Source organism: Podarcis cretensis (assembly GCF_951804945.1).
Source record: "Podarcis cretensis genome assembly, chromosome: 3".
Lineage (NCBI taxonomy): Eukaryota > Metazoa > Chordata > Lepidosauria > Squamata > Lacertidae > Podarcis > Podarcis cretensis.
In genome coordinates, this window is record NC_137172.1 from 64,980,390 (window position 1) to 65,124,568 (window position 144,179).

Genomic DNA, 144,179 nt, shown 5'->3' on the forward strand with positions numbered 1-144,179 from the left:
AAGTGAAAATGATCAATAGGCTGGAGTGGAGGAATTCCACTATGAGGAAAGGCACGATGTTGAGGACTTTGTTGGAGGAGGGGGGAGGTAAGGGAGGGATACAATAGAGGAGTATAAAAAGTATGTGAAGTGTGGAGGAAGTCGATAGGGTAAGTATTTCTTTTTCTCATAATGGGGTCATCCAGTGTAGGTGAATGTTGGAAGATTCAGGACAGAGGAAAGTAGGGGCTTCTTCACACAGCCCCTAGTGCAACTGGAAATCACTTCCCCAAGATGAAGTGATGTCCACCAACCTGAATGACTTTAAAGGAGGATTACAGGAGAACTCACAGATTTCTACTGGTCATGGTGTTCGCACAGCCTCTGAACCCTGGTTTCTGGTGATCACAAGCTCATAGAGCGCTATTGCACTCAAGTGCTGCCTGTGGACTTCCCAGAGGTTGGCCACTGTGAGAACAGGATGCTGCCGGACTTTATCCTTCCAGCAGGGTTGTCCTTTTTTTACGCCTTAATTTATATATTTATTTGGAGTCAGAGGAGTTTCTCTGACTACTATCTTCACAGTATACAAACATTTATTCGCTGGAATGTGAAAAGATTGCCACAATCTTGCTTGAGAATGTTTTCCTCCTCCTTTATAAAGGAAGCATTATGTCCGGTCCAATTCGTGGATGAATCATGGCTCCTGGCAAATGCGTTGGGCTGGCTGAGACATTCTGAAACACTTCAAATTACTCCATGTTGCTGATCATTACCAGAGCCAATGTCTCCTTGCCAAAGTTTAGCACATTTGTTGTACAAATTTCCCCATGTTTTCTCAGCCAATTGCAAGACCACATACACTGTGCTGAGTTTCAACTTAAGTCACCTCAGATATTCTGGTCTGTAGCCAACAAGCTTCTACTCGGAGAAGACCCATTGAAATTGATAGGCCCAAGTTAGTCAATGGGCTTACTCTGAGTAGGACTAACATTGGCCATGACCCTCTGTGCATTAGGCTCTGAGGGAGTCCATGAGAAGACTCCAGGCTCAGCTTTATCAAATAAAAGCAGTTCCTTTAAACTATGTTTTGGTAATATGATTCATCTGTCTCATCTCCTCCACAATAGACATTTTCACTCCTTATCATCACTCAAATGAAAACACACCTTGACAACTCTTCCTCATTTCAACCCCTTAGCAGCAATGGGATGACTGAAACTTTGGGTGAATTCATTACATCCTTCATCCTAACTTTGTATATTTTCTTCTGTTTTGACTGTGTGCCCTACCAAACATAATGGTCAAACATAATAATAACATAATAATAACAATAGTAATAGTAATAGTACTGCTTTTTTGGTAAAAATATTAAACTGAAAAATGGTAGGAAGATTAAAAATATGCTTCATATCCCTGCTTCAGACATGAACTCAAATCTCTTCTCAGCTATACATGGAAATGTGTGCCTGACTGAAGTTTGAAAATACTGACAGACCTGAAAATACTGAAGTATTCTGAGCTTGGGGTAGAGGAAGAGATACAAACCATTACCTGCTTTAGCTGTTGCTCCTACAAATCACACACCACTCACAGAATCATAGAATTGGAAGGGATCACGAGGGCCATCTAGTCTTACTCCTTGCAATGCAAAAATTTCAGCAAAATCTACTGCAGATGGCTACCTAATCTCTGCTTAAAAAACCTCCAGTGAAGGAGAATCCACCACATTCTGAAGGAGTCCGTTCCACTGTTGAACTGCTCTGTCAGAAAGTTCATTCTGATGCTTATAGTCAGAATCTTCATTTTTGTAACTTGAAGCCATTGGTTTGGGTCCTATTCTCCAGAGCAGAAAACAAGCTTCCTCCATCTTCCATGTGACAGCCCTTAAGATATTTGAAGATGGCTCTGTCTCCTCTTTTCCAGGCTCAATGAGAAGCTTGCTGCTGGAGGGGGTGCCCTTCCCCTAGGCAGTGTTCTGTTATCAACCCTCCCCTCCCCCAAACAATGTTCAGACCAATAAAAGTGATATGCATCCGCATAATTTTATTTATTTATATTCCGCCCTATACTCGCAGGTCTTGGGGCGGTTTATATGCAGCATGGCCCTGAAAGAAGGTATTTGGAGTTCTTTGAATGTTCAAACTGTGCTATATAAATCATTAGGATCATTTTTACCATCCCACCTGCATATCTTCCCTTTTCTTTGTGACACCAAGTTATCAACAGTGATGTGGCTTCTGGAGATTTCTGCCAGATTCCGCCCTTCATGACCTGCCACCCGACCAGTTTCTGAGGGAGCAGGGCAGACCCATCGCTCTTTCTCTGGGCACACTAGGTCTGTGCCTTTCACAGACGCACAGCAGATTCCCCAAAGGTGAAGTGTTTCCCAGCACAGAAATGTGATGGGAAAAGCTGCACCTCTCCTCTTCCTGCCTGTTCTGCAGCTGTCAAGGCCACGGGAGCTTGGCTGTAACAAGGTGGCAGCTGTTTTTTTTCTTGTGGGAACTGAACGTATCTGGACCAGAGGCAGAGCAGCAAAACCGAACACTCCCAACTAATTCCAGTTTAGGCCAAGTCCTTGGCTTTCCTTGCATCTCTTTGCCCTTCCTGGCTTATAAAAACAGCCCAGCCTCTCTCTATATGAAAACATCAGTTAGGTTATGCGTGAGTTACCTCATGATGTAGAACAGGCATGTCCAACTTGAAGTTGACTGTGATCCACAATCCAATATAAAAACTGTAGTGATCTACCACCCAGGGATGGGTGAAAGGTGGCTGGGCGCTGGCTACTTCCCCCAAGGGGGCAGGGATGGGTGCAGGGTGGATGGGCATGTGCCAACAGGGCAACAGGGCAGTGCCAACAGGGCAGGGGTGGGCGCACAACAGGGTAGGGGTGGGCGCACGTGCAGTGTCAAAACAGTCCCTCCCAATGTCTCCAGCAGAGGGCGGGTGGCAATTGACCAGAATTCATCGCATGATCTACCTGTCGATTGTGGTGGACGCATTGAACATGTCTGATGTAGAAGATTAATTTTTACGATAGCAATTCAAAAACCAAATGTTAAGCTGGATTTCAGCTTATTATTTGGATGTTTCTTTGAATGCATGCAACTATGATTAGAATTGTCTTTGTTTTTAGCGCTGCTCTTTTTCAATGAGTTTTCATTTGTAGTTTGATGCATGCTATTTTTTCAGCCTTTGGTAATATTCCTTTGGAAAGCTGAGGGATAAATACTATTACAGTGGAACCTCGACTTACGTATGGCTCTACTTACGTACAATTCCAATTACGACCTTCAGTAGGTGCTTCGACTGAACTTTCCTCTAGATACAGAGGCCTTGCCGGCAGTCTGGGGCTCATCTGGCCGGCTGTGGGGCAGTGCTGGGGCCTCCGCCGCCGGGGAGAGGCCTCCGGTTTGCTGGAGCTCACCCCGCCGGCTGCAGAGCACTTGTTTTTGTGACTGTGTGGCACCCAGTTCAGCTACTGGTTGTGTGACTGCATAAATGGATAAAAGCCCCCCCCCCCCCCATCCAAACAATGGCTACTGTATCATCAGTGCACATAAGGGGGAGGGGAATGTTAATTTTTTTCACCTACAATACTTTCTTATTTTATAGTACAGTACATTGATTATTGCATTTTATGGATCTATGGTCTCATTAGACAGTAAAATCCGTGTTAAATTGCTGTTTTAGGGGGTATTTTTCATCATCTAGAAAGGATCAATTCACTTTTCCATTACTTTCTATGGAAAAGTGTGCCTCTACTTGTGTACGTTTCTAGTTATGACCGGACCTCCGGAATGGATTATGGTTGTAAGCAGAGGTTCCATGTACTGACAAATTAATAAAAACAGAAAGTAGTATCATAGTGGTGGCTTGTGTTCCCTCAGGTCACACCATGCAGTCTGTCAACAGTTTCAAATGCAAAAAACAACAACACACACACACACAAAGTACACCAAGTAGCAGAAACAAAAAAGGCCCAAACCAGTCCTAGGTAAACTTCCACTTTTTCAATTATTGCTTAAATAAAAGCTCACTTCCACACATGGGAATAGCAGGGGGGGGGGGGGACACGACGGCATACAGGGAAGGGAAGCTGCCCCCCCAATCAATGGTTCCCCCCCCAACAAAAGGCCTGCCACCCCAACAAAAATCTTGGCTTATGGCCATGCTTCCACACCTTATTTTTCTAATCCACGAGGCTTTGTTATTTGAAACCAACAACTTTTAACTCAAACTAAGCTGTTTTCCAAATGTTGAAAATGACTGAAAATTTTCAGCACAGGCAATTTAGATTGCAAAGTAGCAAAGGATAAAGCCAGCCTGCCAACCCTGGATTCCAGAGATGGCATATTCTGCCATTAAGTCAGTTGGCTTTTACTGACAGGGCAAATGTCAACACATCCATTTTGTTTCTGACACTCAGTTCTGAGCATTCCCAGTGGGTGAGGACACAACCCTTTGTTTTATTTATAATATCAGCCTGAGTGTCACGATGCAAGCTAACCTCCTGGGTTAAAAATAAAAAAGCAATACTTGGAAAATAAATGACTAGAATGTCATGATAGCTAAGCAGAGTGATTGGGAAATATTTACTATGCCTGCCTTTAATAATAGTCCTGATTCAGGAACATTCTGTTAGGCCACAGAGCTGAAGGGGTGCTTATAGAACATCTATGTACAGTACTTCAACTCCCTGCTCATTGGTGCAGTTGCCAAACTGCTCATATCAAGATTTTTCTCCTAAAAGTTCAACTGAAATCCACTCTCCTGTAATGTAAGCCCATTACATCTAGCCTTGGGCAGATTCAGGGCTGTGCGAGTGGTACACACGCAATGGGTGCTGAGCCATCTCAAAGCCCAGGTAAGTGAGGGTTTGGGGAAGGAGGCCTGAGACTCTGACAAGGTGCTAGAGTCCTCCTTCCTCCAGCCAAGTTAGCACTTTCCCAGCTTGAGGAAGGAGGCTGGGGGCTCTAGGACCCTGCCAGAGTCTCTTGCCTCCTTCCCAACGCCCTGTGCTTCTCTTACCTGACTTTTTTTTTGGGGGGGGCACTGCGAGGACAGAAGTGTGTGTGCGTGACAATTGCTTTTTTTGTATGTACCAGTGTCGGCTACAGGGGGTTTTCTTTCTAGATTTGTGCTTAGCCTTTCCAGTTGGGATCCCAAGCCAATCTCTTCTCTTAGAACCACACAAAACCTCAGGGGAAACTGTAACCATCTGGATGGCTTTTTCCCAAGTCATGGTCCATGGGTAGAATTGCTCATCTCAATTTTCCTATTTAGCAGGTATGAGGTTAGAACTTTTCCAAGCATGTAGTTGCGCTCTAGGGAGCAGGAATCCCCTTTGTCCTTCGATTCTGCTAAGTGTCCTACTGTGAGGAAGCCCCTCTCATATAAGCCTGCTGGGCTTATAGCCACTGAACGCAGGACAGTGCCACTCTGTGACTTTATACCTAAGATTAGATTTAAGCCAGTGTTCTGTTGTAAGAGCAACAAAAATAGACCAACTCTTTCAAATACATTCACTCCTTCTAGTAAGAAAGAAAGGACACAGACAGGAAACTAGGGCCTTTCCCACATAATCATGGAAGTTATGCCAGAAGGGCATTTTCAACAACAACAGTGTGCAATTCTGTCTTCAAGTAACACTGGAATGAATATTTGGAGAAAGCATTGCACACACCCCGACTCAGTACGATAATGCTGCATTTTGAGTTGTGGAGTTCACTTGTAAAATTCTCTCTCCCATAAGGGTCATCTGGCATCAATGCTTATGTAAAAGGCTTATAATCTCTGGTGTTATTTCTCTCCTGCTATTATTATTTCTTAGCACTACCTTCCATTGCTTATGTGCATGTGCTCTTATTAGTTACTGTAAAGCATTCTGCAGTTTAAATTGAAGGGCAGTATATAGCACCATTTTAAAAATGAATGAAACCCACAACTTTTTTTTTTTTGGGGGGGGGGACACACACACACGCCAGAGTGCCAGTTTTTAACTGTGTTTGTATGTGTGTGAACATAAGGGAGAAAAGAAAAGAAAAAGGAAGCACCAGGAACAGAGATCTGAAAATCTCCTCCTATATGGCTCCCAGTTCACCCTAGCCATTGTCATTCCCTGTTCCCCATCTCAAAAGCAGTTAGGGGTTATGCAGAGCAGGGCTTTCATGGTGGTGGCACATCAGCTGTGAAATTATTTGCCAAAATTCTTTTAAAAAAATAATACATTTTTATTGAATTTCTTTGTCTCAACAAGTTGTAATTGCATATATCCAAAATTTTGCATTTTACAATGCCCACCCTCCCCTCATCTTCCCTTTCTGGTTTATTCAGTACATGTTGTCTTCTGCATGTTAAACAAATATGTGTATTATTTGCCAAAATTCTTGATTGTCCACCTCATTGCTGAAGTTCAAATGGCAACCAATGTAATTTCTGGAGATGTGTTTAATAAGGCATTGCGCTTAACCTTTCTTTTCTTTTTATTGCTACTCCTGTTGTGATCAGTAATGACCTAAAATATGAAATGCCCTCTCCACTAGGAACTTATGCAGATTCAGGTGAAGGGGGGGGGGGAGAGGGTGTTGGTTGTGGATATGGGTATATTGCAGGGTGCCCTGTGGAACTTGCATGAAGTACAGCCCCTTCCACAAATACCTTAAAATTGAGAATAATCTGGTTATGCACTCTTATCCAGCTAACGCGAGATTTGGGCTCAAGAGGATTTGTGTATATTTCACTGTAAAACAAGTAACACAGTGCAAGTATAGTTTTCTCACATTTTTATTTTTCAGTAGCGGCACCTCTCATGCAAATTCTCTCTCAGGAAAATTGTAAAAAAAATATGTGTCTACTTAAGACTCAAAAATATGGACATACCAAGAACCTGCCTCAGGGTGAGACTCTCATAGAAATTATTGTGGTGTTACTGTTTTAATAATAAAAGCACTGTGAAGAAGCACTTGGTTGACTGAAATGGATAGAAAAGAGGCAGGGCTGAACCAACAAACCTGCCTCATTTATTAATATTAGACCATGTGCCCCTCTTTCTATATCTGCCAACACCCAAGGGTCAATTGGGCTGCCTTATTTATGGGTTATTCTGAATTATTGCTCAGGATTCCAGTGCTTAGTTTTGAAAAGCATATTGTGAAGAGGTATTGCAAATGATGAATAGACTGCAAGAAGCCAAGTAAACAGTATTATTGTAACTCTACATAAATATGGTCCCTCCCCCAAATTAAACATTAAAATGCCTGATTTCCTTTAACATTGTTAAACATGCAACTTTATTAGGTACTACCAATATGATGAATTTAAACTCATTTTGGGGAAATAAATGGTACACCTATCACACTTTATTTTAAAATGGAAAAGGGGGGAGGGGAAACAACCCAGAAAGCAAAGCAAAGAAGAACGAAGAGGTGAAAAGGGGCACTAAAAGAGTGCGCTATCCTTACCCTTCAGTTTGAATAGAATGTGACAGGACAAGAGCCACCCAAGAATTTTCAATTTTGTCTTGTTGAAATCTAGTGTAATACAGATGGCAACACAGGATACAATCTCCCAGAGATGTATTTGGCAAAGTCTCAGTATTTTGAAGCTAATAAATCCAGCTTTCAAGAGGAAATTCTAATAAGTTGCATTTACCAGCTTTTTTGGGGGTGGGGGTGGGAATACTGAATACATTAATTATGTACACTTTTACCATCTGCTAAAACGAGGTATTTTCTGGTCATGCCATGGCAATTTATCTGTGCACCAAAAGTTTTTAAACAAGCAATTTCACCCATAAAATAGCTGTTCTACTTAAGAAGATATAGCTATCTAAGCAAAACGGCTTATTAATGTCAAGCTAATGATTTGTTGGTTCATTATTGGAGCAAACGTAACATTAAAAGTTGAAAGGTCAGTCTTTTCACAGGTATACAACTGCTTGGTTCAGGATTGTACCCGATGATCATAAAACCACAGTGAGTCAGGCAGTTCGCAGACGGGTGTAACGGAGGGCAGGGAGATGAGTTCGAATGTTTGCAAAAACCAATTTTAAATATAAAAGGCTAAAGGCCTCGTTGCAAAACTGCCTGCGTTACATTGTAGCCCAAGGGGTCATTTTCAAAAAATACACACAATCACCAAAGCTGATGATTAGTGGACGTAAGCAAATACTTAAAGCAGCATTGATACAGAGAAAAGCTTTGTGTGGGGGTTCTTCCTAATTACTTAGGCTCAAACTACACACAATGCTTAGCTGCATTATTTCAGGTTTTGTTTAGTTTTTTGAAAACTGCAAGAAAATATATTTGAAGTCAATATATGAGCATTCTTTTACTGATGCCCCAAAGCTTTCCAACTTTTGTGAGCATTTCAAACAAATAGCCACATGGCTTGTCAAAAAGCACCTACCTCCACACCTCCCTTCTCCAAAGCCCAGAAACTAGTATTTGGGCAAGGAAAGGGGACAGCAGGTGATCAAGGTCCCAGGTGGCACATTCTTCCCTGCTGAGGACTAGGATTAAAAGTGCCTGCACCCCCAGGACAGTGGTAGCAATGGTACCACTCTCAGGTGGTACCATGCTCAAAAAGCAAGCACTCCTTTCTAACTCAGCATGGTACAGTGGAATAAGTATTGGACTAAGTCTGGGGAGACCCAGGTTCAAATTTTCACTCAGCCATGAAGTTCACTGGGTGACCAGTCACTCTTCAGTTGTGAGGATAAAATGGTGATGGTAGAGGAGGCTATATATATGCTGCCATGAACACCTTGGAGGAAAAGCAGGATTTAAAATTTAATGTTCCCACACCTGAGACACTGGTGGCGCTGTGGGTTAAACCACAAAGCCTAGGACTTGCTGATCAGAAGGTCGGTGGTTTGAATCCCCACTACGGGGTGAGCTCCCGTTGCTCGGTCCCTGCTTCTGCCAACCTAGCATTTCGAAAGCATGTCAAAGTGCAAGTAGATAATAAATAGGTACCGCTCTGGCGGGAAGGTAAACTGTGTTTCCGTGCGCTGCTCTGGTTCGCCAGAAGCGGCTTAGTCATGCTGGCCACATGACCCGGAAGCTGTACGCTGGCTCCCTCGGCCAATAAAGCGAGAAGAGCCCCGCAATCCCAGAGTTGGTCACGACTGGACCTAATGGTCAGGGGTCCCTTTACCTTTACCTTACCTGAGACTAGCAGCAATGCAAGCCTTTCCAAAAAGATTAAAGTTCCTGCAACCAGTTATTTGGGAGTGTGAGCAGGAGCTGGATTCAGTCCTCCTGATTTCACCTTTCTGGGATTTTAATCTTTAACACCCCCCCCCCCAAAAAAAAATGTGTTCTCCTGTGGATCTGGGCAAATATCAACTGTAGGAAAAGCACAATTTCAATCAGAAAATGATAGTGTAGCATGGGGATGGTGCAGAAAATGACAACATTTCCACGTGTATTTATTGAGAAATAGTAAAGATATACACATTTTTTACAAGCTTTCAATATTAATTTACATTTTCTTAAATAATGTTATCCCCAAATAAATCACAACTTACATTACATAGACCCTTGGCTTCAACAGTTCCACAAGGCTGCAATTGCTGGGAGTTCAAATGCAATATTGGCTCATGTCAGTTAAGTTCCCTTCTAAAGACACTAAATATCACATTTATTCAAGCATCTAGACATGGCTCCAAAACACCCCACCCTACCCCAATAAATCTGAAATGAAAATCACATCTAAAACTGCAGTGGGCATAGCTTATATGCCCTCAACATGTGGAAAGATTTAGATTAAGTTCTGATCTATTATTTCAGGAGCATTTAGTTCAAAGTTTGGAGTTTAAACACACAGACATACTGCAGACATACTGCTTAGTTCTTTACAGCATGCTCCAGTTGTTGCTCTTACTTGAGATTTAAAGAAACCCAGTTAAATCCAGCAGTACAGTAAAAACAATACCTCCAACACAACAGCAGAGCATGGGTAGCTTGTGTGTGTGGTTCTTATCAGTTGTGGGCTAAATATGGGCCTCCCAAAACAGGTAATGACTGATATACTACACTATGTGTATTTTTTAGCCAAGGGCCTGTGGGAGGGAGGGGGGCTCTATTGAGCACTGTGGGGATAAATTGTGCTCTATATTTTTGTGCACAATCTGCATATATTGCTTTTTTAAAAAACTTTTCAGTTTAGTGGTTTACTGAATTGAGTCCACCTTTCCCTTATTTCTTTGTATTTACATGCATTCAAATTGTGCTCTATTTCTGTATCTTAAGCACAATATTCAAAGTGCTTAATATTTATGTGCTGTTCCCATTTATATTGGTACAGCAACTGCAAAGGCACACTGTTCACTATTTTAATTGCACAACCTTTTAAAACATGGGATATTTGTGTTCTCTGTGGTAGGGTAAGAGTTAAGAGGACAAGTTTTTTGATTGCATATATATAATGATATAAAATACAACTCACGATGCAAATGACCAAATTTCAATTTGCACAAAACCATGGTTTGGTTGGAATATTCTGGCACGCCTTAAATTCTAGCTTCCCTAGAGATGTGTGAAGCTCCCTCCATTCTCCTCTGAGAAAGTTCACTGATCTTACTGCAGTTCTTTCCCCTTTTATCAAAATTCCTACAGATGTTTTACCTAAATGAGGACATTCAAAATTGCTTCAAATTTCACCTAAGGCAAAATTCAGTGGCAACATTCCATTTTTTTTCATGCAGACTTTTATCAAACAGCAGCTCAGTATTTGACACAGTTTGTTTCTGTATCCAGAATTTTGGCAATTTTGATTCCTTAGTATTCTGCCAGGGCTGAGGAAGAGTCAGTGTTGAAGCCCTCTGCCCCCCCCCTTTGCATTTTGAAGAGTGTTTGTTTGTTCTTTCTCTTTTAAAATAATTGTTATTAAGATTTCCTCCTGTTGACTACTGCCAGCTAGGTCAGAGAATAGGAAAAGGGTGTTTTTCACCAGTTTTTATTGTGACAGTTTCAAGGCCCTCAGGGAATCTGAAGAACTTTGAATTTCTGTGTGCCCCACCACAAAATGACCATTTTGGGACAACACTGGAGGCTGGTTACCCAAAACTTGGGCTGTCACTGCAGTGGAGGCCTACAGACCTCACTTCTCTCCAGACACAGAGGCTGGTGTAGAAGGGCCTGCATTGCAAACCTAGCCCCCTCTCCCTCCAGCATCATCATCATTTATATGAGTTTTTGTGAATATTAATGGAAATATGGGGGGGGGGGCTCAATGAATACAGACCACATCAGCACTGTGTATCTGTTGTCACCACATCATATTGTCAACTACACACTATTTCTGAATGAATAAAATATGCATTAATGGTATTCTATAGTTTTGTCAACATAAGCTGGTTTTCATTCTCTGTGTGTCATTGGAATATATCTCTTTAAAAAATGGTTGAAGAAAAAAACTCTGCAAGAAATCTACATTTATAAGACGAATCTAGCTTGATGACAAATTCAGGGACCTCAAAATTCTCCTATTTAGTGACATTTTGGTTGGTCCTAAAAAACACATTCAAACTGCAGATTTTGGAGTTTTCCCTTATGGACCAACATGGCTGCCTTTTAAAAAAAGTATATACGCCAAGTACTTTTCCTTTAAACAAAAAACAAAAAACCTTGAATCAATAGCCTGTAAGTAGTTGGACCAAAGAGACATCTCACTCAGATTTATGCATCTGAGTGCATCAATGCAGAGCAAGGAACTTCATTATCTGATATGATGATGTAAGTATTCCTTTTTGATATGTCCACAGGGGCAAAATCCAGCACAGATTAGGGCAGGGTCAGCCCATATGGAGCCCTCCAGATATTTTTGACTATATATCCCATCCTTCCTGGCTGTTGTTGCATCAGTGAAAAACACTTTTACACATTAGCTTAAGAAGTCGCAACACTAACCCTCTGTCCAGCTGGTTACGAATATTGTTAATGCAGGACACAGCATAGCAGAGAATCTGAATCTGCAATTCTGTGCACACTTTCCTAGAAATAAGCCACACTCAACACAGTTGGATGTACTCCTGCGTAACCATGCGTGGGATTGTGCTGCATATGTCAATTTCAGGTAGTACAGGTTTTACATTCACATTATAATCTGATTCACTTAACTTAATGCCTGTTCCTCTGCCCTCTTTTTCTGTGCCCTAGGGAGCTAAAATACTGATTTCTGTGCACATCAGTTATTGTAAAGGTTGTGCGTTTACTAAAGAACCTTACAAATGGGAAAACAGGAATGGGTTACATTTCACACGATGATCTGAACTGATTATTTTTATGACATAACTGCATATGTGCCTTTTTATCTTTGAAGCTACAAAACTTGAAGTTTTTTCATCCTCCCAAATAACAGTATATATGTACCCAGTGAATAGTGGGATGGCATATGGCTCATCATACACTATTTTAAGGATCTTTTGCACCAAAAGCCGATACTGGAGAACTTGTTGTTATTTGAGATTAATTAAAACACTGGGACTGCAAAGTAGAGAACAAGAGTGTAGGGACAAGTATATATAATTCTCTTTCCTTGAACATTACTAGAAAGAAAACCAGAAACCGAATTATCACACTGAATTATTCTACACCAGTGCTGTTGTTAAAGATAAACTTTTTCAGAAATAAAATGACATAAATTTACTCCAATAATTAGAATTTCAATATAAAAAATAGAAAATTAAGTACATTATTCACCCTACACAAATGCAGTTGTGTCTGTAAGAGGGCATCTGAAAACAGTTCCATGGAGCACTGTCTGTATCCAGCTGGCCCTTTGCCATGCATACATACCATAGTGCAGCAGGCATTAATAAGGGGCTGATCTATAGCTGCCCCAGTATTACCTCTCTCCTTCCCAAGCATCCATTCCACAAGCTACATGTCAACAAAAGGTGTAACTGGTAGGCAGAGAGCTAGAAAGCAGAGCATATAATGGCTGGGTAGTTATATGGAAAGCACATCCTGTCCCGCCATTGTGAGCAATGGCATGCACACACACACAGTGGCTACACATGCACAGAGTAACTTGCAAGCTGGAGCCATGGAGATGGTAAGAATATAGGACACACACACTGATCTACTGTTGAAAGTAATGGCTAGCATGCGTGATATGTGTGGTAAAGGGCTGACCACAGAGGGGGAAAAGGAAAGAGTTCCATTGAGTGCTATGCTGATCTTTTTCTCCAAGCTTAAAATTAGTTAGAAAATGTTTTAATAAACAACATGCCGGTGGAAATTCCTGGACTGTTGGCTACAACATACTGTGAACAACCTACAGTTGGACTAGTGAGCATAGTGTCCCGTCCCCCCAATGTTGCTGCACTATAAGTCTTATTAGCCTCAGCCAACATGGCCAATGGGGAGTCACTTTTGAATTGTACTGTGGCTACCAAGGGCCAGATAACTGATCCCACTACCAGAAGCCCACACAAGGATTTCCACTTGCTCAAAGAGAGTTCCTCACTCTTCTTCCCCTGTACACACTTCCCAAATTGGCTTGGGTGGGTTGGGAGAATCCCCCAGAACAGCACACAAGGAAGGAGAGGACACATTGTATATTTTTTTGAAGGAATCAACCATATTTTCATGTAACCTATTGGCTAACAATTTGAGACTTGGTAAATGGGAAATAATTTGCTGCTCCTTATATGTACTTCATCAAATCAAGCTCCTTGCAGTACAAGTACTTGTTTTTTTCCTTTAAAGATGAAAATGGAGAAATGGTTCTCAAGTAATCAGCCATTTTAATTATTAATCCCACAGTGCCCAATATCACTTCAGCCTCTTGACATTCTCTTAAGTTACTTGCCTCCTGCAATCTGTGGAATTATTAAGAAACTAAATAAAAGCACCAGCTGTCAGTTATTAATACTTCTCTCACCCCTTACTGCAACAAACTTTTAAGTGCTTTCGATACACACCCTTGTCTTTTGATTATTTGAATTTGAAATTTGGTCATGTCAAAAATTATCACAAAGGTTTATTTCTTTTATCTACATTATTTTAAACCAATGTTACATTGTAACACACAAACAAGATCTTGTCTTTTAAGGCACAACACATCATTATGCACATTCTGTTTGCCAAACTTATAAAAGAGACAATAATAATTATTATATACCCCCATCCCACACACCTCCAAAACAAAAGAAATTGCATCCACTTCCAAAGTCAGCTGCTAATAAAAGTCACAGTAAATTATTTTCATCAATAATTTACACATATTACAGATCTAGACAGGATTGTCAATGCACAGTTTGAGTACATTCCAATTCAGATTTTTTGGGTTAGGTAGACTAAAGTTTGATTCAAACCTCAGTGCTGAGAATATATCCCATAGTGAGGAATGTTGTTGAATACCACCCTTGTCGATCAGAAAACGCGTGTCATTGCTTTCCCAGTCTGAGTCCATTGCAAAAGCTGTTCACTCTGGCTAGGGCTCATTGGTGTGTACCAGCAACCTTCTTCTATAGTTCTTTAATAGTCAAAAATGTTGTGTGTATAAGACCATGTAGAACATCCTTGTGTAGAATTAAAACTTGTAACTCCACCAATCAGTGATCTCAATCCTTCACAATGGAATTTTCATTCCAAATATTGCTTTTCCTTCTTAAGACCATACATATGTGTGAAAGCCAGAGGCACTGGATCACACATAAAAAATATCAGTGTACTTTGAAATATAAAAAGTATTTGTCAACTATGTGACAGCAGTTACAAATACTCTAATTCCAGCGCTTGGTGTAGAGCCAGGAGGTCCGAGTGACTAGATATTCTCCAGAAAGGCATGTTGTGCTGTGTTAGTTAAGAGGGGGAAAGGTGAGGAGAAATGAACAATATATTTGACAAATCACCCCCCAAAACCACCATTATTTATATTTGCTTTCATAGAGTTTAAATGAACACCAGAGAATTATCCTGATTTCTCTTAGTAAGACAGTGAAGAAAAAGTCAGACCCAAATAGATATGAACTTACAGTAAGGACCATAGGGTAAACTCAATTTTCTTTCTATTGAGAGTGAAAGAGAAATAACGCTTATCAATTATGAATAGTTAAGAGGTGACAATTTCCAGTGGAAAATTATGTATTTCTCCCTTGCAAGGAGATGCACAAAGTTTATGTACAACTGGAAGCTGTACTTTCCATACGTAAAGCTTATGCACTTGTTATTATGTATGCAAGCACACCTTCAGAAGCTACCTGTGGAAAAGCTAGTGATCCAGTTTTTCAGCTGTGGACATTACATGGGAGATGTTTTTTGCCCCACAAGTGAAAGATTTAGTTTTACATTATCATTGCGGACCTACTCATAGTGACCCCTGTCCAGGGAGCAAGGCCTAGTAGCTCAAGAAGGTGAACAAACTGGGCAAGACAATGTTCTAGGATTTGAAATTGGCCACAACTTTACTGATTCCATAGGCAGGTAGGATTTGGCTTAGGCATTGGTTGGATATCCTTCTCAGCCTCCTGGTGGAGGGCTGAGGCATGACAGGGTCGGTCCTAGGATTAATGGGTCCAGTGCAAGAGTTGTGAAATCAAATCTCGGTAAATAAAACATTGCAAAAATGTTGTGGATACATAATTTGGACTTTAAGGACCTTACTTTCATTATGTTCAGATCTATTTGTGAAGAATTTGCATTCATTTATTCTTCCACAACTGTTCATGCAAGAAACGGGTACAGTTAGAGGAAAGCATGCCAACCATAAAGTAAAGAAACCAATCACCTGATTTTCTGGAAAAAAACTACAAGACAATCCCAGCACCTGTACTGCATCTATATGAAGCAACCATTTGGAACCAGCATGTATAAGTTAATAAAACCACTATAGCTAAAGAGCAAAACCCACAGATGCTATCTGATATCAGAATGATATGTCTCCTTAGATTCCCCAAGTCTAGGATAGTGTGGGCTATTTCTGGTTAGAGCCCAAAATGTATTTAATAAAGTTTATGCCTTATCTACATTGCTGTCAATTATTCTGAAATGTGATGAATATTGAAACCTCCAGCTAGGTTGTTTTTTTTAAAGTGCAATTATTATTGAGTTGTCAAATGTTCATATTGCAATTACTTCGCATATAGCAGAGTAAGTTCTTGGTGGTGCTTTTGTCTTCTATAGAACTTCTATGGGTGAAGCTGCCCCTCTATGGAAGGAAGCTAATTACCTTTTATTCATGCTTTTCAGATACATTTTACTTTGTGACAGCTGAATTTGGCATTCCTTCTATTGGTTTTCCACATCTGCCAGATAACCTTTTGCATGCCTTCATCAAATTTCAAAAGCACCCATTTTATTATATATTACTTGTATCTTATGTACGCTTATTATATCTGAAGCCACTTAGTTCTTTTAAGATCTATAATCAATATCCATTTTGATTTCTCTCCAAATCATGCAAGTCATCATAAAGAATATGCTCGAATCCAAATGGTTTAATTTGTAGGTCTTATGTTTCGGGCTTTTGGCATCTAACAACTTCAATTACTTGCCAATGTGCCACACTAACAGAAATGCAAACAGAGAAGCTTGCATCAATATCTACGTATCACACCGACATTTCATGAGACAGGTTACCTTTTTTGCTGCCTGTTCTTCTTCTACACCATCCCCAATTACAACATATACTACTTTTCTGCCAAACCTTTGCATTATTCGTTCAAAGCAACTTTCTTTTCCTGGAAGATAAATGAGATACAGTTGAGAGATATTACCTGGTTAGCTGCATGCTCCTCATCTCGGCCATCTCCAATCACAACATAAGTTATGTTAGTGCCAAACCTGGACACTATACGCTCAAAACAGCTTTCTTTTCCTGAAAAACAATGCACTACTTATTTGAGCTATCAAAAACAGGCATCACAAAGATCTACAAAAGATAGGAGAGTCCTGTAAAAAGCTAGGAGTGTCTAAAACCCACATTTTCACACCAATTTGTGGCTGCTTCTCAGATAAAGCTAAAGGTGTGCAGGGTGGGGAAAATTACTTTGCTTTATCTAATGATAAAGTTTGCTACTGCAAGAAACATTACAGATGAAGGTCACTTTCCTATGGAAAGAACACCATGACTTTGGTTGGAGTGCTGTGGGTGGTGGAAGGAGATGTTGATTGTGTGAGGCTATGGTGTTCAGTACAGTGCTGGGGAAGCACCTGTACAGAATCCATCTTTCTTTTACTAAGCCAGTTGGAGCAATACTCAAGTGGTCCTCAACTGTGGGGCTTTTCTCAGTCTTTGTTTCATAGTAACTTTCACTTTATTTGTTTATTTATATCTACCTGCTGCTACCATTTGATATGGGACTCCCAAGAAATCTGATATGGCTTTCAAGCATGGACTCTGCTGGAGCCTGACTACCCAAACAAATGCAGGAAATTGTCTGGGGACTGAAGATCAAAGCCTTCCATCTCCAGACACAAAAATGAAGATTGCCTACCCATCCCAAGAGGATGGGGATCTCCCAAAATTTAGATGCCCTCCTCTTGTCAAGGAGCTTTAAACTTCAAAGCTCACAACTCCAATGTTTTCAAGCATAAGTGGATCATTTTCACAATGTTCATGAAACTGATATGCAATTCTGTGCATTACCTGTAACTAAGTATGCCAACTAATGTTGGTCCTCATCAGAATTGAACAAATTGCTTAGTCCAACCAAAAGAGACAAAGTATTGGCAGTAGTAGGGGAAAATTGAGACCCATCCACAAAACAAGGAAAGACTGGGAAGACTAATTTTCTTACCTATTTTAGTTGCACTGTAAATATTTTCAATAGGAAATGCACCTCCTAAACTATACAGCAGGACTTTTGCAAGGGCTGGTATAAGTTGAGTTGTTGTTACCAAAACATTTACACAGTTACTCCTATGAGAAAAGACACAGCATAAATCCATATAATGATAAAAAGTTTCTCTAAAACAAGTTGGTTACATGCCTTATTACTGCAAAACTGTTTCTTTCCGTTATCAGCAAAAGCCTTGCAACCAAAGCTTATTTAGATACTGAAACAACTCTGATAATACTATGATGAAAAATTCTTAGTCCCTTTGTCCTATATCTTCACTATCACTTAATTCCCTTCTGTAGAATAGTTTGCAGATCAGAAGAGGGGTGGGGGAATTAGCATACGCTGATGTCATTTTTGTGGCTCATTTGGAAAACTACTGCAACCTTTTGATGGCCCAGCATAGCATATTGGCATCTGTAGGAGTTTTCTCTGCTAAGTCTAACTTCATGTTGATATTTTCATTGAGAATGAAGTGGGGAAGGATAAGGTTAAATCTCTGCTCTCCACATGCAGCAGTGTCAATAAAAATAACCCTGTCACTGTAATTAATGTAATTGCAAGTGATACAATTAGTGTCGCAATATAGTTAGACCTTCAGTGGGAGAACATATGTGCTGCACAGAAAAGGACTAAGGGTTAATCCTCGGCAGCTTCGGATACGGATGGGGGAGAAGTCTTATATAAAAACCTGGAGCAACCCAATATAGACAATTTTTAAGTGAGATAGCTGCCTTCCTAACAGTTCTACTAAAATATCAGCTTGCCTAAAAAATTACTTTTGCCTTGCTTCAGAAAGCTATTTTGCAACTGGCATTTAAAATTAAACACATACTCACCTTGTGCTAATAATTGATAGTGATTTAAGTGCATTTGTTAGCCAGGAGTCAGTGAGAGCTTCAATCTCTGCTCTTAACTGCAGCCATGCATCTCTTTTTGCAGGGCCAAGAAGTCCTGATATACAAAAGAAAATGTACACATTTTAAAAATGTTACTTTATTTTACTGTGGAATGGACCTACCTCCATATAACTATAACTGATACAGGATGGTCTATAACTGTAACATCATAATAAATAGATAAATAAAATTAAATATCCCACCTATGCCATATCTTTCTCTGACTGTAGTCACTGGTATCAGGGCTTTTCTATGGACGCCTCTACACCAAACCAGACAAAAATCACCACCTAAAGTTCTACTCCACCCTCACAACATCAAATCTCAACATCCATTTAAAAACATACAAAATCACCCTACTAACTTAAGACCAGTCAATCCCACACACCTCTCCACCACTACCAACTCATAACCATCCCAAGTAAATCTATACAATCTGAAACCCACCAAGGTAACTATACCTTGAACCTCTTCACAGAGCACTCCTCAGTTTTTCTAACAACAATGTATACCCTGAGGTGCTCATCATATATACAATAAAGAATAGATAGCTACCAACTCTGGCTAGCTTCTCAACCCAGCTGAAGGTCCCCACTATCTGGCATTCACCTGAGCATAGGTGCAGTTCCCTGCTCTTATCCAGGAGTCCCTCCCATATACACCACAAACAACCGCTAAACTAAAAAGGGTGTTGCCTTCGCAACTTATGTATCCAGACATGAATATCCAAGAAGATGGGGTGGTCTGCTTGCCTGTGGCAGTGGGCTATTTATATTTAAATGGGGCAGGAAGTTCCCAAACAGTCTAGAGTTCAGCATAATTTCCTCCGCTTGGTGGTTCCCTGGTAGATGTTGCTACTCAGCAGATGGTCTCAAGCAACAAAGCAAGTGTTGAGGGTTATCAGAAGCCAGGATGGTCAGGTTATTAAGGGATTAATCTCCACCTGTTTCCATTCTCCTCATTGGCAATAAAATCCAGTGTGCCAAGTCCAGCATCCTTCCTGAAAGCAGCTATTCACATGTAGATCTTCACTGTCACTTAATCCCCTTCTGCAGAATTGTCTGCCGTTTGAAATTATTTGCAGGCAAAGTGTGTAGTGTTGCAGCAGTAAGACTCAGCAGAGTAGAGCTAAAGGGGCAAGCCCAGTCTCCTGCACATATATGCATGAGAGAGGCATGTATAGGGCTACATAGTAGAGCCTCAGGTGGTGTATACCACTTTAGACAGCAGGTGTGAAATAAAGGGCTGTAGCTCAGTGGTAGAGTATCTCCCTCACAAATAGAAGGTCCCAAATTCAATCCCCGGAATCTCCAGGTAGGGCTGGGAGAGACTCTTGCCTGAAATACTGGAGAGCTGCTGCCCATCAGTGTAGGCAATACTAAGTCAGATGAACCAACAGTCAGACTTAGTACAAGGCAGCTTCCTATGTTCCTAAAAGATGTGGATGTTCCCCCAACAAACATCCCATGTAAATAGCTCACTCCCTGTACAAATAAGATAAAAAAGCACATTAGAAAAAGGCTAAGAGATGTATGGTGCGGGAAATGCTACAGGAGTTGATAGTTCAGAATGTGTAGTTCAGTTCCAAACTGCAGTAATAAATGCCTTAATGTTATATAGAATTACAGAGTTGGAGGGAGAGCCTTATAAGTCATCTCAGTGCAACTGCCTGCTCAGTACAGGAAATTCAGGACTGGAGCATCCCCAACAGACGGTTGTTCAGTCTTCTGCTTGGAGACTTCCAGTGAAGGACCAACTTCCTTCTCTTTTCTTATTTGTCCAATTTTCTTGTATAAATACAAACCAGCAGATAGCTCAGATTTTTTTCCAACACCCTCCCCCCACCCAACAATAAGATGAATGGGAGATTATAATTCTCTTTCAGAAGAATTTTAGAGTATAGATGTTACGGACATTTCTAAATAATTAAATTCTTACCTCCTACATTGTTCTTGTAAGTATTATATAATTCTTTTACTCTTCTGTAACGGAATGCCAGCTTCCTCATCCAGTCAACTCCTCCTCTTACACCTGTTGGCAGACAAAGGTTTGCACTACTTGCAGCTGCATGGAAGCCATCAGTTGCAAAACTGTAGGTACTGCAAACACCCAAAATATGCAAAAGTGAATACTTTTTACTTCCTATAAAAATGTGCTTATGTAATTCTTTTTTTAAAAAAGGCATTGCTTACCTTAGGTCTTGTCCATTGTCGTCTGACGAAACGTCATCTATATGTACTTGATCACATTCCTGTTGAAAAAGTATTTCTTTAAAAATAACATTTGATACCTTGTTTGCAATATTTACATAATGTGGTAGAGTTCTAAGACATTAAAAGATCTTAATACTGAGTAGTACTTGTACTGCCAGAAGATGGCAGAATATGCACATTTAAGTTCTCACAAGCAAGGCTACTATTCTTTTCACAGAATCCACCCCAACAATTCCTTCCAAAGTGGGGTGTTCCTGAATTAATTGCTGTACTTGGAATTCTAGACTGCTCTGGTAGCCAACAGCACTTTCAACCTTTCCATATAGTGAAAAGGCTACAACCTTTCTCATTACATCAAGATTTAATGCTCTTTCAGCAATTGCTTCAAAACATGCTTACTGTAATGACAGCTGAAAAAAACTTGTTTTTTTTTTAAAGGCTGGTGAGGCTACCAGGTTTATTGCACCAGAGACTTGGGGTGTGTGTGTGTGTGTAGAAGTGACTGGTGATACATTTTCAGGGTTTTTTCCTCATTTTCTTTTTTTAATGTTCCATAGGTTTATTAATTCTGAAGGTCACTTATATTAACCCTTTGAGAGAAATAGCCATGTTTCCCATAAATAAAATTCCACAATCTCAAAAGTAGACCAGTTCAGAACAGATTAGGCCTAGTTATACTCAACTGTGTCTGAAATTCTTGTTTATATATTTTTCAAGCAAATGTTATGGCAGATTTTGTAGAGTTTAGCAATAAAGGTCTCATATTTATGGGTTATATTAAAAATTAACACTTCCTATCAGGAGGGCTGGTGTTCCTAAGATACTCTTTTTCTTCCTACTACAGATTCAGCTCTTCTGGAACTTAAAACAATATGCCCACCAAATGTAGGTATAGGCATGGGAACATCACCATGAAGATGGGTTCTAACTAAGCGAGGAGAAAAGGATCAGCCCCAGCTTGCTTTGCCACTCTTTGGCACCAACTTTATCTGTTTAGTTTGCTGCTGCTAGATTACTGATGGGGCCAGCATGTAACTCCAGTGCTTAAAAGCTTCTACTGGCTGCCCATTTGATCCCAAGACAGGTGTCTGAAATGCCAGTGATTAAGTGGTAAAAAGGTAAAGGTAAAGGGACCCCTGACCATTAGGTCCAGTCATGGCCGACTCTGGGGTTGCGGCGCTCATCTTGCTTTATTGGCTGAGGGAGCCAGTGTACAGCTTCCGGGTCATGTGGCCAGCATGACTAAGCAGCTTCTGGCGAACCAGAGCAGTGCACGGAAACGCCATTTACCTTCCCGCTGGAGCAGTACCTATTTATCTACTTGCATTTTGACATGCTTTCAAACTGCTGGGTTGGCAGGAGCTGGGACCGAACAATGGGAACTCACTCCATCGCGGGGATTCGAACCACCAACCTTCTGATCGGCAAGTCCTAGGCTCTGTGGTTTAACCCACAGCGCCATCCGCGTACCAGCACCACCCGTGTCCCATTAAGTGGTATATAAATGCCTTAATTAACGTCCTTTTTCCATTGTGGGAATGTTTGTTTCAGGGATAGGGTCTCTCTGAGAACTGCATAACTGACTTTCTCTTATACTGAATCCTGTAGATTGCTATATCAAGTTTTGATTTGGCAATATGGTCCAGCACCCTCTTGGAAGTTTATGTGAAACACAAAAAGGGAATGTATCAATGAAGGCCTCTAACAACATAGAAGACATTTACCACTGATTTGCCCTACTGTTCTTCCCAGGGTTAGGGCGTTCTTTAGAAGGCTCTCTCCCCAGCTGAATAGTCTGGCTGTTATGTATTGGTGTAAAGTGTTGAAATGGTTATTAAGATTCACCACAACTGAATGGGAATACAAGTTCCATATCCAACTATCATCAGATTTTTCTTCTTCCATCCAAGTCCCAGTTTCCTACCAAACTAGTCCTGCCCTGTTTCTCTTCCCTTAGCATCTGCTTCCTCTATCACCTTTCCTATGTCATCTTTCTCCTTTTCTCTTTCCCTTGGGCCCTCTTGCCTCTCGCTGTATAGTTCCATCTCGCCCTTCTTTCTCTCTCCATGGACATGGTCCATTACACTAGAAGCTGTACGGAAACCTGTCCTAAGAACAGGTGAATCCTTGTGCAATTAGCATTTTTATGGGTTTCCCCACCCTTCATCTGGCAAAACCCCCACTTTCTCACATCCTTCACTATCACTCAGTTGTGTGTATATAGTACAGTCGGACCTTGGTTTTCGAACAGCCTAGTTCTCAAACATTTTGGCTCCCGAATGCCACAAACCCAGAAGTAACTGTTCCGGTTTGCAAACTATTTTTGGAAGCCGAACTTCTGATGGGGCTTTCGCTTGGCTGCAGAAGCTTCCTGCCAGAAGTCGTACTTTGGTTTCCAAACGTTTTGGAAGTCGGACCAACTTCCGGAACGGATTCCGTTCGACTTCCAAGGTACGGCTGTAGTTATATAAGCTTTTGTTCATATCTAAGTGCTCGTAGTCATTTCTAATATTGTTCAGTATCTAATATGTTTGACAATCATTGTTTTGGGGGGTCTTTTTGTCTCATTTCCTTCCTGACCTTGTATTTTCTTTTAGTTGAATGGCTTCCCCAAGCACTGCAAAAAAGGCATCATTTGGGTAGGTGAGTGAGCTGCCAATGGTAAACTCACAGGAAAGTTAGCACAATAGTCTTGATGTTTCCCCCACAAGGATCTTGCACCTCACAATCCTCAATACCTCTTCCCATTAGTATGTGGACACAGGCTCTGCTGGTTGCTGGTGGTTCCTGCTCCTTCCTCTTCAATCACTCACTCTCATACTCCCATACAATCTGCAGCATCTTTTATCATTTGCAGGGCTAGGAAACTCCAGTGAGGTAGTCAAGATTACAGCACTCACAACTCCTCCTTCTCTTAGTTCTAGGAAGGGAGCTAACCTCTGCCTTAACCCTTAACTTACTATCTTTTCTCCAAACCTACATCAGCTGGTTAGGATTGTTTCTGTTGCGGAATTACATAGTTCCTCCACGTTGGTAGCTCCTGCAATATCCCACCCTAGCATTCTCTTTGCTTAATGAGAAGCAGTCATGAGAAGAGTGGTGGAACTGACTTTTTGGCTAGTAATGTCACAAAGGCACCAAAAGCTTTGAGGTGCTTCCCCCTATCTGGTTCTTTGGGATTAAGGCTTTAGAGCAGCTCTGTCCCATACAAAAGGTTGCAGGATGGTGTTCAATGCTAGTCCTCATCAGAGGATACCTACTGGAAATTAAAAGACATAAATAACTTAGGTTCATTAATTTAAATGGGTCTATTCTGAGTAAGACTGAGCTGAATACAATCCATTGATTCTCCGCATATGGCCTATTATCATTTTATCCCTCTTAGTTTTTCCGGGGTACCTCTCTCACCAACACCAGTGAGGACAGGAGGACATGCAGGCATATGGAACATCAGTATGAAAAATTATTATGTAAGACAGAAGTTGTATAATATATAGTCTTGCTGCTAGAGTACAGTAGTGGAACATTCACTGTTAAAATCCCAGTGATAAATGTGTGACAATTTAATTTAAAAAATAGCAATGAAGGAGTTATTTCTCTGCTCATATGCTTCTTTTTTTCTTGTGTTCTGAAAACCGCTATCTTGAATATATGATGTGGATCAAAAGTACCAGGGAAATTATTTTCTCTCTCTTTTGCCTTGTTTTTTGTTTGTTTGTTTGTTTCTGAAGGAATGCTCTATATCATAGGATCCAACTCCTAGGGGCTGTGGAGGATTTGGCCCCCACAACAAAATATTTGAGGGGGCTGGGCCCCCACGAAGTTTATGGGCATTCCCATTAAAATGGTGCATGTGCACTGCGTCATGTGATCAATTATGTGGGCCAGGGGCTGGGCTTACCTGCGCCCCCACAATATTTTATTCAAGTTGGCACCCCTGCTCTATAGGATTATCACAGGATAAAAAAAGTGGGTTGCCTATTTTTTCACCTTCTGTGGTGCTACGGCTCAACCTTTTAATACATTACTTTGTTACCTACTTCCTGTTATGCATGGCTGAACATTAACAGGAATGTGTTAGATAATAGTTGTTGTGCTCCATGCACATGCGTCCCCCAGACTTATTCTCAACTCAATTATTACCATTTTTGCAAGGTAACAAGAGAAAAATCTGCAAAATAAATAAATAAATGCAGTAGTTTGCATCAAGTCCCAGATGAGCCATCTAGAATTTAGGCTAAATTCCTAAATGTACTTGGACCTGTAGAATTCTACTGAAGTTAGCACTGTACATAGTTCATTCAGTATGTAATCCAAGTGCTTTTAGGACATCAGCCTAAATTAATTCCCTCCCATTCCCAGTGGAAATGAACAGGCTGCTAGCATAACATCAGGGTATTGTTGTTTGATTGTAATAGAGATGGGATAAAAGTGGTAAAAAAACTCTCTGTTAATTTTAATTTTAAGGTAAAATACCTTTCAAAACAGCTACAGAACTGGCTATACTCAAGTCACAGTGGACCACTGGCTGTGCAAGTTCAAAACTAAGAAAGATAAAATATATTTTCCATTACTGTGTGTTTACAAATTCATGTACAATAACTGATTTTGAATGCAGTAACATTAACTTAATTCATGTCTCAGTGCAACAAGTTCCTTACAGGAATGTTCAGAACTTGACATTTTTACTAAGGAGTGCAAAACCTACGGATGACCCACAAAAATGATCCTTTTGGAATTGTCAGTAATTTCATTATCCAATAAAAACAATGACTCACTGCAGTAAAAACAAAAATCCTATTATGTAGCAGATCTGAGAAGTTACAGTCTTGAGGGTGAACAACAACTCCCATTCACCATTATCTGCTGGAATCAAGAGTAAAATTGGTATGGATTATCTTCCAAGCATACGAGAAATGTCTTCTCTGATAGTAAAAAATGCAGTGTAGGTTGACTATTTTCATGATTTACAATGAGACATATATGAAACTTACTCGCACTTATCAGTACAACTTCTAAATATAACCTATACAAGCAATTACTTTAAAATATTTTCATACAGCTCATCATAAAACTGCCACAAGCAACAGAATCTTTTAACATTAAAGAAAAGATTATTTTATTTTGCCTAAAAGGGATTCATATTCTGTAATGTAATCTCTCTGAATAGGTCACTTCTGGCATTTTCCAAGTACTGCATCAACTACATCTTCAAATTATCTTACTAGCAAAGTAACATTTAATGAAATGACAAAAGTTAAAAAAGTGGGCTAACATGGAGTAGGGCTTTCATTAATCAGGAGTGACCATTTATATCTCTGAAGAGTCACTCACTATGGGAGGACCCATGTGTTGATAGGTGTCATAAGAATATTCATTCAAAACACAGGTAAATAAAATGATAGTGATACTAATTTATTTTTAAAAATGTCTTCAGTGTGTCACATGACAAGTATCTTCCCTTTTTATTTTCAGAGCTTGCCACCTCCTGTTCAGGAAGAATACTGAATTGACTGGTTCACACAACACACTAAACCATACTTTAGTGAGATGTGTGAGCAAGAAGGAGCCACTGTGACCCTTGGACTCACTTGCTCACCCCTTGCCTTCCTGTATGCATGGGAGAAATCCAAGCAGCTTTTTTCCAGTTTGCCTGAATATCAGCTTGTCCTGCCACCCAGACCAAGGACTGTGGTATAAAACAAACTCTGATCAGTTCCAAAACAAACCAGCACAGAAATTCTGTTTAGCTGAACAAGCCAAGTGAAGGTAAAAACTGCCAGAGTTCTTATCCTGGCCATATGGGAGGAAGGGAACATGCAATCCAGAGATTAGCAGCAACAACTTCCTGCTCATGCACATCTCACTAAACCATGGCTTAGTCCAAGATGGAAATTTAGCTATCATACTGCTGTAGAAGACAATTATACTGAAATGTAAGAAATCTGTCCCTGAAACAAGAGATTCATAATAAAGTATAATATTGTCACTTTAAAACTGTGTAAATTCTTGGTAAATCCAGAAGCCACAGCACTGAATAATTGAGAAAGGTATTTCCCTTGAAAAAGTAGTTTGGTAGAAGTTTTCAGAAGAGATAGGGAAGAGAAAAAACAACCACCAAGGATTTAAACACAAACAAAATACTAAGGGGTCCCCTTCACTTTTTTTTTCTTTTTTAAAAGTAGGGTTATTTTTAAATTCACTTAGATAAGCATATTTGGGCCAGTGGAATAATCCAGTTTTTAACTGAGATCTTGAGATACTTAAACCCTCCATTATAGATTGTAAACCTGAAAGTTGTGGTTTTAATTTCTGTATACAGTAGTACCTAATTGTAGTAGGTACTTGGCAATTAATAAATATCACTGTCGGCTATCATTCACTTTCAAACACTTCTGCCAGGCTAACAACAGAAGAAACCCCTGACAAGGGGATATACGCTACAAACCTACTTCTGTAAGATTTGATTTCTAGCTACTGATAACTTGCAGTAAACAAGGGGTTAGATGCTAGGATATAGGTAGGCTAATATACATTCTTTAGATACATACCTCTAAGTCATTGAAAAATAAATGTGTATCTGCAAGATTAAAAATCATTTCTTCCATTCGAAGTCCAAGAGTCACTGCCACAGGTGGATCCTTGGGGAGGAAAATGGAATGAATATGGATTTCCTTAACATGTTATGAGTAGATTAAACTGAACTCTTAAAAGTGGTAATTCTGTGCATTATGTATGTAGAAGCCCTGTAGACTGAAATAGATTTATTTGCATGTAATTATGGCCAGAAATGGTATAATTTACTTTTAGATGCAATTATAAATAGATATCTACACAACAGAAAAAGTCTGCTGTTAATGTATGTTAAGCAGCTCGGAAGCTAATGTCACATGAATTATAAATGCAAACAATCTAGTTAATTAAAATACAATAATTGTATTATAACTATAGATATTTTATTTTATGTGAAAATGCTGCAAAGAAAAGAAATTAAAGAACCATTAATTTGAGATCTCAATGGTGAAGTAGTGACAGCACTGTCTGGTTTGAAAACATATCTAATTTCTTTTGTAAGACTAAAAACAATTATCAAACAAATTAAATTACTAACAGAGTGTTCTTATCTAGGGGAAGGATGGGATTGCTTCCAACCTCCCTTGCAGTACTGAAGCACACCACAACTGGAAAAATGCATTAGTATAACAACAGCTTTGCACTGTTGAGAGCCCACTGCTAGTATAAGGCTGGGGGAGAGGAGGTAGGGGCATGGAAGGGACATGGTAGAATCCTACTCTCACTCAGAGGTCAGAACCCCTATGATGACATGTTATATGTGCAATAGAGGAGTCAATACAAAGTCACATGTTCTGTTTCAACAAATGGCAACCCAGCACTGCAGGGGTTCTGACCCAAGGTAAGAGTTCAGGTTTTGAGGTTCGCCACTGTGAAAGTAAGGGTTAATCATTCCCTCTCCAGCTGCTAGGGTAGAGATGATGCCTCACAAATAGGATTCTTGTCTACAATTCCAAGAAAAGGGATAAGTATATGCAGATAACTCAATCACTTCTGATCCTGAAGAGTATCTCAAACTCCCTACTGTTTGAGGATTTACTGGCCTCTTACCACATGGGAGTTAGCAGGTCCAGTATTTCCTCTCACATGTGGGAAAACAGCTGGCAGAGGAAATGAAATTTTATTAAAGATGGAGAAGAACTGAGTTCTAAACACTGATTTTGAGATGTTCCTGATGACTCAAATTTTGCCTTTATTGGAACTCCTGTTACAACAAGTGCCTGCTTATGTCCAAACCACTTGTGCATTGATGGATTGGTTCTTTTTTTTTAAAAAAAAGTCCAAATTATACACACAAAATGTATAAGTATGGTGCATATGAGAGTCCCATGCTTTACTATATTTCTGCATCACACACACACACCTCTCTAAATATTTTTGTGAAATTATATGCATTGTTTTATGCATCTGTATATAACAGTTATTTATTTGATTAATGTATTACATTAGTATCCCAACTTTCTTCCACGGAGCACAAGGTGGTAACAATAGGCAACAACGTGCTGAGGGGCAGTGGCTGGCCCAAAGTCATCCAGTGAGCTTCATTACCTGTATACAATAATGTTTATAATAACTGCTATAACAATGCCTGTATATACAAAACAATGTATTGCTTGTATATTTAGTGGGATTGGGGATGGAGAAACATGGTTATTGTTGATGCCAAAGAGTAAGGTAGGAATTGGGGGGGGGGGAATCCTAAGAATAACAGTCAAAGCTTTATTTTGGGGATCAGATAGAATTTTTCTTGTGGTCATTTAAACATTTATTAAATCAGTTTATTTTGTGCTGAATAATACATGGGGCTGATGTAGGAGCAGATCAGTGGAAAATTGCAGAAGCTTTTATTTCAAGGTGAGTGTGAATCACACATGAAGCAAATTTCACATGGTTGCAGCTATCTGATAAATATGATGCATGAAATGACCCTCAGTTTAAAATAAAGTATGAAAGCAAGTTAGGAAGAAGCCGAGAAACAAGTGTTTTAATTATATTCAGTAGTGAAATTACTGCAAGAGAGGTTGATGCTGCAATTCTGAATGCACTTAGTAAGTAGTTGAGCACAGGGGGACTCTGAGAAAATATGGTTAGAATTGCACTGGAAATCCGAAGCATGGTTCTGCATTATTACCCTCCCCATCCCTGTAAGCCATTTAACCCCCCCCCCCGATGTATTGTTGATTAAAAAACCAAACAAAACACTTCTTAGTTCATTGGTTCTTGAGAACATGGCACTTAGCCAGAGATTGCCAGCATTGCAAGAGAAGCTAGATCAACTATAACACTTCCCTATATCAAAATACAAATGCCTTCGGTTATGTTAGCAGTGGGCATAAATTGGAGCCAGACAGTCTGTCTGTGGACTTCTGTGCTAGATTGGGCCATCTACTAGTGAATGCCTCTTAGGAGACAAAGTAAAAATATCTCAGGAGAACCAACACTTATAGTTTTGAGGAGCCAGGCTGAGGAAAGGAGCCTGAATCCTTTCAAAAGACTGCCCCTCTCTTAATGCCAAAATTAAATGGTTTAATATTATGTAGTGGCATCAGGAGAAAAGCTTTAAATATTCCCCCCAATACAACTAAATAAGGACATGTACTAATAAAGCTCCTTTATATGGTACCCTTTTTTCAAATTACACTGGGGCACAATTTGAAAAGTAATAAAATTACTAAAATTGTCTTCCCTAAAATCTCTGCATTCGGCTTAAGAGAATATTTCTTTACACTGATGCTATGCAGACACTCTCTAAGTAGCAGAACTTCATTTTAAGAAATAGGTGGACTGCAGAGTGTTTCTTCCAGATACTACCCATATGCAGAATACTTAGAATATGTATTTTATCCCTGTGCTGAAACTGTCCTCAAACATTTAATAAAATTGAAAGAATTTATCCCTGGCCAATGAGCCACAAAAAACCCAGGTAGCCTTGGTAATAATGGAATCTTGAGTTTCTGAGTGCACAGGCCTGGGGGTGGGGTGGGGAGCGGAAGCAAAATGGATCTGCCGGAAGTCACAGACAGGAGAAATACACTATGAAGATACAAGAAGCACCAATCAAGAATATGAAAATGCCACCAAATACTGTGAGGTTGTTGCAAGGTTCAAAAATCATGATTCACAAGTGGATTAACAGTGGCAATACACAAAAATTGTATCACAACAAAAGCAACTTGTAGGATTAGTGTTTTGAATTTGAATTTATGAGTCACATACCTTTCCATATTTTTGTGCATAAGATCCTGTAAGAAGTGAATGGAAGACAATGATAGTTTCATCCAAATCCCAAACAAATACGCGCTGAAACAGAGGCATTGACAAACATCAGTGGACATAAAACAGTAGGGAAACCAAAGACAAGTTATAATCCCCCAGCAGACAGCACGGAACAGAAATAATTGTAAGAAACCACCAATAAACAGTGGTACCTCGGGTTACATACGCTTCAACTTACATATGCTTCAGGTTACAGACTCCACTAACCCAGAAATATTACTTCGGGTTAAGAACTTTGCTTCAGGATGAGAACAGAAATTGTGCTCTGGCGGCGCGGCAGCAGCAGGAGGCCCCATTAGGTAAAGTGATGCTTCAGGTAAAGAACAGTTTCAGGTTAAGAACGGACCTCCGGGACGAATTAAGTACTTAACCCGAGGCACCACTGTATACTGGTTGGAACAAAGAATGGGAAATCTAGACTATGCTGAACTGATCTGTCTGGTTGTAGCAATTTGCACGGATGGGACAAACAGCACCTTCTTAACAGTAAAAAGGAAGTCCTAGAAGTTACAGGCTGAAATGTTAACTATTTTATTTTGAAATAAAATAAACACAAGTAAAATAAATATTCTAAATTAGGTAACTTAGTAGGGTATCAGGAAATTTACTGATGCATCTAGGTAGAGCAGGAAAGTGTAGTGTAGCCAGTACAGAGAATGCAGAGCTACATTTAATACAACCATGTCTTAATGTAATTGTTGTTGCTGTTCCTGCATTTCTCAAGCACATACCTCCAAGTCACTGTCAGGAGGGGGTGATGGGTTATTTTTCCGCCCTCTGCCCCTTGATTTTGACCCAGAACTCCTACACGTCCTTTCATCCAGATCTTTGATTGGTGTTGAAGGGCTCTGTACAGTGTCAAACTCTCCTGCAAACAAAACAATTAATGAAAAGGCAATGTTATTTTTAACATCATATAAAAGACTCCTATATGCTTTTTATATTTACCACTGCTCCCCTCCCCAAATTTTTAAAGTGCCTCCAAAGTTCTGAAAATGGGAATTTTGTTTTACCTGTAAATTACTTGTTCTTCCTAGTGAAGACAGGCCCTTCTCAGTGGTAGCTCCTAACTTATGGAACTCCTCCCTAGGGACATGTGATTGGCACCAATGAGTACCAGTATTAAAAAAAAAAGCCTTTAAATCCCACTTCTTCCAATTGGATTTTAGTTATGTTATTTTGGTAGTTGCTGTTTTAAGATTAGTTCTAATCCACTTATTAAAAAAAAATCTTTGATTATTTTATGTTAGGGGGTAGGGTGATGACTGCCTTACTTTCACTAGAAAGAACAGTAAAGTTATAAACAAGTTAAAAATGAGTCTACTAATGGTGGTAGGGCAGTATATTCATTCAGATGTACAAGAACAGTTCCATTCTATGGTGGTACACATTCTTTCTATGCTCTTCAAAAAATCACTCTCATAGAACATTTTGCGCTACCTGCCTTCTGAAGTTGGCCTCTGTAGAAGGCCAAGTACTTTGTAGAACAAGCCCAAATAACCATTCAAAAAGAGAATTCTCTCTTCTGAGACTTTATGAATAGATGTCAAGGTGAGTTTCTTTAAAGGCATGTGTGGAAGAGGTTCAAGGCAAGCTGCTATGAACACAGACAAGGCTCAAAATGGAAATCTGTACTGTCAGTGGCGGAGCTTCATGCTCCGGCACGGGGGGGGGGGGGGGCTGGAGAGCAGGAGGGGGCGGGGCTGGTGTGTGTCCCAGGGGTGTGGTGCACCGCCCGCCGGGGTGTGATGCGGGTCCTGGGGGTGTGGCGTGGTGCCCAGTGCAGGCAGGGGGCAGCCGTGATGGCACCCCACCGGGATCGCGCTGCTGGGGGCGGTGTGCTCCCCCCCACTCCTCTTCCTCCGCAAGTGTGTACTGTACAGCTGATGAAGTTCCCAGAACCCTATCCTTTTGTGGGTGACTTGAAATTATCATTTTTTAGCTTATAAATCTGAAAGAACAGCAAACTATTAATGAAAGGCCTTTTTGAATCCCAGATTGCATAAATAATAATCCTTCCATGGTAGAAACTGTAGAGAAAACTCTTCCATATTACTAGCACTAGAAAATAAAGATTCAACAGGGTTTATTAACTGTTTATTGAAATTACTGTATCATTCCTTTCTGTGTCCAAAATAAGACAACCACTCCTTTATATGAGTTATAAAATCTGAAAGTTCTCCTGGAAGCCAACAGACACAACAGTGTTGAAATATCAGAACAACTATTTGTGAGCAGTTAAATAGAACATTTCTGGGTGCATTAATGTCCCAGTTGCGCACAGTGACATAGTAAACATGGCAAAGGGTAGAAAGCAAGCAAGCTGAAGATGTTGACTTTGATTGTTTTTTTCCTCTAGTGGCAGAAACAACTAACAGGAATGGACAGGATTTAATCAACATGTTTCAAAGGATGGGGCAGATTAAACAACTTTGGGGTTCATGCTGGTTCTCAGTGCTGCAACTCACGAGCTTAACATACTGAGTAATGTGTAGTGCAACAATGCATGCATGTTTCTGAAAGCCTAGGGTTAGGTTACTTGATAAAAGAGTTCATTATCAGAGCAGAGTGTGGAAACAAACTTGCACAGATTCTTCTTATCCTGAGGCCTGAAAACGCGAGATAGACACTTGAAATTGGAGAACGGAAACCTGTGCTGATGACAAGTGATGCCATCTCCAAATCCTGCAGAGATGTTTTACAGATGCATGAAAGGATGTGCAACACTTCAGCACAAGTGTAAAGACAGCAAGAAGACATGTTCCATGTACTGTAAAAGTAAATTGTACATACGATAGATATATCTATGGGCTGAATGTCAGCTTCACAGCTCAATAGTTTACTGATCTAGGGCTGTATTTAATGTAGAGGCTCCACTGGCACAAGGAACTTCCACGTGAACATCAGACCTTACTCTTCTGTCCCTTCCAGGCTACACCCTACATGCACCCTCAAAACCAGTTCAAGAGGATTTGGGGGACTATCCAGAGCAGATTGGTGGAGCATCCAGGGGGGCGGGGAGAAGTGGAAACAGAAGTCCCATTATGTTTTTAAAATTCTGACAAAATTGAAAACTGCCATCATTTTTGCCTAAGTTTTAGAGGAAACATGGGACACACACACACACACACACACACACACACACACACACGATGGCTTTTTGGTCACAGAAGGTGCTGGGGATCTAACTACAGAAAGACAATTTCTTTCTCATTCCAGGACTATATAAAAATGATCAAAACTGTCTTTGCAAATATAACTTTAAAAATAATTTTTAAAATGCCAAGTTGGATCCAAAGTAAGCTGCAGTGCAATCCTAACCATATATACAGGGATTCCCCCACACACACACTTATGCAACAGAATGTATCTTTTTACAGTCAGCAGCACACACATTGTGCCTTTCAACACAATCAGTCAGTTCTGATGATCAGCTAACAAAAGAACATTAGAACTAGGAAAGGAGCAGATGAGGTGAGGGGAGATGTAGTAATTGAGTGGTGCTTTTGCACCAGAAGGGCAGGGTATAAAAATTGAGATTTTACAGTGCTGCAGCATATAAGCTACACTGCACCATACACTAAACCAGGGATCGGCAAGGCTTATGGGGCATGGGCCAGATCACTCCTGCGGAGATCCTCCATGGGCTATACTGGCTCAGTGTGATGCCAGAAATCGCATCTGCGCATGTCTGTGGTGCCAGAAATCGTTTCTGCACATGCCCAGATGCCGAAAATTGCGCCTGCACAGTAGCGATTTTCGGCGCTGTGGACATACGCAGACACTATTTCCAGAACAGCGGAACAGAGTCCCTTCCCTGCACTGGTTTAGCACAGCATGCAGGGACTCACCAAGCAGTTCGGGGGCGGCTCATGGCCCGGTTAAGCGAGACTCATGGGCCGCTTCTGGCCCATGGGCTTTAGGTTGCCGACCTTTGCACTAAACAGTTCAAGAACCTGCCTCTAAATGGTGAGGAAAGGGCAGAGTGAGACTCTGAGGCTCAGTTTCATTGGGCAACTAAAGTTTTGGTTGTTACACATGAACCGCATGATTGTGTGACTTGCTCTTTCTTTGCATATATATACAATTCGAATATACATAAGTAGTCAGTCAATAAGATAACTGTTAAAACAATCAAAGTTGTACTTTTCAGTCTTTGCTAAAACATCACACTAGTTGATATGCAAGGAGCAACTTGGTTAAACATGAGTTTGGCGGACATTTCTGATGACTAGACACCAATAACTTATATTTATAGCTACAAAACCTATGATGTCTGCAGTAGCTTTCTATAATTGGTAAACTTTATGGAAAAGCAGTCAGCCATGGCATAAATATTATCAATATGTTATTTAAAGAACTGAAAGGATGGAACTTTCCACATAAGAAAAAAGCTATGGACAGACCAAATACCACAGTCCCAGTTTGTCTACAGGGCAATCACAACTTCTTGCACTATACTATTTAACTAGGCACTATGTCAAACTTCCCCAGGTCGAAACAGCAATAATAATACACACTTGACTTTCCAAATGAAACAAAGCATACCAGAAGGAGGTTATGAGGTAGTCTGTGAACTTTTTCAATGACCCAGAGATATAGTTTTGTGGTTAGAGGCATAATATAAGGCTCTGAAAATCTGTGTGGCTATGATTATGTGGCAGAATCCTGAGAATCTCAACTTTCTTGTTTAGCTCATGCAACTGTGGATGAAAAAACTTTGAAACGAGATGGCAGCTTTTGCTAAACTGAAAACAAATATGCATATGGATTCCGTAGACCAGACGTAGGATTTGATTGTACAGTACCTCTTTATAGGGCTCAGTTCCTATCTTTCTCCACATACTTTCTACTTTCCCCCTAGCCTAACACCTTCTCCAAAGTTTCAAATTCTGCAAAAAACAAACGTCTAATGCAAACAAATGCACAACTATACAATTTCAACGCACAAATCAAAGTGAGCATGAAATATGTCCAAAAGGAATAATTATCAAATGCAGAATTTAGATTTTCTGAATGCAGAATTGCAGATTATACTGCTCCATAAATAGGGCAATGACTGCAATAATAATAATAATAAATCATTTCCAAAAAGAAATAATAATTTAAGCCACTTGAATGGTATGTAGGGATATAACTTATACAACTTTTCAACTTGTGTCACCATTATAAAGGTTTTAAGAAGTAAACATAAACATTTCTAAATAAGATTGCAGCCCACTAATATAAATTTTAATTAATTAACCATATGAGTTTTAGTCAATTTGTAGATTCATCTATAAATTAAATTAGCAAATTGGTAAAATCAATATTTATTGAGAAGGAAACATGTTTTCTCCATTTTTAGATGATGCATATATGCTGTAACTTAGAAGAGATGTTCTTCCTGTGTATGAGAAACAGGAAAATGCCTCTTTTAAGATTGTACGTCCTAGACATAGTTTTTATAAAAACAATTAGTTTGACATCTTTTAAAAATCAAATCTGCTTTCTGATTATCAGTTGCAACAGTATGTTGATTAAATGTTTTTAATTAATCTGACTGATTTAGTAACCAGGACTGTAAAATGCATCTAGCTTCTTTTGACTAGTAAATATGTACAAGGAGCATTATCCAGCTTGTATGTAGTCAGACCGCCCCAGGGAACGAAATACTTCCATGCATGAATTCAGCATTATATGTAGTTCTCTGGTTGCTTGATTTATCAGCCCAAACCTATTTAAAGATGTAGTTTGTTTAGATATAAATCTCCTTTATTTTCTTATCTATTTATTTATTTAGACACTTTCATGCCACTCTTCAGTTTAAAAAAAAAAATCAGAGCAGATGGGATCCAAAGGACCCCAAGGGCTCCTAGTCCTCTGTAACAAAAAACCAGGGAGAAATGTAAGCATGGCAGAGTACAGAGTTGAACCTGAGTCTGTGTGGTCTAGGTCCAATATTCCAGCCACTACACTACAGTGGCTTACCATATTGACATATGCGAGTTTATCTATTCATCTATTTGTACAATAACTTCCATTTGCCATGAAAACATAATAATAAGGCAGAAATATATATATTCTATGCTTTTCAAAACAGGGGCTTCTCAAATAGCCCTTGCACCTGAAATAAAAGCTTGCCCACTCACTTCCTATTCTCTGTAGTGTTGAAGTGATCATGCAACACTTGTCACAGTGACACACCCACTCTGAAAATACACCACATGCCTCTATCCTTCTGTACCACTTTAAAAATACACTCATCTAAATGGAATGCAATGTTTTGAATGTGCAAACCATGAACCTTTAGTACAGTTCTATCGTGCAATGCAGAACACTGTGAAAACTTCCACACCAGCTTGTTCATTCTTAGTTTCAAAGAATCTGATATAAGAATACAAGTTTTGTCATTAAAATATGTGCTAGAATGTATTTTGTTACAACTAATTCTATCACATACACAGTGAACATAGTTCCTTCTTCTAATATTTCTACTAGGGAGAGTTTCTATATGTAAGACAAGAAATAAAATAGAATGGTAATCGTTAGTAGCCAAAATTGCAGCTGCTGCGTGTAGTGTTTGTTTATTTCACCTATAAAGAACTATTATGCTCAGAAGAGTGTGCACTATATTATATTTGTGTGAACATGCATGGTCAGTAATCACTATATGCTCATGTAGAAAAAAAAGACCATTGGTACTTATAGTGAATGGGATTTCTTAGGCCTATTGGAGCTGATGTCAAGGATGGGTCTGTGTTTGTTTTTCAGTTTTTCAAACAAGACTGAGCAAAGCAAGAACGAGGATACAGAGAGTCACAGACTGACTCCTTTTTGGTGCAGGCAAAATAGAAAAATAGACACAAACCCATCCTTTATATCAGCTACAACAGGCCTAAGAGAATACCGTATTTCAAGGTATATTTCAAACAATGAACCTGATGTCTGCTAAATGCTCAGAAACAAGACCTTCTTGGATGCTGGGAAATAAGAGAGGTTCTGGTAGAAAAGTCGTCTCTAGACAGGATAAGTGTGGGTTAAATATTGTGCCAGTTAATTCATACTTTATGTACCCTCCACAACTCCACATTTCTATGTTACCTCTCATTTTATCTTCTCTAGTCTATAAACTGTCCTGCCATTTCTCTCATTCTACTTCTGTTCTTGCCTGGTCTCCACTGACAATTTGCATTCTACTCTCTGAAATAGCCTCTTGGTTTGTCTCAGTTGCTTTTTCACCTTCTTGCTGTCTCTTCTTCTTCCTTTGCATCATCTGATCTAGCTTCATTTATCTTGTGTCTCTTTGTTCACATCTTTCCCCAACCTCCACTGGTTCCTCATCCAACTTCCTTCTGCCATTATCCTAGCCTGACACCAACTTTTTTATGACAAAAGAATTGCAGAGGCAATCATCCATGTACAGTAGTGTTTCAGCCTTTGGAGGGGGTGTATCCTTAGGCTCCTTTTCACCAGATTTTTTTGTACTGCTGCAAACCTCAGGACTTTATCAAGCCTGCTGGTATCTCCCTCTTGTGCCTGGCTGGTGCTAATTTTGCTACATAAGCACTTATACCTGAACATCCCAGGACATCCTGTTCCATATGGAAGCCCCATAAGGAAGGCAGCGCTGAGGAATCTCCGTGCATAAATAAGATTGCAGTGTTGGAACAAAGCGTTTCCTTTTCTTAGGCACTGGAGAACGTTTTCAAACAAGCAGAACTTGTACAAAAGAGACCGATTCCATTGAATCTGCAACCAAAACTGGAAGCAGAATATCGTCATTGAACTTCAAGAAATTTGTGAAGCGTTTTAAAATGATTTCTGAGTCAAAGCTGATAGGAGCTTGGGAATATCTGATTTGGGGTGGCTACTGCCTTAGGGAAGATAGTGTAAATGTTTCAGATCATTGAAGAAGAGATCAGACATAACTTAGCAATGAGCCTATAGAAAAAAAGGACAGACATTTAAAGAAAACAATTTTTTTTATGAGAAATTACTACTACTACTACTACTACTACTACTACTAATAATAAATTTTATTTATATCCCGCCCTCCCCAGCCGAAGCCGGGCTCAGGGCGGCTAACAACACTAAGACAGTGCAACATTATAAAAATTAATTAAAATCAAAATTGATGGCAACCATAAACTAAAGTTTTGTAAAGATTGCCAAAGGAGGGAGTCAGGCTGCGCCCTGACCAAAGGCCTGGTGGAACAGCTCTGTCTTGCAGGCCCTGCGAAAAGATGTCAAGTCCTGCAGGGCCCTTGTCTCTTGTGACAGAGCGTTCCACCAGGTTGGAGCCGCAGCCGAAAAAGCCCTAGCTCTAGTTGAGGCCAGCCTAACCTCTCTGTGGCCTGGGACCTTCAAATTTTTTTTATTTGCAGACCGTAAGTTCCTCTGTGGGGCATACCAGGAGAGGCGGTCCCATAGGTACGAGGGTCCTAGGCCGTAAAGGGCTTTGAAGGTTAAAACCAGCACCTTAAACCTGATCCTGTACTCCACCGGGAGCCAGTGCAGCTGGTATAGCACCGGATGAATGTGATCTCGCAGCGAAGACCCCGTAAGGCGTCTCACTGCAGCATTCTGCACCCGCTGGAGTTTCTGGGTCAGTCTCAAGGGCAGCCCCACGTAGAGCGAGTTACAATAATCCAGTCTGGAGGTGACCGTCGTGTGGATCACAGTGGCTAGGTCAGGGCGAGAGAGGTAAGCAGCCAACTGCTTAGCTTGGCGGAGATGAAAAAATGCCGCCTTTGTTATAACTGCAATCTGCGCCTCCAAGGAGAGGAAGGTATCGAAGATTACACCCAAACTCTTAACGGACGGTGCTGGCACTAACTGCACCCCCGCAAGAGATGGGAGTTGCCCCCTCAATCCCATATCGTCCCGTCCCAGCCAGAGGACCTCTGTCTTCGAAGGATTTAACTTCAACCGGCTCCCACGTAACCATCCAGCCACAGCTTCCAAGCATCTGATCAGTGTGTCTGGGGCCGAGTCAGGATGGCCATCCATCAACAGATAGAGTTGGGTGTCATCAGCATACTGATGGCAGCCCAGCCCAAAACTCCGGACAAGCTGGGCGATATGGTTGCTATATATAGGTTTTACATAGCAATATAGAAGTTTCCAAACTAAGGTAGAGTGTTGTTCAAAGGTAGTGCTGAAAAAGTGGACATGCCAGTCCAAGGATATAAAATCTACAGAAAGAACTAGGAAAGGTGTATTGAGTATGTGTTGTTCTATACATAAAGGGCAAGAGTCCAACATACTAGGAAGGTTCCAAGGGATATAATTATTTACAGAAACAATGTGGGTTGAAATGCCAAACCCAAAATGCAATTTAGTACTGGGAACATATCATCATCTTTCACCAAAACTCTGAGGGTGATTTTGAGATGAAGAAAGAAATCAAGGAGGTAGCCAAGTGAGAAAATGTTGAAATAATGAGCAACTGGAAATATAACAGGAATGGAATGTAGCAGGAAAGACACAAATCCAAGAAGGAGCAAGCATATTTGACAAAAGCCTACAAAAGGCAATAAGCATTTTAAAACTGAAAGTGTTGTCTAAATCAGGAGAACTAAACTCTAGCAAAAAACCCCCCAATAATTGATTTTAAGTCTACTTAGGAGCTTTCGGTGAAAGGCTATGTATGCTTATTTGAGAAAAAGTTCCACTGCATTCAGTGGGTCTCACTGACAGTTAAGTATGAATGGAATTGCAGCCCAAGTATATACATGCTGTTGGATCATCCCCAATCTATATGCCGTATTTGTTGACATCTCTATATACAGTGGTGCCTCGCAAGACGAAAAGAATCCGTTCCGCGATTCTCTTCGTCTAGCGGTTTCTTCGTCTTGCGAAGCAAGCCCATTGACGGCTTAGCGGCTTTTAGCGGCTTATCGGATAAGCGGCTTAGAAAAAGGGGGGGGGGAGGGAAAAAACCCCGCAGGAACTTGCAAGACATTTTCGTCTTGCGAAGCAAGCCCATAGGAAATTCGTTTTGCGAAGCACCTCCAAAACGGAAAACCCTTTCGTCTTGCGGGTTTTCCGTCTTGCGAGGCATTCGTCTTGCGGGGCACCACTGTACCGTATTTGTTGACATCCTCAAAGAAAAGAGAAGGCTTTCCAGTTCAGAAGCCATGTGATTCTTAATCATCAATGCTTGTTCCTCTATATATTTTACAACTAATATTAAAAGTGCTTTCAACTAATTTAGAGATTATGGGTTAATTCAGAGCTTTGCAGACGTTTCATGTTGGTGGCACACGTTTTAGACATGCATCATTTCGTGACACAGTAATTCAGTTTTACTAGCAAACCGGAGGTTAAATTAACCCCTTTCCAGCCCCAGGAGGAGTGTGAGAAGCATTTGCGCAACACACCTACACACTGCGACACACAGTTTGGAAAGCTCTGGGTTAATGGTTCTTTGATTTCCTTTCCGGATCCATTATGAAAAACTGGGGTAACACTGACATCTTCTACTGCTTCAGTGAGGCAACTAGACAGTATTAAAATGTTATGTAATCCAAAACCTGACACTTTATAGCTTTATACTGATAACAATAAAATTGATCAGCTTTAAGATTAAGAACTCTGTTTCCCCACTGTAATGTTGCTTTCTTAGCTAGCATGGGAACAATGAGGGTGATTTTTAAAGAAAACATTAAAAATATAGGGCTGGATCTAACTAAGCAGTTCTGCTAGCACCAGGACTTCCATCTGCACAATGGAGCTTCCCCTCCCTCACCTTGCATGTCCACCTCAAATTTCTGGTTATTCCTTCCCTTGCTGGGGAGGATGAGAAGATTAGCAACTAGCCTCTGTGTGACCTACTCTGGAAGCTCACTGCTGAAATTACTGTCTACCTAGGTGGGGCATGTTTTAGTAAGGAAAATGTTTTCTTTTGTAACTGTCCTAATGATCCAGTTCCTCTGAACCCCAATAAAGCTACCCTTAAGGCATAGTTTTTGTATATGTTTTTCTATAACTTTTCACCCCACATGTTTTTAGACTGTTATCCAGTTTAAGGTTTCAGGGAATTAACTGCTGGTGGGAAACAGCACAAATAACCCACAGCTAGGATCATGTAACACAGTGCTAGTTAAGCCCAATACCAAAATATCAAGTCCCACCCCCCGCCACCTTTCTGAGATTATAAATAAATAAATGAAGGGAGATGGTGACAGTCCTTTAAAATAATTTTCATGTAGGTTGGAAGTGACTACTGGGAAAAAGTCTAAGGACCTTTCTTAGACTACTTCCTGCATCATCACCATTTTCCCACTAAAGAGGATATTGCAGCTGTTCATACACTGCAGCAACTGTAACAATGCAATGAGTTTCTGCAAGTGTGAGAACTCAAGGTCCAATAGACAATCTGTTTGTGAGGTTAGTCATACATTTGTAAAGTATGCTTAACTTGGCCACTTTTATTTTGGAGAAATAACAACCATGGAGCCCCGATCTAGAACATCCTTCCTTGGGGATTTGGTTCTCCACTGTTTTCCTCTCTCCTGGGTACCTTTTGACCCTGAAAGTGCTCTTTCCTGAAGTCAGCAACTTCAGGACAAACAGCAGTCAGGTGAAGATTATTTTCAGCCAAAAAAATGGCATGAGGCTTCAATGAAGACCAGGAACACGTTCTGCATTAGACTCCCATTGCTAGTCCCCAGAATAAATGCTGCAGTTACATCACGTGTAATTTGGCTCTCAAATGCTATTTCTCTAAGCTCTTGTGATTATTTCCTTTTCTTTCCAGTAAGGATTTTTATATCAATACTTTCAAATTTCTATACTTACTTTTCTAAACTCTTAATGGCTAACTACTAACGGTTTCTAAGTAAAATTTACCTATGTCATAGTTGAAATTCTGAACAACACTGGATGAAACAAAAAAAAACATTCACCTGGATGAAGATCTGTACCTGGTTGACTAGTGAGCCCAGGGAGAGATTCCTGGAGCTGGTACGTTGATGATGAAGAAGAGGTACCATCTGTGGTGTTGTTTGAGGTCATATATGTTCCATATGTTGATGTTGAATAATACTGTGGATATTGGTTTTGGCCAAAAGCTGTATATGATGGATAATCCTAGAATGATAGATACAATGTTTTAAATTCTAGCAAGACTTTCTAAGCATTCCCATCTAAAATACAGCAATGTGAAATAAATTCTTGTCCAGTCCATTCAAAATACTTAAAATTGCTAAGTCAAACAAAATATAGTTTGACGTTTATAGAAATAATCATAATCATACCTGTTGTGAACTACTGAAGTTTGTAGAATTTGAGACTGAATTGTTTGCATAAATAGTAGAGGATGGTGTAAAACTAGAACCTAGAGTTAAAAGAATAATTCTGTATAAGAGATAAGTAATACATTATGCACAATGCAGACAAATCAAAAGTAAAAAATCTGAAGGTTTCATATATAAATATAAAGAATTTGTAAGTGAAATATGCAAATATTAACTATTCTGATATTTCATTGAAGAGATCATTATTTTTAACTATATAACTGAATGCCATAAACAATGCCATATTCTGCTTTAAAAATCTAGTTGCCAAAGCTTTAATTCTATGCTATGATTTCCATATAGAACAATCCAGCTTCACAGAAGCACTAATGAAGAAATCTATGCACTCAAATTTCACTCTGTAGATCAGTGAGTCCTTGTTCTCTTTCAACAGCTTCTTTTCTTCTTTTTCCTGCTATTTTTCCTCCTGGAATCCAGTTCCAATGACACACTAATGAAATATGGTGGATGGCTTGGAAAAGAAGGTTGGGGGGAGCAGGGATAAGGACACTAATCTTGAATATAGAATTTGATTCAGACTTGTTCTTACTTAGACAGCAACGGAACTTGAGCTAGTTATCACTGAAGTCAGGGTGATGTCAGTGGATCCACTCCAAGCATAATTAAGAATGGATCAAACTTATAGTTCATAGGACTAAAAGGTCTATGAAGTGATAAAAATCTAAGAAAACATACAATTAATACATACTTACCCAATAACTGTCAACTTTGGTTGCAGCAGGTTCCCGGTCCCCTTACTTGATTTTTATTTTTATTGCAATTGTAAGAGGCTGCAGCTGGCAACCCATGCACTTTACTAATGTGCTAAAACAGAAGAGAGGGTACAGAAAGTCCTTCTGTATCCCTTCATTTTGTTAGGTATTTTAGGGGCAGAACAGATTTTTTAGAATTCCTGCACCCTAGGTATCACCATTTTCCTTTATCAACATAACTAGGAACAAACAAGATGGGAAGAAGGGCCACAAGATTGTTCCAAATGTAGAATCCAACACAATGTAAATGCTTAGAACATGTATATGCTCAATGATTTAATGTCCTCTCAGAGATCTCCCAATTTCAGAACTGAATGCCAAATACAATAGACAACAGGATATGCTGGCATCCAGAGATATGCCCAAAGGATCATTTCACATGCAGCTGGCTTAGTTAGGATTGTTGTCTATATCATTCTCAAGAAGGTATTTTCAGTTTTAAAGTAAACCACCAGTGTATTAAATGTTGTCATCAGATAATTTACGAGTAACTTTGTTAACATGGTACATGAGGCTGTTATTCACAAATATTAAAAGTGAGTTATGATAAAGAATTAGAAAATAATCAACAAAATTATCTTGGCAGAATTTCAGATTATCATTCATTTAAACAACAGACAGCTATCGTAACTGTAATGAAAGAGTTTATCAGGTGACATGAAGTTTCACTCAAGATACTTATCACATAAATAAGAAATACATAGATTCTGAATTGGTTCAAAGGTAACACTAAAGAGCAAAGAAGGACAATAGGTGACTGACCTGGCATTTGGTATGAATATGGTGTCTGGCCTGGCTGTGGTGTGGAGAACCCTGGGCTGTAACTAAGGCACCCGGACTGCAAGGGCGATTGCGTTTGTGGAAGTCCACTTTCTGTCTTGATGCCTGGCAACATTACACCCAAATCTGCATAAGAAATTAATTTTCATCTGATTCTTATAGATGGGGGGAAAGCACAGCAGTTCCATGATGTCAAAAATACTTGGAATAAGAATAAAGTACAACTTGAGGTCAAATACCGTAAGTGGGTAAACTGTAAGGTTGCCCAGTCTGTGAATAGGCTGTATACACTGCTGGCTGCTGCATTCCTGAATACTGGGTCTGACTGGCATAGGCAGACATTGTCTGTGCTGCTGGAGTAGAAAGAATATGTGGATAGGGCCTAGAAAACAGGGGGGGGGGGGATATCATCACAAGTGACAATATATACATATCAAGTTTATTCAAACAAATAGACAATCCCAAATATTCTCATTCCTCCTCCTCACAATTATTCATGAAGGCAAACTGGAAGAAAGTCTGAACCAGCAGAATCAATATGAACCTTGAAAGGCACACAGAGCTGAGAGAAGTAGGAAAGACTGTCATTCTTTAAACTTTCCTCTTCAAGTCTATGTACATTTCAGGGAAGCCCAAACCATGAATAAAAATGAAAATCTGAACCATGTGATTCTATGTCTATTAGAATGTGGGATTTCTATGTGACCACGAATATTGAATTTCCTTTTTTCTTAAAAGTCTCTTTTTAAAAAACACACCACTGGATCTAGTTTGAGCATTTATTTTATGCACAGTGAATGAGGGGACAGTGAAGATAGCAGAAATGATGCTCATAAACCCAAAGTCCACTCCCAATCTCAACATATATCTAGATAAGAGGTACAGTATAAGCAATAGCTGAATAGTGGCAGAAAGATCAGTAAACTGCTATACTTATCAGTCTACCACATATGAGCATGTAATAAAAGAATGCCCTCAATTTCAAGTCATCACAGAGTGGGACTATACAAAGCATCACTGAAAATACTTGAAGCATTTAACTAATAATGCACATTACACAAAACCACCCACTTTTTTTTTCTTAAAAGGAATTACAAACATATTTCAAAATGCACACTTTATACTGAATGGTTAAAAATTAAAATGAAATTTAATTAACATGAATACACAGAAAAGCTGATTTAAATGAAACATACCCTTTAAAATCCATGGCTAAATATGTTATTAATTTCATTTATTTTTCATTTCAGCTTTCTTTTTTAAACTACTTTCACATTGTTGGCACACGTTTTTCCTACATAAAATGCAACATATTACACTTTAAGTAATAGACTATTAAAATAAAGCTAAACTGTAATGACTTTATATGTCATATCATATCACACCATATCATAGTTAAATTGTTCTTTTCCACACTAAAGCCAACACTGCAAATAAAAAATTAACTATCATTATTAATTTAAGCTACTATGGGTTGCACACGATAGTGTCGTTCACACAGACACAACTTTTTGATCCAGCAGAGGCTTCTGCCAGTGGAACAGAGGGGAAGGCAATTTTCACCAATTCTCCTCCTTAAGTTCCTGGTCTGCTCCAATGAGTCTGCTAACCTTCTCAAGTAGATTTTATGGAATGTGAGAGCTGCAGGAAGGAGGGGAATCAGAGAAAATTGCCTACCTATTCTATTAATAGAAGCCTCTGCCATATCAAAAAGTCTTCTGTCAGAGCAAGGGACACTACTGATACAGCCCTATAAAGCCACATTGACTGTTACAAAATTATTCTGGGCTAAAATAATTGTGGCTTATAGGTTGAAACCTACTTTACAGTTATACACTATGAAGCAAGCAATAGTTATTCATTGCAGAGATACATTGAAAATATGTTTAAAGCAGGCATGTTCAAAGTCCGTTTCGGGGGCTTAATAGAGCCCACTGGTCAGCTTAATCCAGCCCCTGTGGCAGTTTATTTCCTTGGGTAAAATCCTAAAAAAGCTCAACATCTTCAATCTTCAAAAAAGGTTAACAACTTTGGTCGGCCTCACGGCCCTTCACTTCATCAAATCTGGCCCTCTTTGAAAAAAGTTTGGACACCACTAGTTTAGAGGAATCTTATATATTGATTCCCGTTGCTAAAGAAGTTACAAACAAGTAAATTCCTTTGCTATCCATTGAACTGAATGACCACTCAGATTACATAAAATGCATTTTATATAAAACAAAACAGTTACTTTTAATACTCTTTAAATAAATGACCTAAAATAAATGATATGCAGTAATATGTAAGAAGGTGCATGCTCACTAACTTGGAAGAATATAGCTGAGGCGAATACTGATGTGATGATCTTGGACTGTAGCCACTACTTGTTATTACTGCAAAAAACCAAGAGTACAGAATGTTCAATGTATGAGAATATTTGGAGCCAACAAAGTACCATATTTTTCTGCCCACGCCAGAACCCAAATCCAAGCCAATCACGGCAGAGGCTGAGCCCAAACCCGTGAATTCTCTAACCATGTATAAGAGAACCCCCAATTTTTGGCCAATTTTTTATAGCAAAAAAAACCTGTCTTATACACAGAAAAATACGGTATTTTATAAACAATATAAAAACTGTTGAATCAAAGTATGACTGCTCTGATCAAACTTGCTATGAACCAGACAACATTTAAACAGCTATGTTCTATATTTTTAGCTAGAAACCTAACACGAATAAAAGCCACTGAGTATGATGAACAATATTCTGCTTGATTCAGGATACATACCCATTGTCTGCACCAAAGCCTACTTACACCTGTAAGTAATAAAGTTGTGGCCTATTTGAACCCAAAACTTTGTCCTGTCTCATAGAATCATAGAGTTGGAAGAGACCACAAGGGCCATCGAGTCCAACCCCCTGCCAAGCAGGAAACACCATCAGAGCACTCCTGACATATGGTTGTCAAGCCTCTGCTTAAAGACCTCCAAAGAAGAAGACTCCACCACACTCCTTGGCAGCAAATTCCACTGTCGAACAGCTCTTACTGTCAGGAAGTTCTTCCTAATGTTTAGGTGGAATCTTCTTTCTTGTAGTTTGGAGCCATTGCTCCGTGTCCACTTCTCTAGAGCAGCAGAAAACAACCTTTCTCCCTCCTCTATGTGACATCCTTTTATATATTTGAACATGGCTATCATATCACCCCTTAACCTCCTCTTCTCCAGGCTAAACATGCCCAGCTCCCTTAGCCGTTCCTCATAAGGCATCTCTCTATTCATCTCCCTATTCTGAGCCCCAACCAGCCACAAGCTCCCTGTGCCTAGGCACACAATTTGCAATATTGGCAAATACTTCATGAAACTAGCATTTTCTAATAAAAATATAAATCCTTATACAAAACTGTAGGAACAAGAGAAGTCTATTGTCCATGCTATTCTGACAAACTCTGGAGATGTCTGGGGTTAGGTTCGGCTTCATGTTTTACCACCTACACATAAAGCATGGTTTTGTACACTTGGCACAGCAGAACCAGAGGCATTAATTTATTTTCCTTCATGGACTGAGTTGCAATTGTTTACCATACTGGGCCAGTCATTCTAGTGTAGAGACTCCATGCCCATAGTAGATTCTGTGCTTCCAAGGGATTCAATAAAGAGAGGATGGGAAGCCATGTTATGCATACAGTGCTAAATGATGAATGGAACTGCCATCTCCACCACAGTGAATGAGGAGACTTGCTTACATGGGAAGGAAGTCTGTGTGAACAGGGATGCCAGCACAGTTCTAGATGCATAGCAATAACTTTGGGGTAACTGTTCATATGAAAGAAATTTTGATTTGATTAAAAAAAATGGGGGGGAGGCTAGATAAATAGGGTCATAATACAAAGCTTGCACAAGAGATTTTTTATTAATGAAGCAGAATTTTTTAACAGCTGAGCCCCAGGCCACGTATCATGATCTACTTCTCAAACTTAGCTGATTTTCAAAAGCTATGCAGGACAAAGCAGAGGACTGCAGTCCAAAGTAAAGTCAGTTTAGAACAAACAAAAAAGAAAACCACTAGGTTCAACTGATTTCACATTTCTTTGGAACCTGGGCTTATGTTGATACTATTGCACGATGAATACATCTGATTATCTCCATAAATAGGGACCGCTTACCAGCGGGAAGGTAAACGGCGTTTCCGTGTGCGACTCTGGCTCGCCAGAGCAGCGATGTCACGCTGGCCACGTGACCCGGAAGTGTCTCCGGACAGCGCTGGCCCCTGGCCTCTTAAGTGAGATGGGCACACAACCCCAGAGTCTGTCAAGACTGGCCCGTACGGGCAGGGGTACCTTTACCTTTACCTTTAATGTTACAAACATAAGAGGGCTGCCACCAGGACTTGCTTTATTTCCACACACCCCATAGATGTAGCACATCTATTTAATTTTACACAGAAACAATCAAGTGGTCTAGTACAGTAGCCATCAACTAATTACGTGCCTATACAAAGAGCAGCTGTATATTTCTAGGCAAGTTTAAATTATGACAATCATATCCTATTAAAAATCTTTCAAGAGTACTGCCTAGCCTGGACTGAATCCAAACATTTTGAAGTTTCTTTCCTCTAACCATCTGTCTTGACTAAGACAGATGTGTTCCAAATATATGTATTCTAAAATTTTGAACCAATGCCTTCACAGAAAATCCATACTAGGCAAATATACAGAGTGTCTTTATTAGGCCATCTGCTGTTCATTCACTTTTGAAAAAGATTAAAGCAGTACGTGAAGTAGCTCTGGAATTTCTTTCGTCTAATCGATCATAATTGTACTTCAAAGTTTACCCTTCTTCAATATGTAATAATGGTACTAGCAAACAGCGTTCAGAATTGCACAAACATGGAATAGCTCCTCACTATTTTGTGAAACAGACTATGGGCAGGATCCAAAGAACTGGACAACTATTTCTAGGTGCCTAAGGGAGCTTTGGGCTTCAGATTCTTGAAGAGCATGGACCCATTATTTCACAAGACAGCATGGGACCCTGTTGATCAAAGCAAAAATAAATAAATAAAATAAAATCCCAATAGCACATGAAGGGCTCTGAGCTCCCTAATGCACTTCTTTGGAAACCTGGCTACATAAACAAGCTCATTAGCTGAATTAAAAATTTCCATCTCAATATAATAGAAACTGGAATTTGGTCCTTACCATGAATTTCTGTTTGAAGAGAGGACTGGAGGACATTTCACAAATAGAATGACTCCTCCCACTGGACCAGATAGGAAGGACCTTTCAAGTCTTTTGCTTCCTCTTCCAGGGGGAGGATCCATTCCACCCTCAAGATCTAACTGGTAGATCTAATAATGGATCCTCTGCCTCACAATGTAAGCATAGCCATAGTGACCATGCCCAGTACAAATAACAACAACAGACACAACAGACACAGACAGCTTTTGGAAATTATGTAATACCACACTTACACCCCTATTCAAGCTAGGACAACAAAAACATATGAATCCATACTCTGTAAGACTAAGAGAATGTAGAAGGGAAAAACTATGTGTTTACTGAATGAGGAATTGGTATGGAAACAGTGCTCGCTGTAGAGGCCTGGTCTGGAACCTAACCCATGGTGTTACTTGGATGGTAGATACCATCACCTGCAGTATCTTGGCTAGGCCATCAGGTCTTCTGAGGAATTTGTTACTAGATGAATCACTGATTTTGACCATTCTCTCTTGAGACAGGGACAGTGTTTCATTTTGTGTGTGTCCATTTTTGTGCTGAGAAGTTGCTGTGAGAGCTGCAGCTAACTCACTGTTTTTTATTTACTAGAAAACTGAGTGAAAGGAGCTCTTTCTTGATGCTGTTGTACTACATTTTGCCAGAGATGGCAACAACAGAGACTGATGAGTTATGGACCATTAGTAGCATTTGCTGGGCCTCATGCAGTGCAGTTATTTAGACAGAAGGGAAAGCAGAGGAAGGCAAAGTCAGTGGGGAACTTATTGCCTTAGTCTGCCTTGAGAGCCAGAAGGGGCAGCAGGCCTATTTGAAACCACATTATTTGCATCGGGTGGAGACTCTTGGAACCCCAGGAATTCTCTCTCCCACAGAAGCAGAGTTAAAAATGGTCTTTGGTTTTGAGGTTGGCCTGGATCACTCCACCTTTCCAGATAGCTCCTTGTCTTGTCTGACATTCAGATGTCTCAGTTGCTCTCTGTTGTCATGGGCATATTGCTGCTGCTGCAAACGGTCTCCCCTCTTTGCTCACTAGGGCACATAAGGGATCCTCAAGGAATCATTGCCCTCCTGCTACCAACACAGGACCATTCAATATTAGCACTCTGAACTCTGCTACCTAAGTTTTAACCAAAGATTGGTTATTCCACTAACCATGACTTTTAACTACTTTATCAGGATAGTTAAAAGATAACTTAATTGTTATTAAGGAATTTTGATTATGCATCCTTATTTTGATAAGAGTAACTGACAAAAACTGACTTTACAAGACAATGAGTGTATTATGCCTTTACCTGACCCAGTAAATGTGTCAAGAGATCCATCTCCACTTGTTGTTGCTGTTGATTCACTACTGTTCATAGGTTCTGTTTTGACTGCAAGAAGAGACACTACATAGAAAAATAAGCAAACATGAGATTTTACTTCAAAAATTTACACACAAGTTACCATGCAAACTACAGCAAAAATCTGCATGAGTGGATCAAAAAATATATACAAATGTGGAAACTGTTTATTATGATTCTGAGAATAATCTACTACAACACAACTGTAGCTTTAAAAAACCATGCACTTGCTCTCTTTTTCAAAAAGAAAAAGAAGGAAAAGCCAATATTTATCCATATATGCTTTAATATAAATCCAGTCTAGATTCCACCCATGAAGGACCATGGATTAAAAGGAAACACAAATATTTTGGGCAAGTAAAACAATATTATTGCATTCTTCGGTGGTGGCGCCCGCCCTGTGGAATGCCCTCCCATCGGATGTCAAGGCAATGGACAACTACCTGACATTCAGAAAACATCTGAAGGCAGCCCTGTTCAGGGAAGTTTTTAATATGTGACATTTTAGTGGATTTTTCATCTCTGTTGGAAGCCGCCCAGAGTGGCTGGGGAAACCCAGCCAGATGGGCGGGGTACAAATAATAAATTATTATTATTATTATTATTATTATTATTATTATTATTATTATTATTATTATTTTATATTATTTATTGAATTTATATTCCATCCTATACCTGCAGGCCCCAGCTCTTTATTTAGTGTCTTTTCAAATTTCTCTGAATAAATACACTGGCACATCAGCAGATCTATTCTTACCAAGCGGAGAAAGTAGGCCCTCAGGAACCATGGTTTTTCTAAACATATCTTCCAAAGATTATTCTAACTAATATAATGAGATAGGATCTTTTCAAACTATCTTTTGTGCAATGAATACATGATCATTATCCATTTGTTGTGCAAAATCCAAATGCTTTCTCTCAACATGCATATTTCTGTGGGAGGCAAATCAATTTTTCAACTGAAATATTTTGCCACTGAAAAAATGGACTTCTTTCTACTAGCTGCTCTTGTCAACTGTGATTGCTGCTTGCCTATCAAATCATCATGGAAACCTACTGGATGATGCCTGTGACATTTTGATGTAGTTTAACAATGTGTTTCCAGCTGTATTGCTTTATATTACTTATAGTTTTATGGTATGTTTCATTATCTCTCTGTACAGCAGTTTTGATCTTTTAAGAGTATACATTTAATTTTTTAAAAATATGCTTTCTAAAGCAAATAAATGATCTGCTTTATTTTTAACTATTCAGGCTGCAATCCTATATGCTGTTACTTGGGAGTAAGTCAATAGGCTTCCTTATTATCAGACATGTGTAAGATTGTGCTGTTATTGAGACTCAGAGGACGACATCCAATGTTGTGTGAAAAGATTTCTGCTTGAGTGATGGGACTTCTTTCCCTGTTCCTTATTGCATCCAACCTCACCCCACCCCACAATCTGCTGTGAAAGGTCTCTCAACCTTCCAGAACAGATTTTGGGCAGCATGGCAGGCAGCAGCAGGAAATCTATCCTGCCAACAGAGTCGTCCCACTAGTGGACAGACACCATTGAATTAAACCCAACTGATTGATTTTATGATGAGAGCTGCCCAAATGCAGAATGAGGCAAGGTGTAAATGTATGACATCAATCTCTGTGCCTTTGGTAAGTGGTGGCCTTCTACACTGCCGTGACATTTTGAAACGTTTTAGTTTTTTAAAGTATTTTCTTTAGAGGTTAAGTGACTTACCAAAGTTTTACACTAGCATGAGGGCACATACACCTATAAAAAAGACCCACAGGGCTATCCCCAACTCCCTGCCAAATGCAACACTTATTTGTGGACCTTCTCTTATTTAGTTATTTGAACACTTTGCATTCTTCCTCTCCAGATCATGGGAACCTATTGCTCTGATATATACGGTATATTTAAAGCAATAGGAATAAATTGTTATTTCTCCATATCCCCTGTAAGACTTATCCCACCCCCTCAACCCATTTCTATTATATAGGAGCATGCAGTTGCAATACTGTTGCTGGATTTATGTTAGCACAAGTGCACTAAGAAAAACATATCGTTTTTGAAAACTCTCAAAAGGCCCATGGTTGGTTTATATCGCTCAGTTTTTATTGCAGGCTGTGAAACAGAGGAAAAGTAATACTATGATCGAAGTTAGTGTATTTATAAAAAAAATAAGCAAGGGAGACCATTAGAAAGATAGAACAGTAGTTACAAGGCTCTGTCTCACAGACAGCAGGTAGCCATGAAATGAGAATAAATTGCTTCCTACAATCGCCAGATTCTTCACACTGTGAAGTGTCAAGTTTCCTTTCTATAAAAAGGGGATTGGGAAGATAAATCCAGGTATTATGTTTTGCAACTCAAAGATCAGGGTACGGATTCAACAAAGCAAGCATGCCATGCATAGATAAACAGGCTATTGCAATGGTTGGGGTTGGAGATGGAAGACTAGGCTCAAATCTATGTTCAACCAATGGAGATCAGAGGATGATATAGGGCAAGTCGCTGTCTCTCAAGGCTATTAAATCCAGACAATCACATCTGGATACTTTTTCGTCTGTTCTTTACCGCAGGGTTGTTAGTTAAATCTACTTCAAAATAGCAGCATGTGAGATAAGGGTACATTAGTTATTCAATTCACATGGGTAAGGCTGGAAATAAATCTATTAATTCACAATATATGAACTTTACCTTTTGAACTGGATTGGTCCTCATATGGTCTGTGTATTTTATAAACCTTATGCAAGTATACATTATTTAAATAAGTTTACAATGGTCAGCTAGTACTTCTTCCAATCTTCAATTCCATTTACCTGATTTCTGTATGTGTTTGGGGTTTAATTTTTTTAAAGTCTGCATGTTTTAAAAGTCATACATATTTATCCTAAGCATGCATGTTTGTATGTATTTTTAAATCTAAACTACTCATTTCATTACTTCAAACAATTGCAATTGACTCCCTCTTATGCAATGTGCAGATTTTGGTACACATTTTTTGGTGAAAGATTGCATCACAAAGTCATGAGATTTTTGAAGGCTAGCTATGTTTCAGTTTGTACATTGGTTGCAAAAGTGAATTACATAGGTTTGCACTGAAATGCTAACCAAACTGTTTTTTCCTATTCTTAAAGTTTGCGTCTGAGAATTCACTTGCTTCACATCTACAACAAAAACATTCGTCAGTAAAATTTGTTTGAACTTAAGCATGAGAAGTTAAGCATGAGAAGTAACAAAAAGGGAATGCTGTGGATGTAGTGTACAGTGGTACCTTGGTTTAAGAACAGTCCAGCTTAAGAAGGATTTGGTTTACATCTCCACAAAACCAGAAACAGTGTCCTGGTTTGAGAACTTTACCTTGGTCTAAAAACGGAATCCGAATGGTGGAAGTGCACTGGTGGCGGGAGGCCTCATTAGGGAAAGCGCGCCTTGGTTTAAGAATGGACTTCCGGAATGGTTTAAGTTCATAAACCGAGGTACCACTGTATCTTGATTTCAGTAAGGCTTTTGACCAAGTCCCGTGATATTCTGGCAGAGAAGTTGGTAAAATGTGGGCTGGACGTGGTAACTATTAGGTGGACTTGTAGCTAGTTGGCTGACCAAACCTAAAGAATGCTCATGGTTCCTTGTCATCCTGGGTAAAAGGGGCCAAGTGGGCTGCTGCAGGAGTCTGTCTTGGGCCTGGTGTTGTTCAACATCTTTATAAAAGACTTGGCTGAAGGTATTGCGGGGATGCTTATCAAATTTTCAGCTTACACCAAACTGGGAGGGGTAGCCAATGCCACTGAAGACAGAATCAGGATTCAAGATGATCTTAACAGGTTGAAGAATTTAGCCAAAACTAACAAAATGAATTTCAATAGGGATAAATGTAAGAGTCTCTACTTAGGCAGGAAGAACCAGCTGCGAAAATATAAGATGGGGTACACCTAGCTTGCCAGTAGTATATGGAAAAGGGAACTAGGGGTCTTAGTAAAACACAAGATTAACATGAGACAACTGTGTGATGCAACAGCAAAAAAGAAAAAAAAAAAGAAAAGAAAAGCTAATGGTATTTTAGGCTGCATCAACAGAAGTATAGTGTCCAGATCAAAGGAAGTAATATTGCTCTATTCTGCCTTGGTCAGACCACACCTAGAGTACTGTGTCCATTTCTGGGCACCACTATTTAAGAAGGATATAGACAAGCTGGAACATGTCAAGAGGAGGGCAACTAATGGTAATGGTTGAGGGAGTTGGATAAGTTAGCCTGGAAAAAAGGAGAGTGAGAGGAGATATGAGAGACATCTTCAAATATCTAAAGAGCTGTCACATGTAAGATAGAGCAAGCTTGTTTTCTCCTGCTCTGGAGGCTAGGACTCAAACCAATGGATTCAAGTTACATGAAAGGAGATTCAGACGAAACATCAGGGTGAACTTTCTGACACGAAGCGCTGTTCCACAGGGAAACTCTCCTTCCTTGGACGTTTTAAACATATGTTGGATGGACATCTGTCGTGGATGCTTTAATTGAGATTCCTGCATCTCAGGGGGTTGGACTAGACGACCCTCAGAGTCCCTTCCAACTCTACAATTCTATGATTCTAGGAAAGTTATACATGGACACATTCAAATGCAGCGCCTAAACCATGTTTTAGTGTTGCATGCATGAAACCTGGTTTCATCAGCTTCTCCCTCCCTTCTACATCTTCATCACAGCCAAGAGGAAGAGATTGTAAGCTTCTGCTTCTGTTTTTAACTAATAGCAACATATTTTTATATTCTAACCTGGACGAACTGTTACTCTTAACTATGGTTTAGGGAAACAATCCAATTCCAATTGTGGTTTATAATCTTGGTCGGTTTCCCTATATCATAGTTAAGATTAACTACAGGTTCAGGTTCAGACATAACAATAAATTCCAATTATTTGAAAACAAACAATCTCCTCCTCATAGTCATACCAAAAGAAAGAGAAAAGCAGGGAGAACACATGAACTCAAAACTTGTGCAAGCTGCACTAAATCATAGTCTGTGTCAGATATGAGTAGACGGCCAATTCTACTTCTCTGTCTACAAAATTTATGTTCCACATTTTGAGAGCTGAACATTAGCTAAATAAAATTCGAATCTTAATGAAATACATCAGAAAAAGGCAAGGAAGAGAAAGGGAGGAAGAGCCTAAATACTTTAATTACATCTTGGTTTATCCACCCTAAAAATTCCTGAAACACTTTAAATACTTGTAATTTGGAAAACATTTTGTGCAGATTAAACAACAAAAACAAGGGGAACAACTTTTCCTATATTGCTACAATGGCAGTATTTTGAAAACTGCATCAATAGTTTGAGAAACTGCACAGAAACCTAATGAGGAGTGAGGTGTTGTAATAATCTTGCTGTCAAGGGAAATCCTGTTTGCTTTTTAAAAAGAAACATGAGATGCTCACTACAAATTTGAAAGCGGGGAGTATATACAACAAAAAATGATTACCCAACTATCCTGCTGAAAGGCAAAATAAGCCAACCCACCAGTCACCAAAGTTCAACCTATCACAGTGCGCCACAAGAGCTTGCAAAACAATGAGGTTCAGAAGACGCAGAAACCGTTCATTGCTACAAGAGAAAGTCAGTGTATGTAGGGATCCCTCGTGGTGGGAAAGGAGAGGTGCAACCAGAAGAGAATAGAAGGGGTAAGCAAGGAATGTTGGGAATGTTATGTGAATTCCGCAGAAAAATATAATTTTCCCTCAACATAGCTGGTCAGAAGATGCTGGGAGATTATAACATGTTGGAACACAGCTCTTTGTATGGCAGTGGAAAATTAGCAATATAACTAGGAACTACAAGCAATCTATTCCCCTTGCTGCCAAGAGAAATATCTGCTGCAGGATTTCTCCCTCTGCTGGAGAAATATCTGAACTTTGCTACAAATATAAACTTGACTAAGCCAGAAAACAGTTTATAGATTCTTTCTAAGAATATATGGCACATTCACAATGATTTAGTAAATATCAATGTTTATAAGAAACCAAGTGATCTGATATTTATATGGGCACACTGACTTGGTTTTTCTATGGGCACATAGATAGACAGACAAATAGATAGACAGATATAGAATACATTATAAATACTTTGTTATTGTAAAACATTACAATCTCTGTGTTTCTCTCAATATTTAAAGGGTTCTGACGAGAAAGCTGTGCAATGTCAAATCAAAAAGTATAAAGCAAAATACCATAGATTCAACACAGCAATCAAGAAGCCAGTCACACACATGCAATACACCAGGATTACTCATACTTGTTGCAGAAGAGGGAGTGCTGCAACTCAGTAACCAGTCTGCAGTGTTTAAAACAGTCATGTTGTCTCCTGAGAATTGGAATGGTATATAGTGGTTCATTTTCTGAATATCTGCTTAACATACAGCAACAATTTTCAAAATAAGAAAAAAATAGGAAAGAAAATTCTCCACACCATTTTTAAGGAGGACTACTGGGGTGAATTATCATATATAGTACTTGTTTGTGTGGTGCTTCTGTCACAAAGACACATAGAATAAATACCCCCGTTTTCAGTAACATGTCTCTGGATACCAAATCAGAAAAAGCCTCACACATACATCAGATTCCATTATAATACTATCAGGACACAGCACCCCAGGTGTAAGTGTATTATCCCATTTGGACACACATTTGTATGATAGGGAGCATTATACATATAAAAATGTACTGATTGAATCCAGATTTTGTCATGCTTGAAGTGGTCTATTCACTAAGTGTCATTTATTTTAGTTGGCCAACTAAGCATGACAAAGTCTGCATCCAAACAAACCCATGTGAATACTCACCCTTAGTCCACTTGATACTGAATCATAGAATCTTCAAAAAATCTGTCTCTATTTCTCTCTCTCTCTCACTCATACACATGCACAAGCAAACCACTAGCTCTTTCAATTTTAGTGCCTCTTGATAATGGCTCATGCCATACACTCACAAATGGTGTTTTTTTTTTCTCCTTAAGCTATACAACCTGACAAAGGCATGAAATTCACTGTTGTATAAGGCAAATATAGTATTACATCATTTACAACTAATTTTGTTTTTAAATTCCAAAACCAAGCAAGTCTGACCAGCTAAAAAAATGTTCTGATAAAGTCCTGTATGCCCTGGTTCTTTTACTCATTGATATACGTCCAACAAGGGAGAGCCCAAATCTCAGTAGTACTTCACATGCTTTGCCTGCAGAAAGTCTGAGAAAGACCTCCACCGTGGAGGAACCTGGAGCGTCATTGTGTTACTCTCGAACACTGGGCTAGAAAAATCTAAAGCATGAGTTAGTAAAAAAGCAACTTGGTTCATTTAAAATGCACCCAGGAGCACTGATACAACAGGTGACTCGCTTTTGTCAAATAGGATGAAGTGAACACTAAGCTCAGTACTTTATATATTTTCTCCTTCGGTTTAATTTTCCTTTTAATAAAGGTAAATGGAAACAAATGCACAAAATGTAAAGGTATCGCTCAGATATCTGGCTGAGCTGTGCTTTGATAATCTGTGAGTTAAAATACTGTAGCAAATATGTGGACTTGCAGGCTAGCACAAATATTTTATGAGCCAACTAAAATTAAACAAATTTAAGAACATTTTTGTTAAGCAAAACACACACACACACACACACACACACACACTGAAAAAAGCCTCTGCCTTACTCTTACCCTTCCTGTAATGTGTGATGCCTTTGCTTATATGAGTCTTCTGCTTGCCATGCAGAATTTATGCCATTGTGAACCACTGCCAAGTTACTGAACAAGCTACAACAGCATAAAAATCCCCATGGCAGTTAGAAGTATCATAAGGAAACTAGCAAGATATGTTACAACTACTAAGTGGATTAGACACCACACTGAGGCTGCTGCAACAAGCAGCAGCAGTATAACATGTGGGTCAGGCTATAGTCTGTCAGTGAGACCACAAAAAGTGCTGTGACACCTTAGAAACTCACTAGTTGACTTTGGCATACAACATAAAATCCTTAAAAGCAAAATAAACTTTGATTAAACATATTGATGTTGGGTTTAATCCAGAATTAGTCATGCTGCTTTTGACCCATCACTGATTTCAATTGGTCTACGCTAAACATGATTAAGTCTGGTTTCAACCTCCTGTACACATCTTTTTTCTGAAAGGTAATTTACTTTTAGAAATATGAAAATGATCCAAAGTCGCTCTTTCCACGCCCTAGAAGTATAATGAACTTTTAAAATTTACTCAAACGCTGCAGAATCTCACTAAAATTATTTTATGAATGTCAGCACCTGATCGAAAGGATCATTCACGTCTTGTTTGGATGAACAGAATAGACTTGGCAATTTTTAAATAAGAAGATTAAAAGCAAACACCAGGCTGGGTGTTTGGATAATGAGATGCAGGACGATGCTGGTACAAATAGCCTCAGCGAGCTTAAAGTGCAGGCCAAATTGCAATGCGAAAAATAGTTGGAAGGTGGAAGGATGACTAACATTAAGAGAGGTAGAGATTAATGGAGATATACTGGAGACAGAAGAGGCATGGCTGGTAGGAAACAACATAAGTATGGGAAAGAATAGGGCATTAATTATAAATTTTTATATTAGAGGATTGTACCTAATACACAACTGATTACCTTATGCTATCATCCATGGTATATATCTATCTTTCTTTCAACTTCTTCATTAATGTGATGTATTGCCACCATAAACCAGTTTGTCTCTAAAGATGTCAGAGCACTTTTTGTTTTTAAACTGAAAGAGGTAGGTGTTCACTCACCGCCTGTTCCATTTGTTGTAACAGATGTGCTGCTAAGATTAGATTTGTCCAGTTTAGAACTACCAGGTGTTTCACTGCTTCCCACAAGATTATGAGGGCTTGCTAGATCCTGCATTTCCATAGATCTATTAGAGAGAGAAAAGTAATACTATTACTATACTATTTACATAATGGAAGTGTGCAGAGAGGCCCTTTTGAGGCCATAGTAACTACATACACACTGAAAATAAACACTTTCCCTGATAATTAAATGCTGGAAAAACAGCAAGCAGTATCTTAAAATCAGCCTCATACCCAACACTGTTTTGGAGAGAAATCAGTGGAGAACTGGCAGGCCAAGGAGCAAGGAGGAGGAAAACAGGAGCACTCAACCCAAATCATGCTCTCCTGTTGGCAATGGCCACTGTGGGCAATTCAAAATATATTACCCAGCATCCCCTGAAACTCCACAAGGCCTGCTGAGTCATACTCTGTAACTAATAACGCATGCAAGCTAAAGATGGAACCCTATGATCCACTGAGGATCTACAAGGAGTGCTGAGGTGCACTTGTTGATACCCTGTTTAAAAAGTACATTCACTGGATATGGATGTGGCTTGGCATAAAGTATCTAAAATTAGTACTAAAGTGTGTAAATTAACAGTAAGGTGCATATTCAGGATTCGTATATATCGTTTTTTAATGGCCCGGCTGCTGGTGTTTTGCACTGAAGCAGACAACTTTTCCTAGCTGCCTCAGTTATCATGGCTGCAACCTTTTCTCTCTGAGATCAATCTCGTCCCTGTCACCCATTCACTAGTACTCCAATGTGCCCTATGTAGATAACCCAAAGACTGCAGCTAGTGCAGTTCTCTACAGCTTAGGAGAGGATATAGAGGTCATATTACATCTATTTTAGGTCAACTGTACTGGCTGCCAATGCATTTCTCAGCCCAAATTAAAGTGTTTAAAGTCCTAAATGTACTGTGTCTGGTGTACTGAAGGAGACCTTCTCTAATATAGAACTCCATCATTTACCTACATGAAAATTGATACAGGTGGACCTTTTCTGCTTTGTCACCCACACTATGGAAATCACCCAAAGGTAACACTTGCTTGGCAACCTTCCTGATCAATTTGCACAGGCAACTAAACTTTTCATAATAAGGCTGGAATGATCCCCCCTGAACTGTTCCTTCATCTGAGAGCAGGGTGTTTTGGGGGGCTCTAAGCAATTTGGATTATTTCTGGAGTGGGGGAAGGAGACACTTAAGATTGCTCTTGTGGCAGTGACAGCAAACAAACATTTGGAAACTTGTTTGCCAAGATAGGTACAATTTGGCTCCAATTCCAAATGCAGGCCTTTTTGGAGCAGAGGAACACTAAATGAAAAAGACTTCTGTTTCCTACCTGCCCAATACTTATGCCAACTCTTCTGTCTATTGATCCAAAGATTCTATAAGTATTGTATTATTTTCTACTTTTTCCGGAGGTATACAATACATTGTTTCACACTCCCCAAATCAGAGAAGCTACTGGAAGTTCTAGGAGTAGCTATCACAGGGTCAGTTTTATTGTGAGGAGATACTACTGCAGATTTTTGTTTTCATAATAGATTATGTTTATAAATTTAGCTGAGTGAAGCAGGCACATTCACAGGAAGTACTAATTCTTAAAACTGCTTCAGTCCCAAAAAGGGTTTTCATTGCCAGCTAGCTCCCAAAAAATCAAACTTACTTTCCTTCCTCTTGTCAAAACCAGAACTGCCTCTTTATTTGCCTGGCTGCCCTCCTCCCCAGCAAGAACTTGTATTTCTACCTGTCTGTCTTTTAAGTGATGATTAATCAGCATTCATGATTAAGTGGGCAAGCCACTAAGTGTATAACTAAGAAGACTAATATAGCTGCTAAATATGTGGAATACATGGTATAAAACTTTGGCAAACGTCAGCTGGGAAGCCAAGTGTCCACTGCCAATCCTCACTGCCAGCTGCTCCTGGATTCGAGAAATAATAAAGCAGCTTACTAAAGAAACAGAGGATAGCAGATAATTGGGGTACAGGTTATACAAATACAAGCACATTACTCAACTTTCCTACAATTAGACATCAAGGTATAAGCACACAAGGCAACAAATTAATGTATGTGTAATTGAGAAACTAAATTTATAAACATGACCATATGCAACAGGAAAGCTCATAGAAGCAACCACTATTTTTGCATTTATAATCAATATTATTTTAGTGAAACACATTCTTCTGAATCCTTCTGAATCAGAGAATCTTTCAATCCCTCATCAGAGAGGATTCTCCATTCTCTGAATCTCTCTCCCCCAAAAGATTTTTTCCTTACACTATTAGCACAAGACCAACTATATCAACAGAACTATATCAACTGTATCTGAAGAAGTGTGCATGAACACGAAAGCTCATACCAATAACAAACTTAGTTGGTCTCTAAGGTGCTACTGGAAGGATTTTTTTTTCTATCAACAGCCTATTTCTAGTCATCCTGAATAATGCAACTAAGGTGTATTATGTGTAGCCCAATGCAGTGTTTTTCTGGCTTTCTACAATATGTGGTAAGAGCATGAATGGAACATACCACACAAAAGCCCACACACAACCACCTCTCAAATTTCTTTTCATTCCGCCCTCCTGCTGCTGCACCCTGTGCCACATCTCATTCCATTGCAGTAGGCAGCTGAGGATGCCCCTTATAGGATGGATCGGACAAAGTGAGTTCCACACTTTTTGGAGCCAAGCCATTTTTGCCCATTACATACATGTACACTCTTATCATTATTTTGTTCACAGTCCATGAAGGCTTTAGTCATACGTCTAAAACTTGCAAAGCCTATTTGACCAGAGATGACAATGGGGCAAAAAACAAAAACAAAAAAGTATAGTGTGTGTACTCTGAATAATGGTGAGTTTATTATACCATCCTTTTAAATTCCTTAAAACTATTATTTGTTGCTAGACTAGCGTGGAAGGTAGCAGATGTTCAAATGAGTCCCTTTTAACTACTATGCAGGTGCTTTTCAGCTCTGTATTCTTGTTTTCTACCTATCATCTGTGTGTTTCATCTAAGGAGTGAGAAAGAATTGAGCTGTGTTCCCAGAGATGGGGACTCTGCGTTATGCATTTCTCCTTCCCTGTGAGAGCAGCTGGTGAGAGGTGATGTCACACACATGGCCTCCCAGCAGTGAAGTTGTTTTCACTTACCAAGAGAAGGGGCAAGGGGCAAGGCAGTGGGGAGGTCAGTGCTGTATGGGCACATCAACAGAGCTAGTCTGGTGCTTCTGCCAACTAGTCCACACAGCACCTCTCTGCTCCTGCCCAGCTTGGCAAGTGGCAGCAGGCCAGGTGCACAAAGCTCCCCTCCTTATTAACCACTCCTACTTCCCAGGATGCCAAAGTGCCAATGGTCAGACAGAATGGGAATTGTAGTCCAACAACACCTGGTGGCCCAGAGGTTCCCTAAAGGTAAAAGTAAAGGACCCCTGACAGTTAAGTCCAGTCGCAGACGACTCTGGGGTTGCAGCACTCATCTCGCTTTACAGGCTGAGGGAGCTGGCATTTGTCTGCAGACAGTTTTTCCGGGTCATGTAGCCAGCATGACTAAGCCGCTTCTGGCGCAACGGAACACCGAAACCACAGCAGCGCACGGAAACACCGTTTACCTTCCTGCCGGAGCGGTACCTATTTATCTACTTGCTTTTTTGGCGTGCTTTCGAACTGCTAGGTTGGCAGGAGCTGGGACCGAGCAACGGGAGCTCCCCCTGTTGCGGGGATTTGAACCACCGACTTTCTGATTGGCAAGCCCAAGAGGCTCAGTGGTTTAGACCACAGTGTCACCCACATCCCTAGAGGTTCCCTACCCTTATTTAAAAGAATTTTAGGCAGGCCTTCACTAAAACTATCAGGATAATGCAGTAGAAGATAGTAGCACAATATAAAATAAAATTAATATTGCTGTTTATTCAATGTTATGTTTCAAAAAAGTGCAATATACCTTTTAGGAAAAGAAAGATTTTTCAAGTACTTAATCATCTTAAAGAATTTAATATGTATATTCAGAACTTAAAATATTATTCACAATCTGCTTCAAATAATTAATAAAGGGACAAAAAGGGCTAGATTTGAAATCCCAGAAATGTGTTAAACATGATAATTTGTTTTTCTTATCAACTTGTCTTAAGAGTTAAATCTACAACTGTATGGCAAACAAACCCAACAATGAACTGTAAAGCATACAGGCAAAAGAATAAGTGGCTCCAACATTTAATTGTCAGTAAAAATAAAACTCAGAATTCATACTTTTGGCTCACTGCCTTTTTCAGTGTTCTGAACGTGAAAGCATTCAGCTGAAAAACATGTCTACAGAGATTCCTAAACTGCTGTGCACACTTTTCTAACATAACTCTACAATATACCTTAAATCATGACCTGCAACAACCTTGCAATTCCAGTTCTGGGCCTCTTCTGAACAGCAGACAAGAAACCCCTAAGGACTAGGCTGAGACCACCATACTCATTTTCACTTATAACCAAATCCAGATTTGAACTTTGAAAGCCTAAGGTGGAGAACTGATTGCGGAAAGGCAAATCCATTTTACGCTTAAAAGAGTAGGTAAACTTACCCTACTTTGGGAATTAACCTTATATTTGGTCACTTTCAAAGAAACAATACAGACACAAACACATTGAAAATCAACAGTTAGATTGTTAAATGTAATTCACAACAGCAATACGAATTCCGGGTGCACGAGTGGATATATGGGAGCCTTCTGGATAGCTTATATGTAGTATCATAATACAGAGAACTTATGAGACTCATAAACAATCTTATCTTTTGGAGAAAGAATGTGTGAGTCAAAGAATCAGTGAAGATTTTCTTTCCCAGTGAAGGCTTTTTTATTGGGGGGTGGGGAGGAGAGAAAGGGAAACTTGCATGATAACCAGGTTGTATAAACAGCCCATCTGCGATGCAACCACATAAAAGGCCCATGGGCAAATCCAAACGCATTAGGAGAAGTGCTTGAGGAATCTGCCAAGCAACCAGATGCTCATGATTGCAGAATTACTTCTATAGCTGTCATCTGTATCCTCCAACTGCTGTTCAAAATGTGGACAATGAAAACGGTGACCTAATAATATGCTGAGTACTACTTATACTGTAATCTGAATTATCTGTATATGTTAAATTATATGAAGATTTAATAAATTGGTAAAGTAAAAAACAGTAAAATCTGTTCTAGTTAGTATTATCTTAAATCACTTTCTTTAGATTGAAATGACTATAATTAAAGGGTTCCCCCCCTCCTGTTACATGTTCTATTTACATGTGTAAGCCTCTATTACTTTCTTGCCTCCTTTCTTTGGCTTTCAGCTCCAGCAACTGCCTTCCCTTGTTCTGTATCACAGATCCCTATTTCCATCCTTCCTTCAGTCCTACTCATATCTTTTTATTTCACATTACAAATATAAGCAGATTCTACTGGTTCCTTGCCACCTTTCTGTGATTCCCCAAATGTAATCCATTTCAACCACAGCTACTTGTTGTTATCTTATACGGATACAGTGGTACCTCGGGTTAAGAACTTAATTCATTCTGGAGGTCCGTTCTTAACCTGAAACTGTTCTTAACCTGAAGCACCACTTTAGCTAATGGGGCCTCCTGCTGCTGCTGCGCCACAGAGCCCAATTTCTGTTCTCATCCTGAAGCAAAGTTCTTAACCTGAGGTACTATTTCTGGGTTAGTGGAGTCTGTAACCTGAAGAGTATGTGACCTGAAGTGTATGTAACCTGAGGTACCACTGTACAGTGTTTGGGGTGAACTGGCATTTTCATGTGAAAAACCAAGTAATTTTAGCCTGAAATGCAAAAACCAGAATTTCTGTGGAGTGCAACTTGGTCAGAAATCCACTGGCAGCCATGCATACCTGTGACGTGCTTGCATGGGGTCACTGACAAGTGCAAACCAACCCTGGCTAATTTGTACCTTTAAAGCAATGAAATACACAACAAAGCAACCTCTCCAACTGCATGGAGCCCGCACAGCCCCATGGTTTTCTATGGATCCGAGGACAATGAAACAATCGCTGAGACTGCTAGAGCGCCAGTGGCGGAGAACTCATTCTGAATCTGACTGGACACAGGTTAGAGCTCAATGTTGAGCCCACCAAGTTGTGACAGTGACAGCGAAGATTGCATCTGCAGAAAACAGCAGTAGGAGACTCTTTCAGGTGGTGCGCAATTTAGTAAGTCCAATGCAGCAAAGCTAAGTAGAACCTTCTTTCTTTTGGCTTCTATGTACAAATGGTTCCTGTTGCAGCTGGTGTATTACAGATGATTTGTCTTTTCTTTAGCTACTAATTTTCTCCCAATTGGTAATATCCAACTAAGTCATACTGACAGCAGACCCACAGAATTCCATGGGCTTATGTTACTTCATGTCCATTGATTTTAATGTGTTTACGCCAAGTAAATCATTCTTTATTTTTTTGCTTTTTTAAATGGCAAAGCAGCACTGTTTTTCAATTTTTTTAAAAAAATAAAAATTAATTAGATGACCCTCAGGGTCCCTTTCAACTCTACAATTCTATTCTATGAATTCTACACTAACAGGCTGATTCTCTAACAAGCTAGTCTATCTTAATGTGCATTTCCTACCTATAACTTCCCAAAGGGCATACATTGATTTTACAGAATGACAACCTTGTGCTCAAATTATCAAACTTTTGTTTAAAATTATTACTTCTGTGGTAAATTTCCACCTTGAAGTTAAAGTGCTATAGAAACAAAATAAAATGCATAACGGTTTTACAGTAAGAGCCTAACACCAGAAATTATTATTGCATGTTCTTTCTTTACTTCTCTTCCCTTCATTCCTTTTTCATTCTAGGTACACCTAGAATCATTCTTTTCGCCAATATATTTTCCTGCATTAGTGAATTCTCTTTACATAACTGAGACACAAATATAACTTGAAAGTTTCTTTCTAGAAAAGAAAAGCCAAGTAAGACAAAGAATTTGCTGATACACACATGCCACTCCAAGAATTCTCCTGACGAAGTTCCCACACCCAACTTAATTACTTCCCTACTATAAAAACATATTCCATCTGCATTTATTCTAATACTTCCAAGTCCAAAACCAACACACAATAAAGCTAGCTAAATAAATGAAAGACTCTAGCCCCAAGTAACAGGCCAGGAGCTATTCTGCAAGTGAAAGCACCTCCAGCATCCATTTTTTGCTGACATTTCACTTTACACACAATGTTTTCACAAGACTTGTTTTAAGAAGAATGTTCATCATGCCCAATGCCTGTATGCTATGCTATAACCGTGCTCTCTAGTGCCACTAAGGCTAAAAGTTCACTGATTATTCTAAATAGTGTACACTGCATTTCTAACTTTTCTGTTTGGTCAACGATTTTGTTAAGTTCAATCTTATGCATACAAATACTAATGAAAAATTAAAAAAAATCAAGCAATCTCTAATTTTTTAAAAAATATATACACTGAAAAACCATTTCCCAAATGGCCTAAATATTCAGTATTGCAAGGTCACTGTTTATTCTATGAGGAAATGTTCATTATGATGGAAAGGCTCCAGGTAACTTGTGTACTTGTTCTGGTCAACCCATAGACTTATAAGTATACATAACTGCGGCAAATGAAAATTTGGCCCCTGTGTGGATATAATGCTTTGGTTAGCCTCAGATTCATATGCTCCTTTGTCCCTTCTCTTCTTCCTCCATTCAGTATGAATAAACAGCTGCTTCCTGCACACAGAGCTGTAGCTCATGATAAACTGTGGCTAGAATAATAGCGAGGAGACCATTAATTGTAATGTAATTGTACCAATTAATGTAAAATGTAAAAATGTGAACATTCATTCATTATTCATTCAGTAACACCAGTCAGAGAGCTAGGATCTGCTATAGTACCCTGTTGCTTTTGTCATTACAGTGGTACCTCAGGTTAAGTACTTAATTCATTCCGGAGGTCCGTTCTTAACCTGAAACTGTTCTTAACCTGAAGCACCACTTTAGCTAATGGGGCCTCCTCCTGCTGCTGCTGCTGCTGCTGCGCTGCCGCTGCACAATTTCTGTTCTCATCCTGAAGCAAAGTTCTTAACCCGAGGTACTATTTCTGGGTTAGTGGAGTCTGTAACCTGAAGTGTATGTAACCTGAAGCGTATGTAACCCGAGGTACCACTGTATTATATTGAAGCTTTTCAAACTAGAAGTCCCCCCAAACAGATTCAGAAAACAGGCAAAGAAAACACCTAATTGACAGTATAAAAATTCTATACTAAAGTCACATATAAATTAGAGATTTTAAAAATCTAAAAACAACAGAGTAACATTAAAATTAGAGCAGCATTTAAAACAAACATAAAAAACTTTAATAGCCTGCCTAACATCATAAATTTCCAAGAGTTTGCCCATTTCCCACTGCCTCCCAGTTGCATATACATATGGTGGCTAACTTGGATTTGCCTCTATGTCGGGGTGGAGAATCAAGGGTTCACAGGCACTGTTTATCAATTTGGCCTATGAGGCCATTTTAGCCATTCCACATATGCCTACTTGCTCAAGTGTGGAGTAAGTAAAGATGTGGCTGAGCCAAAGGTGGGTTTGCAGCTGACTGCTGTGGACTGCAAATTGCCATTTGTGGAGCTATGCAAACCCCAATGATCAGTTGATCGTTAGGGCTTGCCTAGCTCTATGTACGTCACCTTGCAACCCTCAACAATCAGTTGATTATCCATGAGGGAAAAATAGATAACCTGATGTCACTGTGAAATCAGGTGATCTACAAGTGGCTTTCTCCATGTACCTGTCCATCTTGTCTTGTGGGGTGGGGCAAGATAAGGATTTGACCCACCAGATGGGATATAATTCCCCATCCCTGATACATACTATAAGTGAAACGGCCTTAAGATTGGTTGAAGTTATATAGTATAATCCTATATACTTCTTCTCAAAGTACATTCTATTGAGATCAATGGGCCTAACTCCCAGGACTGCAGCCTTAGAATGCTTTCAACACTCTGGTGTAAGAGGATAGATCTGAGCTAGGGAGAGACCCTTATTCAAACCACCACTCGGTCATGAAGTTCTCAAACCAATCACTATAATTTAGGCTAACATACCAAACAGGATTGTTGTGAGGGGTTGCAGCAATCGTATATCCTTACCTTGAGTGCTTCAGATGAAAAGCTACATAAAAATCTAACCAACAGTAATACCCAAAATGATAAAAAAGTACTGTACAGATTTTATATTTTGCTTAAACTAGACTTTACCTCAGATAGTAATAAACATAGCTGGCACTACAATGCCTTAAGACTAGCCCCTTCCCTTGAAAAGCAATTGAACTCATATTTTAGAATGGCTAAAAACTATACACTCACTTAACTGGGTTTCTTAATTCAATTGAAAATATCTATATGCAGCAGTTACAGATATTTAAAAACTCTAGCATTTAATAAGAACAGGAAGGAAAGATGGAATCTCATAAAACAGCATGGAAAAGGAACATTGTTACCATTGATCTTAATAGCAAAATTCTCATTGATCTTGGTAGGAGAAGGACCACACTTCAAACTACACTCAGTTACATTTGGACAATATTCATCCTAGAAAATGTATTATCCACTGCAATAAAGAAACAGAATGAAAAATTCTAAGGATTTTTCAGTTCTCCAGTAGATCTCTTAGGAAGCTTTTAAGAGGTGTTTGGTTCTCAATTTAAAAGACACAACATGGTGACTTAAAAGGTTATTTTCAGGATGGGTCCTGAAACTCATTCTTAATAGAAGATGTTTTGTGTTTCTGTTAGCTGCTAGTGATAGTCAATTTTTATCAAGATAATGTGATTGTTTAAAAACTTGTAATATTTAGACCTATTTGAAAACAGAAGCAATGGATGAAACAACTCAGAAAAGGCCTAAATTGCTTCATATTACAAATTTCACACAAAACAGATGTAACAGAACATAAATACTGGGTGGCATGTTTACAGTCATTCTTTCTTACTTTATTGTCCAAAATAGAGACAAAAGTGTCATAAAAGTAATATATGTGAAACAAATAGTAAAACATGTCAAACAGTGTACTGTTTTCCAAACAGTAGCATTTTTACTCTACATAAAAAACTAGAAACATTAAAGCTGAAAATAAGTAACAGTACATAGACAACAATAAAACAGAGAAACCAGACTTTTTTATACAGTAATGTCAAAATTACTTCGTCATACATATGATTCTGCATGCCAGCATTTAGCTCTTAATCCAGCCAAAATATAACCTCTAAAGTGAAATATATTCAGAAGAATACAAAAGGAGCTATTTTCAGTCTATGAAAGCAAATGATCTCCCATGATATTTACATTTATCTTTACCTTTCATAATTATTCTTATAAATAGCATCACTGCTTCAAAGCACTTGAATTTATCAAAGCATTGTTTAGTTGCTTTACCTGGAATTCTGAGGTTCTGAAACATCTGAATCTGTGCACGCTTTCTTCACCTGCAACAGAGTATGATTGCCAGTTACTTTCCCATGAAAAAATGAAACAGAAAAGTTTCCTCACCTACAGTTCATGCACTTACATCACACAAAATGGACAGAGCCCTGCTCACCATGGTCTCTATAAAATACTTCTCACATTTTACAGTGCGGATATGCAATACTAAACAGTGTGCTTCATTATTATCCCACGAACAGCTGCCAACTTAACTTCCCCTGACTCCGCTAGTATGTAAAACGTTCAGCTAAAATAGTTTGGGAGTAGTCTGACTTGGAACAAAGAAACCAAAGAACCAGGTTCCCTGCTTAGAAACGAGAAAGCCAAACTGTTCTCAATTTTGTAAAGAAATGTTTTCCCAACTGATACGGCTTCTGTTTCCTGCTAAAGCTCACAATAATAAACACCAGATTCTGTGGCAAAAGTGCAGTGTTAGCTAAATAATTCATACATTAATTTTCATCTTCTAAATCCGGTATACTTAATGTGTGTTGCTCCAGTTCAAATATTTTGCAAGTATTATCCATATGTATCTATAATCTAGTATGTATTTTGTCTTTTGAATCTGCGCAATAACTCAATGTTTATCATGGAATGAGCAAACATAAAATATTTATTAAATTTGATTTTCCACATTTTGCATAGCGTTTGTGTCTTCTGAATCTCATATGCAGTAAGACCTCCTATTAGATGCTTACAGCGTTTTAATTGAAACTGGATCAATTGTTACCAGTATGTCCTTTAAACTCCTAAATAAATTATAGCTGTGTTTTATACAGAACATTTGTATAAAATACTTTATAATCTTAATTACTTAAAATTTAAAAAACCCAACATAATTCCTTCATTTTTGCAATATGTGGCAATGTTACAGGAGGGATAACAGAGGATGAGGCATAGTGATCTGCCAAGAGTGGTCCAGTACAAAAAAACGGGAACTTCACCTAGTTCCAGGCTCATATCCAATATCTATTGGCTGGGTTCCACTTAACAAGAAACCACAGGTTCCTACAATTAGAATGTGTGGTAAACCTTGGGCTTCAATGCTCCCTGTTCCGTCTTCTCCTCTTTCACATCCACATGGAGGAGACTGAATGTTCAAGTTTTTAAACATGCTACCATCTATTATGACCAAATAAGAATAAGAATCTTAGCAATTCCTGGCTGGAAAGGTCCAAGGAGTTCATAAGTAGATCACTTGATCAAGGACTGGAAGGGTGAGAGACAAGGGAAGCCAATTCCATATGTCTGTGTATGAGATGTAGTGAGTGTATGCCTGCCCCTTCTGCAGCATCTTTCTTTTCTACTGCTCAGCTGTTTCTAAGTCATCTGAGCAACAGCAGAGGGAGGCTGTATAAGTGCCTGTGTGTGAATCTGTTACAAGGAGTGGGAGGCTGTATAAGTGCCTGTGTGTGAATCTGTTACAAGGAGTGGGAGAGCAAGAGCACTTTGTCAGCTCAGGCCATCCACTTTGGTTTGGGGCTCACCTACTGCTGGCATGTGGCTCCCAGAAAGTTAGCACAGGGGAATGTAGCCCTCCTCTGTGACCCCATCACATGGGAAGTATCTTCCATTTCTTCCTCTACAGATCAATCTGACTTGCAGAGCTTCAATTCAAAGGTGATTTTTATAAAAGCACATTTAACCCTTCATAAGCCGGAGTAGCACAGGCTCTGGTCCCTTTAGCAGAGGCTTTCTCCTCTTGCATGTCTTGGCAACAGTGTATAGTGAGTATTTGCATCAGACAATTTTACTCTCCTTTACTATGACAAACTGCAGCCTCTGTAAAACATGGCTCCCCTTTAATATCCCCTAAATCTTTCTACTTACATCAGTATAAGTGGACATCAAGATGTATGTTTAGAAAGTGGAGAATGTCTAGCCCACTGCCCCACTTTGACCCACCAGGCCATTCCTGGAAAACCACACCCACCTGCCCCATACCTAATGTCATATGTGACGTTGGGGTAGAGCAAATACCATTGTGGCCTTAAAGGAACAATTAGGAGCTTAAAATAAGCTCCAAATTATTGCTGAATAAAGGTACACTCCCCACTCCAATAGTTGATAGGTGGCTGGAACATACCTTGCTCCAAAATCATGGTTTGCATTGAAATGACTGCTAAAATGGAGCAAAAATCCTGTTTTAACAGGGATTTTAATGCAAACCCCTTTGTGAATGTGGAGCAAGCTTTTTTTGAAGGGACACTAGGAGTGACCCCTCAAAGAGCCTTGTCACTTGATACCATTGTGATGTCAGGTGATTGACAAGTGAGTGCCCTCACTCACCTGTCAAATTTAGCTTGTAAAGGATAGGGCAGATATAGATCTGGCATGCTGGGAGAAAGGTCCTCTACAACTGTTTTAAACAAACCACAGTTCCCTATATCTGAACTGAAGGATTTGAGGCTTGTTTAAACTATGGCTTAAGAATCACTGTTTGATTCTGCATTTTAAAAAACACTGTTTGATTCTGCATTTTTCTCATTCATCATAGTTTGAACAAATGACAGTTAAACTGGCTTTCGTGATTACCAGGAACTGTGGTGTATTTAAAAGGAGATCTGCTAGTAGACATGGAACAGGTAACAATTGTTATGTCTGAACTGGGCCTAAATCTTAAATCTATGGGCAGACACTGAACTAAAGGAGCTAGGAAGATAAAGGATACGTTATCTGAACTTCTTATTACCAGATCTGCATATTTACTGAAAGCGCCAATTTGGGGAATTGATAATACTACTTGGGAGTTGCAATGGTCATATGCACCTTGCCAAACAGAGCAATTTAGCAGTGATCAATGAAAACCATTATTACTTGGTCCTATGAACTAGCAATAACTGCATCAGGGTGGCCATTCTACTATTTATTTGTAAAACAATAAAATAATCATATCAACTAAATATCATGCCAAAGAGCAAAATCTTATTTTATTAAGAATGACCTTGCCATTCTTGAAAATGGGCAAGCTTGGCTTTCTTCAGGAAATGCAAAAAGAGCACTTGATTTAATAAGGGTATAGGATGTGTTTGCCAGCGGGCATTCATAGGATCAGGGCTAGCATGAACCTTAGGGGCTTTCCCTATCTAGCACAATGACAACACACATTGCTCAGAATAAAGCCAATTCATACACATAGTTCTGAGACACATATGAGGTTTCAGCTGAACTGAGCTGCTCAATAACAATATTTTACTCGGCTCACAAGTCAGACACCTTTCGAATAGTATTGGTAAACTACACTGATTCTCAGAATTGTGTTCAAGGTCCAATGGTGAGAAAAGATGGCAACATGCAGAAGTTTGTGTGCATTCTCAGGTGCATTATGTGCACTTGGCACAAGATGCAATGATGGAATAGCTGGCAACATGCATTATGACAGGTGTACAGACAGCCTGAGAGGATGCCACATAATGCCACCTTCCTGTCATAAGATCAGGTAAACACTGGCTCAGGGAAGTAGAGGGATTGTCTTACCAAACACACCTAAGGTGATCCATACAAATCTTTCAGCCTGTTTCCTATTGCAGGATTACGGCTAGAACACTAGACCAAGAGGTTAAGAGAAACAGCCTGCCACCACTTTCTGCTGCAGCAACAGAGGCTGCAAGAGAAGGGGTGGTCTAGAATCTCAAATCATGCTTTATTTGACAGTCTGCTTCCAGTAGCATTTTGTGGGCTCAGACAATCTGGATAAATGCAGCCTGCAACATAAATGTTTTTTAGCAATTGGAAGTGGCTCAGTAAGAAGCACAATGAGTTTATAAACTAATCTGTAACTCATATTCCTTTTTCAATTCATAGTAATGGAAACTGATGTGAACATTCAGAAGATGGCCTACTGATCAAATACTCCAACTAGAATCCCACATTTGGCAGAGGAGGAGAATAGGAATGATGCAACACGTAACAGAAAGGACAAAATATAATAACAAAAGTTTATCCCCCCCCCACTCTTTCAAGCTCAACATAGCTTATATAAATTCTCTACTGACCACCACCACCTATATCCCACTTTATTCTCATAACACTTATGAGACACGTTAGGCTGACAGATAGTTCATTCACAGTTTTCCTTTCCCCTGCGCCAATTCAGAGGTAAACAGTGGGTTTCCCTGGAAGAAAGCAGTGGGAAAAGTGGAAGTGTACTTGAACCCAGAGGGTGACCTCTCTACTCCTTCATTGCCTCATCTGGTCCTCCATTTCCACCCAGCATTCTGGTACCAAACTCATTTACATATCTTGTAACTCTGATCATATGAAACCCTTTCTTAAATCCCTTCACCGGCTTTCTACCTACTTCCACATTCAGCATAAGATCCTTGTTCTTACCTTTACAGGCTTCTATGGTCATACCCTGCTCGAACATCTCTCTAGGTCAGTGGTTCCCAGTTAGGGGTCCACGGCCCCATCCTCTGTCTTCCCTCTCCAACTATTTTTTTTTGGTCATTTTTGCATGGTAATGTATCAAATTTTATGGTCTATTTTAGCGCTGTGTGGTTTTTCTATATACAGTGGTACCTTGGGTTAAGTACTTAATTTGTTCTGGAGGTCCATTCTTAACCTGAAACTGTTCTTAACCTGAGGTACCACTTTAGCTAGTGGGGCCTCCCACTGCTGCACCACTGCAGCGTGATTTCTGTTTTCATCCTGAAGCAAAGTTCTTAACGTGAGGTACTATTTCTGGGTTAGCGGAGTCTGTAACCTGAAGCGTCTGTAACCTAAAGTGTCTATAACCAGAGGTACCACTGTATTAGCCAAAACTGGTTTTGAAATCACACCGCGATAACAATTTTGACCCGGTAATACACAGTAATATAACACTCCACACACGAGGGAGAACAGGGTAGCCGACATCAAGGCACCGCCAATATCGCATGATCTCAGCTGATCACACTGCTGAAGTGAGTTGCCTGCCCCTCACGCTGGTAGAGAACAGGGTAGCTGATCACTTTCAGTTTAAGGCACTATGGTACTACCTTCCCCTGGCACTGAGAAAGAGCAGCTTTTCTTGGTCAGCAGGAAAGCAGCAGCAGCCACAGCAGATGTGTATCTTCTCTGGCTGCCACCACTGGCTGTGGCTTGATGCACCCCCCCCCATCTTCATCCCCTCTACCATGCAGCAGAGGGGTCTCTGCTTCCTCTCCTCTCCCCCATTCAATCTCTGCAGCTGCTCCTTCCCTCATCCCACCTGATCTGCACACAACCTACCCACCTGACCTCCATGACTACAACTCCTTCAATCCCTACATCTGATCTGTATGCATCCCACCCACCCATATCTCTGTGACTGCTCCTTTCCTCATCCCCACGCTTGATGTCCAGTTTCAAACACTGTGATATATCAGAATATCCTGATGTTTAGCTGCTGATATATCACGATGAGCCAGGTATCACTCAACCCTAGTCTGTTTTTTTTGGAAGCCTAAAATAATTTGCTTATTTGGGGCTACCCAAATTTTGTTCAAAAAATTGCTTTGTAGAGGTAATTAGAGTTATCAAAAATTTTCAAAAGTAGGGGGGGTGTGGCTTGGCTTTTGAAAAATAGGGGATCCTCAGTAATGACCTAATAATGAACCACTGTTCTAGGTAGTTGTGCCAAAATTTCATAGAAAATGTGGGTTTTGTTTAGGTATTTGAATGAAGTAAGAGATGTCATCACACTGATGATGCTCTGGAAGGTAGCTCTGGAAGAAGGGGGAGACCTTCAGACAGTGGATGAACTGAAATGTCACCGATTATAAATGTGTATATAACAACCCCTTTTTAATTATATTTTAGTTTTTTATTTCTATTGTTGCTTATCTGAAAAGGGTACTCAACTAATAGCACAATCCTAGCCATGTTTCTAAAGTAAGTCCAGTTGAGTTCAATTAAACTTACTTTCAGTAGTTATGTATAGGACTATAGCTATAGGCTGCAATCTTATACACCTATACCTTGAAGTAAGTTCCACTTTACTCAGTGGGACTTACATCTGAGTAGGCATTCCTAGAATTTCACTGTTAATGTATAACTGTCTGGAGCATACAAAATGCTCCATACACTTCTGCACAAGTTGTTGTTGTTGTTTAAGGCTTCTTTATTTGTTACAATTAATGTTTCCTGCTTCTCTTTGTATTAGTTGTCTGTGCAAAAATCCACACATATTGTCTTTTTTCCTCCTTTAATATTTACTGCCAGGCATATTTGGGGGGGGGGGAATCCCTAGCCACACCTATCTTCAATAGTTAGGGGCTCTCTTAATAGATAGCTATTTCTAAAATTACAATTTTGATCAGTTATAAATAGGTTTACAAGATTTGCATCTGCGTATTTATTAAACTAATAACTATGTTCTAACCCATCCAAGCCCATCCAAGCAATGATGTCAATTTCACTGCTGTGTTCTATTAGTGCCTTACAACTAATATTAATGTAGTCCCTTTTTGTTTAACAAGTATCTTTTCACTACTGAGTACTTTTAGAAATAAGCATATAGGATCTATTTTTCTTTTGTTTTAAATCATATCATTGCTGGCCCAGAGTTATAAGATAAAATGTAAATATGTCTACATTTACATAAATAAATTTATTTATATCTTCATATTAATGAAATACCAGGATTTATTTTTAAAAAAACCTGACAGTATTGCTTTGCTAAAAATTATATGCATGTCTACTCAGAAGTAAATCCCACTTAGTTCAACTATATTGTACTTTAAGACTGAAATCCTATACACACATGTACTTGACAGTTACTCCCATTGATATCAGTGGCACTTCTGAGTGTGTAGCCTCTCCTTCAGGTGGACATACATAGGATTTTCTTGTGAATCTTTAAAAGTCAATTAGCTAGAGAAAAACTTATAACCTTTCTACAGTATATGCAGTTTGTTCTGATTTTTCCCCCTATTTGCTTATAATCAATGTTTCTATTTACTTCATTGGACTTATATACAGGGCAAATTTCTTCTTGGTTTCCCATAACCAAGCATTTCACAAATAGAAGTACTGGTGCACATTTAAATCACAAGAAAATATTTTTAGACATCTCTGTCAGACTGCTCCAAATGTTAAAAATAGGTTTTTAACCAATGTTATTTAATTCTAACCTAGATATAACACACATTATATTTGTTCATCATCTCACATTACACACTGGTAAGCAAATAATACCCGTTATCATTCAACATACATTTAATAAGTTGTTTGACATTTGTCTTTCTTAAACAGCTGTCTTGCGTTTTCTAAACATACACTCATCATTTTTACAACATTAAATTTGAGAGGACTTTCCGGATGCTCTTTTATGTTCCAATTTATGGAATTCATTAAACTATTTTATAAAACCACAGTGTAATTATAAATAAAGCCTAACAAAAATATTTTCGAAAAGGGGGTTGTTTAATCTAAACATTTTAAAATGTACTAGTAGGAGTTGTTCATATGTAAAATTTTAGTGTTCTAAAAGCTGTTAGTTTAGAAGCCAAACCCTGTCTGATTAAAAAAAAATGGTTCAGCTGAACTGAAATATGAAAATACTAAGCAATCTAAGAAAAGAAACATGTAATTGGATACTGCTGCTTGCTGTTCACTAGACCTTACGAACCAAGTTGAGGAGCATATTGGCTGTAATAATTTATCATACTTTTCTGCAAAACAGTGTCCCTTAACAATACAACTCCCTGCAGCTCTAAATCTATTTTCACAAGTGGACAGTTCAAGCATTTTATTTTTTTCTCCAAAACTTTACTTCCTTTTCTAAGGTAATAAAATACTCCTGAAGCAAAAGACTCTCCCAAGTTCTCTTGAATGAAAGAGACATTTAAGAAGCAGTAGTTGTTAACACCAATTCACATTACGAATCCTGAAGTGCAATATAGCACTTAACTCTATGGTCTGTTGTTCTCCTTACAAGGTAGAAAAAACATTTATGTATACATAGCTATAGCATTGCTTAACTACTATTGTTTTACAGCCAAATACATTACTTGCATCACTATAAACTATATCAAAATTTTATGAATTCTTTTTAAACCCAGATAAACTGCTACAAAAAGCAAGCTCAACATTTTAGCTCTGGAATGTCAGATTAAAACATCTAACAACGAAAGAAATACTATAAATGATGTGTTGTTTTCTATTCCAAACAGCCATTAGTCTATGAAACATTGCAAAAAAAGTATTTAAAAGGTATTCCGTGACACATAAAGAGGCTAAAATTCAAAACACACTTATCCTGGAGTAAGCCCCACAGAACACAGTAGGGGTAACTTCTGAGTAAAAATATACAGTATAGTGCTATTATTTTTTTGAACGAAAACGTATTTCTGCCAAATGTCTGATGATCTTACGTCTCTCCCGAAACATAATTAAATATTTCATATATTAGTAAAAAAGCAGGATGCTTACTGTGAAATGTATATATATTATGAACGCATATTTAAATAACTATCATTTATGAATGGTGGTTGAAGCTAGAGCAGTTAATAACTTCCACACATATGAGATGTGATCAATTAAAAAAACCCTATAAAAACATGCAAAGTGAACTAAGGAATATTATCCCTAAATAGGAAAAAAATCTCATTAATGATTTGATTAAATAAACAGACACTATTTAGTCTCAACTGCTTTCTGAACATGCTAATCATTGTCACATACGGAAATAAATTACAGGCTTACCTCATTTCCCTCTCAAGATATTTAAAAGAATTCCCCAGACACTTTGACTCAAATTTGGGAGTGGGGAGCATATAAGTTCTGCACCAACAAAATTCCTCTACCCAACACTGGAAATGTGTAGCCAGTTACAGGATCAGATAATTCTGTAGACAGCACGATTGTCTCAAATTCAGGTAGAACGAAAGACACTTTGTTCTTCCTTAAGCAGTCACCGCAGGCTCAGTGGGCTTACTTAAGTTAACTAAAGTGAGATCTGGATAGTAAACAAGCTTGGCTCAGACCAATGGCTTTCCACACCCTTCTGTTTATATTAAGATGACTTGCATTCAGAGGTCACCCTCATCAACAGCTTCTGTCTTTCAGTGGGTATCTTATATGGTGCATTTATCCCAAGGCTCTTTTAATGAACCCAGCTTCCCAGCCCCTACTTGCCTGCTGTCACTGTGACACATCTGCTTCTTATTGTATGAAATCCCTTTAAAATTTAAATGCACAGAGCTATGCCTATATATACACATACACTATATCAATGATTCATTCTAGATGAAGTGTAAACATACTAACACTAAAGCGTTTTAATTTTATTTTTTTTAAATGTGTTTTCTAAATGAAGCAGCAGCAGTAGTGGTAAGAATAAATAACATATCTGTCCCAGGACTAGCATGTAAGAATTAAGTAGATGTTTCTGGTAACATACCAGACACAAAAGAGAACTGCCAAATAAAAGTGGACACTACTTTAATATCCACAGAAAATCTGTTCTCTCTCCTCCATAGGCAGAATCAACTCAACAAAAAACAAACAATGCTGATAAGACTTTTTTAATCATTCACATTAACACCATTTTTACCATAGTATATTTTTGTTGCAGTAGTACAAATATGTGCTTTCAATAGTACTTTGAATGTTAAGGTAGGAAATAAATATTCTGAGTATTCTCTAATGTTATTGTTATTGCAACTATTATTATACTAGCTGCCTTTAGCATATTTTAAGGCATATGTTGCAACAGTTGTGTAAAACAATATTTAATAGTTTTAAAAATAACAATTCAGTTTACTGATGGTCACGTATCATATTGAGAATTCTGCTTCCCACACTTTCCTTTAGAATAGGAAGTATAATTTTACACTTTACAAAGATGCAAAATTCAGAAGCTCGGTGGAGAGTTAAAACTGAAGATGGCACTCTCTCCCAACATGAGCACAATCTAGCTTGCTGTGCAGACTTAGCATTTGAGTGAAAGTTACACCTGCAGAACATTGTCGGCACATTGTCCTAGTGCAACATTTAAATGACAGCAGCTTGACTCTGTTAAAGCTAATAAAACATGATTGATGACTCGGATTAAAAAGCTATCTAAATAGATTAGGATATTTGTGCCATCATTTGACAGCTCCAACACTTTATTATTAGAAAGGATTGCCAGGACCATGAGGGTCATTAATAATGCTTACATTTAGGACCATCTTCCACATTACTTTTTAAAAGACACATGAGTATGCTCTACCCCATGTCCTCAGTGTATTAAAGGAGAGGTAAAGGTAAAGTATATATAATGAAGTACAAACTGTATTTGTGAAAGGAGAAAAAAAATCCTTACCATATAAATAGCCCTTTATAGACATTATCTCAGCAACTCTGGCAACAACCCTGTAAGGCAGGCTGATACTATAATTCTAATATTACAGAGAACAGAGGTTGAGGTAAAAACAGTAATAGCTTGCCTAAAATCACTAGAGAGTTAATTGTTGGGATGCTGTTTAACTGAGGACTTCCCATTCACAGTCTATTCTGCACTAGAAATATATATAGCACATTCTAGATTTTGAATTTGATGGACATTCTCATGTATCTAAGATCTGGTTGTAACTCAGAAATGCATAACTTTTATTTTAAAAAGTTACATAGCAAATGTAATATGCACACGATTTTTAAAAATCTGCTCCCAAGCTCTCATAGTTATTCTTGGGAATATTATTTACAACTGCCTCTCTCCCACCCCCAAATAATACAGAGCATTTGCACTTCCTTAAACAGGTGCCGCTCAGCTGTAATTATCCGAAGCGTTAACATCTCAAGTAATACTCACTTTGTTGCATTAACCAGCATAAACCAGGCCAGACTCTATTACAATAAAAGCCCACTGAAGCATGTTTAAATTATGAAGGAAGCATATTGTTATAGCCTTGTTTTTTACTGCTACAACAGTTAAAGGGAAACTGAGTAAAAGGTGCAATGCAGTAACAGCAACTAAATCTGTATAAAATAAAACCTAGCAAACAACATGTTTGTTCATATGGTACTGCAATGCTTTTCTTTTATAAATTTAACATAGTTTATAATCTGAACATTTATGAAAAATAAAAATACAAAAAATTAACACCAAAAAGCTCAATGTACCCAATGCATATAAAACAAAAATAAAATATTAGTTTACAGATGGAGATTAAATGTCTTTCAAAATAAAAATGCCCTTGCTCATCTTCTGATGGTATCTCCATGCCAATAAACTGATTTTGCTGGTGAATCCTCTTTTCAGAGAATCCTCGAAACAGAAGTTCTGCAGTTGAGAACTCAAGATCACTAGCAAAGAATACTCATATCATTCAAACTAGTTTCTAAGACTCTGCATGGGAAAACAAAGATAGCTGAAGTGGTTTAAAACTACTGCTGAGGTTAAAAAAAATAACAAACAGACCTTCGCTTCAAATTTGCTATCTACAACTATGGCAGAGAATGGGAGGCATTTTTGTTCAACACTGAGGAGAAAGCTAATGGTGATATTCAAGAGAGTCATACTCAGAGTAGGCCCACTGAAATCAATAAACAAGGGGCCTACTCTGAAGCTTAGTGAAATCAATGAGGCTACTCTATGACTTAGTTTGATGCAACCCAGTGTAGATAAGGTCCAAAGCTCATGCATGTACAACAGGGGTCATCAATATTTTTTGGACTTGTGGGCACATTTTGAATTTTGAGTGGCTGCGCACAAGCAGGACCTGAGTGTGACAACATTCTCCCCTTCTGTGGTTACCAGCAAATTGGTATTTAGATGCATACTGCCTCTGAAGGTGGAAGTAGAACATAGCCATCAGGGTTAGTTGTCAAAGTGCCTATTATGGGAACAAATTTAACTATGTGCTATATGAAGAAGTACTTTATTTTGTATGTCCTGAATCTTCCAACATTTAGCTTCATTAGTTGTCCACAAGTTCTAGTGTTATGAGAAAACAGTAATTATTTTTCTCTGCCCAGTTCCTTTACACCATGCATCATTTTATACATTTCTACCATGTTGCCTTCTACAAGCCTATTCTCTGAACTACAAAAACAGAAATATTGTAACCTGATCTATTGCTTTGATCATTTTGGTTACTCTTTCCTGAACCTTTTCCAACTCTACAATATCATTTTTGAGGATGACGACCAGAACTGTACACATTATTCAAAATGTGGTTGCACCATATATTTATATAGCAGCGTTATAATACCAGAGTTTGCCATCATATCCAAAACAATATATTTACAAATGAATGTTGATCTGTAACAGTATACTAATTTTTACTACTTCAAATGTCAAATTCATATTTTATAGCACCTTCAGATCTGAATGTTCAAATAATTCACAGCTTATTTTAATAATTGAAGCACAGTATATATGGAAGAAGCCAGGTTTCAGGGGGAAAGTTTGTGGCTCTGAAGGTGATTTTTAAAATCACAGTATTCTATAAGAGTTCCTGTTCAGCAAAACAGAAAACAGAGAGATACAAGGTGGGGGTGCGGGGTGAGGAGTGGTTTATCAGCTCACAGCTAAAAATTACTAGTGAAGTGGCCACATTTCCTCATACACAATAAGCCACGATTTATGGCATACCATGATGTGTCAATGATGCCACTGAGAGAAAAAGAAGGGTTACAGATCAACTTCTGAGAAAATATAGCAGGCAAGTGATATAAGACAAAGATTAAGTAATCTGTGTGGAAGAATGAAAAACATTACATAAATAGAGACAAAGAAAGAGCAAAATTATAAGATGAAAACATTGGCTAAGATTCAATGGCACTTCCACTCATGCAAGGGGAAGGGTTTCAGATTGCTGCCAAATTCCCCCACAACTGTAGACCCTATTCCACTTGCTTTGGAGGGAACATGGAGTTACAGACAGAAAGGAGGAGGCAGAAAGTACAGTTCACTAAATGGAACTCCACACTCAGCTCTTTGGATCCAAGCCACTGTACATCAAAGAAAAGAGGGAAGAAAATAAAGCACTAGAAATTAGATAACTGCAGAGATGTCCACATTTCAAAAGGAATAACTAAATAAAATTAGCAAAGAAATGGTAGGAACTTGTGTAGTGTTCTCTTATGCCAGCCTTTTTTAATTGCCTTTAAAATGAGATCCTTTGTCATAACTATCTGAAATGTGCTAAATTTCCTAATGTCAAGATTACTAGGAAGCCTACAAATTTCATACCACTAGATAGGAAACGATACTATGCTACAAGTAGCAGAAAATTGGCTGAGTTTCCCCTTAATGAAAAACAAAAAGGGGATGAGTTTGAAAAATCAAAAAATGAAAACTAAATGAATGCAATTTGAATGGCTGGAGGAATGAAACTACTTTTTGTTTGCATACCCTAAAACATAAAGCTTGAATGTGCAAGAAGGACAGAAATGTAGGGGATAGGACTCACAATTGTTTCGAAAATAGAGGTATATTTGAAAGTACACTTTCAAAGAAAGTAAATAGAAATACTAATATAATATATATTATCCTTTTAAAAGAAAAAAAATAGCAAAGGAAGTGATAAAATAAAATATTAAAGTCTGCTTCAAGTTAAGATTCAAGTACAGTGATACCTCAGGATGCAAACGGGATCCGTTCCGAAGCCCCGTTCGCATCCTGAACAGAATGTAAGATGTGACAGCGCGTCTGCCGTCATTTTGACTGTCTGCGCATGCGCAAGCAACGAAACCTGGAAGTAACTCACTCCGTTACTTCTGGGTTGCCGCAGAGCGCAACCCGAAAGCGTTCAACCTGAAGCGTATTTATCCTGAGGTATGACTGTACTTGTAGATGCCCAAGATGGGAAACAAAAATAGGGAGAGAACAATCCCTGTGTGCATGTGTGTGCACATAAAGTTTCTTAAACAAGCTTAAAGGGGGGAAAAAGAAAATGAATTAATTGCACTTAGTTCCCACTGAAATCAACCAAACTTTAGTCATGACTTACCTGTCCCATTTATTTCAATGGGTTCTAAGCAAGCCCAGATAATTATGAAAAGTATTTGTGCAATTGTACAAGATATTGAAGGTAAATAAGAGTGTTAGAGCAGCTTATAGCCTAAAAGCAGTACTTATTTATTTAAAGTATTTATAAGCTCTCCTCTCAAGGCAGCTTCTAATTCACAATAAATATTCTTTCATCAATTTAAAACTATAAAACTCTTTTAACAATAGAGTTGATAGAGAACAAGAACTTGCAACATTTATCACAAACTGTATTCAGTCCAGTAAGAACAGGAAAAAGCAGGAACACGCCAAAAGTAATTAACAAAAGCATGTGTGCCCAAAGCATATGTGTAAACACAGAACGGGAGAAGCACTGCAGCCTGAATACAATATGTCCTTACATGTCGAAAACAACAAGAGACCTTCAGAATGAAATTTTGATACTGGCAATTTGAGGTAGGGCCGTGTGTGAATACTATATTTGAGGTGGAATTGATATCATCAGTACATGACATGCTATTACAATGGAAAAGTCACTGTTCTCTTAATAGGGAGTGCCTACAGCTGATATCTAACATAAGTCAGGCTCCCTGAAATCAATGGATGCAAGTGCAATCCTGTCAATGATTTGACTTTAAATATGGCAAATGTTGGATATGAAATGTTGTTTTTACTGGTGAGCATTCTTTCCCAGCATTTCCTGGAGAATATGCACCAGTGTGATAGTTTGCGTATCTGTGGGAGTTAGTTTAAAAAGTTCCACCTTGACATGGAGTAAAATGAGGATTTTGCCAGTTTAAATGCTTTAAAATATTATGTTTAAATGTATCATTTCAAATAAAGGAATTATACAAACATGCATCCCTCAAAGAATGGGGGAAAACTAACAAGCAGTTAGGTTTTAATTGCACATCCCTAGTTATATGTTCAGAACATTGAGAATTTGTACTGAGAACAGAGTTCATACCCTGGCAATAGGAAAACATGATGGTTGGAGCAAAAGCTCCTTCCATTTTTGCAATGGAACCTTTGGATCCAACCCATTTCTTCTAACATTATCCATTTACAGACATTTCCAGCTTTCCTATACTCCAAGGGGAGGCAGAGGTATGTCAAATCTTATTACCTTAAGAGCATGGGAAAGTTGGAAATGCCTGAAAACATCTAAAGTTTAGGAAACAGTTCAATATGGAGAATTTAAAAACTGGATCCATTAAGGGATAGGGTCTTTCTACTCTGAAGATTTATTCTCAGAAAATGAGTTCCTTCCATTCGTGAAACCAAACTTTTAGATCCTGAAGCTTTAACATTATTTTATACATATCTGAAGGAGTATTAAAAATTACCGGTACATTTCTAAAAATATGAGTTTCACTAAAATTTATTTCCAATTTCTGCTTCAAATGTACACACACAATGCATATCTTTACCACAAAGAGAAAATATTATCATTTATATTCCCATCACAAATAGGATCTGTGAGCAAGGCATATCTTATGACGGTCCCACAATCCACTGGACTCTGGATTTTGCAGTTAAAGTCAAAAAAACAACAACACTTCAGCATATCCTTAACAGTAGCAGGACTCAGTCAGGCATGAAACAGGCAACCTGCCCAGGCTGGGGGGGGGGGACACTAAATTCCTGTCAAGTTTATTCACCCAGCTCCTAAATATATAGCATCAGAAAAAAATATAAAACTCTAAAGCTATACAAAATAGTATGCTTATGTCTTCAATCTTTTGGGCATCCTAGTTTATTATAGTTTAGGCCCTATTTATACATCTCTGCAAATGGGCAATTCATTTATTAAAAATAATAAATGGAGGAAATCAGTGTTCTGGAGTAATAAACCTCTTGTAAAGACACAAACCATCTTATTACTTCAAAGTCCTAGTAATAAAAACCAGGCTGGACTTTTGAACTTGGGAGAATTTTTTTTGCAAAATGGTGATTCCAAAGCATGGTGTAAAAACAGTGGAGTTCATATCTGCCTACAAATGATGGGAAATGTGGTCTTTCTAGAAGTTCAACAGCAGTTAGGCTAATGGTCTGGGAATTGTCTTGACTTCATGCCAGTACAATTAAGGATCCACACAAAGTTAGAGCCTGTCAGTATAAAGTGAACATGTTTTTCAGAAGTGTGTTTGCATAGCTAGATTTGCTCAAGCGACCTATATTTAATTTGGCACAATACTAAAGATTTGGGACCAAACTATTATATATTTGTAGAAAGAATGGGAGAGTCTATTGAATTGTAGACTAACTGCTGGAACTCCTGTATCTGTCATTTAAAGAGCCAAATGTAAAACCTTTAAAAACAATTCATCTTTCTTTACACCGTTCCAAAAGAGAAACTGAAATCAACCAAATCAATTACCTTCCTTTTTAAAAGAAAATTCCTTTTATCTCTCAGGTAAATACATCATGCCAAAAAAAATTATTGAGTTTGAGTCATAAGGAGAAGCGTATTTTTTTGCTTGCTTTACTGTTAGGGGAAAATATTTTGTACAGCCTCCAGCTAAGCAAATGCTTTAAACATACCACAGTAAATTAAATTAATATTCTTTAAAACATTTTCAGCCTAAATTCAAACACAATGGGTGAAATCCCATGCTGCTGTTCTGCTTGTAGAACAATTTTTGATACAGTGAAAGCATTTGCTTATGTAAAAGAGAGTAAGTAATTTTCTCAAATGGCTTGTTCACCCTGAAGCCTCCTGTGCCAGGTTCCAGTTGTGCTCCCCAACCTGTGAGATGTGAAGATGGATCACAAGCTTTATAAGTAAATCCAAAAGACTTATAGCTCTTAATTCTCAACCTCTTCCAACTTTTAGTTTTGTTGGCATATTGTAATGTTGTGTTGACACTTGTAACTGAAAGCTGGAACAATACCAGTCTTACATTTTAACCATTCAAAACCACTAGTTGGCGGCTGGTCCAGTGATGGTCCACCACATGGTACTCATAGAAGGAATTGTTTTGACTGTTACAGCATGCCTCTGATATGCAGGTGCTTAAGGCAGCCCCTGGACACCATTAGTAAGCTGTAATAGCCACTCAAAACAACTCCCCATGCAAGCACTATGTGGTAAATCATCACAAGACCTGCTAACTAACAGGGTTAGTTAATGGTTGTCAAGGGTGATTTGAAGTTTGTTTGGTCAAAATTTGTCCACTACTTCTCTGCTGAAGAAACAGAGCGGTTTGCGTGGTGTCATTCTGATGTCACAAAGTTGAGTGGTGTCACTCTAATGTCACAAAGTTGGGGCACAGGAAACTGCAGCAGCAAAGGAGAATCTGATTAAATTGCCTTCCCATCTCTTACATTGCTTTTTTGCCAAGTAAAAAGTTAGGTAAAGACTATTTTGGGTACTACTAGATTAAAGAAATAATCCTTAGAGGAAAAGGGCTTCAGCCTGCAGTTACAGAGCACTTATTTACTATGTTAATTACTTCAAGTCATCTTTTCAATATGCATTGTTGGCAGTACTATAATTTCTGAACTAAGAGGCACAGTCAACTATGTGTAGTAAGTGGAATAAGTATGAAATGTTTGGACAAAACCCCTTAAATTCTACTAAACACACACGAAATAAAACAACTTCTGAACACAAGAACAGAACAGAGATAAATACAACTGAAAAGTGTAATGCAACCAAACACTTGAAAGAATGAGCCATGGTATTAGTGTAACACATAAAAGGTTATTACAACATGCCATGCAGGGGCACAGAGAGAGGCAAGATATGAAAAAAGTGAATTTGGAAAATTCTAACTTTAATATGGAGTGACTAAGATTACTAAATCCCTAGATTTGCCTATAAGTGGAAATATTCCACTGGTCACATAACACGTTCTTCTTTCACCTTCAGTGTATATACAGAGACTGAAAGTAAGTTTTGGCAAAATGTAACAGAAAAAAAAAACCTTTATAAAAGGATTTAAAAGCAAAGAGCATTTGGAAGATGGTTAATTGACTCCTCTTACTGGCTGTATTCACATGTTACAATAAGTGAGAGTTGACTTACTTCTTGTGGTTTATTGTGAATAAGTGGCCTGCTCAAGCACAACCTGGCCAACCTTTCCACAGTCACAGACAGAAACAAAATCAGAAGACTGCAATTAAGCTTGGTTTTCTGTGACATTTGAACCCAGGATCTTGGTTTGCTGCTCCCTAACAGGCCAGGATTGCTAGTCATAGTTTATTGTTGGTTTATGAATCTTGCTTGTTAGAGACCAGCAAACCAGGATTATGAACTCAGAGGTCACAGGAAGCCAAACTTAATTGAGGCTTTCTGATTTTCTTCTCCTACTTGTGCCAGGGGAGAAGTGAGGAAGAAGTGATTGGGCACTATGAACCAGAATAATACTCATTCCCATTAACCACAGTGTCAGCAATTCTGGATTATTGTGATTCAAATACAGCCATTGGCTCTTGCTGATTAGTCTAGCAATACTCACTCCTGCTTACTTTTAGGATTTGGGATAGACATAGAATGTAATAGGAAAACAGTTCTCTAGCATCCTAATGTCTAAGGCAAAGTACCAAAAGGATAAGAAGCATTTAACTGGTGATCCACCAGAAAGCCATTTCATCACAGACAACTAGAAAAACTTGTAGCAAGAAAGAAGGCCTACTCTAAATTTAATCTGCAAAATTAGAAATCTTTCCTTTGTGTAATTCATGAAATGGCTATTTAAACTATTTACAGAAAAGATTATTTGGTAATTCTCAGGCAACAAATCAGTGTTTTATTTGACAACTTTTAATTATTACCACTAGGCAAATACTGAACATTTATAATCTACAGATAATATAGACTATTCACCATAGACCTTATCTCTGAATTGCTCAACCTAACTGGGTTTTAGATTAGAACCTCTTCAACCACACTCTTTCCTCTAAATACCTTTGGTCTGACAGATACCCAAGAACCCACCATATCCTCCATTTGCCATTTTCAACTCAAGGGTATTTTCACATGTAAGGTTTAAAATAAGGGGTGACTATAAAGAACTTTATTAGTGTCCCTAGGCAGGAGCCTTACAGTCTGAGCTTTCTTTCTTTCTTTTTTTTTAAAAAAGTAAGTCTCTGGCCCTCCTAGAATCATAGAATTGTAGAGTTGGAAGGGACCCAAAGGGCCATCTAGTCCAGCCCACTGCAATGAAATAAAATTATTAAACAAAGTGTGTGGGTATCCTTCTAAGAGATTCTAGGACAGAGCTTTCCAAACTTTTCATGTTTGTGGCACACTTTTTAGACATGTCTTGTTTCACAACTTAGTAATTCAGTTTTACTAGCAAATGGGACATTAAACTAAGCCCTTTCCAGCCCCGGGAAGAGCGCAGGGAGCGTTCGCGCAATACACCTACACACTGCAGCCGACACACTAATATGTCACAAAACTGTTTGGAAAGCTCTGTTCTAGGAAATGAGCCCATTCAGCTGGCCCTGCCTGTGAATGTTATTAGCCAATTAGTGAAATTGTGATTGATAAGTGAGATGTTTGGACACCAGGCAAATGAAATCACAGGGGTCCTAAGGACCTACTGTTTCCCCGCTTTAGTGCACTTTTCCTGCTTCTTTTTTTTTTAGTGGCCCTGGGAATCTCCATAGTTCTCCCTCTTTCTTGTGGTGGGTTCATCTGAGATAAAGGACTCCCTAGAGAGGAAGTCCCTTTGTGGGTAGAGGTTAAAGAAACACCTCCCCAAATGACGAATGCAAAATGTGAAAAATTTGCAAAGAGGCTCAGGTATGGCTCCTGCTGTGGTAAATGGTATTGCAAACTTGCAGTGATGTACACAAGCCTAGATTTGTCCATCTGTCCCTCCCCTTGATCCTCTTAAATGTCCTCATAAACGGCTTTGGAAACAATTCTGTACCTAGTTAAGCAGTTTAAAGTACCATTGTGGGCAAGACATCACTATTTTATTTTACAATATAAACCCAAATATTTAGTTTTCCAGTAAATTTACACCACTCTTTCAAACTTACTATAAACACTAACTAGTATGCTACACCAACAGTGACAGTGAAATTTATTAACAAATAATTGAGTATAAGATCATAGTCTAAATAAGATATATTATGGCACTGCAGAAAGGCCAATAACGCTTCATAAAAAGTATTACTGCAGTGAAGTAGGTCCTCAATTAGAAACAGCAGACACAGCCTTCATTTATTATTTATGCTGCTTTGTGCCTATGTCAGCTCCTGATTAATAATTAATTTTAATCTCATTATGGCAGATTTTATTACAGGCTAATTTAATTAAATGGTGAATTGGCTCCCAGATGTCACCATTTGTGCAATCTTTTAAATAAAGCTGACGATGACACAGATTTCAGGGGGGTGGGGGGTGTCCCAAATTTAAAAAATGCAGAACTCAACCAATTCCAACATTTTACCAGTGGGATATGTAATGGAACCTCCCACATATCCAAATAAAGATACAGACACAAATGTTCCAAGTGTCACATTTTTAACTCACACAGTCAGTAATACATGATATAGGACTAACCTATGCTCACAATGCTGCGTTGCACACTCAATTAGTTAGCAGTTTGCCATTTATTAAGATCTGAGATAAAGAAGCTATGGAAGGGAGTCCCTTTTAAGTTAAAATATGAATAGTTGCTTGTCTCCAGCACTGATTAAAACACACATATCTACAGTGGTACCTCTGGTTACGAACTTAATTCGTTCTGGAGGTCCGTTCTTAAGCTGAAACCATTCTTAACCTGAAGTACCACTTTAGCTAATGGGGCCTCCTGCTGCCGCTGTGCAATTTCTGTTCTCATCCTGTGGTTAGGTTCTTTACCTGAGGTACTACTTCCAGGTTAGTGGAGTCTGTAACCCGAAGTGTTTATAACCCAAGGTACCACTGTATTTCTAGGCAAAACAGAATGCAATGTGTTTTAATATTAATTTAAGCTTCACTAACACTAAACTCAAATATTTTATATGCTGTAGACATAACTAATACAGAAAACTAAGCGAATTTTACTTTTCTGAATCACTAATATCTCAGGTGATTGAACACCTACTTGAATGTATTAAAATGCTTAAACAATTAGAGACATTTTTTTTAAAGAAGTCCAGAAATTATGCATATTAAGAATTATAGAAGTAAGCAGAGTATCATACTGGAGAAGGGGCAAATGTCTCACCTACAAAATCCACCATGCTTCAAAGCACTGCATTATTATCCACACCACTATGTAAGCACAGCACTTAGGGTATAAGTGCAGGATTCACATCATTTAAAAAAGAGTGCCACATCTTTTGGTTTCCTCTATTACCATGTTTCACAAATCCACCAACCATTTTTGCAATCCTGAACTAGAATTGTAAAATAAAGACAGGGAGCTCTAAATTCACAGTAGGATTCAGATATCTAGAAAAACTATTCAAGCTTTTCTGTTTGACTGCTGTCAACACAAGCCATCGATGGAGTTGTAACCTTAGAATCCACCATTGTTGCTCTCCCTTGTAGACGGCAAACATTGTTACAGGCTGAGTAGCAATCACTTACTGGTGATACAATTGGTTGTCAATTCAAGCTCTAGGTAACTTTATAGGATAATTACTAAGTCTTTTTAAAAAAATAATATTTATTACCTTTTCCAACAAATTAAACACTACAAAAAATAGAAACCATACAATACAATACAATACAATACAATACAATACAATACAAAAAACAAAAACAAAAAAACAAAAACAAAAAACTATAGATTACACTAACAAAACACTAACATTAAACTAACAAAACAAAACAAACACAATTTGAAACACACAAATAAATACAATACCTTATCTTTCATTCCCTTATTTCTGCGACCTCCTCACACCTCCCTTTTGTATTCCACTTCTATTAATTTTTTCAGCAATTCCTTTCCATCTTCCTCTATTTTTAATCCTATAATTATCTTAACACATTCTAACCTTATTTTCCCTTTAATACTCTATTAATCTATTTATCCTTAATTCCTTATAACATTTCTACTAAAGCCATATAACTTCATTCCAACATTTTCCTAACATTCATTAATTTTACAGTATTTCCGTAAATAGTCTTTAAACTTTTTCCAGTCTTCTTCCACTGACTCTTCTCCCTGGTCTCGGATTCTGCCAGTCATTTCCGTTAATTCCATGTAGTCCATCAACTTCATCTGCCATTCTTCCCGGGTGGGTAAATCTTGTGTCTTCCAATATTTTGCGATGAGTATTCTTGCTGCTGTTGTTGCATACATAAAAAATGTTCTATCCTTCTTTGGCAGCAGTTGGCCGACCATGCCCAGGAGAAAGGCCTCTGGTTTCTTCAGGATATTTGAATACCTTTTTCATTTTGTTATAAATCATCTCCCAGAATGTCTTAATCCTTGGGCATGTCCACCAAAGGTGAAAGAATGTACCTTCAATCTCATTACATTTCCAACATTTATTATCGGGCAAATGGTAAATTTTTGCAAGCTTGACTGGTGTCATGTACAGGATAATTACTCGTCTTACCCAAGTTGCTACCCACTAGAAAGTTACCAGGAAACCTGTGAAGTTTGACTTGTTAGCCATCAACATAATAGTTATGCACTAGTTACAAAAGCAAATTAATTTGGTTATACAGAGGCAACCACTAATGTAATCATCTTTCTTTAAACAAGAATTACAAATCTTTGTATTGCTTTTCTCTTCCACAGATAGGGGGTACTATGAGCTTAAGAGGAAACTACACCATTAGGTTTAGCAATTATTCAACCATTCATTATGTGTTTTGCGCACATTTTCCATCATGACAATAAACTTCATATTAAAAAATTTAAACACATTGTGATCCTCAGAGGCAAAGAGAAACTGTTCAGAAGCTGATGAAAGGTATAAAGGGAGTTCTGATGAGCTGTTCATATTAGGCAGGACTGAATCTGAGGCTTTTATCCAAGTGGCCCTGTCTAATTAGATACAGCAGGTAATACAAGATAAAGGGCCTTTTTAGTTGTGGTTCCCCAGTTACAGAATGCCCCCTTCAGAGTCTTGTATTTCATGTTGTGTTCACTGTGGTGTTTACCCTAATTAATGGGGATAAGGCAATCAATGACTATGAGTCATAATGACTAAATGGCACCTATAGGATCAGAGGTGGTAGGACTCAACACCAGTTGCTGGGAGACAACAGCAGACAAGATCTATTGTTTGTATTCTGCTTGTGGGCTTCCCATAAGCATATGCTTTGCCTGTGGGAAACAGGATGCTAGAATTCTCAAAACAATGTGATGAAAAATACAGTGGTGTCTCGCAAGACGAAATTAATCCGTTCCGTGAGGCTCTTCGTATAGCGGTTTTTTCGTCTTGCGAAGCAAGCCCATTGACAGCTTAGCGGATTAGCGCTATTAGCGGTTTAGCAGCTTTTAGCGGATCAGCTGATAAGCGGCTTAGGGCTTAGGAAAAGGGGGGGAAACCCCCCCAGGAACTCGCAAGACATTTTCGTCTTGCAAAGCAAGCCCATAGGGAAATTCATTTTGTGAAGCGCCTCCAAAACGGAAAACCCTTTCGTCTAGCGAGTTTTCCGTCTTGCAAGGCGTTCGTCTTGCGGGGCACCACTGTATTGTATTTTTACTAATAACTTGGAGTTATTAAAAGAATCGACATTTCTGTTGATAGCAGTTATAACTAATGCTGATCCACCTTACTTTGTTTTCATCATCACTATTGCTTCTTGCATCTTCACAATGTACATTACTCTCCTCAATTGTATTCCCATCCCATTTCAAATACAGTATTATATAAATTCAGTATAAAACAAAACAAGATAAAAATCAACAAGCATAACCAAACAAAATGCAGTGCAGTTTAAAGCAGCAGCAAAATACAGAATTAAATCAAGATTTCAGATGATGGTGGGACCTGAAACAGAGGCTGTAAAGTTAAATGTAGGCTGCAGGCAAGCTCATGGAGGGATGGTTCCCAAGTTATTGTGGCTGCTGCTTTTTGAGAGGAGCAGAAGAAAGGCAGTGGGGCACTCAGCAGGTATGCGCACAGTGGATGTCAATCCAACCCTCCTGCCATCACACCCACGACTGGGAAGCTCTCTGTTGCTTTTAACTTTCCCTCCCAAAAAATGACAGCAACACAAGGTGATGGAAAGCCAGGAGAGCAATGCAGCCCCACCAGTGCTATCCACTCTTGCTTTCATAAGGTAAAGGTAAAAAAGGTAAAGGATTCCTGGATGGTTAAGTCCAGTCAAAGGCGACTATGGGGTTGCGATGCTCATCTCGCTTTCAGGCCAAGGGAGCCAGCATTTGTCCACAGGCAGCTTTTGGGGTCAAGCGGCCAGCATAACTAAACTGCTTCTGGTGCAACGGAACACTGTGACGGAAACCAGAGCGCACGGAAACGCTGTTTACCTTCCTGCCGCAGCAGTACCTATTTATCCACTCTTGCTTTCATAAGGTAAAGGTAAAAAAGGTAAAGGATTCCTGGATGGTTAAGTCCAGTCAAAGGCGACTATGGGGTTGCGATGCTCATCTCGCTTTCAGGCCAAGGGAGCCAGCATTTGTCCACAGGCAGCTTTTGGGGTCAAGCAGCCAGCATAACTAAACTGCTTCTGGCGCAACGGAACACTGTGACGGAAACCAGAGCGCACGGAAACGCTGTTTACCTTCCTGCCGCAGCAGTACCTATTTATCTACTTGCACTGGCATGCTTTTGAACTGCTAGGTTGGCAGGAGCTGGGACAGAGCAACAGGAGTTCTTTCATAACACAGCAAGCACCTGTATTATTCTTATTCTTAAGGATTTCTAATGTCAGCTCCCTGGGGGGGAGGGGGTTAATGTATGGCTTACCCCATCCTTAGTCTCATATAAGGATTATTCATGGCAGCACTAAAAAAAAAACACCTCTAGAACTAACACAATTCTATATGGATCCCCAGCCTGCTAAAATTAATGCACAGCTGATTTAATCATCTTTGAATGATTCTGAGAATAGATCTTTGGTGGTCTAAGAAAGAAAAGGAAACCTTAAGGTTACACTGCAGTCTGTGTTTCTCTGTCTCTCTCAGACACACAGTGCCAACTGCAGAGCAATAGGTATGGCATAGGGAGTTTTCATAATTTAATGCAAGATGTGTTAATTTAACAGCTCACCACATTCATGCTAGACACAAATAAGAGTAATAATCCAATCCTATGTTCAAATCTATAACTATTTTGGAAGCCCCTGACACAAATAACCAGATTCAAATAAAGGCAGATTTTAATATAACCTCTCTCTCTTTCTCAGTCTCATGCCCACCCACTCCTCCTTTCTCTCATACATTGTATGTACTTATTTAACAATTTTATAAGTTACAATCTTTTCCCATAAACCATGAACAATAAAATGTTACATTAAAAATATTAAAACATTCAAGGATTAAAATTTGTCAACAAACAGATAACTAGTAATACAAAGGTGGCCACAACTGAGAGAAAGCTTGGTTAAGCAGCAGCTTACAAGCCCCCTGCCACCAGTCAATACCATCCAAATGTTATATCCAGCAAAGGAAGAAAAGTATGTGCACTGTAGATAAGTAAAAAAGATAGTCAAGCGACACATGATGTGCTTTTTATTATTAAGGAACGAAGCATGAAAAATACATTCCAGAAAACACCCGCCCATTTTAGAGATGGGAACATAAAACTTAAACTGGAGAGATGAACAATATCAGAAAGGGTTTCTTTAAACATGATATATGACAAATTTTAAAACTTGATATATTATGAAAAATCCTTCTCTTTTTCTGAATGTGAGATAGTGGTGACATATAACAGGGGACTACTATTGTCCTTATGTTCTTCTGCACTTGTCAACTTCCTGAATATATTTTATTTATTACATTTCAGAACAGGGCTCCGAGTTTTCCTGGTTTGTCCTTCTCACAACAACCCCATGCAAAGGACTGATTGGCTCATGGTTACCCTCAGTAAGCTTTCAGTATACCCAGTTGCTCTATGCGCAAAGTAAAAAGAAAAAAAGTGGGTTTTCATACATTTTAAAATTTGATTCAGTCTGTATCTTACCTAATTCACACTTTTCAAAACAATATGCAATTAAAACACAGCCATTTCATAAAATTTACATTTTCCCAAATTTTGCAATGCAGTTCTCCAACCACGCAATGTGCACAAAAAGGCCTACACTATGGTATGCATAAATTGCATGTATTAGTGAAAATGACACAAATGCATTATTTTAAGGGAAACTGCTTTGCAAAAATTTGGCAAAATTCCATAGAAGAACGTGTATCTTGTGAGAAATTCAAACTAAAATGCTGATGAATTTTCATGAGAGCTTTTAAAAAAGAAAATTGATGTGGAAATGTGGAGAACTGAAGACGGAAAAAATATTTAAAAACTGAGCAAATCCAAAACTGACAGATTTGTCCATCCCACTGGAAACTGACAATGAGGACAGTTACAAATTGTAGCCTATATCACAACTAACTGCTGCCACATCAGTTGCTGATGCACCAGAGATTGGGAATGTAAGGTCAGAGCAGTCCACAGGTTGTCCTTTCCTCCTCTTGTCTGAAGATGCAACGCGCTCTGTTACTTCTGGGTTGCCATGGAGCGCAACCCGAAAGTACTCAACCTGAAGCACATTCAACCCGAGTATGTATTTTTGATTTAATCGATCATTTAGAAGTGCATTAAGCTATTTCTAATAAGATTTGGTTTGAATTATTATTAGTGAATATCAATATATGTATCAAGACCTTGAGATTAGACCACTGAAGAAGCCCGGGAAACTATCTTGGGAGTGTGCTACCTGCAAGCCCCAGTAAAAGGGCCCCATTGGGGGCAAATAGTGGCTTCTTGTTTACTTGGACTGCCAGGGCAAAACAGGTGCAAAACGCCAGCACCCTGTCATCTACAACTTCATTAACATCAATCTACAACTTCACTAGCATCTCTCGGCATTGTGAATAACACCGAACTTACCTTTTGTTGGTATCTTCATGAACTTATCTAAGACTGAATTAAGCATTTGAAAATCTATTGAAACCAGACATTGTAAGTTCATCTTAGGTTGGGTAGTTCGTGACAATGCAAATTTGTTCACAGTTGTTCACACATTTTATTTAAAAACATTTCTAAACTTACTCTAGAGTTTTATTAATATTACTCAAATCTAGAGTAAACTGCACATAAAGTTTACTCTTCCATATTTCTCTTCACCTTGAAATATGGACAACATGTGTTCATTATCAGGGACTGGTCTGAAGTTACTTTAATTCTTAATGTCTTAATCACTCACACTTATTAAATTATTTAAAGGAGTTTGAACAGAGATTAGATGGTTCCCTGTAGCCAATGACATTAAAAATTCTGTGTTCCCAGAAGCCTGAAAAAGGGGCAGCAGAAAAAGTGCCTGTGAGAGAGCATTCTTTCATGTGCTTTGCCTAGTTTCTCAGCATTCTAAAAGTAGGGAATTGGAAGAAATGCTACAAGGAGTGACTTTGCATTTTGTTTTCTGAAATATTACACTGGGGAAAGCTTTTGCAGTTCCTGGTTCTATTCATTAGTCTGCTTCTTGGTAATCTTTAGCCAGCTATTCTACCATTTCAGGCTGAACACATGTGTTACAAAGAGGTATACATCTAAAACTTGAATGCAAGCCAGTTTTAGGATGTGTACATACTTCCTTTCCCAAAGAGGTAATTCTGCCATACAGGATGGAACAGTATATAAACCACAGACCTCTAGGTCTTGCATTGTGGCTTCTATTATAAGAGCTTATGGGAATCTGGAAATAGAACCTTTTTTCATGATGCCTTAGGGCAAGGGTAGCCAACATGGTGCCCTCTAGATGTTTTTAGAGTCCAGCTCCTATCAGCCCCAGCCAGCCATCAATGGTCAGAGATTATGAACGTAGGATTTCATCAACATCTGGAGGTCACCATATTGGCTCCCCCTTCTCTAGGGTAATATTTGTTGAAGTGAACTAGATATAAAGAAGGCATGCGAAGACTAGGACCCAACATGTGAGAATAATTTTAGTAAAACTTTAAAAAAAATATGGCCATACTGGCATGGGCCAACAAAGGAAGAACTTTGTTAGTTACATGGTAGTATCAAAGTTCACTGCAAATATGACTATAGCTGGATAATTAACTACCCCAAGCCCACACACTATCATCCTCTCTCCTGACTGGCAAAATGAGCTTTTTAGAAGTAAAGGTTTTCAAGAATTCCGAAGTGATATCTGTTACATATATCATCCAGAGTCAATCTGACTGTCCAGCAACTGACTGCTATAGGCATTACATTCTCAAGAAGAAATGTCTTCTTGCACTTACAGGCTGAGTTTAAATACTTCACCTGCCTGCTTCAAATGTTCTGGGCCATGCTCTTTTTGTGGTCATACAAGTTCCACGGGGTTTAACAGAATTTAACTACCAACTTCTGTTTCCATTCTGCTCCCTTGACTTCAGCACGGTGGCTCATTCAAAGCTAGCTCTTTCAACCAGGCATTTCACTACCCTCCAATATGGCTGAAATATTGCCCAAGGAAACACTAATGGTATTATAAAAATATATAAGAACACGCTGGAAAAAAATGGCTATTGAAAGAAAGAAAGAAAGAAAGAAAGAAAGAAAGAAAGAAAATCAGCAATGTTATCCTATTTAAATTAACTATTATATTTGAAGTAGAAGTTGGTTTTTTGCAAGTTTCAATTTTTGTGTCAAGAAGTGAGAACTTTTCATCTAAAAGGCCTGTCAAGTTATGTGGAAATCAAAACTGTTTTCCTGCCTTGGATACATTGCTCTCAGGGAACTGTGCAGAAATTCCCAACTGAGCACTTATTTTTATTTTTCAAGGCTCCAGAAAATGGTGTTAGGTCATAAGGTGAGACCTGTTATCATGGGGACTACATAATCTCTAAGAGGGTCTTTTTTAATACAATAACCCTTCCCCACCCCCTGAACTTGGCTTAAAGGGTTTCCACAAAATGTTCTGCAAGTTATGTTTTGTTTTGTTAAAGGAACAGTTTCAAAGTAAATTTGTGTACTGGGGCAGCTATAAGGGGCTGGAACCCAAATTCTTGAAGAAGTGCTGCTAGTCAGACAGTAAAAAAAAAAAAATCAATTAGTTCTTGAGCACCTAAAACGTCAAGGTACCAGTTAAAATGAGTGAGCTGTTGCCATGTTAGAATTTCTTTTTTTTCCAGGTGTAGACAAGTGGCAAATATACCGGTATATTAGATGTAGTGTGGTAATAACAAGTTTTCAGAATTCTGTCTTTATTATTTGCTAAGCTATCATGGTCACAGCATGTCAATGAAACATTAGTCAAGCAATCTAAAGGCAAAACAGCATGTCAAACTTTGGGAGTACTGGATGGATGGACAAATCCATGTGTGATTACATGCTCAAAGCAAACATAGAACTTAAAAAAAATAGATTCATGAAATGTCATGCATCTTTTGCTAATAGCACTTTCAAACACATTTTCTTTACCCGTCCCCACCCCCAAAGTCTGACTCCACAAACTGCCCTAATTCAGTTTCCTTGAAATGCTCTGAGACCAATAGATTATGAGCTCACCCAGAAAGAAGTGATTCCTATCCAGCAACTGCCAATCCATTTCCAGACCGAATTTTAATCTTGGCTGCAAATGTGTAACCTGGCTGCAAGGCAAGCAGTTACTATGGTTCTGCAGGGTTGGTTTGCAGAAAGAAGTAGTGGCAAGGCCAGTATGGCAAAATATTGAACCAATCTGATACCACTTTTGTCTTTTCCAGGAGCAACACAGTCCCAAACAAAGATGGATATCTTCTAACATTTAACGAGTAGTGCTTTAAGATCAAAGGAAATTGTATTGTTGGGAAAGGAGGATAAGGACTAGCAGCAAGGCCAAGAAAAGCAAGACATGGGCTATATACCCTTTCACCTACTGATATGGAAGTAAAGCAAATTTGCATGCATCTTTTTAATGTCCTGTTCTTAACATGTCACCAAATTAAACCAAGCTTAACTACATATAGCTGTGAACTTCTTATTTTACGGTAGTTGAATCTATTGTTTAAGTTAAAAATCAACTAACCCAAATAAGCAACCTTATATGAAAGCTTCAGGATGAAATTACATGAGTTTCTAATAAGGCCTCTTTTGAAATAATATACTAGGAAGTTGGCCACTAGATTATTTTTCTTTTTAAAAAGTTGACTGAATGGTAAACAACATTTTAGAAGTAAAACAAAATAAAGAGTTAACATCTCTATCACAGGCATATGGTTTGCTTACTAGAGTCATACCTCTGGTTGAAGTAGCTTCAGGATAAGTATTTTCGGGTTGCACGCTAAGGCGACCCGGAAGTAACGGAGCGCATTACTTTCGGGTTTTACCGCTCGCGCATGCACAGTCAAAATGATGTCACACACATGCGCAGAAGTGGCGAATTGCGACCCGTGAAGATGCGCGAACGCGAGTTGCGTTCACTTCTGGATGCGAACAGGGCTCTGGAACGGATCCCATTTGCATCCAGAGGTAACACTGTACAGTGGTGCCTCGCAAGACGAAAATCCGTTCCGCGATTCTCTTCGTCTAGCGGTTTTTTCGTCTTGCGAAGCAAGCCCATTGACGGCTTAGCGGATTAGCGCTATTAGCGCCTTAGCGGCTTTTAGCGGCTTATCGGCTTAGCAGATCAGCTGATAAGCGGCTTAGCGGCTTAGAAAAAGGGAGGGAAAGGAAAAGAAACCCGCAGGAACTCTCAAGACATTTTCGTCTTGCGAAGCATGCCCATAGGGAAATTCATTTTGCGAAGCGCCTCCAAAATGGAAAACCCTTTCGTCTAGTGGGTTTTCCGTCTTGCGAGGCGTTCGTCTTGCGGGGCACCACTGTATTCCAAAATGTGAAGTGCTACAAAGGTTATGTGTTCATGCCATTAAGTGTCTTGTAGGGAAATGCAACATAAGATAATCTTTTTAAGTAACTAAACATATGAAAAAGATCCTTAGATCCTTTAAGTTTTCAAAAAAGCGTAATTGATTTAAGGGCAAGAGAGCAAAGTTAAGCATAAGTGGTCATCATGGAAGGCTTTTACCCATTCAAGAGTCAGACTGGAGAACAGCCATACAAAAATAATACAGTCATACCTTGGTTCTCAAACGTAATCCATTCCGGAAGTCTGAAAAACGTTCGAAAACCAGGAAGCAGCTTAAGATTGGCTGCAGGAGCTTCCTGCACTGAAGCGGAAGCCACGTCGGACATTCAGCTTCCGGAAAACATCTGAAAACCGTAACACTTACTTCTGGGTGTTTGGGAGCTGAAATGTACGAGTACCAAGGTATTCGAGAACCAAGTACAACTGTAATTATGAATGAATCCTGTTCCTTTTACAGTACCAGAGCAATTTACTTCAGAATAAAAATGCTTCATACTTCCAGTTAAGACAAGAACCCAGTTCATATAAAGTATAAGTACAGTGGACGCTCGGGTTGCGAACATGATCCGTGCGGGATGCATGTCCGCAACCCACAGCGGCGCACCTGCGCACATTGCGATTCGGCGCTTCTGCGCAACGCCCAAAACCTGGAAGTAGCCCGTTCCGGTACTTCTGGGTTTCGGCGGATCCATAACCGAAAAAAACACAACCTGAAGCATCTGTAACCTGAGGTATGACTGTACAAGATATTTCACTATTCACATTAGATCACCTCTAAAGATATAGGGCCACATTCAACAAATCCTGTGTCCTAGTGGAAGCCAGCCACTCCTGGTCACTACCCAGGCACCAATTTATCTAGGCACAAATGGCACAGTTCCCAAGGTTGAAAAAAAGGGAAGGCTTGTCTTTTGAATGTTGGTAGGTTTCATGTCATTTAGAAACAGGAAATCACTTCAGAGGCCACTATATCAACCATCATCATCCACACCCACACTTTGGGGAAAATGTCCCATTTCCTAAGGGGAGGTACATCAGGTTGCTGAGTGTGATGCAATGTGCTTTCCTCTGTTTTTGGACCAGCCAGCTCTTTTCCCTACCCCATAAGATATGCACTGCCTGTACAAGTAGCATAGTATGCATTGCTTCTCATTGGCTGAAGGAAGCCCCTCCCACTGTGAAATGGGGGTGACTCCAGGCAACTTTTCAATAGTATCTGAACAGTAACCCAAGCCAAACATTAGAGCTTTCTACACATATATCAGTGTTTCTTACACACTGACCTTCAAGTTCTACCGTACTTTATAACACGCAGCTACATACCAATTCTAACAACATACTGCAAAATGAAAAATATTTTTGAACACAGCACATAGGAAAAATTAATGAGTTTATTTAAACAATTTTTTACTTACTGACTGTTCATTTAAATCCTGAGTGTCTTCCATGGAGGTAACTCAGTTTTCTTTTCCTCCAAAGAGAAGTAACTTCCCTTTTAATTGTAACTGGATGTCCTAATATTAAAAAAAGAGTAAGAAAAGTGTTACTCTGGTTTTACATTCACAAACAAAACACTTCATTATAACATGCACAACTTGTTAGAAACCAGCTCCTTTGGGAAGTCACCGATATGCACACATAGCAATTCTTTCACATCACCAATAAGTATCATTTTAAATACTGCAGCTAAAAAGATTTGAAAATGTCTAAGCGCAGAATTAGATGTTAAGCTGAATACTGGACGTCACTGATAACAAGTCCCACATTTTACTCCCCCTCCCTTTCCATAACTTTAAGGTTGAAATACATATATGGGAGTAAGTCCTATTGAAGTTTGTTTCTGAGTTGCACTGTTGAACTGGATATTCTGGGTAATATCTAACTAAGTCAAACTCAGCACACACGCCAAACTGAGGTTACATTTATTTCAATGGGTCTACTCAAGAGTACAACCAACATTAGACATCATCCAATTTACTCATACTGTAACACGATAATGCTGTACAGTTCCTGGTTCTACATCTAAATTATTGTTTATTGCTTGTGGGAAAATGTAGGTAAGTGACACAGATGTCTAAATGTCATAGGGAGGGGGAGGAATTGAGACTGGCCTGCCAGCCATTCTCAGTGGTAAACCCATGGCAAGTGTAAAATAGAGTTCCACCTTAAATGCAATTTTTTTTAAAAATGTAAATGCTAGCCCTTGGCAGGAACCTTTTGCAGATACCATTCTGGAATGAACCAGCAAAAATATGAGGCAGACATCAAAACTACAAGGATAGTCAGCTTTATTACACTCCCCTGCCAAGAAATATAATCTAGGATTTTGTGCTAACTCGCTGACTTTTTAAAGGGATCACATATAGAAAATATTGTGTGGGTACTGTAATATTTTTCAGATGGATTCATGAAGAGGATTCTAGATTCCTGCATTCATTTGTTCACTTCCTAAAAAAGATGTTATACAGTTTCCTATTTTCCAAATGTTAATAGTCAACAAATCACTTTAAAAAGCCAACCTGTGAAAGCAGAGGGGAAGGATATATGCACTGCTGCAATTTTAATAAGTCTAATTTCACACTTCTTTTTAAATGATAGAATCTCTCTTTTGTATTCAGTTTCCCCCAAATGGTAACTGTTAATTTTTCACAATGGCAACACTTTTAGACAAATAACAATTCTTTATGTGAAAGGAAGTTGCTAAGTCCCCACTCAAGAATGTTACTCTTTCGGAGTTTAATATATGACTCATAGTGTAACAAGTGAAATGGAGAGGTAATAAGTACAGTGGTGCCTCGCAAGACAAAATTAATCCATTCCGCGAGTCTCTTCGTCTAGCAGTTTTTTCGTCTTGCGAAGCAAGCCCATTGACGGATTAGCGGATTAGCGGATTAGCGCTATTAGCGGCTTTTAGCGGCTTATCGGCTTAGCGGATCAGCTGATAAGCGGCTTAGCGGCTTAGAAAAGGGGGGGGAGGGGAAAAAACCCACAGGAACTCGCAAGACATTTTCGTCTTGCGAAGCAAGCCCATAGGGAAATTTGTTTTGTGAAGCGCCTCCAAAACGGAAAACCCTTTCGTCTAGCGGGTTTTCCGTCTTGCGAGGCGTTCGTCTTGCGGGGCACCACTGTACTATTGGTTACTGTATTGTGATGTCTGCTGCTTACATTAAAGTGAAAGATGCATATATATATATATATATATATATATATATATATATATAAAACAACACCTAGATACCTCCTTCTTGCAAAATGTCAGGCGGTGTACATCAATGTAACAACCTTTAAAAGCAATACAGAATAAGCATAAAAATGACTGGCAACTCAAGAAAAAAAAAATGCCACTCCATAGGTCTGTCAGCATAAAAAGTCTCCAAGAAATGTCTGAAAGTCAAAAGCAAGGATGCCTGCCGAACGACTGCTGGAACAGTGTTCCACAGCATGGGACTGGCGACACTAAATGCCTGACTGAAGACTTGCATATGCATTACATAACCTGAATACATTTCTTCCCTTCTTCCGTCTCAACTATTCTACAGGAAAAACTGGGCAAAGCATGTAAATTGTGGAAAAGTGGAAATAATACTTATTAAACCTACCTGCTCTGTAACTCAGAAATTATATGCTGGGAGTTGGTCATGTCTATTTTACAAAACCACACACGTTCTGAACAGCAAGCCAAGCATTGTACATGGAAGTGTTTAACTGTGAATGCTGCAATCAATGGGTAATGAGACTTGGTATTTGATTAGAAAAGCAAGGTAACCAATAAAATGTCAGCACACCCTACTTTGCCCATTGGCATTGCCTATCAACTTCCCTTACCGTTGCATCTTTGCCTCTAACCCACAGACTGACTCACTTCATACAAAATTGCAAACCATGGCATATAAGGACTTCCCATTTCCTCCTCCCCTTGTGAAAACTAAGGTTCCCAATTCTATTTGCAGTCATTTGTGCAAACCTTTTGTTGTTGTTGTTCAGCTCGATCAGAGAAAAATTATTTTTGTAAACAACACAGTGAAGAAAATTGCTGGAGAGCACAGGGGAAGGAGGGAGAATTGTGTGAGCCTTCAGCTCAGGCCCCAATGGTCAGCCAAGCTGTAGCTAGCAATTATATCTGGTCACAGAGAAGCAAAAGGTAGAATCTGATGTCATCTGCAGCCTCCACATTTCTATAAAACTTTTACAAAAGAGAAAGCAGTGCCCTCTGCCTTTCAATTTTCTAATTGCTCTACTGTTTGTCTCCTACTAAGTTCTGCCTCGCTGATTCAAAAGCATAGATTATTTCCATTGTCAATGTTCATGTTGCTTCAAACTTTAGTTACCAGTAATCAAAATTATAAATGTTTAAAATCTTTCTCTATAATACTGATATCATGCAGAACCCAAGTGTGCAGCACTTTATGGCCTCAGGGAAGGAGTTGGTTAATAAATAAATAATTTTTTTTTTTTACAAATCAGAATAAAACTAATTATTGAATGCTATTACAAATGCAGAATTAAATAACAGCACTCATGCAGATTGCCTTCTTTTTTTTTTAGCATAGTTTCTCTAATTTGTAAAATATTACAGAACTCAATTAATCTAATAAGGGTAGAATTCTCCCTTTACATAATATATAAAATTAAGGGATAATAGTAAGCTCATTGAGTTTATGAGGCCATAACCTAGTTGCCAATCAACCTTCATGCTTTACTCCATTGATAGAATCAGATTAAAAACAGAGGGTGGGAACTGCTGTATCCCGATTATGCAGTGAGTGTTTTTAACAACTTTTAAAATGATTGTAAAACATTTTAAACTTGCAGACAAGTTAGTGTGAAGAGAGGCATCTGTTTCTGCAGATGTGGATTTAAGGTTGATGAAGTGTTTTATGTCCCAAGATTTTCTTTTTTAAACACTTGATGAAGAGGGCTTCTAACTTCCTGATCAACAAATGCATTTAATAATATTTTCCTTAAACCTTGCTGTGGAACATATTTCATCCATTTGAATACCAGCTATCAACATATCAAACTACACAGTCCAATTCAAAAGCTAAGAAAGTAAAAATAATAGAGAAAGGCAATGATCGGTGAGTTTAATGATATTCCTTCTGTACAAATAATGTCATCTTCATTTTTCCCAGCTCTCACATTTCAGGAAAGACCAGTTCCTGCCTGTGCTGGGACCAGGACAAAAGAGACCATCTAACAGGCCAAAAGAGAGTGGCGCTCACCCTAGATTCATGCATTCATGAATCCAGCACAAGCTTAATCATTCAGTTTAGGCACAAAGGCCCCACCACTCCAGTCAGGAGCAGGATGGTAGAGGTGGAGGTGGGGGACAGACTACAGTGGAAACTTTTTCACCCTAGTGTGCTGCTCTTCATTCACCAACAGTGCAATAAAGCTAGTACTCCTTTATATTCCCACAAGATTCAGTATGCCACCATAGCCACTACCATGAGCTTTTGTGTATTCCTCTTTTGAGAAATGTAGAAGGGGAAAATAGGTCCAAAGCTGACAAATCATCAACAATATGGAAAATGGCAATGGTCCAACTGAGAAGTACAGCAGCACAAGCTGGGAACACAGCACTCTGAGGCAGAAGCCAGAAGGAGGTATGTATGGACACATCAAACGTTATGCAGAAAGAGCTCCAAGATAAGGGATGACTGAACTATGCTATAATTTCTTGAGCAGATTATTGAAAAGTTGTGCCCAATTTGTGCACAAAAAAACCAGCATAAATTGCCAAGAAGGCTATCAAGGCATTGAATATTACCAGACTGTGCCCGTAGAAGGCATTTACTATGGGTATCCCGATTCCCCACAGACAGCATCAACAGTTGAAAATTAGCAGCAGGGATTCAAACCTGAAAACACAAAAACATGGTTCTGCCTCTTTCCATTGTTCCCTACAGTACTTGTGAATTTCCTCAGATGGAATCATCCCCAAAGAGATTAGAATGATTCACCATCTCTCCAACCCAATAGGTCCTCCATTAAAAAACCTACCCACAAATCAACTGCCTTCAAGGACTTCATCCAGTACCTGTCCTCTTAGAGAACATAGAGCAGCTGGCTCATACTAGCTGAGCACATCATGACATACAGAATGGTATTCAACGAACACCTATTAGGAATACAAGGATTTCCACTAGTGCAACTGGACTTTCCACTGTCTCCTCCCACTACAAGCACCCAGCACTCTCTCCAAATCTGCTCCTGGGTATTGGGGAAACCCCTAGAACACTTACATTGTGCACTGGGGGAGAAAATGGGGAGGGTGATCTGTTATGTAAGCAGAAATCCTTGTGCTGATTTTCACTTAGTGCTACACTGGATCCCATCCTCAAGGTTTCCCTGAAGGTAAAAAGTCCAACCAACAAAGCAAAAAAACTTCTTAGCCCCTATTTAACACTTTTTGTCACTTCTCTGACCTGCACACTTGCAGAAGGGAAAGGTTTGGGGAAGGGTCCCCCATCATCACCACCCCACACTCCAGGCACTCCATTTCCCATGAGATCACTGAAGACACACTAGAGATGTTACCAGAACAGGGGTGGACAACATCTGGTTTTCAACGTTGTGATATACCACCAGCTAAACATTCACAATATATCAATATTTCAAGGTGTCTGAATAAGGATGGAGCTATGTAGAGGCACTGGCTGGCTTCAGAGTTTTTCCTGCATCAGATTTCTGCATAGCGCGTACACACACACACACACACACACACACACACAATCATGATTTGCAACATATTGCCAGGTCAAAAATTATGAAATCAGTATCACAATATAAACTTCAAACCAGTTTTGGACAATATAATTGATATATCGCCCAGCCCTATGCCAGAGGTTTGCTTTTCTTCATTTAAGGCTCTTTCAGGCAGTATCCCTAAGTGTGTTTTGGAGACCCCATGAAAGTGAAAAAAATCCATATAGTAGTGTATGGAACCTCAGTCAAGCAAACCACTAGAAGCGACTTTAATGGGGCAAAGCATTGGGTTAAAGACTGGGAAGTCTGAGATGGGGCACGCCTTTCTAATACAATAATCTGACAATTCAGACATTTTTTTACCATACAGATCGTTGCCTATTCTATGAGTTAGTAAGTAAGGTAAGGATCCCTGACCATTAGGTCCAGTCGTGACCGACTCTGGGGTTGCAGCGCTCATCTCGCTTTATTGGTCGAGGGAGCCGGCATACAGCTTCCGGGTCATGTGGCCAGCATGACTAAGCCGCTTCTGGCGAACCAGAGCAGCGCACGGAAACGCTGTTTACCTTCCCACCAGAGCGGTACCTATTTCTCTACTTGCACTTTGACGTGCTTTCGAACTGCTAGGTGGGCAGGAGCTGGGACCGAGCAATGGGAGCTCACCCCATCGCGGGGGTTCAAACCGCCGACCTTCTGATCGGCAAGTCCTAGGCTCTGTGATTTAACCCACAGCGCCACCCGCGTCCCTATTCTATGGGTTAGCATTTATTATTATTATCTATTAAGTCACTTTTTTAAAAGAAAGAATTCCAAGCAACTTACTAACTTAAAAAACAAGAATAAAGCAACTTAATACATCAATAATACAGATAAAAGAGCAGATCCAACTGAACCCCATCCACTAAAAATAAGCAAGATCATTAATTAAGTAATTAAGATTAAAGATTTAAGTTTAAAATGATCTCAAAGTCATGCCCTATTTTTTTCTGTTATCCAAAGTTCTGTAGCCTTCCTTATGGCAATCCACTAATCAATCTGCAATACTACAGATTCAAGTAAAACATTGTGAAAATTCTGGGGATTAGTCTGTTCGTTAATGTGGGTGCGACATTTTCATTTCTGATAAAGAATCTGAAAACACTAAGGAAATGACTATCCATTCCACAGTATTTTAAAGAGATATTATGTACAATAACCATAAAAACAAATGGAAATTAAACAAATATGTGGGAAGCCCCCAAGCACTGATAAGAATAAAGATTGTAGACCCCACTTAGGTATAGTATGTTAAGTTTACAATCCCTTTACACTCCAATCCCTTCCAAATCAACTAAACACAGGGTATTCTGGTCAGAAAAGCAGCTAACAAGGACACATGCCAGACTCCTTACAAACAATTGTCATTTTGAAAACATGTTTCATTATCTCCCAGTTACAAAATACTGTACAAGCCAATTTGCAAATTGCAAAATGAAGCATTACTTTTCAATCTAGCTGTACACACCAAAATGATTCACTTCATCCGAACAACAAATCATGAAGAAACGTAGACATGCACACACTAAATATAAACAGTATGAATTTTGTTTTTGTTTTAGAAGTTCATTTGTTGTTAATTAGTAAAATAATAATTGTTTAAAACAGTTAAGCTAAAAAAACAAACAAAAACAGTTTGACCATTCAAGTAAAAATACTACAAAATAAATATCCACAAATAAGTAGTTGTTATTCCTTATACAGTGTCTGTATCGTTAACAGTATGCTGCTGCATTTGCCTGCCAAATAGGCAGAAATTTGTGGAAGCAAACAGTGTATATTCCATCCAAACTAACTTTTTGCCATTTTCTGCAGATGTTAATTGTGGGGAAGGGGGGTTACACTCCCACAAGCAGAAGTCCTTGTGAAGTGTTTTTGCTGACAGACTCATTAGGTGAATTGTGGCCCCCTTCCCTGAAAAAACCAGCAATGAGCTTTCAATATCATTCACAAAATGAAGAGTGTTCTGCTTCAATATTATCACTGAATAATAAGCCCAACAAAACATAACAACTTGGTGCCTCACTGTGATCTTCTTTCATCCTGGTCTGTATGCAGAACTCCTGTCCACAGTACCTCTTCCACATCAGCCTCCCTCATTATTCTCACATTAGCATTGTGTTCATAAATTGCTACAATAGAGCATAAAATCTATTATGTGTTTTGTTTACATTTAACAACACGCAAATCTGTTGTTATACCTTATATTCCTTCTACATCTGAACACAGTTGTGTAACTAACAATAGGCAGGTATACTACTGGGAAGATTTTACAACCAGATTTAGAGTATTTCAGCTAATTTATTCATTTTCTGTCTTTCAACTTGTATTTGCAATTGTAGAACGATGTAGAAAGCTGTGCTACAAGTTGCCATTCCTAAAAAAAATGACTTAGAAATACCTATGGACAGTATTGTTTAATCACTACTGCCACTTCTACATATCACACTCACATTCTTGTTTTTTATTCATCTATATTCAATTATCACCTACGATGTGGCCATGAAATGTCAGTTACAAAAATTAAATATTTATATATTTAGTCTTTGAATATCATGACAAATCTGCAATTAATCTAATGCACAACTACTGATCTCCCCAACAGAGCCATGCCGGAGACAAAGGGAGGAGCAAGCATGCCTGATAGCTGACACCAAGACATTATTTTGCATCATGTTCAAATGCAAACACTATTTTGCCTCTAAACTACCAAACCAATACAGTCTATCCTGCAGACCATCGTAGAACAAATACTTCCAATAAAAAAACCTTAACAATAAAGAAGACAACCATCAAAGAGATATACCAAGCTTATACAAGAAGATTATTTGTAAACTTTCCAACTCACAATATGTATTTCTGCACTGGGTGTTAGTACCATAAAGGATGAGAGTGGCACTGTGGTCTAAACCACTGACCATAAAAGTTATTTTACATGTTTTGGATTTGTAATTTTGGAGATAAACATGTAAATTTGTATTCATAATAAATACAAATAACCTGCTTTTTGTGTTTCCCTTTTTATTTTTCAATAACAAAGCACAAGACTAGTATCATCATTTCTTTGTACAAACATAAAACACAATAAGACTGGAACAAAATAGCTCACTGGGGGGTAAATAACAAAACATTACTTTACAGTACATAAAAATGAGGTGATTACAATAAACTAGTTCAATGGATTCTTCAATAACCTGCTGTTCTAATATCTGCCATTCTAATAACTGGATATTTTACAGTCATTCCATTTGGAGAATTAGTATTTTGCCTTATGAAACTAGGAAACAGTATGCAGATACCACTCCCAGCAGTTTTAAATTGAATTTTGTTCTAAGCCCCAGCCCAATTTTACCTGTAAAAGAGAAGTGCAGCCTTGGAAAAAAAAGTAAAGCAAGATGAGCAAGACTGTTTCTCAGTCTTGCATCTGAGTACATTTAGCATACAGCCACTGCTTCAACCTGATTTGGCAGGCAGCCTACTAGAATTTTAGGCGGTAGTCAGTCAGAGGCTATGTATAGACAATAGCTTTTCAAACTTAAAGATTGTAGGAGAAATATTTTTCTTGTACTTCAAGGACATATTTTAGCTATTAAACCAGGCATTACAGGGGGCAGCTATTTTACAAAGCAGCAAACCCAAATTTGCCTCCAAATGTATCCTTGACAATAAATTGCATAACACCTAATCCCAGCTCTCTGTCAAGTCTTCTTCGATGGCAAGAATATCCTGACATATTGCATGCTACATTTTAAGGTGTGCACTTCAATTATTTTGGGTGTCCACCAGAAGGTACTGAGTTGTAACTAATGGAGGATGAACAAAGTCATTTGTGTAAAGGGAATTCTCTGCCCCCTCCTCATTGCGGCACCCAGAGCTTCAAAGAAAAGGCTCTTATGACATGCTAAAGGTAAAGGGACCCCTGACCATTAGATCCAATCACAGATGACTCTGAGGCTGCGGCGCTCATCTCGCTTTACTGGCCGAGGGAGCCGGCATACAGTTTCCGGGTCATGTGGCTAGCATGACTAAGCCGCTTCTGGCGAACCAGAGCAGCGCACGGAAATGCCATTTACCTTCCTGCCAGAACGGTACCTATTTATCTACTTGCACTTTGACGTGCTTTCGAACTGCTAGGTTAGCAGGAGCAGGGACCGAGTAACGGGAGTTCACCGCATTGCGGGGATTCGAACCGCCGACCTACTGATCGGCAGACCCTAGGCTCTGTGGTTTAGACCACAGCACCACCTGCGTCCCCGTGACATGCTAGAGACCCTTTAACAGAGCTGCATAGGACATTGAAAGTGAAACGGAAATTTGGTTAGAGGTAGTTTATATGGCCCATAATACGTACAATGATCCTCACTGTGTGTACCTGTGGGCAAAAATAGTTTAAGTTGCTGAAAAATAGAGTCTGTAGACTCATCATAACCTACAAAGCTGGTTTGTAAAATAATTTATCACATTCCTGAGCACCTATAGCATTATTCTTTAAAAAAACAAACAAACAACAGTTTATCATAAATCTTCAAAGAAATATGGTGCTGAGCAATGATGTTCAATATAAACATTATTCTTTATATACAACTAAATCCAATGGCATAATCCAACACAGAGTGGTTTCCACTTGTGCAACAGGACTTTACTTTCCTCTCTCCTAACACCCCAGAGTAGATTTTAAGGGTACACCTAGGACTGCAGGAAGGGGAGGAAAGTGAAGTCTCATTATGTGAGAAGTAGTCACAGAGATAGCATTGGCTAGAACCCCAAGAGTTTAAAACTTCATAGAGGGTCAGCAGAAAGGAACCAAAACCAAATTAAGACCTCATATTTTAACTAAAACGACTTTTTGAGGTCCATACTGTACTATCACAGCCTTGTATAGCTATAGACAATTTTGCCCCACAATTCAGGAACCCCATGAAGCTTCCATGTATTCATTAAGATGCTACGCATGCCAACATCATTATTAGAGAAGATGTGTATGTACAGTCACTCACTATTCACATACAGAGTTTCCTCTCCTATTGTTTTGAGTACAGAATGCTTTAAAGGCAGAGGAACTCTGGTGCACACAGAGCCAATTCACCCACCGCAGATGGCTGGTGTGGAAAAGCAGTTTTCTGGTGCCATGGCAGTTTGATATGCTAAGTATACTTTATACTAAGTGATATATACAAATACTATATTTAAAAGAAGTATGCCTATTTACTATTTTTCCAAATTACACACATCTAATTAACCAATCCAAGGGACGCAGGTGGTGCTGTGGGTTAAAGCCTCAGCGCCTAGGGCTTGCCGATCGAAAGGTCGGCGGTTCGAATCCCTGCGGCGGGGTGCGCTCCCGCTGCTCGGTCCCAGCGCCTGCCAACCTAGCAGTTCGAAAGCACCTCCGGGTGCAAGTAGATAAATAGGGACCGCTTACCAGCGGGAAGGTAAACGGCGTTTCCGTGTGCGGCTCTGGCTCTGGCCAGAGCAGCGATGTCACGCTGGCCACATGACCCGGAAGTGTCTCCGGACAGCGCTGGCCCCTGGCCTCTTAAGTGAGATGGGCGCACAACCCCAGAGTCTGTCAAGACTGGCCCGTACGGGCAGGGGTACCTTTACCTTTACCTTTTTAATTAACGAATCCAGGTTATATCCAGTTGGCTGCCTACACCAATATCAATGCTTCTGCCTTCCTTCACTAGGACCTGGATTAACAATGTCATTACTTATTGAGGTAGGTGTTTCTGGATTTGATTATGGCTAAGATTTGAAGAACTACTTTATAGAAACATTCAAAGATTCAGGGACATGCAATGGGATTTTTTTACTTCACTACACCTTCATCAGAAACTACTTTTGAAAGTCTCCTTAATTTTAAAATGTAGCGTGCATGAGGAACGCTCCCACGGGTGAGTAGAACTTTGTGTGCTGTGCTTTGGAACATAACCTATAGATTTATTAATATATTTGCTTTTTTTGTTTTTTTTTTGTTTTCACTTAAACATTAAGGGCGTAACACTTTACACTGCTGGGAACATAAATTTAAACCTAACAATATAGGTTCCAACTGATGCAACACATTATTCAAGTTAATTATGAACAACTATAGGTATCAAAAAGTCTAGTCCACTATTCTAAACTTGACTAAAAATATGAAATATAGAACTTTCATTGTAATGAAATGTCCTATTATAGCTTCATATGGAGTTAATGTAATATGCTAGTTACTATCCACTAAAAAAGAGAGAGAGAGAGAAAGATACAGGTCAGAAACATCTTTAGTATATGTGCAGCAATTCAGAGATGGTTACCTAGTAGGAAAACCAAATCGATTTTCCTACTTTTTCTGATGAGTTGTAAAACAGTAAGAAAAAAAATATATCAGTCACAACTAACTTAGCAGAGCACTCACAAAGCAACTGGATGAGTTTCCAAAAATACCCAACCCTGCTGTAATTATGTTGTCAGATTATGCAAAAAACATTTATATACAAAGAACACCAATCTAACAACCTGGATTAAAAGTGAGAAAAAAATCAAATAGTACTTAGACAAAACATGGATAATTTGCACAGTAAGAGGTCTAAACTTTTAAAGCAATGAATAAAAATAACCTTCAATACTTTATATTACAGCCCTATACAGAAAGTGTTGCAAATGTATTTTTATAAATATATTTACTTATATAAGGCTATAAATCAAAGTAACTGGCTGAATTTGGAGATCACAATGGACCATGGTTTATTCTGGCATGGTCATGAGACATTCAGATGTTTTCACTTCCATTTCATTAACTGCAGTTTGGCATTATGACTAAACCCAACGTGTGGCTAATCTTAACTATGGTTTGTTTGAAACAAGCCAATTTAAAACCATTGGCAATGAAGCTTAAGATTAATCACACTTTAGGATTTGGACATAAAGCTAATCTGAGGTTAATCTAAAATGGAAGCGGACACATTGTTTTCTCCACGTGGTTGCAGCAAAGGAAAAGAAAGCAGGGCACAAGAATAAGACTCACTTTTGATCATTCCTGTCATGATAAATATGGCCTATTCTTCTTTCATGACAGATAAAACCATCAATAGAATGATGGCTGTATTTCTTAAACGGCAAAGTAGTTAGTATGTAAAGCACTTCAAACTGTCTTCAGATTTGGCAAAATGGTTTGCCAAAACACAGTCTCTGCTAAACAAGGCTTGTATCCAACTAGCTCATTCTTAGTTGATTTTAGTGAGTCTACCCCAGTTATGATTGAAAGTGAATCCTAAGCATGCCTACTAAGAAATGTCCTCCTGAACTCAGTAGGGTTTACTCCTAAGCAAGTGACGATAGGATTGGGATACAATTCCCAAATTTTAACTTGAACACCTTCTATTGGATTGTGTTCATACACTGTAATCTTTACTCACTACAAAATATTAATACCTTTTTGATGTCTTAAAAAATTAATTTGTTAAAATATAAAGTTCATCTTTAATAACAATTTTTATTTTATAAGACATTAACAACACAATTCTTTACTCAGAAATAAGTCCCCTTGATTTAAATGAGAATCTCAGGCATAGAATTTTATACAACTGGTATAGAATTGCAGCCTAATAGTTCCATGCAGAATACTGGTATGAAATCTGAAGAACAATTAAAAAGGACAGAAAGGCTGAAAGTTTCAAGCATCAATCTAAACTATTATGTCAAAACTTGCATATTCAATTAGCACTTTTCATTGACAGGGAAAGGTTAGAGTTGAGCTACCATTTATACAATACTCTTTTTTAAAAAGACAAAAATGATGTGTTCTTAGTAAAACTGCTTTGTTTACATTCAAATCATTGATTGAACTGTAAAATAGTCCCAAAGTATCAATCTATTTGTGCTATAAATTTTTAACAAAGCACTATTAACAATTTGCTTTCCAATTGTAACTAACATTTATTTATTTATTTTAAATACTTACCGTATTTTTCCATCTATAAGATGCCCCCCATGTATAAGACGCCCCCTATTTTTGGAGACTCAGATTTAAGAAAATGGGGAAAATGGCCCAAAGTATAAGACGCCCTCTAATTTTTGACATTATTTTTAAGGGGAAAAACTTAGTCTTATACACGGAAAATTGCATCTTTCTATTAATTATGTCCAAGACAGCAATGAGAGCAGGGCTGAAGCTACAAAGCACATTCAAGCCTGTGGCATTGGTGTAAGACACTACACTGGGCTTGATGTTGTTATCAAATCCGATGTATCGAGGATTTATATATATTTTTAAATGCTTGAAACTACATTGTGTTTTAACATAGAGTATTACTCACAACATTATTTATCTTTAGTTCATTTCTATTAACTGAAGGTTAAATAATTAAACAAAATCAGTATCTAGCTATCTGAAGCTATTTTGTAAAATTCCAAGTTCATCACTAGTTTGAAATGTGAGAAAAGTTAATACTTTGGGGAAACATGTTAAACTTTGATCACACAAAGCAGATAAATGTGCAATCTTCTGTTCTACAACAAGGTTTTAGGGAAAAAGAAGTAGGGGTGCAATTGGTACTCGCTGTTGCAACTGAATGAAGTGTCAATATCCCATGTTTTCAACAACCACAGAGAAATCATTCTAAGATTTCTCAATAGTGAGTCACCTACAAAGGAGCACTAAAAACATATTATATGGGAGTAAATTGTCCCAGTTATTTATAATAATAATATTGTTATTTTAAATATTAAAATCCTACTTGCTTTTTGTTCAGCAATGGATTTTAGAGAACCACTTCTCCATTTATTTCTTCAAGCAACGATTTGAAATATTTACTACCAGACAGTACCTAATTTTGGGTTTTAAGTGCTTTAACAGCTCTATGAAATATGATCAGCAGCTGCTATATAAAACTATGCCAAATAAACTCACCATATAAAAAAGAAAACCTGCTTTTTAAGAAAGGGTTCATAAGTCTTCATTTTCAAAAGTTAAAATAAAAACCTTTACAAAAAATAATACTCAGATATAAGTGATTGAGCAATCAACCCAACCCCCAAACCAACTTTCCTTTTCAGGAGGCAAAAATCATTACCTGAATATAAGAAGCCCTACAGAAGTCAATATAAGATTCATCACTAACATATTACATATTCTGTTGTCCTCTTTCAAGAATATGATAATATTTGAGGACATGACAAATGATAATTTACCGGGTAACATGGTATCAACCCATCAGAAGCAACAAGATGGCACATTTGATATGTGACCATTTAACTGCAACTACAACAAAATACTGTAGTTATGCATGTTTGCATCTCAAATTTGCATCAATGGCCTAAAAAGATGTTGTGATCCCCAATCCCAAAAAACGTTTATTTGAAAGTAAGTTTCACCGATATCAGGAGAACTACCAAGATTATGTGCTTAGGAATGCAGATTTAAATATGCATCTCTAATGAATTTATGTAATAAATCATTGTGAGCTATACTACTGAGAAACTGAAGAATAGTATGGCAGCATGACCTAGAATTATGTCCATGAGCTCTCTGTCAATTACTGTCAAAACAGGTTTCTATTGCACAGGAACAAAGGGTTCCAAAAACATTGTGCCAGATGAAATAAGCATACACTGAATATATGCTAGTATACTTCAAAGCAATAGGGAAAAAGTATTACATTACTAATTGCACCCATAACACATCTGTAAATATGTGGCTTTTATTTAGTGGCAAGACTTAAAGTTCCATTGCAATATAAACAGAATAGAAGTGCTAGAGATTATTTTATATATGAGCTTGTTCTTTCAAAGATAGATAATAAAGCACTGAATAAAATTATGTCAAAATAAGTGAGAAAGTTTGTATTCTCGGGGTAATGCAGCGAGAATGAAGTATGGTGCTGATATACAAAACCTATGTGCCTTTACTACAGCTTTACTGAGGGAAAGTAAAGCAGTGCTTGTAAACCAAAGAAAAGTTGGCTTAGAACTCCACAATTTCTTTCTTTAAAAATCTGATCAGAGAGAAGGGAGTATATAGGACACAACAAATTTGAATCAACTTATGATGTACTTTCTTACTCTAATTAACCATATTAACAAGTAAATGTATCAAAAATGTATTTTGATCAAAACACTATCTTTCAAAGTAAATTTAATTCCATATTAAAGATATGTGAACTACTAATGGTAATGGGATATTCTCTGCAAACTTCTATTCATGGCGATTGTGGAATAAAAGCAACATACATTTGGTTTTAAAAACTTTGACCACAGGGTAAAATATCAAACAAATGACAATTATGTAAGATTTCAATACCAGTAATTTTCTCACAACCCCATTGTCAATCCCTGAATCTTCACTGGAAAAGCAGCACTTCATACGCCAATGGTTTTTCAATGCATGACAATGAAATGGATGCAAAGGTAAGGCGATCATCAGAATTAAAAAAGCAGACAAAGTAGTTTGCATGTAGACACATTTTACCAATTCACATTTCCCCACCAATGATTCAACGGCCTCAAGGTAAGAGAAAAAGAACGTTAAAACAACATACCGTGCAACCATAAAGCCAAAAGCTACCCTTCAGCTCTTTTATAGCAGATTTTGGGAGTGTCTAATGACAGGCAGAAAGTCAAACTAATGGCCAAAAGCCCACTGGGACGAACACTGAGAATTCTATTACTTCAAGTATGTACATACACACCAGACCTCTCCACGTGGAAGTGGTTTCAGAGCAAAACATAAGCCCCGTTATAGTGATTATTACACCTAAGTGAAGATCACGATACTCCCTGAGATCAGTAAAGTTCCTTCGCCCCCACCCACCCCCCACCAGCACCACATAAACAAAGCAGTAGCTGCTTTGTGTATTTTTAAGCCTACATGCACACACTCAGTTTTTCTGAAAGAGAGCGAAACAAACAAAAAGCCGCTTGAGCTTTGTACCTTTCTACTAGTCTAGAAATCTATCTGTATTTTACGTTTGCACCAGCCTGAACAGCAACTATATCCTTTAAAACAAAAAACCAACTGCGATGTTGCGTTAAAAAAAAGAACGTAAGACGGAGGCTGGGAAGTCCCAGGCTCTTCAACGGAGCAGAGTAATATATATTCCAGATCCAAGCTTTACAATCCAAGTCCAGGGGAAAGAAAAACAGTTTATGGTCGTTCCCAAAAAGTTGGCATCAATTCCCACCGTTCGCAGAGCGACTTTCTTAATTCTACGACCTCCATGCGTGCAATTTCCATTTGCTGGCAAGTTGCACAACACCAGCCCTCGCATCGAAACTTTCAAGAGACTTTTTTGCGGTCAAGAAAGGAAAGGGGGGGGGGGAGAACCCTACCCTACCCCGCACCCAGACCGTGCCCCTCTCTCTCTCCCCGGAGCTGAAACACCACACCGCCCTGGCTCGGGTCGAGCAGCTCGCCCAGGGGGGACCCGGAGCGAAGGCGAACCTTTGAAACAGAAACCCGGAAAGCGACGGCAACGAGCAGCGCAGCGAGATCAAAAGAGGCCGCCTGATTTCTCTTACCGGTATGTCACGTTTGTTATAATGGCATAAGAAGCCGAGGAAGGAAACCCGAGACAGAATCGCCCCGGCGAAGTGGGGATTCAGGAGAGAGAACGAGGCAAAAAGTTTTGCGGTTGTTTTTCCCTGGACGCCCCTCGATTTCCTCTCGCTCCCCGTTACGGGGCAAATCACGAGGCGAGGTCACCTGGAGGGAGGCAAGAGATTTGAGGCGGGGGGCACCAAGTCCCTGCCGAGTCCAACCACCGTCGCCCTCGTCCCCCTCTCGGCAAAATGTCGCGTGTTTCTGCGGTGCACACAAACACACGCCCGCCCGCCCGCCCTCTCTGCGCCTGGACCTCGTCCCGTGACGCGAAGGGCAAAATGGGTTTCGGTAGCTCCGCGGACGCGGAACGGACCTCCCCCCCCCCCCGCGCCAGACAAGGCGCCGTCGGGCCTCCTCGTCAGCAGCTGAGCTGGGGGCTCCTGGGCATGTTTGCCTCCGGAGGAGGAGGAGACACTCGCTTGTGGGGGCTGTTTAAGAGGGAAGCGGCGTTAGATAAGGGGCGGCGGTGTTGGGGGGGGGGAGAAGAGGGATGTCCCCCACATACACCAGGGAAGACCCCCTCGAGGGAAGCAAATGGGAGAAACTGAGGGAGGAGGGGGAGGGAAAGAAAAGAGGCGCACTCACCTTCTCCTGCCACTACTTATATTCCCGCGGTCGCCGCTCCGCCTTTATTGATTTATTCTCTTCCCTGTTCCAAGTCGAGGCAAAAAAAACAAAAAGGGGGTGGGGGCACCCCTTCCAAAGTTGTGCTTCCTCCCACCACCAACCACCACTGTCTTTCTTCAAGTAGTTAGGGAAGAAAGAAAGAAAATTACAACTGTGAGGAAAACAAAAGAGAGCAGCTTTCCGTGAGGAGAATTGGAAAAACTTAAACACGCACCCAGTCGCGCGCGTGAGGGGAGTTGGGAGGAGGCGTGGGGGGGGGGTAGGAAGCGCGCCACGTTGCCCAACTTTCTGGATGCTTTCTTGTTTTTGCCCTTGTGGAGGGAGCCGTGGCAAGTTTTGTGGTGGCGCGCTCGGCCGCGGGATACCGTCGGCGCGTGCGTTTATTTATGTGTGCGTGTGTGAAGGAGGAAAGGGAGAAGCATGTTTACAGCAGCGGCTGCTCCCTCTCGCTATTGGTTGTTTTCTCGCGCGGGCATTGGCTGGTGGCGCTACGTTGGCGGGAAGAGGCACGTGCACTTCGGGCCGTTGGCCTAGCCCCTCCCACGCCGCCGACCCTGCTGCGCGCGCAAGTTTCCTGCTGCCCCGCCCCTTCTTCAGTTTCCCGCTGGTTCCGAGAAGAAGGGAAGGTGCGCTCAGCCTCCCTTGGGGATAGAGCCATTTTACCCGAGAAGAAGGTGCTCGCCCAATAATGGGGAGAAGGTTTCCTAGCCTCCGCTTGCAGTGATTTGAAAGCAAACAAGCATGGCCTTCGTATTCTGCTTGGATCCCTCCCAGCCCACCCACCTCAACTTCAGACTGGGCAGCCCACAGCCCTGAATCCCTGAAGCTGGGGTTAAAATAGATGGTGCATTGAGTGATGGTGAGGGACACTGGCGAATTTCTGTCAGGCAACAAAACGGGAGTGGGCAGACTTCAGGCTTGTGGGATCTACTCTAGATTTTTTTTACTAAAGCTCCAGTATTTGCCAACTAGAGCCTTGCGCAAAAGGCATACATCTAGAATTGAATAATTGTTTCCAGTAGCACCAGATGGGTTTTACAGCCCTTCCACACACAGCAATCTGCGCCTCCCTTCCCCAAAGCTTTCTTCATTTCAGTAGTATTATTTAGGGCAGCAAGGGGTTCATTTTGTTGATGCTATTGTTAAACAACTAGGAGTCAGAAATCTACTTGCCCGTCTAATGCGTGATGCCCAGTAGATCCAGAGCTCCCTTCCGCTCACGCTTGCCATACAGAGCCTGCTGGATGTTTGGATTATGGCAAAGCATAGTGTAGGCAGCTTACTTGGCTACATTCCGCAGTGGATGCCTCAGTCTTCTCTCATGCACTGCTTTTGCATTGCTTCAGCTGGAGATCAGGAGGCAGGACAACACTGGGCGTGTGGTTTCTGCCCCACTGCCATTTTAGAATTATCAGTCATAGGAGGTGAATGGGGAAAGTGTGCTTGGATCCTAAGATGGCTAGACTATGATCTATTTATCTGTTCTTCAACTTGGGGTGCCATAACTCCCATCATTTCCAGCCAGCTTATCCAGTGATCAGGGATGATGGGAGTTGTAGTTGAACAACAACTGAGGACCCACTGTTCAAAGAAATGGATGTAATTTGATGAAGGCAGGTTTAAAAGTGCAACAGATAAATAATACAGACAAATCCAATGAGGAAAAATATAGCAAGGACTATTAGCTATAATAGCTGCAAATGAAACCTCCATGTTGATTACAAACTGGGGACAAATGACAGGAATGGCTATCATCATATCTTGCATATCAGTCTCACAGAGGGAACTAATTAACCTGTGAGGGAAACCACAAAAGTCTGAAAGTTTCCCCTCCCTTAGGCATCTGGTTTTGTGTGGGATTCTACTTGTACAGGTGCACTTCTGTACCAGGGTTCACACTACCAAGATAAGGCAGCTCACCTCAGGTGGTGGATTTTAGGGTGCTATTGAATACTTTCAAATTATTATTTACCATGTATGTTTAATCATAAACTCAACCTCTTCAGTGGTGCTTAATCCAAGATAAGTATACATAGCAATGCAGCCGAAATTTCCTATTACAGTTTTGCAACTTGGGAGAACGCAGGAACTATTTGAATTTTCTACCTTAGGAACCAATATATCTTGGACTTCGAACTTTGTCTTTGCTTTACACAACTATTTACAAAGGAAAAAGTTAATGGATGCTTGTTTCTCTGTTGGGTTGTTGTTTTTTGTTGTTGTTGTTTTGTGTGTGTGTAGTATTACTTTGAAGAGATGTTGGTTTTAAGTGTGTTACCAGAATATGCACGTCATGCTTGTTTTTCTGTGCTTGGTGTGAAACACCACTCATTCCCAAGACTATAAACTTCAGTCTGTTGTAACTTTCCTTGCCTTACACATACAACCAAATACCACCTGTATCACTGATCTGAGTGTTTGCTCACACATCAATCACAGTTAATACTACACTATTAAACCCATCACTGGTGTGCCCAAAGCCAGCATGACTCCCCTGGCAATCAAAGTTGTTACTTCTTTGCCCAGTAATATTTTTAGAGTGCCAGTGAAGCAGAATGTGATCACAGTTGTGCAAACAAGATTCCTTATACCGTTGTAAGAAGATGCTGCAGAACAATGCTTGGCTCACTCTATTTTTCATTATTTGTGTCCCAGGACCCTCTGAGTCTGTGACTGTGATTATAAAATGTAGCCATTTCTAATGGCTCGAAGTATACTAACCTTTTCGTTAATAGAACAGTTTTAGCTTAGTGTCATCTAACTGCTTATTCATATTAGTTCTAATGAAGAACCAAAAACACAAAAGGTAATACTGTATATTGATCCAAATGGGAAACAGAGGATAAGTGGTGGTGGTTCTTGTTGTTTCTCCTTTTCTTTTTGTTGCCTTTCAGGTCAGGCTTTTCAGAGTTTTATAGTGCTACAAACCTCCAATGCCTGTTTAATCAGAGATAATAACAGACCCAGAATGTGGCTGCTAAGGTTTTGGCAAGGCCAGGAAAGTAAGGTGTTCCATTTATTTTGATCCTTCACTAACTTCCCTGGTCTTCACTAACTTCCCTGGTTGCCAATTAGTTTCTGGGCTCAGTTCAAGGTGCTGGTTTTGACTTTCAGAGCCCTAAGCAGCTGGGACTAGGATATAGCCTTTTCCTCTACAAACCTGACAGAGGAGTCCAATTCATCCCAAAGACCCTCCTCCATGTTCGCTTGCCAGCAAGTTGGCATGGGGAGGTGTGCTTTCTCAGTTATGGCTGAGATTTGGAACACCAACTCCAGAGAGGTACACCTAGCCTTCATCACTGCCTGCCTTTTGGTGGACAGTGAATACCAAATTATTCCAGCATGGTTCTAATGTGAGGTCAATTTAATAGAAGAATGGAGAAAAAGCGGGTGGAGAAAGCAAAAGAACCACCAAATTCAGAGCCCTGCCAGTCTTGCATGAGTCAGAGCAGCTGGACAGAAAACAAGTATGCCAGTTTCTGTGTTGGTCAGCAAACCCAAAGCTAGCAGCAGAGGAGCGGCAACGATGGAGGATCCTGGGGCTGAAAATAGTGGTCTCTGCAAGATTGACTACCGATGTATAATAAATTATAGTACCCTATGATCATGGGATTGCACCCTAAATATTGCTATTTAAATTATTCAGTGTTTGTTTTATTAGTAGCTATGTTTATATTAAAATTGTGAGCTGACTTGCATATAGGTTCTGTAGAAAATCAGAATTGGGGGGGGGGGGTTTGTAATAAAATATATAAATAATAAAATGAGTACAGGCAATGTTAGGTGCTTCATAACACCTTCAACTCACTCCTTTAAAAAAATTGTCTGTCTCCAGCTTCAGCAAACTTTTAGAAGCCTTACAGGAAAAGGGCCTCAGATGATATAACACTAGCAAAAAGGACAATTTGCACAAATGCTATACAAAATTGATATGCACACACATATTGCAAGGAGACTGCATAGCTGTCAACTTACAGATTTGAAAATAAGGGACCAGCAGCCTTGAAAATAAGGGGCCAGCAGCCAAAATAAGGGACCTGCAGCCTCACCTGTTCCAGGCACTCCAGTCTTCCTGTCCTCCTCCAGTCTGGTCAAACTCATGCTGGTAGCTTCGAGAACACTGTCCAACCAACTTTGTAACCAGAGGTTCAGCTGAATAGAATCTGAATCACATGCACCACAAGGCCTATGCAGCCTCAGCTTAAGATGGCTCCCCAGCCTGGCTTTGCACTGCAAAGTTTGCAGCAGCACGTGCAACAAAATGGCGTCCAGCATTCAAAAACCTCCTCAGCTTGCATTAACTAGCCACACACAAGGCATGCAAGCTCCACCCCCCAGTCGTTCTTAGACTTATTATTGGGTGAGCAACACAGCCAAGCAACACAGTTGGAGCCTCCCTCCTCCTTGGCCGGCAGGGAGAGAGGGAGAGGAGCTGCTTCCTTTGAAATTTCAGGGACATCATTTAAGGGACATTTAAGGGATATCCATCAATAAGGGACAGCAGTGGGACATGGCGCTGGAATAAGGGACTGTCCCTTCAAATAAGGAACACTTGACAGCTATGAGACTGTGTGTGTTCAAGTGTAACATATGGACAAAGAAACCACATGGTGGGACATTTACATATCCTGCCGCTGCCTGAGTATTTATGCCTGTGTGATTCTTGCATGGAAGTGTTACTGGAGCCAGAGGATAGCTGCTATCATGCTGTTGTGGTAATGTATGAATTAGCTCCAAGTCTGCTTCTCAGTTGAATCAAAGGATAGAATGGCAACATGCCTGACCCCATTCCATCCAGATACAAGAAGCTTTGTACTTCCTTCCTACCCACCTTGCATTATTTACCTAAGAACTTGAAATCCATTGTGAAAGAGTTTCTTTTTGACACAAAGTTTTTGCTTCCCTTGGGTTCCTGTCTCCATATCCTAAATACACTGTGTGGCCCAGGGCAGTCCCAATCCATTCCTTTTCTTCCGACAAGATTCTTTGTAGGTCAAGAACAAGAGCATGTGCTGCGAGGCACACAATTACTTTATTTTGCCTTATTTTATACTTTAGCAAGCTTTCTTTCGTCTGAAAGCAAGTTCATCAATCTGTAGTAGATGATATACAGGGGAACTTGCCAGTGCTTCAGAGCCTCAGATTCTTACAAAGTAAAAATGAATGGGGTTATTTTTACCATGGTTCTCAGATTTCAAGTTTTAAAAAGAGAGAGAAAGATATCTACCCTCTTCAATAACTCAACATGTATAAGAGTTCAGCTGTGGATTCAGTGATAAGTTACCACAGACTAATGATTGTAAACTATGCCTACAGATTTATTAAATAACACATATTTTATTTTTTGATTAGAAGGTATTTAATTCACAGTTAAATATATTGTAAAATTTTAATGCCTAAGCAAGGATGGAAAATATGATATTCTTAATCATGAATCTTCACAGTTTTAAATGTTTACATAAATAGCAAGCTTTTTCCAAAGCAATGTAAATTTTTGAAGAAATTGTTTAATTTAAGCAGGGTTTTGTGTGTGTGTTAGATTTACCGTAATACCAATTTCCATAGCTAGCTAATATCCCAATGTAGTCCCCAAATTCCACTCTCCTGGCTTCTAGCACCTAAGGAAATAGGCTGGGGATGAAGCAAATGGAAAGTGCCACAAGTTCAAGGTTTGAAACACTATAGTGCCGTTTAAAGAGGAAGAGCCAAATGTCAGTGGTAGAGCACCTGTTTTGCATGCAGAAAATCCCAGGTTCAATATTTGGCATCACCCAGTGGGGCTGGAAAAGACTTGTCTGAAGAGAACCACTGCCAATCAGTGCAAACCATACCGGGCTAGATAGACTAGTGGTAACAAACAGCCCTCCTGTGTTGCAAGATGAAGCCAGCCACTTAGGACAACAGAATTTAAGGGATACATGGAGGCTGAAACTGATATCTGAATGTTACAGCGTTATTTTTTTGTAAACGATGGCCCTAGTATAATAGTATACTATATTATAATATACTATACTATAATAGTTCAAGGTGCAAATACATGCCAAATTGTCCATTGTTATTGTTTCTTATGGATAGAAACATTTATTGATACTCTTAATCAATCAGTACTTCTGATTTTACTGTTACCGCAAATGTCATTTGTGGCATTTTGCCAAAAGCAATCAGCACCTTAATCCCGGTTATAAAGAGTTGATTTTATCAGGAAAGTAGTCAGATATGTTCCCTGTGAAATGGTATTCACCGCTAATTATGTTTTGTAAACAATATGTTTAGCTTCTAGCTTAATCCTATTGCTAAATCTATACACTGCATGCTCAGGTCTCATTAAAATAGATGAATTTAATGTGTACATAACTGCATATTTGTCAATTTCGTTTATTTTCAAACAGTTCGGTCTGCTGCTTCCTTCCACATGTGAAATCTGTGATGTGAATCTACAGCTCCCACATATACAAGCATTTTTCCATGAGCTTCAATGTTAGGAGACATGCAAAAAAATAATGAGGGAAGTGCCCCCATTTTTTTTAGTGCCTTCTAAAGATTTGCTTATTCTGAATGAGTACATGAGATGCAGGCATAATATTCTTTTTCCAAGATGTTCAGGGCTCTCCATCATTCTTTCCACTTTCTTGGCTTCCCTGCCTCCTCAGCTCCTCTGCTTCACAAGCTACCTGTTACTCTGGCAGCATTTCAGAGCACTATTACCTCCTATGCCTAGGCCCCTGTGAAGGAAAATACTGTTTTCTATTACCTAGAAATAAAAATGTGCATATAGATTCATTTGGGTACTTAGGGGTTAACTTATTAAGCCTGACCTTTTCCAAAGATCAGGCTTTGGTAGGTGGGGAAATCATTGAAGATGTGAAGGTTGAAGGGTCACAGGTGGCCTGTGTGGAGTTGAGAATTAAACCTGTGAATTGGGCAATCAGGTACCCAGATGCTATATTTGGGAGCATCTGCCTTTGAGAGTTTAGATCATGATGGATCTCCGCATGATAAGGAGGAAAAGTAAGATGTCCTAAGAAGAAAAAGGGAAGAGCTGCGACTCTTAACGAGGTTTTGTAACTGGTAACTCCTTTTTTGTATATATAGAAAGAATGTTACCGTGAGGGACCATTTAGTTTTCAGGGAAAGTGGATGGTCTTTCAGCCCTGCATTTACAGGGAAGAATACATTTACCGCATGCTCATTTGAACACTCTGAATACTTGTTTATATTTATCATTATCACCCCAAAAAATCAAGCTTTTAAAAATATCATTGTTATATCTAGCTCTTAAAAAAAAATACATTGGCGGAATTAATGTACATGAGTGCGTGCGTGTGCATCTGTGCTAAATTTAACTTGCAAGAGGATTTGTGATTTTCCAAGAAGGGTATAACTATTTGGTGGCAATCAAGTGCATGATGGCATTCTTCCTCTTGATCCAATACAGGAAAGCACTTAAGTACTTCCTCAAATCCAGGAGACTACATTAGTACCGTGATTCCTACTGCTAGGCCCCATTTTACATTCCCCAGTAATCAGGACTCGGAAACAGTGGAAGGATATGGGAATACGGCACCTCATGTCATTCAGCAATTCGTCTGGATGACTAAAACCCTCTGGATAACTAAAAGCTCCCAAAGGCCTGCTTCCAAGCCAGTATTTATCAATTGGGAAGATGGTTTCAGTAATATAACTGCTAACAATCGGATCTGAAACAGCAGGGAGAAAAATGAGGTAGCTCTTTAGAGACCCCATTTGAGACACGGAGGATCCTCTTGAGAGAAGTAAGTGAATGTTAAATGTGGCGCAGCTGCTGACTTAACTTTCAGAGCGAACAGCGTGCCCTGGGGATTTTCTCATAAATATCAAATGATGCAGGACAACCCAGCAATGAATGAAGGACATAAATTGTTATTGGAAAATGTATATGAAAATGTATACCTATTTTATTTTCATTATTTATTTGCAGCACGTTATTGCCCAGCTGAAACGGTGGTTGGCACAAATAACGAGTCAATGATAACAACGACCTCTTCATGAAAGGTTTTTCAATATATTAATATAAACAATGTGAAGGATGCACACCAGATAAATTTACTGAAAGGAGTTCATTTGAAAACTCTTGGTATACAATATACCAAGGCAACACACAACCGTACATATTCTTTTCACTTAGATAATTAGTATATGACATGGCTGATAAGATTGCTTCCCCCCTCCCTGATTATTACTAGAATTACTTTCACTTTCTGCTCGAGATGATGTTTAAAGTTTCAGTCCTAGCTACATGGGAGTAAGCCTGATTGAATTTGGCTGGACTTGTTCCTGAGTAGATATTGTTAGATTTGTCCTGTCAGTTACTTAGGGTGGTCCCCCCCCCATGTGCTTTTGATGTAGTTCCTTCTGTTGCATTTTAATTTCCATGTTGTTTGTATTTCAGTTATTATTTTATTCTGTTTGTATACTGCCCAGCTAACTTAGTTCTCTAGATACTCTACAGAAACATTAAAAATGAACAAATGCAGTTCAGACTTTTACAAAGTAAAAACAGTGGCTGATATTTGGTTAAGCTTCTTAGCACTGTGGCACTAGCTGAGAAATATGCTCACGAAAGAGGAGGGAAGGCGGTTTTTGGTAATTCCCTCTCTCCTCAGCAGCCTCCCAGGAAATCTGTCCTGGAGGATTGCGGGTCCTTCTAGATTAGAACAGGTTTTCAGGGGGCCTATCTGCCACCCAAGATATGCTTATTCTGAATGAATACATGAGATGCAGGCATCATCTGTGGGTGCTCACACAGCTTCTCTTTTTCCAAGATATCCAGGGTTCTCCATCATTCTGTCCATCTTCTTGGTTTCCCTGCCTCCTCAGCTCCCCTGCTTCACAAGCTACCTGTTGTCCTGGAAGCATTTCAGAGCACCATCACCTCCTATGCCTAGGCCCTTGTGAAGGAAAATACTGCTTTGTATTACCTAGAAATATAAATCTGGTGCATGTAAATTTATTTGCGTACTTTGGAGAAGGTCAGGCTTAATAAGTTAACCCCTAAGATCAAATTGGTAGGTGGGGAAAATATTGAAGATGTGAGACTCTAGGGACAATCAAAATAATGCATATTCAAGGTAATAATTAAACCATAAATTTAATTTCCCATCCTTTAATGGCACCCAGAATTTGTAGGTGACTAGCTCACTTCCCTTAATGCCATCCATATATGTAATCAGTCTAAGAAATAATGATCAACTCTCCAAGATTATGTAACCTCTCAAAAACTGGTATTAACACAAAAGTGAACATCAGCATAGCTATTTCCTTCCCTTCTTTCAATTATATCCAAGTTATTCTGTGCAGTTATATTCTGTTTACAAGGGTTATTTCTTTCCTTTCTCAAAGCACAACTTTGATCCATCTCGTTGGATCTTGTTTTCCCAAGAAGTGAGATCTTTTAAAAAGTACTATTGGATTGTATTAGAAGTCCTTGAAAGTATACAGTGGTTAGATTCATCTAATTTTTGATGATAACCAGTCTCATGATACTTCCCAGCCTCAATGAATGCATTTACTTTTCTCTGAGAAGGATAGCAGAGATGGCTTTAAACCAAAAACTCAAGAGGTGAAACTACAACTAAAGCTATTCAACCTATCGTTTCCTTTCAGAGAGATCATTTCCTCTTGGCACCAAGCTCTTTGCTTTTGTCGTTCAACAAAAATGTTGTTTAACCACTGTGCACAGACTCAAACATAATGGATTATGGATTTTATGAAGCTTTCTGCCTCTGCTAAAAAGGTTTCCTTCTTTTATACATGAAGTATTTTAACATTCATAGATTTGCCACACAGAGACAGATGCACAAAAAATGGTAAAGTCAAAATGAATCGTTAGAACCATGCAAGTGATGTGCATCTGGCTTTTTGGGGGGGAGGGGAGGGGGAACCAACTTCAGTTTATCCATCAAATACTATGCCCTAACTCAGCTGAAGGGTATATGCATGTGGAAGCAAGCTTCTTTACATATACTCCAAATGGATGGAGAACTTCATGCACAAATGAAAGCTGCACAGACAATTCCTTCCTTGCTCAACTGAGACATTATTCTAAGCATATGAGAAAAGTTTGTCCATCTGACATTTCATGTGACTGGTATCCCACTGAAAAACTGTTCTGTATGCAGCATGAGCTTACCAGATGGGCAGGGTATAAATAATAATAATAATAGTTGTTGTTGTTGTTGTTGTTGTTGTTGTTGTTGTTATGCCCAGATAAGTTAATGATCCGTCTCATGTTAATTCTGCACATGTAGCACTCATCCAAATCAGCTCTTCTGCCAATCATCCTTACTTGCACCCAAAGGCACTAGAATGGCAATTTCTCCCCACAAAACAGCTGATGCGTTTCGCCCCCACTATTCAGAAAGTACTGTGGTGTTCACCCACAGCTGGATTGGGGCCAGACAATATTGTGACAACAACTTCACTAATGCATGTCACAACTTTTCATCATTCTTCTGTAAACTGTGGCAAAGCTTATCTACTGTGATATACAGACGTAATGCAAGTGTATAGCATTTTGTACAAATATATCAACTAATTATGCAACTGAATAATGAAATATCATCATATAAAAATGAGTACAGTTTCTCATTTGTATACAGACTATTTTTCCCCATTAGATTTCTGCACCCATGCCCTTTCTATCTAACATTCCTGATCCTAGCTACATTTACTTGGGGGAAGGGGAGCTAATTTAAAAGCCAAGAGGGCTTAATTCCAAGAAAATGCTTTAATTCTGAATCTGTGTGTGTCATCTGAGAAGCAAGTTTCACCGAGTTAAATGGGGCTTATGCCCAGATAAGTATGTGTGAGACCACAACCTTGGTATTAAAGGGTGTGTGCAGGAATACAGAGGAGAGATTACCATAAAATTCTATAGTCTTCCATTTGAGAACCTATGTGGCATAGAGGCCAGATGTGGTAAGACACATTCAATTCCACAATGAGCCACAAAGCAGAAATTGGCCCAGTCACTGTCTCTCACCTTAACCTACCTCACAGGGTTGTTGTGCACATGAAATGGATTGGTGGGTGAGGGGACCATGTGTATTACCCAGAGGTACTTGGAGGAAGGGTGGGATGAAAATAGAATTCATTTTAAAAATTATAAATTCACTATGTCAGAAATAATGAAAGGGCCATACCAGTACAGTACTGCTGATCCTGTAATTGTCCAATGGGAAAATATACAGTGGAACCTTGGTTCTCGAACTTAATCCATTCCGGAAGTCCATTTGATTCCCGAAACCCTTTGAAAACCAAGGCATGGTTTCTGATTGGCTGCAGGAGCTTCCTGCACTCAAGCAGAAGCCGCGTTGGATGTTCAGCTTCCGAAAAATGTTTGAAAACCAGAACACTTAATTCCGGGTTTTTGGTGTTCAGGAGCCGATTTGTTCGTCAGCTAAGCCGTTCGAGAACCAAGGTACCACTGTATATATACCAGTTTAGAATAAATTTGTTGAGTGAAACAAGTCATTTGAGGTTCTGCTGAAATATAAATATCCAGATGGATAATTTTTGTTTTGTTTTTAAAAGTATGTGAACAGAAATTGCTTGCTGAAGGCTCTATTGTAGTTTAAACACTAGCATTATATATCGAGAACAGTCTGTCTAATAGGAAAACCTGTTAAAATATTTTCCCACCACACGACTCTCCAGCCAGGAACAATTTTGAACAATGGCTTCAGTTTTTTAGTAATGACACTCTGAGCAGCTCCATTGTTCAAAACTTGTCCCACAGATATCTAATTTTTAGTAGGATCAAACGTGCCATTAGCCCATATTAAGGTTTTTATCCAGAAAATTTCTCTTGTACTTTACAGACTTAAGGAAACTATGTCACCATATGTGGAGCCTGATGACACTTTCTAACTCCTGTATTATGGAAATGTATAAATGTTGTCACAGCAGCCTGATCCGTGACAGATTTGAACTGCCGCAGGGTGTTTATGGAGCATGAAGTTAAGGAGTCTGTTTTAACTCATCAGAAAGTGAGCTTAATGAATAGGCTTAAAGCCTCATCTCTTTGCTGCTGTTTTATTGTTTGTTAAATTGACTGAACTCATTCATGGTACTCAGCATAACATTGCTATTCTCACATCTACACTAGTAGCGAAAATTGTGGAAACCTTTAGGAAAAGTTGTATTTCTAAGTTTGATGGCTCATAACATCTGTCTTTTTAAGAAGAATGGCATAAAATGATACCTTGAAATTATATATCATTAGAAAGATAATTTAATGCCGAATATAATGCAGCAAACTGTGTTGAATTATCTTTATTTTACCAAAAGTTATAGCCAAATAACCAGAAAAAGAAAGCACACCTACTCACAGGTATGTAACAAGAAGTGGATTTCCTTAAGTCCAAACTGAACAAGGACAAACAGTGAAAAGAGGTGACTGGTCACTAGAAAGTGATGTAGTAGCCCTGACCTGAATTCAATTGAAAAGTTATGAAATAAGCTTTATCGTGGTTTTCTGTGCACTTGTGTTATGGATTTGTTTGGGTCTTTTGCCTTATTTATATGCTATTGTGTTTTTGATATACCCAGAATAGAAATATTAAATCAAACCAAACCAAACCAGGACACATTCAGTGTCACTACCTTCCAGTGGCAGTGCTAAAAAAAACATTTAAGAAGCACAGGAAAAACAAAGGGAATTTCAGGAGGAGGGTTAGAGTTCCACGTTAGAGTTCTGAAAGTAAAAGTATACCGTATTTCACTGTAATGCTCCCATCTTAAAATATATTTTCTCTGAAGCTAGTGCTAATTATTTTGATGGAGTTACCATTCGAGTACGCATACTTGGGAGTGTGGCCTTATTTCAACTTAGTTTATAATTTCTATAATTTGTGAAGTATCCTTCCTGTAGATAATAACCACAGGGGTTTGGCAATTGGCAAACTTCTTGAGGAAGATTAGGACCTTATTAGCCTCCGTTCTATCACCTCCATCCCACCAAAATAGGAAACATTCATTCTATTATTTGATAAAGCAAAAAACATTTCCCTCTGGAGACTTCTGATTTTACTAAGTGAAGCCAGCCATTGCAGACAAAGCAGCATCGCTTAGCTGTCTGGAAGCAGGGGAAGCAACCTATATGTACTGCAGGAGTCGGAAGCACAGAAGAAGTACATCCATTACCATAAGTGCTGGTGCAGAAATAATGCTGGCTCCCTGCAAACTGTGGTTTGCAAATCAGGATCCAGTCTCAGGAACAGATGCTCCTTATCATATATGTTCCTCCCTCCCTCTGCTTGTTTCCACAGTTTAGCACAGCATCTGCAGCAACACTAAACAGGTTCCCTCGTAACCAAGGTTTGCAAGTCTACTGCAAAATCTGGCTTTAAATCCCGGCTGAGTCGGGAATCAAGTTCATAGTCATAATGTGTTGATAAAACTGAATTAAAGCTGATGGAGAATCAAAGGAGAATTTGCAGTGACTGGGAGGTGACAGGAAAAGGGGGAAGGGAGCATGCTTTCACATGACTCAGTTCCAGTTTGCAAGCCACCACTTTCACAGAGCCATTGCCCTATCTCCAGGGAACTTTGTGTTGCTGTTTGCACAACTTCGGGCACTAGTCCTAAGAGAGAACCACATGGATATGCCCAGCGATAAGGATGCTTTGCACTCTAACCCTTTGATCTGAAGACTCCTTGCAGAGTTGTATTCTGGAAGTGAAAATCCAAGGTAGGATCCTCTTCAAGGGAAATATTCTTAAGGCAGCCCTATCAGAAACAAGTGCAACTGTAATTATGATTGTCAGGACCATTGCAATTAATTACATCTGCAAGGAGTGACAGAGCCCAAAATAGCCCAAGCTGCTGGTGACCCAAAAAACCGCTCACAGCATGTCCAAGCGAGTATTTGGCAGGGAGCGCCTGCAGCTTAAAAAAAGAACCTAACCCTTTAGGCCCATGCAAGCCATTAAACATTTTGTGGAAATGTCAGGCCAGAAGTAGGAAAAGACCTTTCAATTGTTTACAGAGTGTTTTCCTCCAATTAGGGAGAACAGATTTTAATGTTTACCTGCTTCCTCCCCCCTCCCCTCAAAAAAGAGACAGATAGGCTTAAGATTTAAAAGGCAGCTGTTCAATTAAAAAATAACAATAATTCTTGCCAAGGCAGACCCCATGATTCTTATAGGGTGGGGTGAGCAAATGCCAATCAGCTTAGCAGTATTTAAAGATACGTAAGGAACTTAGCCTGGGAGCTCTGCTGACGACGTAAAACTAGGAGACATTTCCAGAAGTGTCTGTCAAACAAAGTATAAAAATAATCAGAGGTTGGTGACTGAGACTTTTGCTAGTGGGCAGGACAGCACAACTGGACAGGGCTGTACTAGACTTCTCACGCCGTTGTTGCTGTTTTGCCGGCGTGTAAGCTAAAAACGAGGAATGGATCTATCAGAAATGTGCATTGCAAGTTTACACAATTGATTCAGAGAGAGAATAATTTTGAAAGAAATCACCCAAACTGAAGGAAGGCAACACAAGACTTTTCTCATAGAGCAACTTTTTGAGTATGTCCATTCTACCATAGAATTAATGGTCTAAAGGTTATTTTTAAAAGTAACTTATTTATTTAAAGTGTTTGCATACCACCCTTCATGAAAATACATTCCAGGGCATTTAAGAGTAGGAAATTGCTTTATAAAATACAATTGTGTAGTTATCATGCTCTAAAAATACACACATGTGCAGAGTTAAAACAAAGGTGATTTCCACATTCATCACACCTTCAAAACCTATTCGGACAGCCAAATGGGTGGCACAGTTGCAGGGTTTGCAAAACAGCCTCTTTTTCCATTGGATCTTACAAATATTTTCCTTTAAAATGCCCAAGAAAATAAAAAAGCCTTAACTTGGTGTCTCAAAGTCAACAAGACAGGTGCCAGGCAAGCTTCCCTGGTGAAAGAATTCTATAACCAGGGATGCCATCGTTGAAAAAGCCCTCTCTGTTGTTGCCACCTGCTTGATTTCTCTCATCACACAGTGGCAACCAGTGGCTGTGTAGGAGAGGAGAAAGTGTGGCTGTCAGAGACCTTTAGTTGGCTGACACTTGCTCAAACAATTTGCCTTTAATACAGAGTAAATCCACGCAGGTGCCATTAAATCAGCTAAGATTACATAATTCTCCATAAGAATTAAAATTGCTATCTAGAAAGTTGGTTTTGTGTTCCTCTGACATCAGATGTTGATTAGAAAGACATGACATTCATAAACATCACTAATAGTGCATGTTGTCTCAGAAGTTGCCATCCCCTTTGGTGTAAAACTACCTTCAGCCAGGGCAGTTTTCCCCCTCAGTCCATCAACTGAACTAAAATTTCCGTTAGCCAGAGAATGGGAGGAGAAGGATGTCTCATGATTCCACACATTTAAAGGAGGATGAGATTCCTGTATCACATTCACCTTAAAAAAAGGACTAGTAATCAGTCTACCAGCTTCCCCAACCTGGTGCCCTCCAGATGATTTTGACTAAAATTCTTATTGTTCCTGACCATTTGCCATGCTGGCTGAGGATCATGGGAACTGTAGTCCATAACATGGACCATAACATCTGGCGGGCAACAATTTAGGGCCAGCTGATTTACACTGTGGGATGCCCTGCAAATCAGAACATTCTGGGGCCTTGCGGATATTCAGTTAATGTTTTATATTCGGCATCAATGTTTGCCACCCTCAGTTTTTTTCCAGTGGCAGTCAACATTTGACAGCATCTGACAGGTGGCATTCGACAGCAGTCGAAATTTAACTGTATCTGACATGTAGCAGTCAGTATTTGACAAGATTTGGCAGGTGACACGCAGTAGCAGTCAACACAAGACAATATTAGGGATGGCACTGAATTTTAGAATGGGCAGTTCAGAAAGAGAAGACATAGTTTGTAAAATGCATGCCAAATATGAGATAAACCAACCCTGCTCTTGAAGTTTAGCTCAGCTCATAATTACATCACCTTAGAGCCAACCATCCCATGACTTCCTGGCCTCCTCATCTCCTTTTCCAAACATATATCATGAGAGGGAAAGGCAGGAAATGAGTGGACATTCCTTCTGTAAATTTTCAGTGTGCTCAGTGAGATCAGGGGGGCTTCCAAGCCATTGGTCCTGGGGACACCTAAGATCTGTACTTCCAGTCTACTTACCCCAGAGGAATCACTCTGCTCTTAGCTGTGATTGACATCCTTGAGGGTGACTAGAAGTAGTGGGATTGCCACTACCTGCCTGCTTCAGAACAGGAATTGCCAATGCTCAACAGATATGATCTAAATGTCATTTCCCCGAGGAGTTCTCTCATATAGCTCAGAATGTAAAACAAGATCTGTTCATGTGTAGAATGTGCTTTTAGTCTCTTTCTCTTTGGTCCAAGTTCTGCATACTAACCAGAGGCAGGACAATAGGAAAGGCAATATGGAAAGCTGCAGCAAACATTACATACCAGTCAGCTCCTGCCAACCTAGCGATTGGAAAGCATATCAGCATGAGTAGATAAATAGATACCACTGGAGCAGGAAAGTGAATGGCATTTCCATGTGCTCTGGCACTCATCAAGGTGTTCTGTTGCTCCAGAAGCCTTTTAGTCCTGCTGGCCACATGACCAGGAAAGCTGTCTGCAGACAAACACCGGCTCCCTCAGCCTGAAAGCAGAGATGAGCACTGCAGGCCATAGTCAAATATGACGACTTAATTGCCCAGGGTCCTTTACTTTTTTATTTCTTTTTTTAACCTTTTACCAATTTATAAATCTACATAAAGGATATAGAGAGATATGTGTGTGCATTAAATATATACATTTAAATACTGACCCAATTTCAAATTGAGCTGAGAGGAGACCATTGAAGTTTCTACCATGTAATAGGGAATACTGATAGCTTGAGGAACAGTTCCCCATCATTCCCATCCATTAGGTAGGAGAAGAGACACCATGTGGAAGCAAGTCTACTTACAATCTTCCACTGCACTCTGAGAGTTGCCTGGACTGGGTCCTTAGTCAAGAGGTAAATAGAGCTGAGAATTCATGGCACAATATGAAACTCCTCAACTAAGATGCAAATTGGAATATAATTATCCTCCACAATTTGCCCTTCTCCGAATTTTGCTAGAAATGTAAGCCCACAACTGACATGGGGATTACATTCTGGGAATCACACCTAAAGCCCAAACCAAAATTGTGTATAGTCAACACAAATTGGGTTCAATGGTGGATGGGATTGCCAAAGTCCTTTTTCCTGGAACCCCCCTTTCCAATTTTTTTGCCACATGCATAAAGCTGAATGCCCACAAGTTAAATGTGTATAAGTTGTGGGCTTACTGTACAGTTATTGGCTCCAAAAAACAACAACATGTACCCAAATGTATTATAATAAGATGCTTACTTTAGGACAAAAGGTGTTTACAAATGTGTTCGCTGAAATAAAATATGCATCAAAATAGTATTTTGTGATAAAGTATGCATTTATCAACACATTCTTAAATACAATCTTTTGTACAGTGTTTTTTTTTAAAAGAATCCACAGATTCACATGAAAATGGAGCAGGATGGACTTATCAATATACAGTGGTACCTCGGGTTATAGATGCTTCAGGTTACAGACGCTTCAGGTTACAGACTCCGCTAACCCAGAAATAGTACCTCGGGTGAACTTTGCTTCAGGATGAGAACAGAAATCACGCGGTGGCGGTGCGGCAGCAGCGGAAGGCCCCATTAGCTAAAGTGGTACCTCAGGTTAAGCACAGTTTCTGGTTAAGAACGGACCTCCGGAACGAATTAAGTTCTTAACCCGAGGTACCACTGTACACATGTAAATTGGCATGGACCAGAAGTATAGATGTCTGTCCATTCCTAGTTCCTGCATCCTTTGCTTATCATTCCATCCTGATGTCTGGCTTGCTCTTTGCTCCTGCCTTATCTTTTTGGACCTCACTTGCTCTTCCATCCTATCTCCTGGCTGCTCCTAGGGCTCCTTGGTTTTCAGGCTCCAGGCTCATCTCTGAATACTACCCAGCCCTAGCACCCATGGGTGGGATTAATGTTAGTGCAGTTAGATTTTACTCTTACCATACACAATCTAGAAAACAACCTTTTCAGATGTAAGCCTCTGCTTAAAGACCTCCAAAGAAGGAGACTCCACCACACTCCTTGGCAGCAAATTCCACTGTTGAACAGCTCTTATGGTCAGGAAGTTCTTCCTAATGTTTAGGTGGAATCTTCTTTCTTGTAGTTTGGATCCATTGCTCCGTGTCCGCTTCTCTGGAGCAGCAGAAAACAACCTTTCTCCCTCCTCTATGTGACATCCTTTTATATATTTGAACATGGCTATCATATCACCCCTTAACCTCCTCTTCTCCAGGCTAAACATGCCCAGCTCCCTTAGCCGTTCCTCATAAGGCATCGTTTCCAGGCCTTTGACCATTTTGGTTGCCCTCCTCTGGACACGTTCCAGTTTGTCAGTGTCCTTCTTGAACTGTAGTGCCCAGAACTGGACACAGTACTCCAGGTGAGGTCTGACCAGAGCAGAATACAGTGGCACTATTACTTCCCTTGATCTAGATGCTATACTCCTATTGATACAGCCCAGAATTGCATTGGCTTTTTTAGCTGCCGCATCACACTGTTGGCTCATGTCAAGTTTGTGGTCAACCAAGACTCCTAGATCCTTTTCACATGTACTGCTCTCAAGCCAGGTGTCACCTATCTTGTATTTGTGCCTCTCATTTTTTTTGCCCAAGTGCAATACTTTACATTTCTCCCTGTTAAAATTCATCTTGTTTGTTTTGGCCCAGTTCTCTAATCTGTCAAGGTCGTTTTGAAGTGTGATCCTGTCCTCTGGGCTGTTAGCCACCCCTCCCAGTTTGGTGTCATCTGCAAATTTGATCAGGATGCCCTTGAGTCCATCATCCAAGTCGTTGATAAAGATGTTGAATAAGACCGGGCCCAAGATAGAAGAACCCTGTTGCACCCCACTAGTCACTCTTCTCCAGGATGAAGAGGAACCATTGATGAGCACCCTTTGGGTTCGGTCAGTCAGCCAGTTACAAATCCACTGAGTGGTAGCATAGTCAAGACCGCATTTTACCAGCTTCTGCCGATCAGAAGGTCAGCGGTTCGAATCCACATGATGGGGTGAGCTCCCATCTCTCTGTCCCAGCTCCTGCTAACCTAGCAGTTTGAAAGCATGCCAGTGCAAGTAGATAAATAGGTACTGCAGTGGTGGGAAGGTAAACAGCATTTCTGTGCGCTCTGGTTTCTGTCTTGGTATCCCGTTGTGCCAGAAACGGTTTAGTCATGCTGGTCACATGACCTGGAAAGCTGTCTGTGGACAAACGCCAGCTCCCTCGCCCTGAAAGCGAGATGGGCGCTGCAACCCCATAGTCACCTTTGACTGGACTTAACCATCCAGAGGTCCTTTAACTTCCCTGGTTCTAGTGCACTCCCACCACTGATGTTTGAAGCCCTGTGCGCATCATGTTATAGCCACAGTCCATATCTATCCTGTAGTTTTTGGATAAATATTCCTGTTTGGTGTCCTTTCCCTCAAGGGATTTGAAAATGTAAGCCACATTCACGTTGCAGATAAGCTGAGGTGTGCACATTTAGACAGCCATTGCGCATGTGCAGAGACAATGCATGCACAGTGGATCGTTTCCTGGGTAGGCATTTGAGGGGTTTCAGTTGTGGGGAAGCCTAACAGGTCATGCGCCCTTGGATGAAGACACCCCCTCCACACACACATTCTGATGGGTGCAGCAATGTGCAAATATGACTTGAAATGCAGTGGGGGGAGGTGGAATCACCTCACTGCATTTCAAGCTGCTAATGGGTACATGGCCTTAGAAAGCTGGACTAGATGGAGCCAGATTGGTCTGCTCCAGCAAGCCAGTTCTTATCTTTCATTTCAAGGCTAGCTGTGATGGGCCACTGCTACTGCTACAGCTGTAGGTTACAAAGGCCAAGGAGAAAATGAAGCGGGGCATAATGAAGAGTTATTTTTTTAAAAAAATAAAATAAAATGCTGCAATATTAAAATCCCAAGTTATTCTTGCTGAGGCTTTCAACAGTAATCACCAGGGCTGTAGAAAACAGCTACAGTTTACATGTGCAGCCAGTTGCTTTTCTAATTGCTACAGCAGGCTACCACTGGGAAGAACAAAGGAAATATTTAGCACATCGTAAATTCTTCTGCAGCCCTGCCAAGTGGCTGGAGTTCAGATTACAAGTTTATAACCAACATTTGAGAGCAATTTTGACTGCACTTTGAGAAAGTAGGTGGGGAAGCTGCTCCTCGTTGTTTCTTCTAATGCTGCAGTAAATGTCTGTGTGAATAAGCTTGGGCTCAAAATGCCACACTCGGCTTGCCTTTAGACTTTAAAACAAGGGAGATGCTACAGGAAGACAAATCTGGGAAGCATTTTTTAAAAAATAACATCAGTTTCATTCATGCAATAAGTTGGTTTAAACTGTATTTAATGTTGTTTTTGAATTTTGTAACCTGCCCTGCAAGGGACGCGGGTGGCGCTGTGGTCTAAACAGAGCCTAGGGCTTGCTGATCGGAAGGTCGGCAGTTTGAATCCCCGCGACAGGATGAGCTCCCATTGCTCGGTCCCTGCTCCTGCCAACCTAGCAGTTCGAAAGCACAAAGTGCAAGTAGATAAATAGGTACCGCTCTGGCGGGAAGGTAAACGGCGTTTCCGTGTGCTGCTCTGGTTCGCCAGAAGCTGCTTAGTCATGCTGGCCACATGACCCGGAAGCTGTCTGCGGACAAACGCCAGCTCCCTCAGCCTATAGAGCGAGATGAGCACCACAACCCCAGAGTCATCCATGACTGGACCTAAAGGTCAGGGGTACATTTACCTTTACCTTTAACCTGCCCTGCAACCTTAGGGTAAATAATGATGATGATGCAAAGATCCTCCATTGAAATCAAACATAGGGACTTTCCAAAGACCTTAACTTGGGCTGGATTGGGTAGTGCTGTGACCTCGAGCTTTCTCTTCTGCACTGCAAAGACAGACACAACAAATACTTTGAAGATGACAAAAGTTATGTTTTTTGGCAAGTAGGTAGGGCTACTTCCTCCTCCTACATAGTTCTCTCTCCAAGAAACCTGGTAATTTTCAGGCTAGGAAAACAATATTTTTGCTCATCTAAATGGCTGTTCTATATTCTGTTTGGTGCTGTAACGTTGTTTTCAAGATTACAAATCTTTCAGTATTCCTCTTCTAATAACTGATTATTTTTCTTAGACTTGAAGATAATCCTTCTGCTCAGGAGGATTTGTACAGTAGTAACCACTAGGAGTGTGCACTGACTCTGTGTGTACCCCGATATAGGGCAAAGTGTTGTGATTCAGAAAGGTTCCTGGTTGGATTGAGCTGTTAGCAAAGGATCTAGAGTCAGATCAAGGCATGTGTAAGCGTCTGAGTGGCTCAGTGCAATAAATGCATGAGTGACATGACAGTTTCCCCCCAAGAAATGAAACCAAGCTGGTTTGGGAATGCCCAGAACTTGAGAGGAGAGGTGGAAGAACTCTCAGTTTGATGGACAGCTCCAACTTTTAATTCCAGTGTATTATTTCTCCAGGGCACTCCAACCACAATGATTTGGAGAAGGGAATAAAAACGATTCTTATTTTTCAGGGGGAACTATGCCTTCCCTTATGCAAGTTGATGGAGATCTTTCTCTTTCCCAAGGAGAAGATGCCATATCCTTAAAAGTCCATTGTGGGACAGCAGCCCAGCTCTCCACCAATGTCCACTGGGGTAACAGAATCCATGCTGGGGTGTGTGGGATTGATATTTTCTCCACCTTGTGTCTCTCCTAGGCATCCATGGTCTTTCACCCACCAACCCACCACCTGTGATTCCTGTTGTACCCACCCCAAAATGGTAAAGTCTACCTTTGCAGGAAAACCACTGTAGCTATCTGAAACTTGGCAGGCTTCATCCACTCATAAGGCATGACCATACATGAATTTTACATCCAATTCTGCTAGAAATTGAAAAGTTATAGACTTTTCCTTTGTATAAAATAGAAACTTTAAAGATGTCCCTATGAAAACCCTGATGTATCTTCTTCCAAGTTTGCAGACATATCCCACTCTGGAGGGGCTGCTATGCTTGCAAATTTCACTTACTTTTGCAAAAAGGAAAAAAAAGGTACAGTGGTACCTCAAGTTACAGACGCTTCAGGTTACATACGCTTCAGGTTATAGACTCCGCTGACCCAGAAATAGTACCTCAGGTTAAGAACTTTGCTTCAGGATAAGAACAGAAATCACACGGTGGCAGCGGGAGGCCCCATTAGCTAAATTGGTACCTCAGGTTAAGAACAGTTTCAGGTTAAGAACGGACCTCCAGAACGAATTAAGTTCTTAACCCAAGGTACCACTGTATATGTGTTTGGATTATCCATGATAGTGAATGGGGAAGGAAAGCTCCTCTTTTTAACAGATCTGTTCAGTCCAATTGGAAAGACCAATAGTAACTCCAAAACAGGCCAGACTGTTTCCCAAACCTACAGTTGAAAGGCAAATATTGTGGCCAGTACACACCTAGTAACTCCTGTAATTCATACAAGGTTGCAATCTTATGTACACTCTGCATGCCAGCGGGACTTATTTTCAAATAAACAGGTGGGGTCGAACCACATGCTGGATCTTATTTTATTATTCCATACCTATCTGACCGTATGCCTGCTCACATCTATAGAAACACAGAAGGAAGCCTGTATAATAAAGTAAAAACAAATATGCAAGGCCAAACACATTATCAACGTCACTTTTAGTTTGGCTCTTTAAATCAACCTATTTCTGCTGAAATGAACACAGGCAAATCATTATTTGAATGTCTCAGATATTCCCTTAATGACACTAAGAGGAGATTCTAAATAGAAAATGACTGGGAACTTTGCTTTAAAACATATGTAAGGAGGGATGGAGCAGACCCTCATTTATTATAGTGCTAAACAAGACAGATTCTGTTCTCAGTTCCAGCTCAAGAGAATAAGTCCTGATCTTGACTAATGTGAGCAATGAGTTTAAACCAAATGTGGATAAACGATAAATCAAGGAAAGCTTTATAGTGTCAGGGTTAATATCGGAGATGAGATTCCCAACTCTTATTCCAGCCGCTTTAATATTTGTAAAAGATCCCCAACTACAATGAAGAACTCCTCAAGTCTTAAATAAACAGTGATGGTTTTCATAGTACGAACAAGTACTTGTTTAGTGCAAATGTGAGCCTTGCATATGAAGCAGCCTCATGCTATGTCAGACCACTGGTACCATCTCTTATACAGAGATATTTGTCAGCTGATCTGATATACAGGAAATAGCTGAGGGGTTCTCTATGATTTTTTTTTAAAGACAGTAACATAAATGGGAGAAAAAGAGGGTATGATGTAAAAGTTTTGACCATTTAAGATTGGAAATAGCTTTTACATCTTTTCTGTTACTGATATATACTGTACTATAAAACACATTCTTAAAAAAAAGAAAAAGAATATTTCACCCATGAATAATGCTTAACATTCTTCTCTGCAAAATTCATTCACACCTAGTCTATTCAAAAACATCCAGTCTCCTGCTCATTAAAGGAACTTAATAAGCACATTTCACAGGTGATCTAGCCCTAAATTAGGTGCAATGATTTCTTCTAATATCTGGCAGGTTTTTTCCTTTTGTAAAAAAACACAAAATGATCTGTATCATTTTTACTTCACTTGTATGCTGCTACATCTTCTGCCATGGCACAAATATTTTTACAGCCTTAAAGTAATCTAAAAGCCACATTGCAAATATGTCTACATTTGCCAGTATGATGCAGCACCAGGCTGTCTGTGCTTTAAGATCTCCTGTTCATTCCAGGTTACTTCTTTTACCATCTTCCTCTATGCTCAGGCACCAGGGGAAAACCTTT

The 144,179-nt window shown here is 39.4% G+C and overlaps 1 protein-coding gene across 17 annotated transcripts; it reads right to left on the reverse strand.

Moving 5' to 3' along the window:
* Window positions 1–10,143: 10,143 nt before the first annotated feature.
* EYA4 (EYA transcriptional coactivator and phosphatase 4) lies at window positions 10,144–120,642 on the reverse strand. Of its 17 annotated transcripts, none has more exons than XM_079970661.1 (20): window positions 120,178–120,642; window positions 102,686–102,784; window positions 70,393–70,442; window positions 59,916–60,040; window positions 57,412–57,480; window positions 51,077–51,172; window positions 46,880–46,946; window positions 44,814–44,956; window positions 44,557–44,700; window positions 42,983–43,062; window positions 42,632–42,815; window positions 31,472–31,608; window positions 30,681–30,764; window positions 27,443–27,532; window positions 20,871–20,929; window positions 20,617–20,777; window positions 18,619–18,733; window positions 17,738–17,859; window positions 16,578–16,678; window positions 10,144–14,792 (listed from the first exon to the last, which is right to left on the reverse strand). In XM_079970661.1, the coding sequence occupies exons 2-20, from the start codon at window positions 102,716–102,718 to the stop codon at window positions 14,712–14,714; spliced, it is 1,941 nt and encodes a 646-aa protein (XP_079826787.1). In that variant the 5' UTR covers window positions 102,719–102,784; window positions 120,178–120,642; the 3' UTR covers window positions 10,144–14,711. The 17 variants fall into 17 exon arrangements, with proteins under 17 accessions (XP_079826787.1, XP_079826790.1, XP_079826791.1 ...); XM_079970664.1 differs by lacking the exon at window positions 120,178–120,642 and adding an exon at window positions 119,511–119,915 and having other exon boundaries at window positions 42,650–42,815; XM_079970665.1 differs by lacking the exons at window positions 16,578–16,678; window positions 120,178–120,642 and adding exons at window positions 16,715–16,815; window positions 119,511–119,915 and having other exon boundaries at window positions 42,650–42,815.
* Between the last annotated feature and the right edge of the window lie 23,537 nt (window positions 120,643–144,179).

Bases quoted from the DNA above. Each gene is read 5' to 3' on its own strand.
- EYA4 (XM_079970661.1), bottom strand. From the start codon at position 102,718: ATGGAAGACACTCAGGATTTAAATGAACAGTCA. The intron at 44,957-46,879 runs GTTAGTGAGCAT...CCTGTTTTCTAG, and splicing joins CCTCAGCTATATTCTTCCAA to GCCCTATCCACATATTCTTT. The intron at 17,860-18,618 runs GTGAGTATGTGT...CTTTTCTCATAG, and splicing joins CTATCAATTATTAGCACAAG to GAGTAACTGTGTAAATGTTT.